This window comes from Neospora caninum, chromosome V, assembly GCF_000208865.1.
Source record: "Neospora caninum Liverpool complete genome, chromosome V".
Taxonomy (NCBI): Eukaryota; Apicomplexa; class Conoidasida; order Eucoccidiorida; family Sarcocystidae; genus Neospora; species Neospora caninum.
Window position 1 is genome coordinate 1,727,155 of NC_018391.1, and position 102,259 is coordinate 1,829,413.

The 102,259-nt window shown below is 55.9% G+C and overlaps 12 protein-coding genes across 12 annotated transcripts; 6 read left to right on the plus strand and 6 right to left on the minus strand.

Moving 5' to 3' along the window:
* Window positions 1-3,846: 3,846 nt before the first annotated feature.
* Window positions 3,847-14,865, minus strand: NCLIV_014240 (conserved hypothetical protein; the record flags this gene model as incomplete). Its single annotated transcript, XM_003881614.1, has 7 exons — window positions 3,847-4,723; window positions 5,496-6,091; window positions 6,634-8,139; window positions 9,053-9,096; window positions 9,363-9,906; window positions 10,360-12,607; window positions 12,992-14,865. The coding sequence occupies 7 exons, from the start codon at window positions 14,863-14,865 to the stop codon at window positions 3,847-3,849; spliced, it is 7,689 nt and encodes a 2,562-aa protein (XP_003881663.1).
* A 3,858-nt stretch (window positions 14,866-18,723) lies between these two features.
* On the plus strand, window positions 18,724-19,404 carry NCLIV_014250 (NAD-dependent epimerase/dehydratase, related; the record flags this gene model as incomplete). Its single annotated transcript, XM_003881615.1, has 3 exons — window positions 18,724-18,940; window positions 19,098-19,256; window positions 19,364-19,404. The coding sequence occupies 3 exons, from the start codon at window positions 18,724-18,726 to the stop codon at window positions 19,402-19,404; spliced, it is 417 nt and encodes a 138-aa protein (XP_003881664.1).
* A 2,569-nt stretch (window positions 19,405-21,973) lies between these two features.
* Window positions 21,974-26,894, minus strand: NCLIV_014260 (hypothetical protein; the record flags this gene model as incomplete). The annotated part of the gene is made up of 9 exons (XM_003881616.1): window positions 21,974-22,024; window positions 22,408-22,486; window positions 22,611-22,675; window positions 23,089-23,145; window positions 23,781-23,848; window positions 24,356-24,431; window positions 24,896-25,057; window positions 25,928-26,143; window positions 26,640-26,894. The coding sequence occupies 9 exons, from the start codon at window positions 26,892-26,894 to the stop codon at window positions 21,974-21,976; spliced, it is 1,029 nt and encodes a 342-aa protein (XP_003881665.1).
* A 3,403-nt stretch (window positions 26,895-30,297) lies between these two features.
* Window positions 30,298-34,503, plus strand: NCLIV_014270 (conserved hypothetical protein; the record flags this gene model as incomplete). Its single annotated transcript, XM_003881617.1, has 1 exon — window positions 30,298-34,503. One exon carries the CDS (start codon window positions 30,298-30,300, stop codon window positions 34,501-34,503), a length of 4,206 nt encoding a protein of 1,401 aa, XP_003881666.1.
* Window positions 34,504-35,847: 1,344 nt separating this feature from the next.
* Window positions 35,848-41,057, minus strand: NCLIV_014280 (putative methionine tRNA synthetase; the record flags this gene model as incomplete). Its single annotated transcript, XM_003881618.1, has 5 exons — window positions 35,848-36,219; window positions 36,661-37,350; window positions 37,786-38,476; window positions 38,895-39,425; window positions 39,745-41,057. The coding sequence occupies 5 exons, from the start codon at window positions 41,055-41,057 to the stop codon at window positions 35,848-35,850; spliced, it is 3,597 nt and encodes a 1,198-aa protein (XP_003881667.1).
* Window positions 41,058-44,644: 3,587 nt separating this feature from the next.
* Window positions 44,645-53,895, plus strand: NCLIV_014290 (conserved hypothetical protein; the record flags this gene model as incomplete). The annotated part of the gene is made up of 5 exons (XM_003881619.1): window positions 44,645-50,047; window positions 50,418-50,519; window positions 50,691-50,766; window positions 51,153-51,234; window positions 51,552-53,895. 5 exons carry the CDS (start codon window positions 44,645-44,647, stop codon window positions 53,893-53,895), a joined length of 8,007 nt encoding a protein of 2,668 aa, XP_003881668.1.
* Window positions 53,896-55,934: 2,039 nt separating this feature from the next.
* Window positions 55,935-58,533, minus strand: NCLIV_014300 (putative PAN domain-containing protein; the record flags this gene model as incomplete). Its single annotated transcript, XM_003881620.1, has 4 exons — window positions 55,935-56,500; window positions 57,120-57,602; window positions 57,862-57,929; window positions 58,424-58,533. The coding sequence occupies 4 exons, from the start codon at window positions 58,531-58,533 to the stop codon at window positions 55,935-55,937; spliced, it is 1,227 nt and encodes a 408-aa protein (XP_003881669.1).
* Window positions 58,534-62,916: 4,383 nt separating this feature from the next.
* Window positions 62,917-68,186, plus strand: NCLIV_014310 (conserved hypothetical protein; the record flags this gene model as incomplete). The annotated part of the gene is made up of 9 exons (XM_003881621.1): window positions 62,917-63,654; window positions 64,147-64,230; window positions 64,940-65,310; window positions 65,782-66,041; window positions 66,394-66,499; window positions 66,772-66,815; window positions 67,250-67,297; window positions 67,652-67,724; window positions 68,141-68,186. 9 exons carry the CDS (start codon window positions 62,917-62,919, stop codon window positions 68,184-68,186), a joined length of 1,770 nt encoding a protein of 589 aa, XP_003881670.1.
* A 1,959-nt stretch (window positions 68,187-70,145) lies between these two features.
* Window positions 70,146-73,726, minus strand: NCLIV_014320 (conserved hypothetical protein; the record flags this gene model as incomplete). Its single annotated transcript, XM_003881622.1, has 6 exons — window positions 70,146-70,228; window positions 70,758-71,192; window positions 71,779-71,972; window positions 72,391-72,482; window positions 72,744-73,311; window positions 73,632-73,726. The coding sequence occupies 6 exons, from the start codon at window positions 73,724-73,726 to the stop codon at window positions 70,146-70,148; spliced, it is 1,467 nt and encodes a 488-aa protein (XP_003881671.1).
* A 2,568-nt stretch (window positions 73,727-76,294) lies between these two features.
* On the minus strand, window positions 76,295-84,295 carry NCLIV_014330 (Prolyl oligopeptidase (Precursor),related; the record flags this gene model as incomplete). Its single annotated transcript, XM_003881623.1, has 16 exons — window positions 76,295-76,366; window positions 76,763-76,855; window positions 77,480-77,618; window positions 77,976-78,029; window positions 78,275-78,418; window positions 78,703-78,770; window positions 79,039-79,186; window positions 79,485-79,630; window positions 80,192-80,514; window positions 80,809-81,019; window positions 81,305-81,448; window positions 81,988-82,105; window positions 82,627-82,759; window positions 83,176-83,336; window positions 83,529-83,663; window positions 84,183-84,295. The coding sequence occupies 16 exons, from the start codon at window positions 84,293-84,295 to the stop codon at window positions 76,295-76,297; spliced, it is 2,202 nt and encodes a 733-aa protein (XP_003881672.1).
* A 2,940-nt stretch (window positions 84,296-87,235) lies between these two features.
* Window positions 87,236-97,930, plus strand: NCLIV_014340 (conserved hypothetical protein; the record flags this gene model as incomplete). The annotated part of the gene is made up of 14 exons (XM_003881624.1): window positions 87,236-87,423; window positions 88,247-88,460; window positions 88,617-89,544; window positions 89,977-90,069; window positions 90,778-90,881; window positions 91,471-91,619; window positions 92,011-92,200; window positions 92,807-92,880; window positions 93,571-93,769; window positions 94,371-94,471; window positions 96,167-96,258; window positions 96,815-96,885; window positions 97,123-97,263; window positions 97,805-97,930. The coding sequence occupies 14 exons, from the start codon at window positions 87,236-87,238 to the stop codon at window positions 97,928-97,930; spliced, it is 2,670 nt and encodes an 889-aa protein (XP_003881673.1).
* A 1,920-nt stretch (window positions 97,931-99,850) lies between these two features.
* On the plus strand, window positions 99,851-100,399 carry NCLIV_014350 (hypothetical protein; the record flags this gene model as incomplete). Its single annotated transcript, XM_003881625.1, has 2 exons — window positions 99,851-99,947; window positions 100,152-100,399. 2 exons carry the CDS (start codon window positions 99,851-99,853, stop codon window positions 100,397-100,399), a joined length of 345 nt encoding a protein of 114 aa, XP_003881674.1.
* Window positions 100,400-102,259: the final 1,860 nt, after the last annotated feature.

The following is a 102,259-nucleotide window of genomic DNA, read 5'->3' on the forward strand; positions in this document are numbered from 1 at the left end:
CGGGAGAGAGAGGAGACACTGTGTTGCGAAACGCGAGTGCCTGAGGAAGCGCGAGCGGGAGAGAGAGGAGACACTGTGTTGCGAAACGCGAGTGCCTAGGGAAGCGCGAGCGGGAGAGAGAGGAGACACTGTGTTGCGAAACGCGAGTGCCTGAGGAAGCGCGAGCGGGAGAGAGAGGAGACACTGTGTTGCGAAACGCGAGTGCCTAGGGAAGCGCGTGCGGGAGAGAGAGGAGACACTGTGTTGCGAAACGCGAGTGCCTGAGGAAGCGCGAGCGGGAGAGAGAGGAGACACTGTGTTGCGAAACGCGAGTGCCTAGGGAAGCGCGAGCGGGAGAGAGAGGAGACACTGTGTTGCGAAACGCGAGTGCCTGAGGAAGCGCGAGCGGGAGAGAGAGGAGACACTGTGTTGCGAAACGCGAGTGCCTGAGGAAGCGCGAGCGGGAGAGAGAGGAGACACTGTGTTGCGAAACGCGAGTGCCTGAGGAAGCGCGAGCGGGAGAGAGAGGAGACACTGTGTTGCGAAACGCGAGTGCCTGAGGAAGCGCGAGCGGGAGAGAGAGGAGACACTGTGTTGCGAAACGCGAGTGCCTGAGGAAGCGCGAGCGGGAGAGAGAGGAGACACTGTGTTGCGAAACGCGAGTGCCTGAGGAAGCGCGAGCGGGAGAGAGAGGAGACACTGTGTTGCGAAACGCGAGTGCCTGAGGAAGCGCGAGCGGGAGAGAGAGGAGACACTGTGTTGCGAAACGCGAGTGCCTGAGGAAGCGCGAGCGGGAGAGAGAGGAGACACTGTGTTGCGAAACGCGAGTGCCTGAGGAAGCGCGAGCGGGAGAGAGAGGAGACACTGTGTTGCGAAACGCGAGTGCCTGAGGAAGCGCGAGCGGGAGAGAGAGGAGACACTGTGTTGCGAAACGCGAGTGCCTGAGGAAGCGCGAGCGGGAGAGAGAGGAGACACTGTGTTGCGAAACGCGAGTGCCTAGGGAAGCGCGAGCGGGAGAGAGAGGAGACACTGTGTTGCGAAACGCGAGTGCCTGAGGAAGCGCGAGCGGGAGAGAGAGGAGACACTGTGTTGCGAAACGCGAGTGCCTGAGGAAGCGCGAGCGGGAGAGGGAGGAGACACTGTGTTGCGAAACGCGAGTGCCTGAGGAAGCGCGAGCGGGAGAGAGAGAAGACACTGTGTTGCGAAACGCGAGTGCCTGAGGAAGCGCGAGCGGGAGAGAGAGGAGACACTGTGTTGCGAAACGCGAGTGCCTGAGGAAGCGCGAGCGGGAGAGAGAGGAGACACTGTGTTGCGAAACGCGAGTGCCTGAGGAAGCGCGAGCGGGAGAGAGAGGAGACACTGTGTTGCGAAACGCGAGTGCCTGAGGAAGCGCGAGCGGGAGAGAGAGGAGACACTGTGTTGCGAAACGCGAGCGCCTAGGGAAGCAGGAGCGGGAGAGAGAGGAGACACTGTGTTGCGAAACGCGAGTGCCTGAGGAAGCGCGAGCGGGAGAGAGAGGAGACACTGTGTTGCGAAACGCGAGTGCCTGAGGAAGCGCGAGCGGGAGAGAGAGGAGACACTGTGTTGCGAAACGCGAGTGCCTGAGGAAGCGCGAGCGGGAGAGAGAGGAGACACTGTGTTGCGAAACGCGAGTGCCTGAGGAAGCGCGAGCGGGAGAGAGAGGAGACACTGTGTTGCGAAACGCGAGTGCCTGAGGAAGCGCGAGCGGGAGAGAGAGGAGACACTGTGTTGCGAAACGCGAGTGCCTGAGGAAGCGCGAGCGGGAGAGAGAGGAGACACTGTGTTGCGAAACGCGAGTGCCTGAGGAAGCGCGAGCGGGAGAGAGAGGAGACACTGTGTTGCGAAACGCGAGTGCCTGAGGAAGCGCGAGCGGGAGAGAGAGGAGACACTGTGTTGCGAAACGCGAGTGCCTGAGGAAGCGCGAGCGGGAGAGAGAGGAGACACTGTGTTGCGAAACGCGAGTGCCTGAGGAAGCGCGAGCGGGAGAGAGAGAAGACACTGTGTTGCGAAACGCGAGTGCCTGAGGAAGCGCGAGCGGGAGAGAGAGGAGACACTGTGTTGCGAAACGCGAGTGCCTGAGGAAGCGCGAGCGGGAGAGAGAGGAGACACTGTGTTGCGAAACGCGAGTGCCTAGGGAAGCGCGTGCGGGAGAGAGAGGAGACACTGTGTTGCGAAACGCGAGTGCCTGAGGAAGCGCGAGCGGGAGAGAGAGGAGACACTGTGTTGCGAAACGCGAGTGCCTGAGGAAGCGCGAGCGGGAGAGAGAGGAGACACTGTGTTGCGAAACGCGAGTGCCTAGGGAAGCGCGTGCGGGAGAGAGAGGAGACACTGTGTTGCGAAACGCGAGTGCCTGAGGAAGCGCGAGCGGGAGAGAGAGGAGACACTGTGTTGCGAAACGCGAGTGCCTGAGGAAGCGCGAGCGGGAGAGAGAGGAGACACTGTGTTGCGAAACGCGAGTGCCTGAGGAAGCGCGAGCGGGAGAGAGAGGAGACACTGTGTTGCGAAACGCGAGTGCCTGAGGAAGCGCGAGCGGGAGAGAGAGGAGACACTGTGTTGCGAAACGCGAGTGCCTGAGGAAGCGCGAGCGGGAGAGAGAGGAGACACTGTGTTGCGAAACGCGAGTGCCTAGGGAAGCGCGTGCGGGAGAGAGAGGAGACACTGTGTTGCGAAACGCGAGTGCCTGAGGAAGCGCGAGCGGGAGAGAGAGGAGACACTGTGTTGCGAAACGCGAGTGCCTGAGGAAGCGCGAGCGGGAGAGAGAGGAGACACTGTGTTGCGAAACGCGAGTGCCTGAGGAAGCGCGAGCGGGAGAGAGAGAAGACACTGTGTTGCGAAACGCGAGTGCCTAGGGAAGCGCGTGCGGGAGAGAGAGGAGACACTGTGTTGCGAAACGCGAGTGCCTGAGGAAGCGCGAGCGGGAGAGAGAGGAGACACTGTGTTGCGAAACGCGAGTGCCTGAGGAAGCGCGAGCGGGAGAGAGAGGAGACACTGTGTTGCGAAACGCGAGTGCCTGAGGAAGCGCGAGCGGGAGAGAGAGGAGACACTGTGTTGCGAAACGCGAGTGCCTGAGGAAGCGCGAGCGGGAGAGAGAGAAGACACTGTGTTGCGAAACGCGAGTGCCTAGGGAAGCGCGAGCGGGAGAGAGAGGAGACACTGTGTTGCGAAACGCGAGTGCCTGAGGAAGCGCGAGCGGGAGAGAGAGGAGACACTGTGTTGCGAAACGCGAGTGCCTGAGGAAGCGCGAGCGGGAGAGAGAGGAGACACTGTGTTGCGAAACGCGAGTGCCTGAGGAAGCGCGAGCGGGAGAGAGAGGAGACACTGTGTTGCGAAACGCGAGTGCCTGAGGAAGCGCGAGCGGGAGAGAGAGGAGACACTGTGTTTACCGTTTTAACAGCTGGAGACAAGGAGAAAGAAAGCAAGACGGACGTGAGGCGGGATCCGTTGTTCGGTGCAATTCCATCTTTTTCGCAGGAAAGCAGGAAGAAAAGGTGACGAGTCGTTCAACCGAACCGTAGGAAAATAATTCAAGACAGCCGCTAAGATAAAGTTTTCGTGTTGGGGGCCAGAAGCCAGAAAAGGAGAGCGATGTACAGGCGAAACCACACGGAAGGCTCTGTCTCCATTTCCGGAAAAGGAGAAACGCCCAAACCCCCCCTGTGACAGGACCGCGAGGACTGCATCATTCTCGGCTTTCACGTCGCTTTTCTCTGATACAAACGTTCCACGTTCGTCTCCCATTTTCGTCTCTGGCTCGACTTCCCCAGCCTCCCGACTCTCCACCCTAATCCGTGCCTGCCCTCCTGCCTTTCCTCCCCTCTCTCGCTCAGCGCTATAGGCCTCGCGCCGTTACAGCTCCTCTGGACCTGCGAGGCGCCCGAGCTTCTCCAGCGTCTCGCGTGCCTTCGCTGGCACCTGCGCCGGAACGCGGCTTCCTTCTCCGCCGTCCCTGCTCCTTTCTCTCGCGTCATCTTCGTCGCCTTCGTCGGCCTCTGCCGTCTCTCTCGCGAGCGCGTCTCCGCTCTGTTCCGCGACGGTTCGCAAGAAAGGCGCGAGTGTCTGTAAGGCCAGTGCATGCATTTCCTCAGACCAAAAAGACTCCCGTTCTTCCTGCGTCCTATCTCGGGCTGCGTCCTCCACCCACAGCGCCGCCAGAGACACCATAACGGAAACGATGTGTGCCTCCAACGCTTCGGGAGACAGTCCAGCTGTCACAGCGGCCTCCACACCGGAAGCAGAGAACGAAAGCTGGACAGAAGAGAGATCCGCCGTTCCTGCATGCGCTTCGGCGAAGTTTTCCGTGCGAAGGAGACGCGCAACACCCTGACGCAATGCCTCGCAGGCAACATCCAGGCGACTTCTCGCGTGGAGAAGCTCGGAGTACACCTGAAACGCGGAGGCGTACGCGGAAGGCGAGAGCCGCAGCCAGCGTTCGGCCACCAGCAGATTGGCACACACATCAACTTGTTCGGAGCGTTTGCATGGCGCCTCCAAGCAGCGCGAGAACGCATGCACCGCCTCCAAACAGCACAGCATCTCGAGATTCCCGGCCTCCGAAATAGGAAAGAGAGGAGACACGGAGACAAAGTCGTAAGGGAAGAGCGCCGGGGAGTCGGCGGTCCAGCTGTACATACAGACGTCCAGAACCTTCTCAATCAGCGAGGGGGTTTCCTCGCGTTCCGAGCGACTCACACCAGGACTCGTCAGGTCGAGGGTTGCGGTTAGCCTAAGAGAGACGCGAAGCGAAAGCACACAGCACAGCCGACCGGTCAGGGGGAACTGCGAGCGAAAAGCTTGTTCGATGAAACAGGAAAAGAGCAATGCAGACACCAGAACGAAGAGGTGGCGCAGAGACAAAGGTTTCACAAGCACGACAAACGGAGTGAACGTTTCGGCAAAAGTCGGTCTCTGTCCTCGTCTCTTTGCCAATCAGTGCGCACAAGTGCATCTCTGCAGGCATTCACACCCTAACACTGTCACGCGGAAATCCAGCTTCAAAACTTCAGCAATCCACACATATTCATAGGTACACACACCACTCTATATATAGATATATATAATATTTCACGCAGTTTTTATCGGACGCATGCTGAGCAATTTTTGGCGTCACTGCCGAAGAGCGTGGCAGCCTCTGCTTTCGGCTTCAACGGCCGAGAGCTGTTCAGTTATTCCCCCTCAAGGCGTGGCTTCCAAACAACACAGAAGTCCAAACACGCATGCACAAAAATTATATTATTACATACATATACAAATATATACATACATACGTACATACATACGTACATACATACATACATACTTGTAAGTATATATATCCATATATATATATATATATATATATATATATATGTATACATGAGTGTGTATAACGAGGGATACGAGTGCGCAAATAATCTGTGTCGGAAGCTGTCGAATCCGAGAAGTTTGCCGTGCTCCAGAGGGGACGAGGGACAGAGGACGAGTCACAGTCTCTTTGTGTGGAGCGGGAGGAGACTCACTGGTGGAAGCTGTCAGGCGCGACGGCGAGTCGGGCAGCCAAGGCGAAGAGAACTGCCTCGGCTGTTTCGCGCACTGTCTCCGCTGCATTCTGCAGGGTTGGAAATTGCGGAGATGCCGCGATCGCCCCCTGGAGGCGAATTGCGGCCTCTTCCCGCCCTTCATCCGCTCGTTCGGGTGCCCCGGTCTCTCCCATCCACACTCGCAGACCGTCGTTCGCCGCGTCTGCCGACAGACCTGCGAGAGGAGAAGCGGGAGACGAAGAGGAAGGACGTGGCAGAGGGAGGAGGGAGAGGCAGGTGAGCGAGACGAGTCGCCTGAAGTCAAAGAGAAGAGCTCGGAGAGAGAGAGGGACGCAGAAAAACATTTGTGCCGCGTGGAACAGATTGGGCACAGTCTCCAGCTGCTGGCCAAGTGTACATACACCTTGGAGGGAGACGGGGGGAACGATGGTGGAGGGGAAAACCCGCAGATCGGGGTCTGTCTCGGCGGAGAGGCTGCAGGCGGCGGGCTGAGACTGGAGCAAATATCGAGCATGTTGACTCTCGAGGCGGCTCTTCAGGTGACACCAGAGAGGCAGCTGCAGGCCTTCGAGGGCCTGTAAAAAAAGAAAAAGCGTCATTTCGCGGAACACCGCACACGCGCGAGAAGTATAAAGGCTGGACATACACCAAGAAGAAACCCGCCGGGTTCGCAAGCTTTAACGAGGCAATCGGAAGGCCGCCTGAGAAGGCCGTGAGGTCTGTATGATGGCTTTCGAGCGCTGGCGCGAATAAGCCAGACTCTTCGCCTCGCCATGCAACCACAAAAGGGAAACGTAGGACACAAACTCATTTCTCCACGTCGAGTTCGTTCCGCCGTTGGGAAGGTGAACCAGCGTTACGGTGGAGTCAGCCCAGGTCCCGTTTCGTTCCACTGCATGCCTGTACTAGTTCGAATCGACATTCATCTATTCCGTAAACACCCAAGTCATGCAAATACGTGAACGGGTGTCCTTTTGCGTCTGACCATGAATAAACGTATATATATGTATGACTAGGTGTAGCTTCGTTTCAAACACGGAAGGCTGTAGAAGAACATGAGATTTAAAAATCCCGATTCTGGGGCCTTTCCCCGTTGGTTTCTGTCCTGGGAGCTGACCTCGCTGAGATTTTGGATCCCGTTTCTGACAACCATCAGTTGTCGGATTGCCGCTCGTCGCCGTGCTTCTCTCGCGTTCCCTCCGTGGTCACCTTCCCCCTCTTCAATCTCTCCTGCGCGCGTCAAGAAAGCAACCTCTTCTGCCGTTCGGAAGAGCTGTCCGAAGAGATGCAGGAGAGCCTCGGTTGTCGGCAGCCTGTCGGCTGGGAAGCGTGGCGCGCGCCAAAAAGTGTCTCCTCCTCTTGCTTCATCTGGGGCGCTTCTGTGCAGCCCCGTTCCGTTTTTCTCGCGCGCGAGAGCGAGATCGATTTCCTCCTGGAGCGTGGCGCATGCCCACCGCAACGCTTCGGCTTTCACGGTGATGGGAAGAAGAAGCGAACACGCGTCCGCCTCTTGGCGAGACGCGTCCTGTTGCACTTCGCTGTCTCGTCCAGTTGTCGCTTCGAGCTCCGCCGCGTTCCGTGTCCCCGCATCGTCCTCGGAGAGAAAGGCCCCTTGCTTTCCGGCGCGCGTTCCGAGAGCACAGAGGACGGCAGCAGACTCGACGCGCGCCCCCTGGTGTCTGTACAGCCGAAGCAGCACGTCGCCTTGGGCGGCTCTGCCGCTCCGGAAGAAGCGGCGGTGGAGATACACCTGAAGGGTTCGGAGCGCCGCGGGAGTGAGCGTCGCTGGCTCGTCTCGAGGCCACGACGCGTCTGCGTCCATGTCGTCGCATGCAGACAACGGCGAAAAGGAAGAAGGCCAGGGGAAGGAAGGCGCGAGGGACGCAGGCGAGGTATGGTGCGTCGGGTTTCCCCCTCCCCCGCCGCTCGCAATTTCAGGTGTACATACACCCCTGTCCAGACTCTGGCGAACGAGACGCTCGAGAGCCGAGACAACGTATTCGTTTCCCGGGGGGAGAAAAGGCCCAAAGACGCCGAACGCACGCGCTTCGGCAACGCGGCTGCTCGCCGTTCGCGCTGTCTCCTCTCCGTTTCCTGTCTCTCCGCTGCCCGTCGGCGTCCCTGGCGTGTCGGGAAGCGGCGGGAGCTGAAGCGTATAGACACTGAAGAGCTGGTCGAGAGCCGCCCATTGCAGCTGCTCCAGTGCAGCGCGTTTTCTTTCCTCCCGTTCGCCCCGCTGCTCGCAGGTCTCCACTTCCGCCTCTGGCCGTCCGGCTTCCCCGTCTTGGAAGAAAGCGTCTTCCGGAATTTCATAGTTGAGAATGCACACGAGGTACTGTGCCCAGGCCTGGGCCAGGAACAACGGAAAGTGCGTCGCAACCTCGCCCTTCTCTCGCGCGCTCTTGCGCTCGGCCTCCTTCGCCGCCCCCCGACCCAACGCCTCTCCAAAGGCCCTCGCAATCATCTCTGGGCGAGCTAGAGAAGACGAAGCGGGAGAAGAGGAGGGGGAACCCAGCCGGAGCGATGCGAAAAGAAGACGCAGCGCGAAGTGGAGGGCTATCACGGGATAAGGACGGTTTGTGGAAGCAAGGAAATGCTCCATGGCCGTGACGAAGAAAGACTCCTGCACGGAAGAAACAGAAACAGAAAACGCACATTTGTTTTGTACGCATCCGGCACCAGGCGCACGCAGGCATGTGCAACGCGACTAGCTGCAGGAACGTGTGCTCATTCTTAGGTATTCATATATAATACCGTACCTAGATGCACCGTCAGACACGTGCAACGTGTCGGGATGTACACCTCGATACACGCATATTGCCCTACACACAGCCATGAGTGGCGAGGAATTTGCCTGGCTTCGCGACTGCGCGTCCCTCTGCGACTACGCCACAATCCTGCACTGTGAATGCACTCGCCTGACTGAATCCAGGGAAAGCAGCAAAGAGATCGGCGACAAAGAGAGAAAGACGCCTGCATGACGACAAGGTTGCTGCAGCGCAGTTGTCTTTTCTCTCCGCGTGCCACCAACGAGGGAGAAGAAGCGAGACACTGCAAGTCGCCGCCAGCCTGCGAGAAGAGCGAACGCGAAGCAGGAAGCAAAGCTGACGTCGGATCCGGCAGACACACGCGGCGGAGACACGGGAAACCGACGGCGGAACGCCGCGCGAAAAAACAGCCGTCTCCAGAAAGCGTCACCAACTGAGGACTGGATCGCCGGACGGACTCCATGCGGACGCAGAAGGTGCATGCAGGCAGAACATCCGGAATGAAAAGGAACGGCTTACGGCACAGATAGGCCACTGAAGAGTGGAATGAGAGAGCGAAACACTAGAGGACGGACTTTGCATGAGGAAGATCCAGCGGGAAACAACGCAAAACAAAGGCAAGAAACCGCGTCGGTTTCTGCGGAGCCGCAGGGACGCAGAGAGCTAGCGACTGGAGAAGAGAAGGAAAGAGAGAAACGAGCGGCAGGGTACGAAAAGAAGGGCACGACCCCAACTCCCAACCCCAGCAGAAGCGAAGCCTTTCCCCACCATGGCAAGGAGGCACAGAGGCGGCGTGTGAGACTCCCAGGACGCTGAGGAGCAGGGTCGAGAAGAAGGAGCGCATGCATAACCCTTCTACAGAGATCGTCTTCTGAGTCTCCGCAGGCGAGTGCGTCTCGCTCTCTCTCTCTGTGCGGCGCCGCAAGCTCCTTGCCGAGCTTCTGACACGAGAGCAGCGACCGGAGCGGGGTGTGGAGGAGGCGAGCGAGACCCGAGGGGCGGGAAGCGCGACGCTCTGGCGCCCCTGTTCTCGAATCACAGGCTTCTTCTGAGGCGTCTTGCGTCGCGGGGTTCTGACCGTCGTCGCTCTCTTCACTCGCGTTGCCTGCGAGCCGAAACCAAAAGTGTTGCTGGCGGGCGGGCGAGAACTCGTGGACCAGGAGGAAGAGGTAGACGATCTCGCGCGCCTTCAGAAGGCTCAAGGTCAGGCCCAGCAAGAGCATCTCCTGTCTGCGGTACTGCGCCTTCACCGAGTTGCGCCGCTCCCCGCGCCCTGCCCCGTCTGCGCACTGTGGCGCGTCGGATGGAGACAAGACGGCCAGCAACGCCTTCCTCGCGCGCGCGGCTGCGTCGCCCTCGTTGTAGGTTGACGAGGGCGGCAGGCGCAGCAGAGCAGCCGGCGAGAGCGGCGACGCGAGGAGCGCCGCAATGAAGGAGAGACTCGCGGTGGGAAGACACTGCAGGTAGAGGAAGCGAAGGACTGCGTTCAGCTGATCGTACACCGTAGCCAAGTACGCGGCATTCCATCGAACAGAGACAGGGTAGAGTTTCGGTGGAAGCGACGACGGGCACGTCGGAGACGACGGAGACAGGAGCGAGCCGGAGACGCTCGGATCCAGAAGCTGCAACCAGACAAGAGAGGAAACGTGGACGCGAGAGCGCATGCGCTGGAGGGACAAACACCCCCGAGGGGCAGAGAAGCGAGTTCAGGGAGCGAGGGAAAGAGATGAGGAATGGGAAAGGAACGACCGAGCAGACAGAACGAGGAGGCAAAACGTTGAGAATATGGAAAGTCCAGATCAAAGAAAACGGTGGTCAGGGCGACAGGGACGCACGCCAGGTGAAGCAGCGGCTGAACACAGTGAAGGATCGTCGGGGAAGGATTGTCTTGAGAGCACAGAAGCGCCGTGGATCGAGGATGGACGAGACGAGAACGCGGAAGAATGAAAGCTCCTTTCGTATTCAAATCCTGGCGGCCTGTTGGCGTTCAGCTTCGGCCGGAGACACGCCTTTTGTGTGATACCCCCCCCCCCCCCCCCCATTTCGAGAATCTCCACCGTTTCCCCGGCGCTCACTGAAGGGTTGAGCATGCAGATGGGCCAGTCGGCGATGCGGCGGAGCAGAAGCACCGCGTTGGCTGCCAGGCCCTCGAGCCACGGCGCGACTTGTTCGTCTGGCGACTCGTCTCGCTTAGCTGCCGAACCTCGTGGCGAAGGCGCTGCCTCCATCTGCGCTTCACTGCGGCGCACGTCTCTCGCCTCGCGTTCTTCTTCCGTCCACCACCCGAGGCTGGCGTCGTCTTCGCCCTCTCCGGATCCGGCATCGGGTTCCCTCTCTCCGCTCTCGATCTGTCCGCGGTCAGGCTGAGGGGGGCTGCCGAGAGCGCGGCGCGACTGCGCGTGGCGAGGCCGCCCAGTGGGCGTCGAGAGGTGGAGCCGGCGCAGGAAGAAGACTGGCTGCAGCCCGGGCTGCGCCGCCTGCTGGGTGGTCCCGAGCGGCTCGGGGGAGAGCGAGAAGAAGAGGCCGAGAGCGGCGTTCTCGCTCGTCTGCGCGCCCTCGCGCTGACTCGCGACCTCGAAGAGACACTGCCAGAGCGAGGGGCTCCAGATCGGCGCCGGCAGCGAAGGCGGAAGCGCCGCAGCCAGCACGCACGCGTTCTGCAGAAGATCCCGCGCCAGGCGCTCGAGGCGCGGGCCTACCGGGCCCGCACGCACCCAGGGCTCTGCGGCCTCCAGGACGGCGGTCGCGGAGGCGAGGGCCCGGGCCCGCGCCGCGGCAGCCGCGGCTGCGCCCGAAGCCGTGCAGGTCTCCAGAGCCCAACTAGCGTCGAGCGCGGCGGTGGACCGGGGCGAGGGCGGGTGCGTAAAGATCGAGGCGTCCGCCAGGGGCTCGGCGCCGGCCGGGGCCAAGCAGGCTCGGCAGCGGTCGACAGAAATGAGGAAGATTTCCGTCGCGCAGACAATGACCAAATGCCGCCGGACCAGCGCGGCTTCGGACGGCGACGGGGCAGAAGAGAAGGAAGAATCGCCGAAAGGCGAGACGTTGGGCGAGAAGTCGAGAGCGGGCGGAAGGCCATCGGTGGGGGGGAGAGAGAAGGACGGCGAGGAGTCAGTCGAGGCGAAGAAGACAGGAAACTCTCCTGCAGCCAGAGGCGGCGAGGGCAGCTGGAGAGGCAGGCAGGAGGAAAGGAAGAAGGGGGACGAAGCCGCAGCGGAGGGGAGAGAGACACGGAGAGAGACAAATGCGGAAGAGGCGCCGCATTCTTCAGATTTCACCTCATTCCGAGCTTCGAAGAGGCGCGAGAGCGTCGGAGACGGCGCAAACAAACTCAAGCCGTTGCTGTAGTACGAGCACCGCGCAGGCGTCTCAGGCAGATGCCCAGAGGAAGGCGCTCCAAACGAACAAGCGGCGTCTCCGTAGAATGGACAAAGAGCCGAAGACAGAGTGGATGAGAGTCGACTCAAGGGGCAGGAAACAGCGGAGAAGAAGGGAGAAGGGAGAACGGAGGAGACCGAGAGAGAAAGCGGGTGTCCCGAGAGGTCTCGCTCAGCGCCCATCTCATGTCGAGGCTCACAGCCACAACAGGACAGAGAAGGGCGCAGACGAAGCACGACTCGGTCTCCTCTGGCTGTGACTAGCGTGGCAGTGGGGTACGGCCCGACGGTAAGTGCGGGAATGATGTCAACGACCGAGAGAAGGAGATCTTCGCAAGCTTCTCGCGCGTGTACGCGCTCTTGTTTGCGGTCTCCGGTTGCCGCGGCGCGCAACTGGGTCTCTCCCGTGGGTCGCGTCTCTCCAGAGTTCGCGGCCAAAAGGGAGGAAAAGAAGTCTCTTCCGCCTTTCTGCTGTTGGCCGCGTTTTGGCCCCGTAGTGTCTCCGCCCCTCGCTTTCACGTGCGCCGCAGATTTGGCCCGAGAGAAGACGAGGCGCGCGCGCCAGACCTCTGCAGGCATATAGGCGACGCACTCGAGGCCCTTGACGACGACCGCGGAGGAGACACGGTCGCGACTGTCGACCCCGTAACGGGCGCTAGTTGAGCTCCACGGGCCAGACGTCTGCGAAGACGTCTCTCCGAGCGTGTTGACCACCGCCTCCAAATAGGCCTCTCGGGAGACAGCCGCGACACAGGATGAAGAATCTTCATTCGCGACTTCATCTTGGTCTCTTGGCGAGTCACTGAAAAGGGAATTTGAGCGGGGCAGCCCTCCAGACGCGCCGGGGCCTGCGAGGGCAGAAGAGAGACGACTGAGCGGGAGCGCCGAGGGAGGGGGGAAGAGCGAAGAGCAAGGAAGAGGCGAAGGCGACGACGACCGCCGAGCCAGCCTGAAAGCAACAGGAGGAAGGAGCGCACATGAAGCACCCAGGTGAGCGAGCCGTGCATGCACGCATATATCGGGGGGTTCGAATGATGTGTCGTACAGCTGCACTCACCCGTGAAAGGCTGTGCATGAGGAAGAGCAGGCGACGCGGGCAAGGGGCGCGGCGGCGAAACTCCCGGGGGAGAAGGAAGCCGAGATTGTCCCCCAAAGAGAGTCCCGTCTTTCGACCGTTTCACAAGGATAAAGCGACGAGATACAGTGTTGTGGCCAGACGAAGAAAAAAGACGACCACACGACGACGGGAAATGTCAGACCCCCCCCAACCCCCGTCGCCGCACAGTAACGCGCCTGCATCCCAACCCCCCTACCCCCACAGAGCCTCGCTTACAGCCTTCGGATTTTTCGAGAAACCGAGCCGACCACGCCTCCGACGCCCCATCCCTGCCACGAGCTGGTCTCGTCCTCGCTGTCGTTCTCCTCGTCCGCTCCTTCTTCTCGGTATGTGTTGGCGAAGCTGGCCGACCGGAGGAGAGATCGGACCCACCACGTCTGCCCAGTTTGGCCTACGGGCCCCGCCCCTGAGTCTGCGCCTTCGCCGTCCTCTGCTCTGTCTGCTGCGTCTCCCTGGCCACAGGCGCCGCTGCGTCTGTGCGCTGCGCATCTTCTCGAGTCGGCGACGAGCCGGTAGACGTACACCCCGTCCTGAGAGTCGACGACGGCGAGGAGCCTCGCGGGGAAGCACCTGAGCAGCTTCACGCCGGCCGCGCCGCGCGTGTGTGGAGGCGGCGCGTCGAGGGGCGAGACGCCTTTCCCGCTCCTTGCTTGCGCGGATTGCCCGCAGACCGGACAGAGCGCGCCCGCGCCCGCGAGAGAGAGCGGCAGGCGCCGCAGACGCGCCGGGGACTGCAGGCGACCAGGCGGTCCGGGCCGGAGGAGCAACTGGTAGATGTCTCCGAGTCTCTGCGGTCGCGCGCGCCGCCGCTCGTTGGGCTCGTCCGCGGCCGAGGCGGCGTCTGGCGCGAAGAGGAAGACGGCGCCGTCGAGCGTGGACGAAAGAAGAGACGGCCCGACGGCTCCTGTCTCTGGAGAGACACCCGGAGTCGCCCGCGAAAACCGCGAACGCAGCGTCTCGGGAAACGGCAGCGAGAGCGACTCGAGCGGCACTAGCCGAAACGCGCTGCGGACGAAGCGCACACTCGAACCGCCAGACCAAGATGGCGACGCAGGGAGAGACGCCGCATCAGACCCAGCGTGAACGTACGTCGGGAGGACGAGGGGGAGAGTGCCGGCATCGGCGGAGAGGACGACAGAGCCGGGATGCGAGCCTTGGTCTCTGTCGAGGAGGGGCTTTCCCAGGCTGTCCGCACCGGGCGCGACGCGGGGCAAGAGGACGACGGCGTAGACGTGCAAGAGCGCAGGCGTGAGGAAGAAGAGGAGGTGCGAGGCCGCGGAAAAGAGCAAACCAACGGGCGCGGGCGACACGTGCACCGAGAGAATGTCGCCGCTGAGGGGACCGACGCGGAGACACGGCGACTCGGCGACGAGGCAGGCGAGAAGGAAGGCCTCGTTTCCGCGAGAGATGCAGAGTGTTTGGAGGGGCTCGAGCACCTGGTAGCGAGGGGCGGAACCTGGGGAAGGCCCGCGCTCGCTCCGCAGACAGGCGACGAGGTCGGGAGGCAGTTGCCGGCGGAAAACCGTGCGCAGATTGAGGGACAGTGGCAACAAAGGCTGCAGCGGGCGTTTGAAGGAGAGAGAGAGAGGCGGAAAAGGCGAAGAGAGAGAGGCGAAAAAGGCGTCGTGGGCAAGAGGAGAGGCGAGATGAGCGCTTGATCTGTCATTCTGGTCTTGTGCGGGCCCTCGTTGCTGGGCCTCTTCCTTTTCGACAAAATGCCGCCTGAGAAAATCTTCCAGCAGGCGGTGCGGCGAGGAGAACGGCGTCAAGCTCTCCTGCGCCTCCTCGCCGGACAAGCAGGCGTCGACATCTCCTGCGATTCGCGTCTCCACTGCGGCCAGGAGACTCGCGGCTTTCTGCTGCGAAAGGACAAGGCGGAGGACCGGCTCCGGCAGAGACACGGGCGGCGCACAAGCCGACTGTCGCGCACAGGCAGGGGAGAGCGGGAAGCGCGCGGGGGGAGAAGACGCTCCCATCTCGTTCCTCTCGATGTCTTCCGCATCGGCTTTCTCGCAGTCTCTCTCGGGGACACTAGATTTCACGTCGGGCCCGAGAAGCGCCAGCGGAGCCCCCGCCGATGACCCTTCCATGGCGCCAGAAAAAGGAAAGAGAGAGAACAAGAGAGAAAGGGAGAGAGAGAAGACGGAGAGCAAAAGAGAGAGAGACTAGGACAGAGAGAAAAAGAGAGAGAGGACAAGAGAGACAGACACACACTCATGCAGAGTGCACTACGGTTGCGCGGCCTGTGTAGATATCAAGCGAGTCGGGGGAGAAGAACGGCGAGGATACGGGAAAACGCGACTGACGGGAAGCCCAGAACAAGGGAGAGTGAAGCGGACACGGAGAGGAAGAGGAAAGCGTGATCGAGAAGTGAAGGGACATGGAACTGGGGAGAGAAAAGAAGACGGGAAGAGCTGCATGTGCGACCGGAGAGAGGCGAAGGCGGATGATCGAAAGGACGCCGGCGGGACTAGTCCATGTTTTTCTTGGCTTTAAAGCGGTCAAAAGGAAGGACGATCCACCGCCAAATCCAGATGCGAACCGAGAAAGAGACTCGGGAGTGCAATCAGCCCCAAGTTCTCTCTTTGGCGTGATGCCCCACGAGACTGTGTGTGTGTCTGTGCCCTATATGGCCGATCACCTCTCTTTTCTCGGCTTTTCCGCGCAGAGACACTCACGAGAGGCTCACGGAAAACACACAATTTCTTCGTTTTCCCTTCCGGTCCTTCTGCGGACGCTTCTTCTCTCGGCTTCTTCTCTCCTCGCTGCTCCTCCCCCACTTTGCAGCCGGAAACGCCAGAGCCGAAAAGATTGAACATTTCTTGCATGCGCAGAAAAACGGAGACCTCAAACTGGTCAGTTGCGTGCGCGAAGCGGGCCGGTTTCGGCCTCGGTTCTCCGCGGCCTTTCTCTTCCACAAGCGGGAAAAGAGAAAACGAACAAGTGGAGCTTTCGGGAGAAAGCCGAGACCTCGGCAGCAAAGGCAACAAAGCGCTGCGCCAAGCTGCGGCTCGCGACTCGGCAAATCTCGCAGCGCCGCACCGCCGACCAGAGAAGAAGAAAAGGAGCCAGAGAAGAAGGGGAGACACGAGAGAACTGCCAGAGTGTAAATTCACATCGACGAGACGGAGAGCCGCCTACACACACACATACACGCCTTCGAGAGAGGAACACAGCGGCGAGCCCAAAAGGTATCTTGAAGTAGACACAAAAAGAACCTCGGGAAACCTGTCACATCAAGGCTCTAAACCGTGCATATCCCATTTGAATGCATATGCATCTGCGGCTTTTACACATGCAAATTTAAACATGTGTTTATGTCATTACAGAGAGATTGCCAGTGTGCGGTGTATGGATACGCAGTGACCCCATGGCGGAGCCGCAGGTTTCCACTTCTCTCCCGGTGTGCCTGGTCACCGGCGGCACTGGTCTCCTTGGAAAAGCTCTGCAGTCGGTTCTTCTTCGTGAACAGACATCCAAGTCCTCTACTTCTCCCTCCTCTTCATCTCCTTCTTTTTCATCTCCCTCTTCTTCATCTTCCTCCTCTTCATCTTCCTCCTCTTCATCTTCCTCCTCTTCATCTTCCAGTGCGTCTGTCTCTTCAACTGCTTCGCCCTCTGAGGGAAAGGATGACGCTACCGTGCAGGGAGAAACATCCTGTGGCTGCCCGACGATCATTTCGAGAGGATCTCAGTTCGTGTTTGTGGGATCTCGAGAAGCGGACTTGCGGTGAGGAAAACGCAGTGGAAAGCACTAAACGAGACGCAGAGATGAGCAGAAGCGCTTGTCCTCGAGGAAATCCTGCCTTGGTCGCCTCATGGGGTTCTCACGAGCAATCGTAAAGACACGCGACTGGTTTCGCCTTCGCATCCCCAGCTCGGATTCCTCTCCTTTCCCGCCCCTCGCGGTTCTACGATTGCCCACAACCCTCCCTTCTGGTCGCCATTTCGCCTTCTTCGCACGCTTTCCTTTCTTTGTTTCCTTCTCGTGTCTCCCTATTCAGATCTTACAAAGACACAGAGGCCCTGTTTCTTCGATACCGTCCACGGTCGCTCATTCACCTCGCCGCTCGCGTCGGGGGACTCTTCGACAACATGGCGCACAATGCAAGTCCCCCTCTTTTTTTCCTTTCTGCCGCCTCGCTCCCTCGACTGTTTTTGTTGGCTTGCTTTGCCTCTCTTTGGCTCTTCCCTCTTTTTCTGCCTGTCACTTCGCGCGGTTGCTCTTCTCTTGCGCTTCTTCTGCTGGCCTTTCGGAGATCTTGGAACTTTCCTTCAATTCGCCCGTTTATAGTTTTCCTTCGTGTCCCAGGACCTCCGCTTCCCTCGCTCCCTCCCTTTCTCTCCCCCACTGCCTCCCTCAGTTTCGTTCTCATTGCAAACGCTGGTCCTTACGCGCATATATGCATGCACCTATATATATATATATATATGCATGTATGCAAGCGCCGATATATTTGTCTGCGTGTACATCGGCGTGACATGTCCGGTTACGTGTGGAGATGTTCTTAACGGCTTGGGAGCCTTCCGTCTTTTTGTCTCTTTTTTTGTAGCTGGAATTCTTCGAAGACAATCTGCACATCAACGACAATGTCGTCCGCATGGCTCACCGCATGAAGGTGAGCTCGAGATCCGTTGGGCGCCTCTTCCCTCGGGCCCTCAAATTTCTTCTCCCGGAGTCGTCTTCTGTGTCTTAAGCACTTCAAGGCCTCTGTTTATGCAGTTTGAGTTATTCGGCTCTGAATCGCGGATCACCCGTACAGGGACGGCATTTACTTCTAACGTGATGATCGCAACACCTGACCGAGCTAACGATTTTTCAGAGCGATTTTACAGAATACCAATCCTAGAACACTGATGCCCTGAGCTGATGACGACAGAGTTGGGGTTGTACACCCGTCGACTTACACGTATGTGGTTCTCCCGGGGCGGACATTTCTTATTCTCCGACCATGACGCGTCGTCCTTCTCTTCGCCTCGGCGTCGCGTCTTCGCGCTTCTGTGTCTCTTCTTCCTCATCTGTCGCCTCGTGGCCGTCCAGTCCCCCGTCCTGTCCTCTCGAGCATTTGCTGGGGAAGCCGCGTTCGCTCTTTGACACGAGAGCCCTTCAGGAAACTCAACGGTCTGTACGCTACTTCTGCCTCTCGTTCATCAGGACATCTACCAAAAACGTCCGTGTATATCTCCCCTTTCCATTAATTCATGTGCACCTGCGAGCCTTTCCTCGCATATCTTTCCCTCGCGCTCTCATCTCCGTGTATATATACATATATATACATATACATACATACATACATACATACATACATACATACATACATACATACATACATACATATATACATATATATATATATATATATATACATATATATATACATATATATATATACATATATATATAGACACAGAGAGAGAGACATACGCGTATGGATAGAGGTGTGTATTTCTAGAAACGAGACGTACGACTCTCTAAAAATCTGAGTAGACATTTCCGCGTGGCGAGAGACGAGGAGAGTCTTGCGGGTCGTGCTGCTTTCTTCGATCCCCGCTTCGCGTTTTCGTTCAGGTTGAGAAAGCTGTGTTTTGCCTCTCGACGTGCATCTTCCCCGCTCGCTACGCCGACTCAGGAGAGTGCATGGATGAAGAGTATCTTCAGTAGGGCGAGAGCGGAATGGAGACTCGAGCGTCGTTTCGCGAGACACGGAAAACTACCAGGGCTCCTTTACACCCCACAGCCGCTAGGCGCTAGGTCTTCCCGTGTTCCGGTTTTCTTCTTGCCTTCGTTTTTACGCGACGCACTTTCTTCTCCCGCGGGGGTTTCGCATCTGCGTGAAGAGAGCGCCGGTTGGTGTCTCCATCCTTTGCTGTACCTTTTTCGCGGTTTCCCGCGCTTGCCACGAGGTCTGCGCATGCACGACTCTGCCAGTGTCTGCCGCTGGGTTTTCAATGTTTTTGCTCAGCACTGGTTCGCCCCACCCCTCCAACGAAGGCTACTCGCATGCGAAGCGAATGCTCGAAGTGGTGGTCCGCCTCCATCGGCAGCGCTACGGCCACCAGTGGAGATGCGTGATTCCCACGAACCTCTACGGCCCCTTTGATCTCTTCTCTCTGGAGAAGGGCCATGTCCTCCCCGCTCTCATCCACAAAGCTTTCCTAGCCTCGCGTAAGAGAACCCTTTCCCGCGGTGTCGCCCGGAGGACAGCGCCTCTGCTCTCGTGCCTTCCCTCCCGTCGCCACCGGCCTCGTCTTCTCTCTCTGTCGCGCTCGCGCTTCTCCATCGTTCTCTGTGTCGCGCTCTCCGCATGCGTCTCTCTGTTCAGAGAAAAACACTCCGCTGGTCGTAGGCGGCAGCGGCGCACCTTTGCGGCAGTTTCTGTACAGCGAAGATGCAGCTGAAATTATTCTGCGTGTTCTCGAGGCGCCGACGTTGTCAGAGGAAGAGAGTCTCATGATTCTCGCGTCGGATGGCGACGCGCCTGGTGAGCCTTTATCTGAAACACACAGGACGTTTCGGTCCTGTTGCGTTTCCCCCGTTCGTGCTTCGCGCTTCCCCTTTGCCTGTCCCGAGAGGTTCCTGTTTGCGCAGAATTCTCGCTCTCCGCTGAGTCCCCGTCGCCGAGCCCCTGAGTTTGTTTGCTGTTTCTTGTCTTCGAGTTCCCCTTCTCTCCTCGTCTTGCTCGCGACCGGACTGGTCTTTCTGCCCATGTTTCTCTTCTCTCCCGCGGTTGGAGCTTCGGCGTTGCAAGGCCTCTCTTTGGTTTTGCGTCCGCATGCAGAGGGTACCTCAATCGCGTTCCTCGCCCGGCGCATTGCAGACGCGTTTCACCTCTCACAGCCCATCCAAGTGAGTGGCGGTCTACGAGCGAGAGGTCGCGTGCGTTTCGCCTCCTTTCCTGCGTCGCTGTCCCGCGCTCCTTCTCTCTCCGGTCGACTGCCTCTCGTGGCGACGGTCTTCCGACTTTTCCTCTCTTTTTCTGATGCATTCTTGTCTTCGTACTGTGGTGTTTTGCTTCCCCTCATTCACGCCTACAACCCCGCATGCTGAACGCTTGGCTGTCTCCCCCCCGCAGTTCGACCGATCGAAGCCAGATGGCATATACCGCAAGGTGAGCGCCTTTTGTGTGACCGCTCTTTGACGCCTACCGTACTCGTGCCTTTTCTTCTCCGCATTCTCCCTCTTGTTCTATCTCTCCCTTCTGTTCTTGTTCCCTCTCTTTTTCTCTCTCTGTTCTTCCGTTTTTTGTTTTCGACTGCACGCGTGTTTTCCCTTGTGTTCCCTGCCTCGACCGTCCATTCGCTCCATCCTGTTCTTGCGGATGACGGTCCGGCTTTTGTCGTTGGGGTTTCCCCTTTCCCTGATGCCCCGTTTATGACCCGCCTCGTTTCATTCTCCCGTCCCGTCTCGTGTCCTCTCGCGTCGACTTCCAACGCTTCTTTCTGCTCAGACGGTCTCGTGCGCCCGGCTCCGTCGTTTCCTCGGCCCAGCCTTCCGTTTTCTCTCTCTCGAGGAAGGTAAGAGAAATCGCGATGAAAACGAGGCAACAGACACACAAGCATGGAGACACCTTCAAGTGTCCTTGCTCCCCAGAAATCTCGGCTGTCACCCTCTCTCACGATCTTTACCGCTATCTCCCGGCTTCGCTACCTCTCGGCCTCTGCGCTCCTCTGTCTCTATCCCCTTTCGCCTTCTCTAACGTTCGCTTTCCGTCCCTCTGGCGCCCTCCCTCTGCTTTCGTCCTCCGTCGCCTGTCGCGCTTTCTCTCGCTCTTCTTCCCCCCTCCAAATGGAGTGTATGCCGGTCTGTCGCCGTCGGAGGAAGCAGGAAGACTGTGACGCACTGAAGCCGAAAGCTAACGACAGCGACCGTTCAGAATGCATTTTCTTTTCTGTGCAGGCGTTCGACGAACTGCGCAGTGGTTCATACACAACAACGAAACTGCGCGAATTTGAAAGACGACCGCAGCCTGCCTCTCTGATCTCCTACACCACAGCATCTATCTATCTGTCTATATATACATATATATTTGTAGGCACATGCAGGTATGTGTATATCTTCTGTACACCAATGTGTGTGTATGGAGCTCATCTGTGTGCTTTGGTGAGAAGGGACGAGCCAGAAGGCCGGAGACATGTTTGTCCATTTCCACGTTTGGTTCAACTTTTTTTTTTCAACCAGGAGATTAACGTGAACTCATCTTTCTGTCGCCGCTCCCCAAACGAGGCACACACACATGCCTACGACGTTCTTACGCTCAGCCTCAGAACTCCAGTTCCTTTCTTCAGTCATCGCCTTTCCGTTTCCCCTCTTTGCTCTCTAAGTCTGTACATATCGAAATAACGAGAGATTCCCAGCATAGGCAGGCCTCTCTGTAGCAGAGAGGGAAGTCGGGAAGAGGAAGGTGGAGAGAGGCGTGAGAAAAGGCAGGATGGCCACGGCGTCTTTCGGCGAGGCACACGCGGGAAAAAGACAACGCGGCTAGGGCTGCGGGTCTCGATACAGGAGTGTGGTGGGCTCTTCGAAGCACACTGCTTGAGACGTGACGTCTTTCCATTCGAAGAAAGCAAGAGGAACTGGGGAAAACACATGCGTCGGCATGCAGCATTTTCGCAGAGAAACAAACCGAAATCTGCCCACCGGCGACGGTTTCTCCTCTTTCCTTTCCCGCTTGCATCTCCTCACGCTGTCTCTCCACTGAAAGGGAAAGGTGAAACCGATCCCCAAAATCGCGACACGCTGGACACCACAAGAACGAAGAGGCGAAGAGAAAAGGAAAAAACGAGAAGAGCGACGAGAACGAGGAGGCCAGGCTGAAAACGTGAAGACAGCGAGAAGGCGAACGTGCGAGGGAGGACAGAACATCGGGGAGAAGGACCAGAAAAGCGACGGTAGCAGAGGAGGGGGAATAAGAGGGGAAGGAGAAAGCCGCTCACAGCGAGGAGCCGACTGGCAAAGCGAGAGAGAGGCGGTGCACGCACAGAGAGAAGAGACAAAGCGAAGGAGACAGAGGGAAATAGGGCACTGTAGACGTCAGGAAAGAACCGCAGACCAGCACGTTTGAGTACTAGGAGAGCAGAAACTCCAGGAGGCTGCAAGGCCGAAAGCGAAGAGAGAGAAGCTTTGCCTTCTGAGCAGAAGAACCAGAATATCACGATCACACACCGACGCAAAGAACACACAAAAAGGCATTCGGGGTCTTTACAAAAAGTAATCTGGCGGAGGCTTCTTCGAAGGGATGCCGCGCCGCTCCTGAAAACAAACATCAACCCCGAAAAGGTTCTCTTCCACGCGCGTCTTCCTATACAGCTCAAGCCATGCTACTTCCATACACACTTTCATGTTATATACATATATATATATATATATATTTATATATATATATATATATATATGTTTTAATGAACGCCGCGTTCGCATGATGAAAGAACGGGGATATGGGGAAGTGACGACGCTCCACAGGGGAGGAATTCGACGACAGAGAAGAGAGGGACCAGAACGTTTGGTGCCGAGTTCTTGAAAAAAGAGTCTCGACGCTGGGCGCGCGAGAAAAACGGAGCAAAGCTGTCTTTTCCCCCCTCCCAGAACCCCGAAAAAAAATTGGCCCACGCGAGAGAGAGTCTCTCTTGACGTACCGGCGGCGCCGCTTCGAAGGTCTTGAATTGGTAGTTGAGCTGCTCGTCCAGTTCCATGACTGTCGCGACATTTCCGCACCTGAAAAACACGGGCAATTTTTCAACTCCGCAGCGCGGCGATGTTTCAGATGCGACGGAACTGGACACCGCAAAGGACCGTTTTTGGAGCAGAGAGTCACGGAACGCTAGACGCGACGGCTTACCGGTAGCAGTAGTTTGGCGCGGACCAAACCGTCACGAGTTTCTTGCCGAACCACCACTTGTATCCCTGAAGGGAGCCGCGAGATGAAAAGCGAAAGCGCACGAACCGGCGGGAAGCAACGATGGAAGCGAGAGACAGCAGAGGGGACAACCAAACAGGAAGCGCGGATAAACGACTGAGACAGGCAAACGGCGACGAACGCGATCTCCAGAAAAAGCAGAGAAAATGAGACAGAGCGAAGGACCGCGCATCGTCCTCCTGCGTCCACTTGAAGAGAGCCGCGACACGAAAAAAAAAGATGCGAGAAGCCGAGGCAGCGAATCAAGTGACTATGGGCAACAAGAACGGAGCACGAGGCCTGGAGCCGGACAGGAAGAGTCGGAGATCAAGCAGCGGTCCAGAGAAAACAAGACGAAGACATACAATAGACGACTTGTCTCGAAAGAGAAAAGAAGCGATCCACAGAAAACAAGACGTACGTCCATGACGAGTTGATGGGCTCGGGCGATGATCTCGATGTTGTTGGTGTGGCAGAACTGCAAGAAAACAAACGCGTCCATTTTTCTCAGACGTCTACAGGGGTCGACCCTCCGTTTCTTCGTATCTGTTCCCCTGTCTCTCCTTTGCCCCCAAACTTTTTCCTTCTCTCTGCTTCTCCACCCTTCTCCGTGATTTTCTTTGTCCCCTCATCCTTCCCGCGCGACTCTCCACCTCCACTTCTCTCCCTTCACAGGCAGTGACACTGTAGCGTCGGCTCAGCAGCAGAGAGAAACGCTACGCATGCGGTGCACAGTTGCGACAGAGTTTCGAGCGAAAAATCTGGCAAGCGCGAGGAAAGAGACACACACACATTATATAGAGAGAGGTAGAGGCGCGTACGGATAGAGATAGAGAAACAGATGTCGGGAGAGATGGAGGTGGAGAGACACAGCTACTTCCAGAGACGGGGGCTGGCGCCCGTGCGACGGTAAGCGATAGGAAGGCCGCATGCAGTAATCACTGAAAGGCACTTTTGGGTTCTTTCCAGAATGTATGTCAGGTTCGTCGCAGCCGTTTCCGGCACGCGACGCGACCCATCAACAATGTTGGCGGCTCTGTCCCCCAATTATGCGCCTTCCCTCGCCTCTGGCCTTTTTTGTCGCTTCTCTCTTTTTCTCGTGGATTAACCTACCGCCTTGACGATGTCGGCGCCGAAGAGGTACCCCGCGCCTCGTGGGCTGTATCCCCAGCCCTGCATGTCTGCACAGCGGGCAAAGAGAGCGAGAAATCCGCTCTGTGTCTCTTCCTCTCGCGCTCAGCTTCTTCTCAGCCGAAGGCCGCACGCGAAACAGAGACCGAACCCCGGCCCCAAAGAGGGGAAACAAAAAGAGAAAGAGGAGACCCAGGTTCAACGGGAAAGCGGGGACGAGGAAGAGTTGAAACTGAAACGAGGTGGAGAGACCAAGGCGAGAACCAGGAAGGAAACCACGTGAAGACTCGAAAGATTTCCTCTTTCTCCGTCGGTGCAAAGCGGTCAAATCGAGGTTGCCGGCGCGAAGAAAACAGGCAAACCCGAGAATGCGAGCGGCAAGCGGTGGAGAGATAAAGGCGAAAGGAAGGCCCCGGAAAAAAGCTTACAGAAAAGCGCGGGCAGAAGAAAACCGGGAACCGACGGAGACGGAGAGACAGGGCACTTCACGAAGGTAAACGGGTGAGCACCACCAGATCAAGAAAGTGGAGAGGAGAGACATAAAAAAACGTTCTTACCTTCAGGATCGCTCCACAAAAGATCGCACATTGGGCCTTCGTGAGGAACTTCCTGCTTGCGGTCGATGGACCTTATCTGAAAAGAGTCGTAGAAGACTTGCTCGGAGTCTTCTGTCTCTTTGCGGCTTTCTGCACAACGCCTCCACCCTCCCTCCCTTTTCCCAAGTGCCGGGCAAAGAAAGAAATCTCCCAGAGAGAGAGAAAACGAGGGGCTGCGTTTGCGACAAGTTGCCGACAGCTGCATCGCCGGGGAGACACGCGTCTTTTCACATTCCCCGGTTGGCGAACACAGCCCGGTAGGGCGGCAGCGAGGCAGCGACTAAGCAGGAGGCGAGGCGAGCCCCAAGCAGAAACACCCCTCAGGCCTATGCAGACTTGGCATGCACGCGTATCTACACATACAGAGATACATCTATCTATCTATTCATATCTATCTATCTATTCATATCTATCTATCTATCTATATATATATATATATATACGTATCCACTTTTTCAGATAAAAAGCGTACAAATGGAGAATGGATTTGCTTTTTCGTACCTCGTCGACGCTGGAGATGGCAGGAGAGAGGCCGCCGTGGAGAGCGAAGAGGCGGTCGTCGATGATCGCTGCGAGCGCCAAGTAATCGAAGACTTCTGTGCAGTATCTCCACACTGTACTGCTACCGTATTTCCTCAGGCATTCGTCGTAGAATCCGTAAACCTGAAGCCAGAACAGATGCAAGACGTTGCCCCGGGGAGCGCGCGCAAAGTGGAGATGCGGAAACGCGAGCGAGAGATCGAGTGTTCAGATCGCCGCGAATTCCACACAGTTTGTAGGAAAGGTCGTCTTCTGCGGATTTCCAAGGACAGGCGTGACGGAGAGGAGAGCGAAACGGCAGCTAAACGAACGCGAATGGCGAACCGCGTGACAGGACACCGGGGAGGAACAAGGACAGAGCGGACAACAGGAAACACGGACTGTGGAGCAGAGGTGGGAGGTCGAGAAGTTGCAGAGGAGACAAGAAAGATGAAACAGGAAAAAAGAACCAGGGGGGACTGGTTCGCATGCAGAGAAGGCAACTGGGAAGGGCAAAACTCGAACACACACGAGGGAAGACACGGCGGAGTGGGACTGAAAGTGTGGCGAAAAACGGAAAAAAGACCGAACAAGAAGCGTAAAAGACAGTCTCCTAAAAAAGTGGAGACACACGACGCGCACGCGAGAACAACAGCTGTCTCCGCGGAGAGACGCAGAGACGGCGACAGACGCGAGAGTGAGAGAGTGGAGGCGCAGGCGGCCGGAAGGGCAGTTTTCGCGCATGCCCCATCTTGAAGTTTCCCATCCTGCTGCTTCTTCTCTGACGAGATGTTGAGCTCACGCCACCGTGCCTGTCGAGTCGCCCAGGTTCACACCCTCTTCTTTGTTTTCGGGGCGAAAATTTCAGTCTCTTCTCACTCCCCTCCCGGGCGCTCGAGAAGCGCAAGAGGCGTGCGCGGATCTGGTGGCCGACCTCAAAACGAGGAACAGTCGCAGGTACGAGCAAGAGAGAAACCGCGGGAAGAAAAAAGACACACGGGGCTGGATGAGTACCTGGGTGATTTGGCGGGATTCGTGGTTGCCGCGAATGAGCGTAATTCGGTCCGGATAACGAACTTTCAGAGCCAGAAGGAAGAGAAACGTCTCGACGGAGAAGTACCCGCGGTCGACAAAGTCCCCCAGAAACAAATAGCTCGTCTCCGGAAGGAAATTGCCGACGCGAAACAACTCTAACAGGTCGTAGAACTGTCCGTGGATGTCTCCGCAAATCTGACAAACCGAAAGAAAAGCCCAAGAAAACACCCGTCTTGGATCGGACGATGAGAATACAGCACGGATGGCGAAGAGACGGCGGTCTACCCCACTCGCCGAGGGTGCTCGAAAAAGGCGAGGAAAACGACGCCAGGAACCTGCAGCTCGCGTCCATACACCCCATAACGCATACAGGCACATCCACCCTAAGCCGTCAACCGTCATATATATATATATATATGTATATCCACACATGCACATATACAGATGCAGATGCATCTGGGTATACCAGCACTTTATATATGTGCAGTCGTATGCGCATACCTACATCGGGAGACATTAGTATGTAAACCGTGAACGTCAGAGATGCCGGCACATGGATGTACAGCTGTATTGCTATTTGCATGTGCATGCACGCAGGTTGATGATGTCTAGGCGCCAGGAGTGAGGAACGAGAGTGTCGGGAGACGCGTTTCGCGTCCCGTCTGTCTCTGGTTTTCTAGCGAAGCCATACTGTGACTGGGACGTCGACGCGCTGGACGTTGCTTTCCTCGACGAGGATTTCCTTCGCTTTTGCGCAGAGCGCCTTCACTTCTCGCTCGGGGATGCATTCGCAGCGCCGCAGCTGTTCGATTTGCCGATCGAGAAGGCTCATCCCCGAGGCCACGGCCTTCGAGGTGCACAGCTCGCCTGGACCCCCATCGGAGAGACAGGCAGTCGCCCCGCATGCACTGTCCCCGCCTGCCGAAGAGCCTTCCACGCTCGCCATAAAGGAGAAGAAGAGAGAGACTGTTGCGAAATCGCGAGAACCGAAGGCGCCGCGAGGGACGGCGAGTTGCGAGAGTCAGCAAGGACGGAGGAAAGAGAGACGCGCAGAGGTTGGAAAGAGACAAAAGACACTTCACTCCGTCTCCACATAGGGGAAACCACCTATCCCGCCAGGCGAGAGAAGGCGACGCGCTCGTGCGCTCTGGTCGACGCGTGTGTCGTCTTCACGCTCGTGGGTGACTCGCGGGTTTCGGAGGGGAAAATGCTGTTATTCTCTCGGCTGTCGCCACAAAAATACTCAGAAGTCAATCCAGAAACCCCATCCATTCTCCTGTCCCATGTCCTCGCGCTCCCTCGTCTTTTCTCTTCCCTTCCTCTGTGCCTTCTTCGGGACGCCCCCGTCTGAAGCGGTTTTGCGGTCTGGTCTCTGCGTTGGGAGATCGCCTTCCTTTCCGGTTTTCCGGGTGACTCAAGAAAGCAACGGGACTGCAGCGATTTGGGATGACGCAAACGAATCACCTGAACGGGATGCAAAGCGAAAACTCGAGAGAGAACGCGGCGAGGAAGAACGAATTGACTCCAAAAGACACGCCACAAGCAACCGCCAAGCTCTCTCCTCGGTCGTCCTCGCCGTGCCGAGTCTCCCTTCTCATCTCCTCTTCGCCGTGCAGTCTTTCGGTCTCGCAAGCTCTACCCTTTTTACCCCCTCAGTCTCTCCCTCTCCGTGGGCTCCTCTCGCCTTCTCGTTCCTCTCTACTTTCTTCCTGCGTTTACTCTTTCGCTGCGTTTAGACACCACGACATTCGGCGGCGGAGCTCGGAGAAAAGAAAATGTCGAGAGCAGAGAGAAAGCGAGACAGTGCGGAATGGGAATGGCGAATCGGAAAGAATCAGGAAAAAAGACGAAATGGAGACGGAGGGGCGGGCAGGAAGAGGAAGTCGCAGGAAAGAAGAGAGAGCGGCAAACAGGATACTTTAGCGGGGATAAACGACGGAAACGCGAAGAAAGAAAATAAACCCGGAGAACGGGGAACAAAACGAGCGTGGCAGAAGGAGAACAGGAAAGGATGCCCAAGAAAATGAAAGAGTTGGTTTCCTGTACAAGGGACGCATCGAAGAGGAACGAGGGATCGGTCGTAGCTCGACGGGGAAGGAGGGGACCGAGAAGAAGGACAGATGAGTATTACAACGAAACCGAAATGGTCTTCAATCTCCACGAAGATCGCGTTATCCAAACTTCCGCAAACTCTTGTCCCCACAAAGGCGGAAACCCTGTGAAGTCGAAGAGGTCAAAATACTTCGTTCTGCGCTCCTTCTTCAACCCATACCCGTACCATCAGCACATCCACCAGTATAAATGGGAATCTGCTTTATGGGCATACTGATTTTCTATATATATGAATGTGTGGATAGAGGTACGTACATGTAAGTAAATGTATATAATATGGATAAACAAGCATACATGCGTGTGCGTCCATGCTTGGGGACGAGCATGCACAAGTACGGTCGAGGGTTGATTTACGGTCCTCGGCACAGGAGGGAGAAACTCTGCGTTTTATCTTAGGAGAAAGGCTGTTCTGCGAGACGGACACACCCACGGGACAGCGAAGGTATCCCGTGAGCTCTGTTTTATCTCCTGGATGTTTCGCGCGCCAGCGAAATGCGTTGCTGAAGCAGAACTTCTGCTCAGAGGCTCAGTCGACAATTCGAACCGGGCTGATTGAACGTAAGGGTCTCCGACTATGAACTGAGAGAGACATGCGGAAGTTTTTTTCTCTTGCGGGTGCGTGGAAAAGAGAAAAAAGAGAGGAGACAAGAAAGAGGCGACGAAAAAAACAGGAGTTTGGAAAGAAAAAACTACCGACGAATCGAGTGCTCAAGCATGCAGAGCTGGCCCCGCGAGGGAGAAGGCGGAAGGCGCAGGAACGGAGGGTTTTGAGCCTTCGACTTTCTCCCTGCTTCCATTGGAGAGGAAACAAAAAAGGAAATGACAGTCTGCTTGACCGGAGGGCGCCGGAGACTCGAGACCCCGCGCGAAAAAACGGCCCGCACGCGAAACTGGGGAGGCGAAACGGAGCGAAGCACGCGCTTGAGCTGCGCGCCGAGGAAAGCAGCCGCAGGCGAGGAAACAAGAGGCTCTCGCGGGAAATGGGAAACGCGGAGAGAGACAGGAGAGACAGGCGAAAACGGACCAGACCGGGAAGGTCTCTTGCCTTGAAAACGGAAAAAACGACTCCCGGCGAGGAGAAAGGAGAAACGGGGTGTACATACACACACTCTTCGCAACGCATGGGGGGGTGGTCCCTCTGGCGTTGCGGTGTATGTACACCTCATGCGGCGCGCGAAAAGAGTTCAAGACACCGCCACCGACCCGAAGCGGGTTTTTGAAATGTTCGACGGGCGCAAAGAGGGCTCTCTTTCCAGTCTCTATTTCCTTCTTTAGCTCGTCATCTTGTCTTTCTCTCTGGCTTTTCCACAAGCGAGTATCTCCGGAAGCTCCTCGCCTGTCCAGACACCTCGGGGAAGGCCTTGCCTGCTGCTCGCCTCTCTGCTCTTCTTTGCTCCCGTCCGGGAATCCGACTTTGTGGGCCCTCCACGTGCACTCTGCCAGCTGAGCAGTGGCATTTTTGCGAGATGCGAGGAAGGTATACAGAGCTTCTGATGATCCTGTTCTTCGCATAACCGCCACGTCGCCCACCGTGCGTCTCATGCTGAGAGAAAACACGAGAACGACAAAAACCCAGTCGTCGCTTTTTCCTCCACCTTCGCCCCGGCTGGATGCTCCACGACGCAGCTGTGTGTGCGCCGTGTCTTCTTGTCAACAGTATCTCAAAAAAGGTTGGCGCCCCAGTGAAGAGAAAGACTCGCAGAAGAGAGACGGCGACGTTTCTTCCCGAGGGAGACAACTGCTGCCGATCTTCTCACGGGGTCCCCTCCACGGTAAACTCGAGCGAAGCTCTTCCCCGGAAACGCCCCGTGCTGTTTTAAAGGCCAGGTGTTTTGCTCCTCTCTCTTGCATCTCCGGCGTCACGAAATTCCCTCTTTTCTTCGCCCGTCTGGGTCTCGTTCCCGCCCCTCGCTTTTCTTCGCACCAACCGCCAAAGAGACACAGCTACCTCTCACGCCGCCTCCACGGGCGTCGGCTTCTTTGTTCTCTTCTGCGACACCGGCCTGTTGAAGTCTCTCTGCGTCTCCTCCACACCTGGCTCTCGAGCCTTCTAGCTCTCTGCTCTCAGGTGCCTGTCTCGCCTTTTGAATCTCTTCTCTCCTCCCGTTAGTGTTTCTCCTCTTTCCTCCGTGTGTGTGTGTGTGTGTGTGTGTGTGTGTGTGTCCATTCTTCCCGCCGTCTCCGCCTCCCCGACTGCCTGTCCCTCTCTCTCCCTCTGTCTCTTTCTCTGCGCGACAATGCCGCTCTTGCCTCAGAGGAACGGGCCTCATCTCGGGGCGTCTACACCGCAGTCCGGGGAGCCGCAGGCTCTGAATAAGACGGAGACCCATTCAGGCATAGATTCACGGAAAGGCTCGCGCGCCCCTCCCTCCTCTCTCGCAGGCCTCCCGCCTGCAGGCAGAAGAAGCGGAAGCGGAGAGCGTTTTTCTCTCTCGTTCACACACACTCGAAGCGAGAATCCTGCCGCCGGAGAGAAAACCCAGAGGGGCTACCCGCCTGCCCGCGCAGGCCTCCCTCGCGAGTCTCGGCGTCCGCAGCGAGAAGACAGTTCCACGAAAGTGCAAAGTGTCTCTCCTCAGATTCCTTCGCTCCTGTCTTCCGCCACAGTCTTCTCTCACCCTGTGCACGCAACGTTCGCCTCGCAACTTCGCGCGCCTTCTCGCAACACGTCCCGAACGCGTGTCTCGTCTTCACTCGGCCATCTCTCGCCTGTCGCCTCTCTCGACCTCTCTGGTTGTGCGTTTGAAGGCCAGCCTCCAGCGCCGGATCCACGGACTTCTCGCGGCTTCGCGCGCGGAGAACGGGACAGGGCGTCTCCGCGGGAGAGACGTCCAGGCCTCCCACCCCACACGCAGGACCTGAGGCGAGCAGGTGTCTCCTCGTCACCCCACAGGAGCCCCACGCCTTCGTACCTGAACCCAACTGTCTCCTCGCGTCAGCGCTCCTTGTCCCGGAGGTCCGAGGAGCCGCGCAGCGGAGACAGTTCTACATCCCGCAGCCGCTCGACTTCCAAGTCCCGCGAGAGGCCCGCGCGATCTTCACAGCGGCAGACTTCGCCCTCGTCTCCCTTCGCTCTTTGTTCGTCTTCCACATCGTCGCTGTCTTCCTCTGCGCTCCGCCTTTCCAGCGTCTCTGCAACTCCAGGGGGGCTGCCGCCGCTTCCGCCCGCGTGCCGCTCTCGGCCGCTCCGAGGGCGAGACGAAGAGGGCGAGGGCCTGCGTCAGAGACGCTCTTCGCATTTAGAAAGCTCCTCGCGCGTGCGCTCTTCTTCAGAAAGGGAATGGCTTCGCGTGGACGAACGCGCTTCGCTGGCGAGCCGCAAGACACAGCCACAGAGGCCTCTCGGCGAGACACCCGAGGCCGGGAGGCGGGAGGAGAGACCCGCAGAGAGGAGGTCCGTGGCGCGAAAGGGCACGGAATGGGAAGACCAAGGAGAGAGAACCGAAGGCAAACACGAAGGGAGAACAGAAGCGCGCGAAGCGACATGCGGGAGAAGAAGCGCAGAAACCGCGGGCTGGAATCGCGAGGCGCGGCACAGCGCTGGGCGAGATGTCCATCCAGCGAAGCCACGGCTTTCGTCCTCGTCGGTTTCCTCGCGAAAAGAAGAGTGCGCACAGTTCGAAACCCCGTGGGCGTTGGGTCCGCCGTCAACGCCTCGCCGTCGGTCTTCCTCGTCTTCGTTTCTTCCGTCGTTCGCTTCGTGTTCGTCCCGTCGCACAAAGGAGGGAGTCTTCGAGGAGATGGAAAGCAGGCCGAGGCTCGGCGACCGGTCCTCCTCGTCACAGGAGGGCTTTTTGAGAGATGAAGGCGAGCAACGGGAGAGCGGCATGGCGCACTCCGAGAGGGTGTCTTCCTCTGCGGCATTCTGCAGAGAAGACGCACAGCCCCGGCTTTCTGCGTCTTCCCGTTTCTCGTCGTCTGGGCACGTCCGCGGAGATGCCCGTGAAGAAGCGGGAGCTCGTCCTTTCCAGGAGTATGCGTCTTCCGTTCCCTTTTCGTCTTCTCTTCGCCAGGCTGTCGGACCTCCCTTTCAGGTGCGACGGAGCAGTACCGAGGAGACGTCAGCGTTCGAAGGGCGAGAGGCGGTGTCTATGGAGCCGCAAAAGGAGAAGGAATGCGAGGCCGAAAACCTTTTGCGACGGAGCAGTGCCGAGGAGACGTCAGCGTTCGAAGGGCGAGAGGCGGTGTCTATGGAGCCGCAAAAGGAGAAGGAATGCGAGGCCGAAAACCTTTCCTCGAGTTCCTGGCTGGAGAGTGATCCTCTGTTTCGCGAGCTCTCGGCGCGCGACGCGTCCGCAGTCCGCGAACTGCCTGTCGATCTCCTGCTCGCGGACGACGAGCCTGCGGCGCCTGGAGCCCAGAGCCCCAAAGGGTCGCCTCGCGGTCGACAAACGGAGACAGGGGTCTTCGCGGCCGGAGACAGCCGTCTATTTCTGTCGCAGCAGCACTCAGACGACGGCCGCGAGGTTCCCACGCGCTCAGGAGACCACAGAAAAGACGAAAAGGCAGAGACAGGGGAGAGAAACGAAGGGAGACTGGAGCCGCCGTGTCTCTCCAGAACCGGAGAGAACCGAGACGCGTGGGGCGAGAGCACACAGGCCGTCCGCGCTGCGGTGGCGGGCAGCGGATTCTTCTCGCTCTTTTCTCGGCAAACCGCGCCGGCAGAGCGCGAGGCGCACCCTGTCCGGAATGGCGAGGCGCGTTTCTCAGTCGCGGCCATCGAAGCGGAGAAAGAAGCAGATGTCGCAGAGAGTGGAGGACGAGAACAGGATAGGGAAACGCAAGAGGAGAGGGCAGACAACGAAGCGGAAGGATCCAATCGAATGCTCGACGTCTCTCCCAACTATTCGAGACGCTCACCCGGTCTCGCCTCTTCTGCATCCGCGAATGCCGTCAGGACTTCTCTTCCGCCTGCGTCTTCCTCGGGAAGCGTCTCGAGAGAGAGATCAGATCTTCGTTTCGCCGCTCGCCCAGCGTATCCTTCTTCGCTCCCCCCTCCGCCTAAGCGAGGAAGCGTCAGGGCGGAAACGCTTGCCTCGTTAACAGGGGCCGGGGCGTCTTCTCTGATCCCCAAAGCGAGGCCTGCCTCGTTCGCCTGTCCAGCAACGCAGAGACTCGCGCAGCCCAAGACTGCCTCCAAACTCAGCTTTGCGCCTTCTTCCCTCTCTTCCCTCCTTTCTTCTGTCTCTGCGTCGTCGGCTGTGCCGGGTGTCGTGGGCAGACACCAGCGACGACCAGAGCGCGTTGCGGAGGGAAGCGGCGCAGAGAGACGTTTGGAGAGGACGGGTGAGGCGCGTCTCGTTGGACGGCTCTGCTCGTCTGAGAGCGTCGATCTCGATCCAGATCGAGACGGAAACGGCCTCGCGCGACCTCGCCCGAGAGAAGGGGCGAGCAGACGAGAGAGAAGAGAAGACGAAACTTGCGAGAGCGGGGAGTGCGTCTCCCCCACTTCCTCAGCCGGTCCGACGAGAGAGGCACGCGGGCGCGACGCCGACAAGGCGGGAGCAGTGGCGGGCGACTTTTTCGTTTCTTCGTTTTGTTCACTTTTCCGGCGGCCGTTGGGAAACGGGGCGGCGCGTGCGCCGTCTGTCGCAGATGCGAAAGGTAGAGAAAAATCAGAAGTTTCCAGTCTCCGCCTTTGGCGCCGCATCGCGCGGAGAACGCTCACGATTCTTCTCCTCCTGTGCCGAGTTCTCACCTCCTCGTACGACTCGCTCGTCGCCCACGGCGGCGTGCGGGGCATCATCGCAACTCTCGACAAGGGAGAGAAGGGACAAGCAAGCGGAGAGAAAGGCGAAGAGAAAAGTGGAGAGGAGAGGAGAGAAAGAGGCGAGGCAGGCGACAGAGGAGAGGTCGCAGAAGAACAGAACGCGGCTCCGGGGCAGGGAGGGGAAGGCAGTCGGAGACGCGCAGTGGAGAGGAAAGCTCTGGGAAGCGCGAGAGGCTACGCGTGCCGAGAAGGAAGGAGAGAAGAGCCAGAGAATGGAAGTGACAAGTCTGGGAAGATGGAAGAAGCGAGACACCGAGAGGCAGAGCGAGGCGGGCGGCAGTGCACAGGTGTCGTGCCGGCGGAGAGCCTCGCCTCAAGGGCGCAAACGCCGAAAGGGGAAAAAGGGAATCGTGCGACTGACTTCTTCTCTCTTCTCGTCTGCAGGCGCCGAGAAGGCGAAAAGGAGGTCAAAGAGAGCGGCGAGCCGGGTGCCGGGAATTCGTGGGGAAACGGGACGGGAGAAGAGCGAGAAGACGCGTCGGGCGTCAGCGAGAAGGAAACGAGAATTCAAGAGATCGAGCAGGCATCCGGACGATCTGCGACAACGGATCGGGCATCTTTCCTCTCGTCACCCCTCTTCTACGTTGCAGTCTTTTGCTTCCTCGGGGCGGTTTTCTCGTTCCTAACTCAAATCGAATCCGAAGATGAATTCGTCGACCTCGACGTCATGTAAAGCGGAGAGCAGCAAACGCAACGGCAGAGGCAGGATGGACGCCGATCGTGGGTTTCCTTTCGTCTCCCCGGCTTGTGCGGGCTGTGTATCCGTATATCTCCCTTTGCGTACCAAAGTATCTGTGTGTCTCGAGATCTACATCGAGATGTGTATATGCATAAGGCCGTGCATATCTGCATACAACTCTTTAGACTGGTGTAAAGACAACTACAGAGGAAACCGCCAGGTGCATGCGGTTCCCCTCTCCACACACGCGGCGAACAGAGAGAAAGAGATACAAAGCGAAAGAAAACAAGGGAGAGGAAGAAAGCAAAAGAGACAGAACAAGGGAGAGGAAGAAAGCAAAAGAGACAGAACAAGGGAGAGGAAGAAAGCAAAAGAGACAGAACACGGGAGAGGAAGAAAGCAAAAGAGACAGAACAAGGGAGAGGAAGAAAGCAAAAGAGACAGAACAAGGGAGAGGAAGAAAGCAAAAGAGACAGAACAAGGGAGAGGAAGAAGACAAAAGAGAGGCGGTAGGTGCGAGTTGAAGGGTTGGGTGTTCCCGAGTGAACTGAGGGTCTGGTCCAGTCGAAATAGCGATTGTTCGGCTGCTTCCTTCAACGGGGGGAGTGGCGAAGATCGCGTCAGCGAGACAGGGAAGATGGATGTGGATCTTAGACTTCTTCCCCGTTCAGCAAGGTTGAACATCGGGGCTGCGCAACACGCACCTGGCACCGCCCCCGGTCTCTCGCCTTTGAAGGGAAGGCGAAGCGTGGATTGTTATCGCAGCAACCTTCAGCGAGAGTCTTGGATCCGTCTCCCAGCCTCCGAATACGCTCCATAACAAAATGCGCGCGTCGAGAAACCGACTGTCGAACCCCCCATTCAGAGATTTGGTGCAAAGAAGTTACAAGAGCTTCCGTACAAAGCCGGAACCTCGATTAAAAAATCCCCAGCGAACACTGTCACTATCCAAAAGAGGCGGAGTTCAATGTCTCACTAGGATTCATGTTTGCTTGGAAGCTGTAGCAGTTAAAACAGATACACAGCCCCACAGACGCACACTGGTTCTCCCCGACAGTCTACAGGCACTACATATATATGAATTTACATATATATATATATATATATATATATATATATATATATATATATATATATATACGTACAATACAGGGTAGAGACAGCGACGTAACACTGTAGAAGAAACAGTTGTATACATACATTCCACCATAAACAGAAAGCCAGATTTGCATACCTATAGAAAGACAGCCTCACGCATGCACATGAAGAGTTGTGTGCCTTTGGGTTTTTGGTTGGAGGTTCGAGTTGTGAGATTTATTTTTCTTCTGCTGACGGCTTTCAGCCGAGCGGCGGAAGAATCTGTTGGGGTGTCTCGACAGCCCATCCGCCTTCCAGCATGTTTGCTTCTTTCGGCTCGTTTCGTGCGTCTCGGCCTCGCCTGTCTCGCTCGCTCGCTTTTCCGGATTTTTTCCCGAGGGTCCGGAGCCGCGCAGGCACCCGCAGCTGCTCGAAGATCTTGTGGGCGAGCCCCGGGGAGAGCGGCGCCAGCAGCAGAGCGAATCGCCGAAGGAACTCGCATAAAACAAACAGAATCGTTTCCAGAGACGCGCGCTTGGAATCTCCACGCGACGGCGGAGGCGAAGCCGAAAGAGAAGAGGGGGAAACAGGCGAGACCCTAGGCGACGATGAGGTAAGCAAGCGCCAAGGCGCCTACAGAGCGAAACCAAAAGCAAACAACATGCAATCGGAGCGAAACCAATCCACGACACATCGCAGGTTTCGCTCCAAGCACACCAAAAATGCCGCATGCTGAAAACCACGCGACATGCACACACCCTCGCTATGTCGCATATCTCTTCTCCGTCTTGTCGACATAAAAATATATATATATATATATATGCATGTATCATCCCTATATATATATATATATATATCTTCCTATCACGGAAGCGGCATATTCGGGCCTCGCATCGCTGTCTCAGAGGCGTGTCTCGCCGCTCTTTGTTTCTTGGTGTCTCTGGTTGTGTAGGTCTATCTGTGGTGTATCTTCCATCGGGGCGACGCGCCTCTCTCCCGGGGGCAAAGCAAACCCCGTCTGTTCTCTCTTCTGCGCGCCTCGGCAGCCTTCGATGCGTTTCTTCTCAGCCTCACCAGGCGGTCGATGAACGCATTCGCTTCGCCTGCTAAGCGCAGGAGTTGCCGCGTGTACAGGTGGAACTGCTGGGTGTGCATGTACGCGTCGGCGGCGCGTTGAAAGTCGAGGATCTTTTGTAGAAAAATCCAGCTTTCCTTCTTCAGCTCCTCGCTGACTCCAGCATTTTCTCTCGCTTCGTCTCCCCCGTATCCTCGCGCAGGCTCGCTCGCCGGCGCAGGCTCGCTCGCCGGTTCCGGCCTTTCTCGCCCCCGGCGCTCGCCCCAGTCTGCGGATGTTGTCTCCGTGGCTGTCTCCGTGCCCGTCTCCCTTTCTTTCCGCCCCGCGCTCTGCAGGCGCCTCTCGATCCACAGCGGCCGCCGTGGCAGAAGGCCGAGCTCGCCCGCCGAGCTATTTTTCCACATCAAACCCATCACGCGAAAAAGCAAATTCCCAACTGTTCGCTGCAACAAGACGTAGACGTCGTTCACAGAGACGCTCTTCTCGCTGGAGCCCATACACTCAGGAAGCGAAGAAGAAAGCGAGGAAGAAGAAGAAGCGAGAGAGGAACACAGAGAAGAAGAATGCGAGGAAGAAGCGAAAGACGAAAGCGTTGCTCCTCGTTCCGTCTGCTCCACGGAGGCAGGAGACGCGACGAGGAGAGTCATGTCTTTCTCGGGCGACTTGGCATGCAGAAGAAAAAACCGAACCTGGAAAAGGAAACAACAGGCATCCATTCCTGTGGGGGACGAGCCGAAATCCAACAAATGCTCGCGCTTCCTCCACGGCCTCCCCGCCACTGACTCCAAGACACGCGTGTCCCCTCACGGACTCTATGGCTAGTTTATGCTACCGCGTCATTCCTCAGGCGGAAAGCGATTCAAACGTAAACATATAAACATACACACTTACAAATGCATATATACATGCGCATATACATGGACATGTACATTTGCATATCTATATATATATATATATATATATACATAGATATGTATAGAGATACATGCCGACACATGCATGCATTGGTAGGTGTGTTGAAAAGGCGGAGTAGGAGGGGAGTAACACAGAGTCGACGCATGCAGAAGCGAGCATGACTGTCCCCACAAGGCTCGCACATTTGCACTTTTTTTAAAGCGACTTACGACATCAGGGCCGTACTGGTCCACGAGGCGCCGAAGCGCCGCACTGAGTGAGTTCTCGCCCGACCAGGGCGCGGTCGCCTCTCCATCTTCCGCTGCATGCTCTCGCCGAGTCCCCACAGTGTCTCCCTCCAGCCTCGTGTTTCCTCCCTGTTCGCGGTTCTCTCCTCCCTCGCCTTTCTGCCAGGTCTGCCGTTCTCTACGTCTCGTACACCCCCGCCCCTCTTCTTCTCCATTTTCTCTGCTGTCTCCTCGAGTGTCTCCTCGAGTGTCTCCTCCGGTGTTTCGCCTTGTTCGTTTTGCTTCTGTTTCGTCTGCCTCTTCTCCCTGTCTCTGTGCTTCGCCGGTCGCCTTCTCGCCTTCTAGGGTTCGACGCTTTTCGTCTTTCGCCGTGCCCACGTCGAGTCGCAGGCGGCCTGTTGGTGCGTCTGTGCGCCTCTCGCCCGTCCTTTCCGGTGAACCCTGTCGGCACTCCACCCTCCGTTCGCCGAGAGCGGCTTCCCGAAGCGCCGACTGCGCCGCGGGAACTTTCGCCTCGGCGCTCTTTGACAGCTTCTGGTTTCGGCCGTCCGTCCACCAGCCGTGAACGAGCAGTCGCCTGGGGAGCGACAGGCCGGCTCCGAGAAGGAGCGCCGGCAGCAAAACGCCGTGGAAGCGCAGGATGTCTTTCCCCAGAACTTGCAGTGCAGGAGGCCTGTGGAACCGCGCAGAGAACGGAACCGAGACAGAACTGGGCACGCCTCTCTCTCGCGCGATGCGAAGCGCGGAGGCGCGTCCGAGACCCAGACGCGAATGTACAGAAACGAGAAAACGCGAAAGAGACGCAGGCGCGAGAAACAAACCGAAGACGATGGGCCCCCGAGGGGCTCTGGAGGCCAGCTCTGGGTGCATGCATGCATTCAGGAAAGCAGATGTATCGAGTGGAAAAAGAACGGAAAACAGACACAGAAGATGTATCCTACTCAGTCGCGTTCACGTACACCGGATGCGTTTGCCTGACGCGCGTACGAGCGGCAAGAGGCCGAAGGTCCGAAAACCGGGAACTACGAAGCGCCGAGCACCAGCTAAAACCGGCGGTCAGGATTTACCAACCCCGCCAATCGGCTGCTCACCACCAAGTTCGAAAGCGACGCGAGTGCACGGCCGGAAAGCCCGCAGCCGTCAAATAACCGACGATGGCGTCAAACCACACATACACCACGTTTCGCTGTGAACGACAAGTTGAAGAGGCGAGAGACGAAGAGGCGAGAGACGAAGAGGCGAGAGACGAAGAGGCGAGAGACGAAGTCGGAATGGCGAAGGGAGAAGGAAGAAAAGGGAATTCATCGAACTCGCAGGGCGGCACGCGCAGGCCCCATACCGCTGGAGTCTCTCCACTCTGGAGCCTCGCCTCCGTAACTGGAAAGGTTTCGTTTGGAGCCGCGTGGAGCGGCGAACGTGACGCTGCCGAGTCTGCAACGCGAGGCGAGAAGGAAGAAGACGAAGGCGACACTGGAGAAGAGTGGAAGAGAGGCGGAATGGTGTAGGTTGAAGTGGGGCGGGAGATCGCGAGGTCGCGCAGGCCGCCGTGCTCGACGAAGGACTTAACTTCCTCAAGGCGACTCGTCGGGGAGATGGAGAACATGTCGGGCGACGCGTACAGCCTAGAAGAAAACGGGAAGAAGACGGGGTGAAACACGCGCATCATACACCACGCGACTCATAAAAGAGTGAGAGGAGATTGGACAGAGGCCAAGGGGAAGGGATGGCCCACGAAAAAGAAAAACAGGCTTCTCCCGTCCCCCAGCAGGAAATGACGACTAAGGGAAAACGCGTGCACTCCAAAAAGATGAGAGCACGGGAACCTTGCATTCACGAGAGAGAAACAAGCTCAGCATACCCGTAGCTTAACAATGCGTGCTGCAAACCCCGACCGTCGGCGCTACGGACTGCTCTGTCAGAAACCTGGCATGACCGTCCTACTTTAGTAGAGCGTCTCTGAAGTGAGTCAGACGGAAAAAGTACAGCTCTTCTCGTGCTTCTTCTCGTGCTTCTTCTCGCTTCTTTCCGGCATCGACAAATCCCTCCTCAGGAGATGAAAAATCTCTGAGGGAAGTCTCTGCGTCGCGTGAAATGTCAACCGGGGCAGAAGGAAGGGAGGCAGCGGAGACAGAGCCAGGCGAATCTGGCATTGGGAGTCGAGCGCCGTGTGAGATGTGCGCGCCCCATGCTTGCTCTTCTTCCTCTTCTCCGATAAAGTTAAGGCCCCCGAGTTTCTCTCCCGATTCGGACCAAGACGAAGGCGAGGTCGAGGGAGGAGAGGAAGCCGAGGTTTTGTAAATAAGCCCCTTCTCTTCCAGCATTCTCCAGAGTGTCCATACAGCCCTCTCGTGTGTGCTTCGTGGAGTCGCCAGCGCTTTCGCCTCTTCGCCGTCGCGTCGCCGTCTAAAAAAGAGTTCACCGCCTTCTCTCTCTCCAGTCGTGTCACTTCGCCGTCTCCCCGCCTCCTTTCCACGTCTTGCTGAAGTTATGTCTTCCTCTTTTGGATTGCTAATCTCAGCATCAACAGAACGAAGGCCGACTCTCGCATCCTGAAGGCGCTGCTTCCTACCCGCTGCCTCTGGAGGAGCCGCGCCTCCGTGAGGCTCGATGCGGGCCCCAGCAAGAATCTCAACCGGCAAAGAAGAAGACGAAGAACCGAGAGGCGTGTTGCCTTTGCAAGTCCGGAAGAACTGCGAAGGGATTGCGGGGTACGTGAGGATATGGAGCCGCCGCAGCGTCGAGAGGTTGTAGCGGGCAATGGAGTCGACAAAAGCTTCGACTGCGTCTTGAGAAAAATGTGACGAAAACGAAGAACAAGGAGAGGAGGAAGACGGCGGAGACGATGGCGAGGAAGCAAACGACGAAAGGGGAATGCTCCTAGCTGGAGTCACCCTCCTTGCTGCTAGCTCCCCGTCCTCGTGGTTGCAGGCGTCTTCGCTCATCCCTTCCCACTTTCTCTCTTTTTGTTTCCAGTAAGACCTCCACGCCGCCTCAGCTGCGCGCACGACTTTTCCTCCGTGTTCATCCGCTCCTGTCAGAAGCACACATCCTGTTTCCTCGTCTATCCTTCCTTCTCCCCCCGGCCCCGCGGGTGTATCTGCGATCCGCTGATCTTCTCCATTCCGCCCCTCTGAGGATTCGGACGGCGTTTCTGTTTCTGCCTCGACAGGCGAATCGTAGAACCCCTGCTGCGAACGAGCAAAGCGCACTAACGTATCAGCCAAGACGCACGAGTACGCGTGCCCCAGGTGCATGCGAGCGTTGCTGTAAAAGAGGGGACACGTAACGAAACGGTAATCTCTCCAGGCTGCGTCTCCCCTCCCCTTTCCCTCCTTGGCTCTGTCCTCTCTCTCTTCTCTGTCACGTTTTCTCCCTTGTGCTCCCTCCTCTTCTCGCTCTCGTTCTCTGCCTTCTTCGCCCTCGTCTTCTTTGTGGAGATGCAGCGACGAAGCGTCACGTGAAGGCGCGAGAGATGTGACCCGCGGCGACGCGCGAGCGAAGCGAAGCGAAGGCAGAAGCGCCGAAGAAAAGGACGAAGAGGGAAGAACGAGGGGCGCCGAAAAAGGCAGAACTGGCGTAGAAGCCTTTCGTCTGGGGTGCGACGGACAACGGGAACGGAGAGAAGAACAGAGGCGGGGGGAGAGAAAAGAAGACCCGCGACACTGAGCGGCAAACGCCACCCCGGACGCAGGAGGCGCCTGACGCAGAGAGAAGCACGAGGACGAAGCCAGAGAAGAAGAAGGAGACAGAGACAAATGGGGCAAATGGGACAACGCGTTCCCGAGCGACAAAGAAGACCGGCAGAGGCTTCTCGGGGAAGCGTCGAAACGGTGCGGGTCTGTCACAGAGGAAGAAAGATCGGGAAACGGTGAGAGGATCCACGAGGCAGGCGGGGCGAGGCCGAACGCAGAACCGCATGTCGAGTTGTACAGCCCCGAGGATCTTCTGTGAGAGCTGGGCAGCGACCGGATGACGCAGGCGTCCCGGAAGGGAGACGGAAGCACACGTGAAGCGATCGCGCGCTCGCAACGTTCTGTCGACTTTCGCGTCTTGCCAAGAAACACTCTTCTTCTGGATCTTTTTTTCTTTCCTTTCCGCTCTCCGCTCCTCTTGCTCAAAAACCATCCCGCCACGGCGCACACCGGGACAGAGCCGAGACCGCTCCAGCACCTCTCCAGGGGCTGTCGCTGCGCCTCTCTCTGCCTGGTATGCTCTCTTTTCTCATCGCTGTCTTTTCGTCTTCCGCCCCAACCGGCCTGGTCACTGCACGGCCTCGCTCGTCCTCCCCCACCTTCGTCGCTCCTGTCTCCGTTTCTTCTGCGTCTCTGCAGGCTGCCGGCGCCGACCGGAAAGCGCAGTGGGGCCAGCGGGCGCCGGTTGGGCGAGGAGACGGGGCGAGGAGGCACACCTGTCGGCCGCGCTTCTGGCGAGACGCGAGAGGCTGCGCCGTCTCGAAAGAGAAGCGTCAGCGCGAGGAGGAAGGCAAGGACAACGCCGCGAAGCCGAGATTTGTGCGGCAGGGTGCATCCTTGGCGCGGAAGGCGAGGAGCGTCGCCGCGCAAAGAGAGAAGAGAATCCATTTTCGAGACGGAGAGATGGTGCTACGGCCAAGGCTTCATGGTGGCGAAGAGGAACGAGAAGGAGCGAAGAAAAGCGAAGTCTCCTGAGAGATGCGGCGAAAGGCAAAACGGGGAACACGGCGAAGACTTCCAGCAGGCGAGCAGGCCTGACCCGTTGACATGTGGTTGGAGGCGGAAGAAAAGGGATAATCTGGAGACCCTGCGAAAAGAGGGAGAAGGGCCGAAAAGGAAGGAAAGAAAACAGCAAGTGGCGATGGAACTGACGAGTCGGGAACGGCGAGGCGACCGGCAAAAAAGATAGAAGATCAAGAAACCTGCATCCCTTTCTTTGCCTCTCTGTCCTCCGAGACTGAGAGAGAGAGAGAAAAAACCACTCAACACTTGCCTGTCTACAATACAGGAATGCAGACTCCGTCACGTTTTTCTCGGGCGGCTCCTCCCGGAGTCACGGCGCACTGTGCATACACCATGGCAGCGGCATGGCACGCGGCGTGTATGGGCGTGTATATTTGTTGCCCGTTATTGATGCAAGCGCATCGTGGAGAGGAGGTTTACACAGAAGATCGTGGCAACGAGGAAGGTTGTTTCGCGCGTTTTTTGTGCCCAAAGTTGGCACGGAACGGCAGGCGCGGTGTGTCGGTCGGGGCGAGATGTGTTGGGGGCGCAGAGAACGAAGAAATAGGGGGAAACTCTTCTGTACATGGTCTAATCGATCAGTTTTGAGAGACCACAGACCCCGTCGGTAAGCAGAAACTCTTCGTGTCTCTGTGTGTTGAGAGAGGGAGAACAGTGAGCAATATCGACGCGGGTATGCCACGAGGTTTTCGCGAGACAGCGGGCCTTGCCAGGATTTTTGGCGGGCATGAGCCTGTCGGCATAGTCGTCCGTCGAAGCGCAGGTTTTCTTGTCTATTCGCCTCTTGTCCCGTAATCGCCTTTGTCCTTTCTCCAAGAATACGCTCGTTCATCTAAGAGGGCGAGGAAGAGGGAAATGGCCAGTGTGCTTCTCACGGAGCTGCTCCGCGCGCGTGCATGCACGAAGGAAAACGGGAGAAGACCTACACACAAAAAAGCTGTGTGGACGATGCTCACGCCGTAACTACGTGCTGGCCAACGTCCAGCGACAAGCAGGAAACTTTCCAGGTCAACCTGAACCCCTCAGTCGATAAGTTCCCTCTCCTTTTTCCGACAAAGAAACGGCCGAAGAAGAAACACTGTTTTCGTTTCTTCTAATTCCGGGCTCCACAACCAGGCGAAGAGCGTAACCCAGATTTTCAGACTCTGTGAGGTGTACGTACACCCAAAAAGATCGCGTTCCTTCGCGGCGAAACGCACGGAAAGTCCCTTCTTGACGGGGCAAACAGCGACTAACTGAGGAAGGCGGAAACGTGGGAGAAGCCTCGTGTCTGCTGCTCCTCTCTGGAGGTTTTTTCGGGTTGCCTAGAGACGAACAGGAACTCTTTTCAGCGGTGGGCCTTGCCTGCCTCTACCGTCTAAATCGTTGAGACTCGCGTCGCCTTTTTGCCGACCTCTCTCTCTCCATCGAGGCAAACCCTCCTCCTCCGTCACGAACGACGAAAACGCCCAGTCGCGCTGCTTCTCTCCCTGCTGGAGGCCGTCTGCTCGCGGATGGCGGCTGTGGTTCTCGGGAGGATTCGACGTCGCTCCGTCTTTCCTCTCATCTGTCTCCTTCCGCTTTTCGAAGCGAAAACGACGTGACACCGAGGCCGCGGCTTTCCCAGAGGTCTACCCTTTAGGACGAAACACAAGCGAAAAACGCGAAACCCGTTCCTCTGCCGTCGCCGTCCACTTCTTTCTCCACTCGCGTTCGCTCCCTCCTCTGCCGCATTGTGGCCCATTGCAGTCGTTAAAGCTGCGACGTCTATTCCCTCTAGCATTTCGTCTCTCTCTTCTCTTCGTTCACTGCGCTGTCAACCTTTTCCTTCCGCCCCCCCCGCCTCGCTGTCGACTCTTCTGTCCCGCTCGCGGTCTTCGGTCCTCTGGTTCCTGTCCCTCCGTCTTCCTTTTCTCTCCGTCGTCTCTCCTCCCCTCTATTTCGTCTGTTTCTTCTCAACCGATTTTTCCCCTCGCCCCGGTGCTTCTCTCCTCTCGTCTCCTTCCTTTGTTTTCCTCTTTTTTCGTCGCGTTCCTCTGCTTCTCAGAGTCCTCCGCGCTTTTCTGCTTTTTCCTCGCGCTCTGGGTTTTCCTGTCGCCTCTTGGTCCGTCTCCCGGAACATCCCCTTCCCGCCTCAGCCTCTCGCCATGTGGCTCGGCCGGCTGGTCGCCAACGTCCTCAGAGACGACTCTGTCACGCCCACAAACCGCGAGGCGAATCCCCCGCCAGAGCCTCCCAGTGTCCCCACTTCGGAGCGCGCGTCCTCGCCCCATCGCGCGAGAGCCTCCGGCGCCTTTCCTTGTCCACTTCTCCCGTCGACGCCGTCTCCCGACTTTGCCTCGACAGAGGCGCCATCGCTGACTCCTGCCTGCCTCCCTTCCTTAACGCATCTGTCTCCGTATGTCCCTTCTCCCCCCGCGTCTCCCTTCTCTGCTGACGCCCTTTCTGCTCAGCCAGCGTGGGGACGACCTGCGACAGAAAGAGCAGAATGGAGAAAAGCAGCGAACAGCGGAAGAGGGTCGAGCAACGAAGGAATCGAAGGAGACGGAGACGCGTGGGCCTTCGAGGATTTCGATGTCGACGGTGACAGCCCCAGCAGTGCCTTGGCGCGGGAAGCGACAGGACCGTTCTCTCATGAGGGCCGAGACGAAACCCAAGCAAGTGTTCACCTTCCATCGTCTTCTGACCCGCAACACAACTACGCCCTTGGGTCGACTCTTCTTCCTTCCTCGTCTTCCGCTCCGTCCGCATCTTACGTTCCTTCCGGTTCTGCTTCTTCTCAATCGTCCTCTCTGTATCCCGCCTCTTCTGTCCCGTCTTTCTCTTCTGCCCCGGCGTCTTCAGCTTTTCCGTCTCACCCGGCGCCGTCCCACGCAGACTCCGTGCCCGCAGCGTGGGGCTGGGACGATGATTTTGAGGAAGCGCCGGAAGGGGGTGAAGCAGAGAAAGGTGAGCACGAGGACTTCACACCCCAGGAGACGCCCGTCCCTGCGTCGCACACGCTGCGCAGGACAGAAACCCCGGAGGCGGCGCGCACGCGATCTCCCTGCGCGTCGCCAGGCGCTCCCCTGTGTGCAGCAGTTTCGACCCTTCCCCAGGAAGAAGGGACGCGAAAGTTCGCCGAGGAAGAGCGGGAGAAAGACGCACAGCGCGAGACAGAAGGAGATACGGCACTCTCCCCGTCCTCGCCTTACTGCGAGCCTCCTGTCTCGTCCGTGAAACCAGAAGAGACCGAGCACGGCTCTGTTTGGAACACAGATCTCGACCTCGAGGCCGAAGGAGCAGATAGTCTGGAGGGGAACATCGACGGAAGTTCGTCCTTCTCTTCGCTCGTGACGAAAGACAAAAGTCTTTCTGCGTCACATGCACCCCTTGTTTATGCTGCCTCGTCTCCTTCCTGCGATGCTCCTCTCCCTCCTTCTTCTCTCCCTCCTTCTTCTCTCCCTCCTTCTTCTCTTCCTCCTTCTTCTCTTCCTCCTTCTTCTCTTCCTCCTTCTTCTCTCCCTCCTTCTTCTCTTCCTCCTTCTTCTCTTCCTCCTTCTTCTCTTCCTCCTTCTTCTCTTCCTCCTTCTTCTCTCCCTCCTTCTTCTCTCCCTCCTTCTTCTCTTCCTCCTTCTCTTCGACCTTCGGTTTTTTCTCCTTCCTCTCTTCCTCCCTCTTCTGTTCTTTCTTCTTCCGCGAACCCACCGCTGTCTAACTCAGTCTCTCCTGTCGATTTGGGCTCTGCTTGGGACGTCGACTTCGACTTTGAAGAATCTGCGCACGGCGCGTCTTTTGCGGGGGGCGAACGCAGAGGAGAGGAGACGGAATTTCGGGAATCCGCAGGCAGCGCAGATCCCGCCGAAGCCCTCGAAAGGCCTACCAGCTGGAACGTGGACTTCGCTGTAGAGACACCCGAGGACTCGAGTCGCGTCGCAGAAAAGGGAACTGGAGAGGGGCAAAAGGCGGGAGGAGACGAGGCGCGAGCCGGAACCCGCCCGGACGATGGTCTGCCTTCGTCGACGTTCCAGGAAGAGGTACTCCTGCCTCCCTCGCCAACACTCGACAGAGAGAGTTTGGTTTTTCGCGCAGAGGCGCGTGTCCCCGACGCTCAGGCGGAGCCGAGCGCGGGGCCCAGGGGCGAGGAGAGGGCGGGTGAAAGCGTGGAAGAAGCAGATGCGGCGCGAAGCAGGCCGAACGCGCTCTCTCAGTCTTCTTCTCGAGCAGCCTCCGTCGACATCTCGCCTTCATGGAATGTCGACTTCCCCCTCGAGGAGTCGGGTTCCCACGCTTCGCACCAGCCTGTTCCAGAAAGCGAAGGCGACGGCAGCGGGGAAAGTCGAATTGGAGACGGAAGAGGTTTGTTTCCTCTGGGCGACGCGGTGGAGCTTCCCAGTGAATGGGACGTCGAGTTTGATCTCGAGGTGCCGGGGGAGGCGCGCGACGGGCCGGACGAGGGAGAGAAAGACAAACACGTGGAGGATCCGTCAGAGCGAGAGGAAGCAGACGCGTTTCCGCTGGAGAGCCCAGAGAGAACTGCAGAAGGATTTTGGAGCGGTTTCGAAATCGACTTGGCCAGTGCGCCGCCTTCGCCTCACACTGGAACAGCAAGAAGACCAGACGAGCAAACGGCAGAAAAACGCCGAGAAGGGGTTGAGAACGGAGACCAAGAGGGAGAGAAAGAAGGCGAGAACAGACAGAGTTCAGGTGACGGTCTTAAGTCTGTTTCGGTGGACGTCGCTGCTTGGGATGCCGATTTTGATGTTTCCGATACTTCTGAGGAGCTGCGCATAGAAGAGAGAGACGAAGAGAACTCGCAGGCACAGCCGCGAGAAGGAGGGGTAGAAGAAGGGAACAAAGGGTCAGGGAGTGGGAACAGATTTCTCCGCGACGAGCGAGAAGGAAGCACTGGAGACCGTGCGGCCGCTCCCCTCAGAGAGCGCGTCGCTGCGCCTGAATATCCGTATGCTGCTCCAGTAGGACGTGATGAGGAGACGGCGCGAGGCGCAGAGAGAGCGGGAGAACACGAAGGAAAGCGAGAAGACAGTGAGGACCAGATCTCTTCCCTTCTTGAGGAGGGAGGACAGGGAGGAGCCGAGAAGGCGCCACAGGCAGCGGAGCTTGACTTCGAGGCCTGTCTCTCTCCACGGCTTCCTGCGGCGGTGGCCGCGGACGGCCGTGGCGAGGACGGAGCAAGCGAGAAGGGAAACGCACTGGCAAACAGTGCCGGAGACGAATCGAAGGACGAAGGCCTGCATCGCATGGAAGACGCGGAGACACCCAGACGGGAGAGTGTCGGTCTCGGTCAATCCAGATTCAACGGAGAAGAGACGCCAGGCAAAGGAGCCACCGCAACGAAAGAAGAAGAGAGCGAAGAAGCCGGCGACGGAGCGAACGAAGAGTTCGAAGAGGACGGGAATCGTTTTGGGAACGTCGAGGACAGGGGAGATGGGCAAGGAGGGACTGTTCGTTCTTTGTTTTTCGAAGAAGACGGATTAGGAGAGAACGAGATGGAGCCGGCACAGCGTGGAGAGCAGGGCTGGGCCTCGGAGAAAAATCTCTTCTCTTCGAACTCCCCTCGTTCGTCTGCAGGAACTTTCGCCTGTCGTTCACCTCAACAACTTCGGCCTCCTCCAGGACAGTTCCAGGGCTCCTCTCCGTCGCCGTTTGTTTCTCTCTCTGTTCCCGTCCAAAAAGACGTCTCCGCTCTTTTCGCTCCAACAACGCCGTCTCTATCTGTAGATGGATCCTCTACTTCCCTTCCCTACTCGGTCCCCGCCTCAGACCGCGTCCTGCCTCCTTTCCCCGAAGAAAGAGTTCCTTCCCTCTCTTCTTCAGTGCGTGCTTCTGCCTCTTCCTGTCCTTTCTCTTCCTCCTCTTCCTCGTCCTCGTCTTCCTCTCCTTCCTCTCATGCCTTAACCGATGTGTTTCCTGTCTCGCTCCACGGCCGCGCTGGTGCGCCTGGAGCTGAGGTGGTGGGAGAGACAGAGGAGGAACAGAGGAGACACGAAGAAGAGCGAGACCGAAAGAGAAAAGAAGATGAAGAGAGAGAAATAAAGCGGCAGGAAGATGAAGAGAGAGAAAGAAAGAGACAGGAAGATGAGGAGAGAGAAAGAAAGAGGCAGGAAGAAGAAGAGAGGGAAAGGAAGCGACAGGAAGATGAAGAGAGAGAAAGAAAGAGGCAGGAAGAAGAAGAGAGAGAAAGAAAGAGGCAGGAAGATGAAGAGAGAGAAAGAAAGAGGCAGGAAGATGAAGAGAGAGAAAGAAAGCGGCAGGAAGATGAAGAGAGAGAAAGAAAGCGGCAGGAAGATGAAGAGAGAGAAAGAAAGCGGCAGGAAGATGAAGAGAGAGAAAGAAAGAGACAGGAAGAAGAAGAGAGAGAAATAAAGCGGCAGGAAGATGAAGAGAGAGAAAGAAAGAGACAGGAAGATGAGGAGAGAGAAAGAAAGAGACAGGAAGATGAGGAGAGAGAAAGAAAGAGGCAGGAAGAAGAAGAGAGGGAAAAGAAGAGGCAGGAAGAAGAGAGGGAAAGAAAGAGGCAGGAAGATGAAGAGAGAGAAAGAAAGCGGCAGGAAGATGAAGAGAGGGAAAGAAAGCGGCAGGAAGATGAAGAGAGGGAAAGAAAGCGGCAGGAAGAAGAAGAGAGAGAAAGAAAGCGGCAGGAAGAAGAAGAGAGAGAAAGAAAGCGGCAGGAAAAAGAAGAGGAGAGAGAGAGGGAGTTTGAAGAGCGAGAAGCGGAGCTGAAGGCAAGCATTCTGCAACTTCAGAGAAAATACGAAGAGTCTGTTGAGCGGTGGGCGAGAGAGCGGGAAGAGCGAGAGGGCCGGTTAGCGCAGGAATGGGAGAGGAAACTGCATGCGGTGGAAGAGACGAATCGGACTGTCTTACTTCAAGAGAAGTCTCGTCTGAAGCAATGTGGGGAGGAAAACGCCAAGTTGAAAATGCAGGTTGATCAGCTGTCACGCGACGTCCTTTCTCTCCAAGCCCAGCTTGTTGTCTCAGAGGAGGACCGCGAGAAGAAGCAGCGGCTGCTCGAGACGATGAAGAAGCGAGAGGAAGAAGAGAGGGTGCACGAAGAGAGAGACACGAAGAGAAGAGAGGAGCTTCGGAAGGAGCGCGAAGCGTTCTTCCTTCTTCTCGAGAGAGACAGAGAAGACTTGAAGAAGCATCTCTCCCCTGCTCTCTCAGAGCTGCAGGAGGGCCTCCAACGATGGAGACAGCAATGGGAAGGAAGAGCGAAGGAGGCGGCGGCGATCCGGAGGAGAGGAGCCGACGAAAACGCTCGGCTCGCGAGCGAACTGATGCAAGTGAAGGCAGAACTCGATCAGGAGAGAAGACAACACCGGGACAGGGTCACCCTGCTCTTCAAAGAAAAAGAAGGTTCGTGGCCTTTTTTTGTGCTGCGAGAAAGAAAGGCATGCTTTTCCGGGGCTGAGCCGCTCAAACGAGGAAATTGGAAAGTCGTCGATCGATTTTGCGGTGCCCCTTTCCTCAGGCGAGTTGCAACAAGAGCGCGACGAGCGGCGGCGCCTCGCGAGACAGCTGCAAGCGGTTCTGCGCATGCAAGGAAAGTTGGAGCGTGAGAAAAAACCGACGGCGAGCCAGCCTCACCTCAACTGCATGAAGGCGAGGAGCTGCCAGGAAAGAATGCTCTCCTCACACGGTTGCCTTAAGAAGCCCAGCTTTTTTGCTGCAGTCTCATGAATACTCACACCTATGCATAGTATTCATTTACAGCCATCTATACTCCTATATATATATATATATATTTGTATAGCCATGTGTATGTATGCGCATATATATATATGCAGGTTTGCGTGCGTGTATATGCATGTGCGTACATCTAGAGATATGCATATATATGCGTACATGCATCTATGTTTGTTGGGTTTCGTTTGCCTATTTTTGTGCATAGAACGTGTCTGTGTGCATGCAGGGAGTGACGAGGAGGGCGCCGAGATGCAGAAGAGCGTCGAGGCGATTGAAGCGAAATATTTTGCTGCTGAGCTGCAGAGATGCAGGTGCGTCTTCTCCACGATGCATGCAGGGAAGGAAGCCGATGAAGAAAAGAACGGCGAGACGCGAGCGGAAAGGTAACAGAAAGACAGCGAGACAGAAGAAGAGAGCGAAGGCGAGAGGAGAGACGAAGACGAGAGAAGAACGGAGCGAGACTTCCGCGAGTGTTTTCCGTGCTTTTCCGTTGGGTGCATGCAGGTCTGCCATGGAGGCTTGGAATGCAGAGAAGGCGGATCTTCTTCGTATTCACGAGGAGCGCGAACGGCAATTTGCGGTATGTTCCTCTCGTCTCTCTCTTCCACCGCGAGAGACGCCGGGCTCCGCTGTGTGTTGTCGCCGCAGCACGATTTTTTTGGGAGGTTTTCCGAACTCCCTTCTCTTGTGTCGGGTCGTCTGCGGTGTCCGCGTAAATCCATTTCTGCGTTTTCTCTTTCCCGCGCGCCGTGACACAGGCTTTCTCCTGTGTTCTTTTCACTCTCCCCGTCGCGCGGATGCGGGGTTTCCTTCGTTTTTCTCAACTTTTGCCGCGGGCGGGGGGCAGCAGAGCGGGCGCGCTCCGGTTCTTGCCCTAGCAAGCTGCGCTCTCAGTCTCGCGTGCCGACCGAGGGACTTACTGGAACAGTGTCTTGTCGAAGTTCGTTGTCTTTCTGTCTCAGGAAGAGATCCAGTCGCTTGCGGCAGCGGGTGCGGAGGAACGCGCGTGCTGTGACAAGCTGTTGAAGGTCAACGAAGAACTGGCGCAGTGAGTGTCCCTGTCCGTTCTCTCTTTTCTGCTGGCGACCTGTCTGTACACTCGACAATGCCGGGTGCTCTGGCGTCTTCGCCTGCGCCTAGTTTCCTTTCTTCCTCTCTCCTTGGCTCCGTATATGTCGGTTGTTCCCGCTTTCGCGGTGGTCTCTGTTTCGTTTGTCTCTCTTTGTCGCGTTTTTCCTCGTCGGGACTCCACTTCGGGTTCTCTCCACCTTGCTCTCTTCCTCCTTTCGTGCCGTCTTTTTTTCGTATCCAGTGGGCTTTGTGTTCGCTCTCTGCGCTTCTCAGAGAGCTGCATGCAGCGCGGAGAGAAATGGAGAAACTGGAAGGCGCGCGCGAGGAACTGGAAACCAAGGAGGCTCTGGAGGAAGAAGAGAGGCGAGAACGGCTGCGGCGGCAAATCTTCGAGTTGCAGTGCGAGTTGCAGCAGCGAGAGAAAGAAAATGGTCATCTGCGCACGCTGTTGCGTCTTCTCGACCAAGAAGAAGAACCGCTCTCTTCTCCCTTTAACCTTCAGTCCTCCGCTTCTTCTGGCCCTCGCCAACCGCAGCCTGGCGTTTCGCAGTCGTCGCTTCCGGGTCCGTCGTCTCGCGCGGTCGACGGCCCTTCGAAAACCGTCCCCCACCTGTCTTCCTCGGTCCCTGTCCCGTCGCCTGTCGCCTATGCGTCGAGCGGCAGTGGTGACCGAGGCTTGAGCGGAGCGTCGCGGCCAGATCCAGCACAGGGAGGCCAAGTCTCCCTCTGTCCTGTCTCTTCGCAGGAGTCCCTGCAGACGGAGACAACACCTCCGGGGTCCGTGGACGCCTCTGCCCGCGCCCCCGCCAGCCGAGCAGCCTTCCTTGGACCCTCGTTCAGTCCTCTGCAAGCCCCACAGGAAGAGCGCATGGGCATGGCCGCAGGACTGGAGCGAGCGCGAGAAGAAGCGAGAGGAAGAGGCGCGCACACAGGAGACACTCTGGGCCCCGCCGCGTCTGCCGTGAGTGTCGCCTCCGCAGCCGCGGCAGTCGCCACCTCCCTCGCGCGCTCAGCCTTTGCCGGGGCCTTTTTCGGAGGACGCGAGGCGCAGAGCCTGGATGCCCTGCAGAAGCATTTGAAATTCCAGAGAGAGACCGAAGAGCGGGAAAGAATCGAAAGAGAACGACGAGAAAGAGAAGAGAGAGAACAAAGGGAAGTGAGGGCAAGAGCAGAGAGGGAAAGAACGGAAGAAGCGGGAGGGGTGGGACGCGAGACAGAGAAAACAGGATGGGAAGAAGATTTCGATTTTGATGAAGTGAACGACACCTTCGTCAACGGCGCAAATGACGACGGGGCTTCCGCAGTTTCCAGCGGGGGTTCTGGGATACGGGGCGCCCCGTCTGCAGTCCGTTCTGCATCCGCTCTCCAAAACGCAGCTGCCTGTACAGCTGGAGGTGAGCGGACGCTGTCGTGTCTCCCCGGGAGGCCAACGGGCCTTTCGGCACCGCATTGTCAGCCTGTCTCGTCCATTTGTCATCAAAACGCACTGACCATGCAAACCGCCTTTGCCCCTCAAGACCCGCTACAGAATAAAGAACAAGCAGGAGAGACGGGCGACCGGCTGTACGGCGACGTTCCGAACCAAGTACGGAGCTTGTCGACTCCACAGGCTGCGGGAGGATGGGGAAACGATCAAGATTTCGACTTTTCCGAGGACGAATTCACCCAAGAGAATGAAGAGAAGAACGCGGCTCCCCAAACCCCTTCGGCGGCCTCGACTTCACTGCATGCCTTTGTGCCTCACCGCACTGAAGATCAGGCGCTTCCTCCGTCGCTGTCGCCGCGCCTCTCCGCCGTGCGCTGTGGAGGATCTCTCGCGCCTCGTAGCCCCGACGCCACTCCCCTGTTGGCGCCAGTGTCTCCTGTCTCTTCTGTGGGGTTTCTCGCCGTTTCCCGGTCGTTGGAGCAGCAGAGCGTCAAGGACCCGCGTGGCGAAAGTGGGGCTCGGGATGTCACTGGAAATGAGCATCCGGCCGCATGCAACGTTGGTGTGGGTGCCTACGGGCAGACACCGGTGGAAGGAAAGCAAATTGGACATGAAAGACGTCACGATTTCGTATCTCAAGAGTCGTCTTGGAAAACCCCCTCCCTGGGACTTCCGCCTACCTCGGGCCGAGAGGAAACTCCTGCTTTCGCCCAACCCACAGAGCCACGCGCTTCGCCCACATACACCTCCGGGCCGTCGGCGCCGGGGCCGCAGGTGTCTAGACACCCCGCAGCGGGAGGCGTGCACGGGGGGGTTTTTTCTGCGGTTCCAGTTCCTGCACATGAACAGACGCGGCTTGGCGGAGGTCCATTCCGTTCGGCGGCAAGCGGCTTCGTAGAGGAGAGGCTGCACGCGGGATCCGGCGTAGGAGACAGCACGCATGCGTTTCAAAGTGTGTGTCGGGAGCCTGCCGACGTCGCTGCACTTCCCTCTAGCATGCAAATGCCTCCTTCGAACTTCCGGGCAAAGTGCACGGGGTCAGCTGAGTTCCACGCAAACGCCCCTAATTCAGCGGAGCCCGGCGTGCCTGCTCAACCGCCCCGACGGCTGGTGCTGGCGGGTCAGGGGGCGTCAAGGGGGGCGCTTGGTCCCGCGTGGGCCCGCGAGGCCGCGGTCCAGGACATAGACCTGGAAGACTTTCTCAATAGCTGATTGAAGAGGGAAACCGTCATTCGCTGCTCCTACTGGCATTCGGAGATGTCCTAGTGGCGTCTCCTCCACGGTCTTCCACGAACACCTTTCAAGGAATGTGCTTTAGACGCCATGCTCCACTGTTAAGGAGTGTCTAGTCTCATTCATGTGGTGTATACGTGGCAGCCGACATGCAGATTTAGGCATGTAGACTGTCTGATGTTCTCTGTTTTCATCTATTAACCATGGGAGATCAAGCGCCTGACGCCGAATGGCGTCCGTGTCCACAGTACCAAGCGAATCGTCAGTGATGTTTTCCTTCGTTAACACGTATACGTCTCCAAGGATACGCCGAGAGTTCTCTTTGTGTCTGGTTCGCCGTCAAGAATATGCATGTATACTATATAGATCTAGATATGTATATAGACACATGCATCAACGGACGCACACGGTTTGTGTACCTGCGTCTCATTCATCAGCCTTGGCTCGATCCTTTTGCCCCACCAACTGTGCGCATTCATGGTACGATGATGGCTCCGGTCGTCTGCAATCATTTTCATAATGCATAGGTTGCCGTTTTTCCTGACAGCGAACAATCATTCCGTCAGCCTCCATGAAGTCGCGATTTCCGAATTTTTCCGCGTGTCACGTCTGCTTGAGACGAAGGCGCACGGTGTTACTCCAGGATGCGTTTTGCTAAGTTGCCGACACTCAAGTGATGTCGAAAGCGAAACAGCCACATGCCTGGTGTGCGTGTGTGGAGCGACAGAGTGGTGGATAAATGGCACGACAGGAAATTTAAAGGGAGGCAGTAAATTGAGGTTAGAAGGCCAGCGGCACGGGTTGGGCACAACTCACTTTGCAGTTTCTCACTGGGCATTTTTGGATTGCTAGCGTCCAAAGAGACAGAAACTTCGGTAACGACAGCGTTAAAGGTGAAGATTTGGATTGTGGCATTTGCGGTAAAACGTGCTGGTTTGCGGGGTGCGTGGAAAGCTGTCTGGGTCCGCATCGAGTAGAGAAGACGAAGAGTTTGAAAAGAGTTAGGTACGTAGGTAGACTCGCAGAGCGGTATGAGGCGTCATTTTCCAAGGTCGGGTGACAGCGCGGCGTGGACAAAAAGGCCGGAAATGCTCAGCTTTGTTGCACTCATGTCAGCAACTCGGGCCCGTTAGCGCTCCTTAAGGCTGTCATGGTTCAGGACATTTCTACCCACCCGGTCGCGACAAATTGCCCCTCCTTTTGTCTTTGAGGGCACTATCCCGCTCTTCGCGGGTTTGTTTGCGTTGAACCCCGTTCCCTTGTTTTCACGCAAGCATTTGAATCACTTCAGCTGCTATGCAGGAGTCACAAGGGTAATGGTGTTCATTGCAAGGCGCCTGTGCATCTACGATCAGTTGAACTTGAGGCGCATACCTGAGTACTTGGGCTGCTGTACCCAAACCAAACCCCCCAGCCGAGAAGCGGACTTGCTGTCCAGTGCGGCAGGGTCTAGTTAGAGCTGCAGTGAAACGCGGACTTCTCGCGTCAGGAAGAGGTTGCCACCAAGTGGGTCAGTGCTGGTCGTCTACATTCGCGTGTGCCGGGCAGAATCTGAGAACGTTTTTCAAAGCGCGACCGTTTCGGTACGTCTGCAGTGAACTGTACACACGCAGGTGCTTAACCGTTGCTCAACGGTGTCAGACCCTCCAGCTCGGGATATAAATCCTTCAACCTCGGAAGACATGTGTTTGCCTGGCGAGCAGAAAACGTCACAAAAAAATTCTTTGGCGTCCAGCAGAGGTTCCGGAAACTACGTCGGCGCCTTGCCAGTAGTCGGACGACAACGTGGTTTGCCCTCCTGCAGCTGAAAGCACGCCGGAGACACCAGGGTCCTCTCAGCCCTCTGTTTTGGCTTCAACGTCATAGTCGCGCAAAATAGTTTTGCGTGCAAATTAACGAGAGAAACAGAGAAAAGCGATGCTATGGCAGTGCTTTTTAAAACCGAATGAGAGTCGAGGCGTAGGACGGGAAATTGCACGGCAGTTCACGCGAGTCCGGCAGGGCGGTACGCCCTGAAACTACGAAAGCGCAGAACAGGAGCAGTCCTTCGGCCCCGAGATCAAATGCTCAGTGGTGTCGTTCTTGGTCCAGTCATGGAGCGCGCCTCCACCCTTCAAGTAGCAGACTTTGCTGGTTGTATCGAAAGTAAAGTAGACGCAGCCCTCTCGCGTTTGGCATCGTTGCTGGCAGTCCTGGACGGAGAGCACTGTGTCGTCATCGACTGTCTCGAGGTCGTGTCCAGCGTAATCCACTCCGACCTCGTAACATGGAGGGGGATTATGCACATAGAACGCAGGATAGATAAAGGGGCTTTCTGCAAGAGAAGCAAGGCGAAGATCGCGATCCATTGGGCAGAACTTAGACCCGGAGATTAAGGACCGCGTCGAATTGTCCCGGCGCCACGCTTCCAACGCGTTCGCCCCCTTCAGGTAGCAGTTTTTCCAGTCCGACGCCCATGTCCAAAAGAAACAGTTGACGTCCTTAATGCACATGTCGCGGCATTGCTCTGAGCTGACAACGTTCTTTGTTTCCACGCGCCGGACGTCGTGCCCGTAGTAGTCCGTCCCGAGTTCCGTACACACACCTGCAAGCAACGGGAAACCATTGGGCATCAGAAGATGTCGCGAGTTCCACATTCGTAGATGTCTACAGGCAGATCTATCAGGCTACGACACCAGGCAGTAAGAAGGTAAACGTGAGAGGAAAACGACAGTGTCCGTGCCACGATTCAGCCCGGATGCCGTGGAACCAGCCCTGAGTCGCTTAAACATGATCTCCGGAGGTTCCCTTAGAAACAAGAGACGCTTGCTGATATAAAAGCACTTGGTGTTGGTAGTCGTGCGAAGCGTGCTGGCAGAGGTGTCTACAGTCCAGCATTTAGGACGGGCACACGAGGGTTGCGCTGGTCGCAAAAAAATAACACCAGGGCGGATTCTGTGCTGTTGTTAGCGTATTACATCGCGGAACTCTCGACTGATGGTAGTGGAAAACAGATCTTTCCACTAGAAAGTCAGCCAAGGCTTTCTGTCTACGGGAGGGGAGGCGATGTGTAGTGTGGAGATGTGAACTGCTAAAAGTTCCGTTGCGGCAGAGTCGCAGTGTAAACGCGCAAACCTTCTTCTCCAAATGAACAGGTACATTAGCTGAAACGGATTCCCATCTTTACAGAAGGCAGAAAGCCATTCACTTTCTTGATCACCCACCGCAGTTCTTCATTCCTGATATTTTTCCGATCGTGTCGAAGGCTCGGCGCCAACCCCGAAGGGCGTTCGCACTCTTCAGTTGACACGTCTGCGAGTCCGCAGTCCATGTCCAGTAACGGCATTCTTCCATTTCAATGCAGGCTCGGTGGCAGTCCAGAACACTCCGGATGTTCGTTAGGGGAGTTCTGGTGACCTCATATCCTTCGTAAGAGACGTCAACTTCGTAGCACCGCAGAGGATGTGGCATCATACACCATTTTGGTCCGCTTATTTTGTTCCGTGTGTCGAAATTTTTCTGCCGACTAAAGAGGGCGGTGGAGTTCTTCAAGTAGCAATTCTTCTTAACTGCGTCCCACGTCCAAAAATGGCAGTCTTCATAGCGTTGGCAGAGATCTTGGCATTGTGACGGGGACTGAACATGGCCTCCTTCAATTGCCAGGTTGGTGTGCTCCACATACTCAACGTCTGGCTCAAAACAAACCTCTGCGAGCAGAAAACAACGCGACAAGCAAATGCGTCCTTAGCCCCGGCTGCCTCTCTCAACGGCAGGCATGCGTTTCCTGCAGTTATGCCATAGAGAGCACGAAATGTTAGACTCAGCCTGATAGTCGAACCTCCCCACGCCGCGTCACGTACCCTGTCAGCATCCATCAGCGGCCAAGGCTACAACAAACGGTGCAGCATGGGGGCCTCAGCCTGCTCCTGTGAGTGGGAACCTCAGAACACGATGGAAAGACCTTACGAGGCTCAGCGTTGTTTCCTACATACGGCGTCATGTCCATATCGTGCCGGCGGAGTTCTACGCCCTCGCTGCATACACAGGCAGCACTGCATTGGTACCATGTCTTCTTCCACTCTCTCTCATGCCAAATATTCTACGTTGGCGCAGTCGTGAAAAAACACTTAAATATCTTGAGTTGTCGTGGAAAGCTTTCCAGTAAACACCACAGCCTGCGGCCGACGAACAGCCAAGCCTGAGAGCATTTCTCTGGCTCTACGAGTCTGTGGTTGTCTGCGTTTCCACTCAACTCTGCACAGCAACAGCACATATTTGGAAAGCTTGGCCCAACGCTGGGATGCATTTCAAACCCCGTTCCTCGGAGGGTATGTCGACTGTTTCGCTGCGGCCACAAAAGGGCAAGAATGGAGACGGCTGCAGCTGGAGACGAGACGGCAAAGCAGAGATAGCTGCTGAGATCCCTCCTCGTTGAATGAAAGCGTTTATCATTTTTGTTTCCCAAATGCAAAGGAAGGCGGCCGCAGGCTTCCAGGGAAAGGAGGAAACGAGATGTCAGGTGACTTACGAGTAGATGTATGCCTCAGCTCGAATTGGGCCAAACAACAGCGCCGCCGCCACCGTCGCAGCCGTGCGGACGGCCCCCTTCCGCCTGGGTTGACTCCGTCGGTGAGGCATCGTGCAGTCACCGCGGAGAGGAGACGAATGGAGAAAACAGGGAAAGACGAATATATTGGGGGCAGAGTGGAATGTAGAGCTCCACGGAGACACAAAAAAACACAATCTGTATGTGCTCGTCTTCTCACCGCGCGCCAACCAACTACGCATCGCACCTCGATCAGCACTTCGTGGTACCCTGTCCCGGTCGTCACAAAAAGTAAGCAGCCTGGGGTGTTCTAACCGTGGTCATCCTTTTGAGAAGTGCCTTGGTGCAAGGGACTGTGACGGTGGCAGATCCAAGTCACCAGCGGAAGGGAAAGAGTAACTTTTTTTTCGGCGCGGCGTCTTGTCTAACAGTCGCCCGGAAAGCTGTAGCCCAGTGCTCCGTTCGCGATCTCGCAAATGACCTTGAAACCGCCCGCATACGAAATGTGTGATGCCGAAAAGGGGCGCTCTCCTGCTCTGAACCGGGGACTGGGCCTACAGCTAATATCGCAGGCGGTCTCTGAATTTGGAATTTTGGGTGGTGGCAATCGCAAAGTGCGTGTGTAGTTCTTTGCGGAACTGTGCTTGCGACGCCAAAAATGGAAGGTAAGTGGTGTGTGGTACTTTCCTACAAGCACTGCAAGAACCACCTTTTCAAAAACGGACAATTGTTGTTCCGCGCTTGCTGGACTGAGACTGTCGTGTTTTCCAGGACGCGACACTCTCTTCTCAACGGCACGGTAAAAGGAATTGCACTTGCGTCTTTGTGGAAGAAATCGACCCTGATTGAAATCAATGGCAAGCACTGGAGTATAGAATACTTTTTTCACATGCATCACGCACAATGTCGTTCGTGAGAGCGTGAATGTAGAAAGTCCCTGGTCGTCAGTCGATGCCGTTCTTCTCTATCTTTTTTTCCTCCTCGGAATCAGGGATCACACCGCGGTGCTTAGGCAGCAACTCAGCGAATTTTTTTTTTGCACAGCTCGTCGCCTGCTGACCATTCAATGCGGGCGTGTACACGGCCATCAAGAGTGAGTACAAAATCTGGCAGCCAAGTCGAAAAGCATCTGAGAATGCCGTGAGTATACGTATGCGACAGGAGTCGAATGTACCCGTAGAGGCTCAGAACATTTCCTTACCCCATTGTGGCGGACTATCCGTGTGTGCGGGGGTTCCCTCGCGCAATTAAATGTAATCCGTGGTCGAGACAAGGGGGAAATCGAAACAAAGAGGAGTGTGCCATCTGTCATGCGGTTTCTACGCTTGAGTTGTCCCACTACCTGGCTCATACGCTCGAGGTTCGCTTCCACGATGTTACCTTCCAGGACTCCCTCCAAGGAGCATTTCTGTTGTTCCATCTTCATACAAAGGGGTTTTCTTAAACATGCTGCTTCTAGCGTTCATGATTCCCGGATATATATCGGGGGTCCGCGGTAGCGCCCGACCTCTCCTTCTTCCGTTCTGAAGAAGAGACGGCACGAACGGCGGCAAAGACGGTGAAAAGCTACACTGAATTCCGTACTTATGTGTGTGTGCGAAAGGAACCACACAATCGAAGGGATATCCTGGGAGACGTGTGAGGCGACGCAGTTCTTCCTTACCGAGGTTACTGGGCCTCCCGTGCAATCGCGCCGATGATAGCCATGTCGATGTTTTCATAATTTTCTGAACGGCAACTGTAAACGACATAGATCGCTGTCACACACAGTAGCTGACGTCTGAAGAAGAATACGCGAGTTACAGTTGCTGATACTACCGAGACGACATGGCGCAGCTTCACGCGGCCATGTGGTATCGATTCGCAAACAAAGAGTCCAACTGCTGCGGTGAAGTCATTTCAAACGTGGCAACATCCTCTGTATTGCTCAGAGGGCACTGAATTGTGTGACTGGACCTCACAAGAAGTGAAAATAGGCCAGTAAAATTCTCCGTGGGTTTTCCGGTGTGTGCAACGGCAGCCGAAAACTTTTGCAGCTCGGCGAACAGTGGTGCGGATCAAACGTCCCTGTGGCCACATCGAGACCATATGACTCATTCCTATTTGGCGCCATTTCATTTTGAGGCACAACAAACAGACAGACGTTCCGTTCCTTGAGATAGGAAACTTCCAAGTCTATGGTTGAACAGAACGTCTTGTGCGGCGAAAGGCTGCGCGCTGCTTCGGCTTACCAGGAGAGTCGGCGGCGGCAACGGTGAGAGTGACGTGCCGGAACGCTCTCCCCCTTCAGTTACACCGAGCCTCCATGAACTGTTTCCACTTGTCACCCTCTTGTGGTGGGAAGCAAACATTCAGATCGTTTCCGTTTAGCATTCGCTTTCTGGCATTCGTGACTATAGTCGTACGCTCCCCCAAAACGGGCACTGGGCGTGCGGACTGGCACACAGATGGGCGGTCCCGTCTGGCGAGCTAGACGCCCCCCGAGTCCATCCGACGTTTTCCCTCTCTTCACACGCCCTTGCAGATTTGCTACGGAAATGGTCCGCGAAAGGACTCGTCTTTGGTACGGTAGGCAGGTCCGAAGACAGGTGTGCCCCGAGTGTCTTCTGCATGGGGTGGTCGTGTTTCGTGGATCGCACGTCTCCGTGCATGCACACCCGGGTTTTCGCCTGCCGACGAGGAAGCGAGCAGGGAAGAAGCAGCGTCATCTAGATGAAGGGGGGTCTTCTCTCCGTGTCTTCCACATTTTGCCCAGGTTCTTACCCTCCACACGAGTGGCGAACGTGGAGCTTCGGTTAGACTTCGGCCTTTCCGAGGGCTGCCCCGTGTTTTTTGGTTTTGCCTCGCGTCTTGGACGTTCCGTTCGTTGTGTGAGAGGCGCTCGTTTGCGGCCGTTTGTCTTGTTTTCTTCCTGTGTAGAAGCAGGAGTTCAGACTCACACAACCCCCCTCTGCTGTCCCCTGGCTGCCTGACCACCACCCCCCGGGTTCCGCGTACGTAAAATTCTTTTCTGAGGTCGTTCACGAAACCGAAGAAAAAAGGAATTGTTCGCCATTCTAGAGAGCAAGTTCCTTAGTCGTTTTCTTGTCGCGAACCGTCTTCTGTCTTTGCGCTCGGCCACCCACAGTCTCCCATATCTCCCTCCCGCCTTCTTCCCGTCTCTCCTCTCCTCATCGAACACGTCTACTGCAGGCACACTCACCTGTTGCCCCTTTCCCCTCTTTTCTTCAAGGCCTTTTTTTTCTCCGGTCCAAAATTCAATTTTCGACGTCTTCAAGGTCACCAAAAAACGGAATCGACCGCTTTCTTCTTCCCTCAAACTCTGCACTCCGCTCCTCGTCTGACTACGCATGAGGTCAACGAGATGAACTGCGAGCCCTCCACGCGGTTCCTCTAGGGGCCTCTCTGGCAGAATTTGTTCAGCGTTGTGCGGCCGTACCGACCTCCAAATCCTTTGCTGAGTGACTCACTTCACGGAGACTTTACCGCGTCTGCCTCGTCTCTGCTTCTCTCCGTCTTTTCGTGTATCACAAGGTCCAGTATCCCGCCCTCCGTGTACGTGCGGCTCTGTCGTCAGCAGTTCCCCCGTTCCAACTATTGACTGCTGTTCGTTTCGGCTCGTAGGTTCTTAGAAACCGACGGCCAACTCTCCAGGAGAAAGTGCTTCTCTTTTCAGAGAGAAGTCGTCAGACGTGCGCCGTCTTCCGCATCGTGCCGCGCGCGAGCTCGGGTGCGTGGTTCCTGCCGTCATCTAGGTTCCCATTGAACGCCGAAATCGCCGCTCCCGGGGGGTTTTTCGTTTCTTCAAAGACACTCTGTTTACGGATTCCCCGTTTGCTAGGCTCTGCACTCCCGCTTCTAGAGTTCTTCCTTTCCTTCATATTGCCCAACTCGGTTTTCTTCCGGGATTCTTCATCTCGGCCACGGCCTCAGGAGGGGTGCTGTCCTCTAAGTCACTTGTAGGTCGAAGGCTCCAGAACGGAGGAACCGAAGGAGAGCGAAAACGAAGCTCCTCTGTCTCTCAAATCGCATAGCGCATTTGCCCGCCTCCCGAACTGGCTTCGTCCCTGCCGCTCAAGTTTGAGGGAGGGACCGCAGAGCCTCTCGGGGCCCCAGAGGCGAGCAGGGATTGGACAAGAGGCTGCACTGGGCTGACTTGCAGGCGAAGAGCCAGATACGCCTTTGTGCGGCCGTGCAGCCCACTGTTGCGTTCTCCCGGTTTTGCCGAGATTCTTTGAAACGAATGAAGACCTCGTCGGTGCGCGGGCCTTGCGCGAGGAGGCGGTAGAGACCGTTTTCCTGCGCGGGTTGCGGCCGCGCGCGTTTTCGGGGGCGATGCAGGTTCCCCGTGCGAATTCGGTGTACGTACACCCGAATAGACCTGGCCCGCGACGTTCGGGCGCTGACCTGTCGTCGCCACGGGGCGCAACCAATTTCTAGCCGCTCTTCTCTCGTTTTCCTCTGGGTTGCTCACCATGAAACGCAGCACGAGCGGGGATGACCCGCTTGCCTTTTTGGCGGGGCGGAAAAAACGAAATCAGAGCCAGTCCTCCTCTTCCCTCTTTTTTCAGAACAGCCGCCGCGGGAGCGTAGCCTCGCAGCGACACACAGGCGGTGCATCCCAGCCGACCCCCCGAAGCGCAGATCGCGGCTTCTCTCACGCGGGAGCGCGAAGCGATGCTTCTCGCCCCTCGTCCTCTCAGCCAGTTTCTTCCCAGTCTTCTCACTCCCAGTCCAGTCATCGACGCGACAGTGTCAGCCGGTCGACTGCCGCGCGCAACCCCACCAGCGCGTCTTTTGGGCTCCAGCGCCGGCGCCGGCGCCCCAGCGAGGACGGAGACAGCGCGGGCAGCGCTAGTCAACAGAGTTACACCAACGGAAGTGCATCTTCTCACTTGCCATCGTCCCTCTCGGGGCCTGGATTATCTTCGCTCTCTCAGTCTTCTGCGGGCGTGCACTCGGGCGCCGCCACCCCTCAAAGGGGCGGCGAGGAAACAGACCGGAGTCGGGCGCGCGCCCGGCCAGAGCCTGGAGCCTTCGGGAGTACAGGGAATGTCAGAGGAGAATCAAGTGTCTCCGATTCCCACGACAGAAACAGAGCTGGTCGCCGAGAGACCGCGACCGCAGCTTCGGTGGACGTCGCTCTCGAAGAGGCGCGGGCCCCCGAACGGTCTATGGAGGAGTGCTTTCCTGTGCTCGTCGAACTGCCTGCGGTAAGAAGGCACGGTGGAACGCACATTCGGGAAAAGCGAGACGGGGCGCAGCGCCTTAACGGCTTTCTTCTTTTTAGGGGCGTTAATGACGCGGGAACGATGAGCGCGAGAAAGGGAGAAAAACGTGCGCAGAACAAACTGGAGAACCCCCCGGGGCGAAACGCCGGGCAAATGCCAGTGGGGGCCCATACACGGACGGTGTACATCCACCCCTGGATTCGTGAACAGAACACGTGAAGACGAATGTGTCCAGCGAAGGAAGGACGTTTGAAAAGTAGCCTAGACACGTGGGTTCAACTGTTTAGAGAAACACCGTATGAACAAGCGCGTTCGGGCATGTGGGGGACAACACAGGGGGAAGAATGCGCTGCGCGACTTCCCTCGGTCTCGAGGCGAAATGCCTTCTTCCTACACTGACGACAAACGTGGCTTTTCACGCCAAGGATGCATGCAACTCGAATTTTGCTGGCTCGGATCCTGTGTACTCGACAGAGAGGAGCAGCGCACCTCTGCAATCTCGGCTTCCATCTGCTCGCCGATGACCAGCTCCAGCGGCACCTCGATTCAGTCTTGGAGGTAGGGGACTGAATTTTCTATTCCTGCGCGTTCCTGGTTGCCTCGCGCCTGCGTCGATCTTCGCGCAGTCGTCGCTTCTGGCCTGCCGCCCCGACTTCCGCTTCCCGTCCTCTTCCTTCTACGTGTCCGTGTACCTCCACAAATACTTTGCGAGATGATCTATGGCGCCTCCCGCATGGGCCTCTGTCTCCCTGGTTCACGCTCCACGTCTTTCGACGGGTCTGTGTGTGAGGTGGCGTGTACGCCTCGATGCCGTCTCCATGCGTACACCTCTGTGCGCATGCATTTACCGCCCTCCTGGCGCCTCTACGGCTCACCAAGTTCCGCTGAGGTGTGGGCGCCAGCATGAAGCCTTCCTTCTGGACTCTCTCAAAGGCTCATCTGACAACCCCGTGCCGTCCTCGAGTGCTTCTCTCGGTCAATCTGAAGGCTCACTTTCACCTCGATTCTCACTGCAGCTGCACGCCACCGAACATGCATCGAATAGTCCAGGCCCTCTCGAGAGAAACCGGCACGTGCAGAAATCGACTCGTGACGCCCTGTGCGCGCGGTTCGGTTCTTTTCACGGCTCTTCGCGGAAATGAGACGCCTGCCACTCTTTCTCTCCACTCACCGCGAATTCCGTCGTGCGTTTTCCCAGGCGTGCGCCGGATCCTGGAGAAAAGATCTTGCCGTCTGGGGCGTGTCTGTTGTGTGTGTGTGTGTGCAGTGGGAGTTGGAGCAGTCGCAGCGAGTGCCGACAGGAGTCACGAACGGCATCCACCAGGCCTCCTTCGATCGCCTCCGAGGCGTGCTGCGTCTCCTCTGCGCCTACGAAGGTAGCTCGTACATGTCTCTTCTCCCACACGTGGAGAAAGACGGCAGAGAGAACAGCGAAGGCTGCGGCTTCCTCGTGCTCCCGCGAAACAACGGAGGCGAACGGGCGTCGATCTTCGTGGGCCACCAGGAGCTGCGCGGAGCCACCCTCGTTCGCAAGGAAACAGCCACAGGCCTCATCGAAAAGATCCTCCAAGGTGGAGTCTTCGGCGATCGACGGTCACAGGCAGCTGCCCTCGACCTCGAAGTTTGGCCCCTAAGGAGGTTAGCAATACACACATACCCATATATATATATATATATATAAATGCGGACATGCATCCAGATGTAAACAGGTGTAAGGACTGACGTAGAGCAGCCCAGCTGTGTGGCCGCCAACGCAACAGCAAAGGAAAAACAAGCGCACACAGATACGTTCCTTGCCGTCCATAACGTATATATATATATATATTCATGTGTGGAGTACACTCCTGTGGGTAGTGTGGTACAGTCTAGAGAGGCTGTCTTCGGTATACCCGGCAGCCTTTCTTTGGTTTCCAGCGTGGTTCCCTGTCGGCGAGCTATGCTGTGTATTTGTCATGCGATCACGCCGGAATGCTCTCCAATCTCGGTTTCGATGGCAGATGCATGCACGGACACGGTGGCGTGGCAGGAGGGTCTGCGTCTCTGTGGAAAGAACTGCGCACGTCGCTCACTTCTGACGGCTCTCCACTTCGCTTTGTTTCTTTTATACAGGTCGACGGAGTTCTTGGCGAGGAGCCGGAGTGCTTTTGGAAGTGCACTGGATTCTCTGCTCATGTTCCGCGCCTCTTCCCTCTGCGTCGTTCCTTGCCAGCTGATCATGCCGCTGCCTTCGCTGGACTTGCATGCAGTCGAGGGCTTCGAGTTGGAGGAAATTCCTCCCGGCCAACTTCTCCTCCTCCCCGCGTGGTGCGCCCAAGTGCTGTACCGGCGGCGGCTCGCCGATGTTTACCTCCCAAAGTTCTTGACTGCTGGTGAGACACCGCAATTTGCAGGCGCGAAAAGGGACGAAAAAACGGCAAACAGACGACAGGAAGAAGGACGAAGCGAAAAGCAAGAACGCGGCCGAAGGGAAAAGAGAGACGGGCCAGAAGCGCGAGGACGAACGATGAACGAAAGGAGAAACCGGGGCTGGGAAGCAAGAGGGAGACAGCGCAAGAAGACGAGGGGAACCGAAAATCCGAGAAGAGACAAGGCCTTTCTGCTTGGTCTTCCGTAAGAACATGAAGTGCCTACACATCTCTCTGTGTTAATAGGTCTGTACGCAGCGGTGGAGGCGTGGGGATGCACGGCGATAGGTGCGTGTGCTTTCGTGTTTGTTTCCAGAACAACTGAAACAAACTCTTTCTCGGGAGGAGAAGATGAAGGAGGAGCTGTCCGACCTGCCAGAGTGTTTCTTCGACATCGCCAACTTGATTCTTTTCAACCCTCTGTCCGTCTTGAGAAATGCACACCTACGGAGCGAGAAAGAAAACAGAGCATCCGCCGACATGCACACACACACACACACACACATGCATCTGTGTATTTGTGTGTAGGCGTCACCATGTGAAGGGACGGGGAGCAGCCCGCAAGACGAGTGGGGGCTGTCTCTTATCCGCCGGCGAGGGGACGAGAGACCTAAGAGAAGTGCGCTCTCGGCGACAGCAGTGAACATTTTGTTTCATCGAACTGCGTGCGGTCTTGTGACGTTTGTTCTTTCAGGCTTCAACCGCGGGGCGCCGAGTTCGATGGAGAAAAGGAGAGAGGTACGGGGAAGAAAGTAGAGGACAAGAATAATGACGTGGAATGCTGCTCTTTGTTTTCTTTCTGCTCCAGAGCACCGCCGATGAGTAGCGCGCTTGTGACTGTGTCCTTCCCAAAAGAACTCGAAAGGGCGGCTCGTTTCTTTTACCGTCGACGGACTGTCGCGAAAATGTGTACAGGACATTCCCGTGTCTGTGTTTTCATCTTTGTCGTGCGTGTGGAGGAAGCATGTCTATGAGGCAGTCGAGGCGAGGAAGTGGATATCAGCGCACCGCAGCGGGTCGACATCGTTGGCTTCTAAAAGGAGCAACGGCGTGCGTGTGTTTCGTATTTGAAACGGGCGGCCGTCGTTTCAGTTCGTGCTCATCCGTCCCTCGTTTCCCCTCACGAATTCTCTTGTTCTGTCGGTCTCTCTTTCTCGCGCTGCCGGCTTCAGGCCTGGTGCTGCAAATCTGGGATCGCCGTCAAACGAAAATTTCGCGGAGTAAGAGGGAGATCAGTGCAGAACAGTTCTTTTCCCTTACCCACAAATCTGAAGACGTGTCTCCAGAACCCACTTTCCAAGGCGAAAACACTCCCACGTTCTTCCAGAAAAAACGTCGGTTCTATGGGCACGTTCGCCAACATGACACTAGATGGATATCTATCCGTATTAATCTGTGTATCTGGCCGGTGGAGGCATTTCATTGTCTACATCTGCTAAGCAACCTGCAAATGCACAGACCTGTCCATATATATATATATATATATATATATATATATATATATATGTGGGTATAGCTTCGAGTTCTGCAGTGGTTGTCTTGCTGTGTGGCTCGCCTGTGCGCTGTACCGACAGTCATCTCTCGACACCGAGCGAGCGACGACAGAATAGCGGTCACCAACATCCAGCCCTCGGAAACGTTCCTTCTGTAAGGAAAAGCACTGCAACATTTGTTTCTTGTGTCGAGGCGGGGTGCGCGTGAGAATCTAAAGAGCCAGAGGGAGACAAATGCGGAGTGCGGCTTTGCAGAGCCTCGAACGGTGTGCGGGACGGGCAACGACACACTGTAGAGCTGCACTGGGAATATCTCGAACGAACGAAATGCGCATAGGAGCAACAGGGGTGAAGAAAATGATGTAGGACTGGTCTCGTCCTGTGCAAAGCATTGCAGTTTTAGTTGGCGATCAACTCGCTTTGAACCTCAGGCAGCGTAGACCGAGTAACGACGGGAAAACGGCCCACCGGTGTTCACGCTGAGCAATCGAAACAGGCAGAGAGTCGTTTGTTCTGCGACGGAGGGTCTCATTTCGATTGCCTTCGCGTGCATTTTTCTGTCTCGCGCAGATCCCACGTCCGATTCGAGACCGACGGTGAAATCCTAGGTGCCTGAGAAGCCATGCAGTTTTCCACGGGTGTTCCGACACTACCAAGATGCAGCACGCGCCTGCAGTCGCTTTTCGATGTTTGGCCGGTTCCCTGGCTATGAACACCAAATTCTTTGCGCTTGCGACCTTTCGTGAAAACCAGTGCTACAGCTCTTTTGGTGCTCTGCGGATCCACGTACTGTCACAGCTGGTTTTTCAGTTTGATAGGATTTGAAGCAGGATCAGACTGCTATGACATTTGAGGAGAAAACAATTCTCTCTGAGCACCTCTGTTTCCCCTGTCTCCTCGCTCGCGAGGACGTCTCTGCGGTTTTGGGCTGCCGCCACAACACAAGCTCTAAGCAGAAACGAAGTTCGTATGTAAAAGTGGGAAAAAAAGTCCTGCACATGCCTGCAGTCATGGCAGTTGCTCCGACGGCAGGTGAAAATGTTTCTCCAGAGAGGGAAAACCGGGACACAGGTGGATCTGTAGCTCTATACTTTTCCGCACATGAACGCGGTGAATCAGAGACACTTTCCGTCGCTTACTAGATCTGCTCAATCCCTCCTCTGGGGTTCCCCTTGTACTGATGCGTGCCAAGGATCACCTGGCTATTGGCAGAGCCTGGTTTTAAAGCCTTGGGATAATCCTGGATTCACTTTCTTTGTAGCATGTATAGCATGGAGCCCAGCGTCAGTCGTTTTGTGACTGATTTATCGTGTTACGAAACAGTTATTCTCGAGTAAAGTGGGACTTACTGGTATCAGTCGTATTGGCAACCAGGTAAGTTTACTCCGATGCTAGTATAATTCCGCGAGGGACGCGCGGTAGGAATAATTCTGAGAGCGTTATCGTACAGTCCATACGCAGTGGAGAACAGGAAAGTCAAAGAAAAGCAATCTTTCGTGTCTCATCCCCGGCGCGGAGATCTTGTCCGTCAGCAGCCAGTGAGACCGAGGCGACTCTAAAAGCGAAAAACCTGTTTGATGCCTCTGTGTCGGAGGCCTTCTTCACGAATTTCGTGTTGGAGTGGGGAAGCCTATCCCGTTAATACCACCCGCCACAACTCCAGTCACTTCAGGAGAGCGGCCAGAGCAAGTGCAGCGATTCAGTCTTTTTCTCGACATATCTTCGCAGACTGCTACTGCGCTGTCGGCACATGTACAGAAGCGCTCCAGCGTTCTTGTGGACAGTGTCTTTGCAACTCTTCCGGATTGCAGAACTCCACACATCTATTTCACGGGACACTCTGACATCCGAGCCACAAGAAATCGAGAAGCGACGCGCCGCAACCTCTTCACACAGGCCAAGCAGACAGCACGGCAAAGATCCGCGGAGCGCCGCCTCTTCCTGTGATGCCCGCCTCTGCGTGTGGATTTGTCGGTTAACGGTGGTTACGACGTTCTCCCTGGCAATGTGTCTGCATGCCCCGGCAGTGTGTGTCACCCCCAAATCTCCGGAAACACGCGTCCAGAACAACCGAGCTTTCTGCTCGCCCAAACTTCAGAGAGGCATGATCCCGGCGAAAAGCCGGCTTCACTGCCAGGGTTCAGGCACGGACATCCCTGGCGAAAACCAATATCCTTTAAGGGTCGCCTGCGCAAGCCGCCACGAAAGCTTGGTGCTACAGGATGGTCGCCACTTTTATGAAGCTTCGTCCCGTGGGTGTGCGTGATCTGAAGCAGCAAACAGTAAACCGGGCATCGGATGCATCGTCTCCTGTTCGGATTCCTAGAGACGACACGACAGCCACGAAGCACAACTCGAGCACCTTGGCATGTGCAAATGTGCGTCGCAGCCTCGACGGCTCCTCGAAAGCGGCACACAACAACGGTCCGGATTTCCCCCCTCTGGGGTACGGTGTATCGCGTTTCGCACATACCTGCAAGGCCTTTGCAACGCATGTCGCAGCACACAGTCCTTTTCAACTCGTCTCTTGTCGCTGGACGGGCATCCTAACTGCCTGGCAGGACGAGGCGGCCTCTCAAGCCGTGGAAAAAACGGTGTGGAAGCGCTTGACATCCAGCAAACCTTTAGTGGAGACGAAGAGAAGATCTTCGTCAGTTCCTGTCCAAGCGGAGACGCACTACGGCCAACCCGGCATGCACGGACATTTTCAACCAGTTCAGCTTCTTCAGAGCAGCGACACAGACGCAATCTACGCAACGCGCAACTGTGTTCTGTTCGCAGGAATGTCCACTCTGTGACGACACTCACCCAGTGGTCAGCTGCTTTCTCAGCGGCTAAGGAACTGCGTTTGTCGCCAGAGAATTGCGATTCCATTACATGGAAAAACAAGCCTCCGCACTCCTGCCGCGCAGTCTTGGAAGATCGGCGTCACGTGTCTCCAGCCAGTCGCTACAGGCTTCGGGCCCCACCCAAGCTACTGGCGTCAGGTCTACGCAAGAAGGTAGATTACGAATTCAACTCCTCGTTGTTGGCCTATTCTAAGCGACTACTACCTCAGAGAGCCGGAACTGCCGCGAACCATGTGGTCCAGATATTTCCTGACATTGCGGCAGGTAAGCCGTAAGACTACCTGGTAACTGTCTCACGATCATCGTGGGGGCCGTCCAGAGCCTGGCGCTGTCCTCACCTGGTGCTTTTCTGCTCAGAGTCAGGACTTCCTCGTCGACAATTTGCGTGCCTGGCTCTGCAGGATCGAGGAGAAAATAGTCCCACTCCTCCGCATCGATGTCCTCGCCGTCTTCTCCTTGAATCGCCTCCGTGGTGAGTTCCCTGTCTCCTGCCTCCCGGTGTCTGTGGCGCAGCTGGTACCGCTGGGCTGTTTGTATCCCCTGCGAACGGCAGGCTGCTCGAGTTTCGCTCACGTCGGGGTTCCGAGCGCCTGCCGCTACACACCCTTCCCCCCCGGAGGGGTGCGCGTTTGGGGCAGCTGCGGATCTCCTCGTGGAGGATCCCCGCGTAGCACGGTGAATCGGCGAAAGAGTCCGAGAGCTAAGTAACTCACTGGAAGAGGTGGAGCAGGGTTCCGCCGCCTTCCTGAAACCGACCAGGACGACGAAGTGTCCTGCAGAGATAATGTCGCAGGATGCCTGACGCGGCCGCGTCTTTCTAACGCACTAAGGATTTACTATCAAGATCTTCTCGCTGGACGTCCGCACAGACTCCAGCGTTTTCTGTTTGGACCGCCACGGGCATTCCCAGCAGAATTTTCTCAGACGCAGGACAAGCCCCCGCCGGGACACTACCAGGCAACGCGCCGGGAACTGGTGGAAACCCGCAGACTGAAAAACTGACCGCGTGGCCGAAACACATACTTTTTCGGGTGTCCTCTGAGCTGGACCGGCGCGCGCATCAGCGCTGGCGAAGCCACGCAGCCGCTCAAGGAAAAACACAGACAAGACTCCGCCCACGGGGAATCCCTCCGGAAGGCCTAAACCGCTGGAGCATCTCAGCACAGTTATACCGGGTAGTCGGCTCGCCGAAACCTTCAAATCTTTCACGGCCGACGGTCACGTTGTGCGTGTCCCCTACGCACAAGCTGGTCGGCTCTCAGGCTCCAAGTCTTGACGAGGAAGAGCACGCGAGAGACTCCGGCGTCTCGAGCACATCCGAGTGGTGACGCAACGCCCAAATCGCGCAAGACGCCCTACCTTCGTACTCCAGTCTGCCTGCCGCCGCTGCGGCTCGCCGCGCGTGCGCACGCAGCGCGCGCGCTTCCTGCTTCGACCTGACTTGCCGAGACTTCATCACGGACACATACGCGTCCAAAATCCCTCTGTGCACCAGGCAGATGATCACTCCATCTGCACTGAGAAACTCGCGCAGCTCCACGGCCGAAAAACTCCTGCAAAGCACACGCAGCGAGCACGCGCGCGCCAGTGGGATGTGCAGGTGCCCAGCCGCTCGGAAACCCCGCGCGCGATGAAGCCGCCTCTTTCCCTGACGTAGACCGGGCGACCGAGCGCCGACAGCCCTGCAGTCAAAAACAGCTCTCGCAGGGGGCGGGTGGGTTCCCACTTTTCTCGGTGCACGTGGTCTCAAGAGGCCGTCCTGCGCAGCGACGGTCTGCAACTCGCGACACCAACAGGATGGCATGAGCCCCCAGGCGCGCCGTGTCTTAGACGGCTCTGCTCACTTTCTGCGCCTCGCCAGGGAAACGGCTTTTTGGCGCCCTGAGTTCCGCCTCCTTCCATCCCCACCCTTCCCTTGAAAATATGTAAGTCTCTGCGTTTGGCGACGGACTCGAGAGCCCAAAGCCTCACCTGTTCAAGACTGCGCCGCCCGCTTGCCGGACGAGGCTGAACTGCCGCTCGACGCGCCGCTGCTCTTCAGGCTCTGCCTCTGCGTAGAACGGCTGGACACACAGAGCGAACCTGGTTCGTGACTGTCTCGATCCCCGCGAGGCCGTCAGCCTGCGACAGTCTGCGTCGCGCGGCGCTGAGCCGAGAGAGTCGCAGACGCGGCCCCGGGTACCCCTGAATCGGCGGAAAAAAACAGCATGGCCAACTGGTTCCCTTGCTGCCTGTCTGGACCGTCAGCAACTCTCCAGCGCGAGGCACTCTGCAGACTCTGCACGCCTGTTCACCTTGCGCGAATCCGAGTCGCCCACGCCTACCCGATGAGCGTGTGTGGCATTGAAGCCTTCGCACACAGTCGCAAAGAGGCAAGCGGCGCCGAGGCCCATGTGCAGAAAGAGCACGAAAAGGTCGACGGTCCAGGCACCGTCGTTGAGTCTCTGCCACAGGCGACACATCTCTTCTCGTCGCTGTGCGAGAGTCGCGTCCGAAGGGAGACCAGCGAACTCCGCGGGGATGTCTTCGTGCGCGGGGTCGCTCAGATCCTGCGTCAGTCGACGAACCTGCCGTTGGGCGGGCAGGTGAGTCCTTTGGCGGGGAACAGGCCGAACTTGCTGCGTCGATAGGCGCAACGCAGACGGCCTGTGCGCAGGCTTCTGCGCTGAAGACTCGTGGAAACTGCCCACTTCCTCTGTTTCTGAGAGAGAGTCTGCGCCAGCCCCGGCACACACGCCCTGGCCTTTCAAGACACCGGCTTTTTCATGGGCGCCAACGGAAGTGCGCTCGGCGTGGAGGACGTTCTTCGGCGTCTCCAGAGACGCGCTGCATTCCCGGGCTCCAGAGACCCACCCACCCGTCGCCGCAGGCAGCTCGGCTCGTCGAAGGATTCTGATCGCGGAACACACGAGCGGACGCGAAACGGCACGGAGGGGCCCAGTGAGCGAGGGGGGTGCCGCCAAGGCCGCTGATGCGCAGGCGAAAAAGAAGCGCTTGCAACAAGCGTCAAAACCTAATCTGGACACGCCTTTAAAAAGATCGACGTCTGCCTTGGTTGCAAGGGAGTTGAAGAAGCAAACAGCGGATTAAAAGTAAGCCGCGCGCAAGAGTGGTTTGGCAGTCACCGCCCTTCTCTTTTTCGGGAACCGAGAACAACGCTGAGGGCTTCGTTTTTGCATGCCCCCCTGACAACGTGGCAATCCAAAGCTTACCGCAGAACCATCCTGACGCATGCCAATCCGCAGTCGTTGTCATTTTGTTGCCCGATCCACTCGATCTCCAGGCACTTGCCGTCGCGCGGCGCCATTCTTCAGGAGGGAGAGAGCACGGCCTGGAGTCCTCACCTCGTCAAATCTTCCGTCCCCGCCAGCCGGCCGTGTTCCTTGCGGGTGGAGCACAGCGACACACAGTACGACCTTTGCCTCGCTCGGCCGCGGGGATCTCGAACCGGGCTGTTTTATCGACTACGTGGGGGGAGAGTGCTGCTGCTGCTGGAACCAGTGTCCCGTTTGTTTTTGGCTGGCAACACTCGTCCGCGACGCGTTCGGCGACTCTTGATGGCGTTGGGCGCAGCAACCGCACTGGGGAGGATTGTTCCTTCTTCGATTTTCCCGATGGGGCGCTGCGGGTCTCTCTCGGGCACGCCTCGCACTCACTGGCTCCCGTAGGCAGATGTCCCGATCAGGGAGAGCGTGGAGACGCGCGGTGGTGTCAACATGTCAAGAAGTTGACGCAGTTTTCGCACGGCTCTCCGGTAAAGATCCCCCCTTTCTGTCTCGCCAGCTCGGTTCTAGGTGGAGGGGAAACGACGGAGAAAAAAAGTAAGACGAGAAAGATGTACGCGAACTGAGACCCGTCATTAGCTGTTGGGACAGAGCGCCGGCTTCGCAAGAGATCGAACCCCCCGACATAGATCGCCTTTCCGGAGGAAGTGAAGACACGCGGAGGCCCGCGGATACATCATTTTGCCGCCATGGCTGCAGCTAGCCGTCTCGAGACCAGCAGATAACCCTTTTAGACGTTCGATGTCCTTTTTTCTCGACGAAAAAGACCGTCCCGTTTTTTCGTCTTGGGTTTCAGATCTTGAAGTTTCTTGTGCCTCCTGTTTAGCGGGGCCGTCCACCCTCAAAATGGACGAAGGGAAGGAGGTTTTGCCCGATGTTTGTGCTGCGCACATGCAGAGTTGGCTGTGACCGTTCACATGCAGCTGGTGATCTACGGTCACACTTGATTGCTAGACGCGAAGACGAAAATTACAACCTTGAAAAGAGCAACTCTTAGGCCTGCGGCTCCTCATCGCCAGTTTTCGGTCCCATATTGAGATGGAACGAAAAACACCGCGTCGCACACGTTTTCCCTCGGATGCTCTTCTCGAGTCGTTGCATCTCGACACTCATTTTACAGCCGGCTGTTCCCGAGTGGAACCTTGCAAACAGCGCGAAAACGCTCAAAGGTGGAATGCTTGGGCATCGCCAAAAGCCAAAGTGCAACTGTGGAACTCAACTCGGCGCACGTCCTCGCTCATGGGGGTGAGAGCAGAGATTCAAGATCCAAACTTGCACATCGAGGAATCCAACCGAAAAAAGAAGGGGTCCCAAATGCAGTCGTAGCATGCACCGCATCGGGGCAAACTTCCGTCCCGTCCACCTGTTTTGTAGCACGACGCAGAGAGCTGCTGTAGAAGGAACTGTCGCTGGCGGGCGGCACCTAGACGCCTGGAAATTCCACTCGGAAAATCTGTAGGAATCCCTTGCGCTGGAGCCTGCAGAGAGGCAACGGCGCCGGAGTTGAAACGGGTTCTGGAAAGTGCGCCGGACTCGACACAGCATCGCTGGAGCGAGGGACTTGGCGCGGAAGTCGCCAGGAAGCGACATCGAATTCCCCTCGAGCGCGCGCCAATAAAGGGCGCATACGTACACGTCGCTAAGAGTATACGGGACTGTGCACACTTTACAGGCTGCGCGAGAAGGCCCCGCGGCAGGGAATCTGTCGCGGTCTCAAAGAATCACCTCGGCTGGCTGGATCTCCACTCTCAGTCTTGGCGTGGCCCGATGAAACGCGTGCAGGACGAAAGCGAACAAGCGTTGCCATCATGCGCAAAGGTGTTTCATGAAGATCCTGGGGTCGGCGTTAGGTGAACGGGAAAAAGTGGAAAAAAAAGCGTTCCAGGAGAGAAACTGCGGGCTCAGTAGAGGAGATAAAATGTGCAGGCGCAATAGCATGGAACTAGTCGTTTCCCCCACTGGCCCTTGCGGTTTATCGGTTCCTTTTCCGATGGGGAGCAGCAGCTGCGTCGGTGTGAGCGGAAGCCGTGGCACACAGGAACTCAGCGCATCCCGACCAAAGAGAGGTTTTCTCTTGCTAGGTCTGTGAAAGATTATCTCTGGAATCTGTGGACTTTCAGACGCGTTGAGAGGTACGACGAAGCCGCGTAGCTGGTTGTCTGAAGCGAGGGCTGCTTCTGCGTCGCGCTGCACTCGCGCTTCGGAATCTGTGATGTGTAGCCTCGACAGTGGATCTAATGAAGCGATCGGCTGGGCACAGGTTTCCAGTACAGTGACGCCACTGCCGCCCTTGGACAGATGGTACTCTGTCCAGCGGCTCGCCTAGATCAGTTTCGGCATTTAAAGCGATTCCGTAGTCGCAGCAACACATTCTCAGGAAACGACGCCAGAGAGGATGAAAAGACAACAGAGCGAAGCCCGCCTACAGCAGAGCACAGCGCAGGCTTGGTGGATCAGCCAAATCACGACACCCCCGCCGTAAGCGTTTGCACGCTGAATCGGCGACACGATAGAATATCTCTACCAAACAACCTCACGCGGGAAATCTCTCCGAAGCCCAAGCGCAAAAACCAGTTTGTCGATCCTACAGTTTACTGCTCGTGCCATTGAATGCCCAAAACGTTCGCCAAAAAGCCGTACACATCTGCCGCTTCCTCGATTGACTGCACACACAACGCACCACAGCCGCAATTCGTGGCAACGGCTCTTGAAGCAAACGTCTTCCTGGCGTAACTGATTCCCTGTTCAGTTTCCGTTTTCTCCGCTGATCCTGCCGATTTGCTTGTCGCGACGGGCGGCTTGGAGCAGCCTCACCAGCTCGACGCCGCAACCGTCTGACCGGCCTCGCTCCCTCACCCCTTCCCGTTACAACCGACACACACACACACAGAGCCGTAGCCGCCAAACCCCGTGGCCACTGTACTGTTTGCATGCTCTGAGCAATTTCGAACGCAGAGATTCAACTCTCACGAGAAATCAGCGCTGCCCCTGGTAACCAGCCAACGCCTGCCGCACGTACGCTGGGAAAACAGCGAAATGGAAAGTTGGCGCAGACTCACCTTCTTCACCGGCTTCCCGGCTCCGTGGCCAGTGTTTGTGTCGACGCGGATCACCAACGGATTCGTTTGCTTCGAAGAGCTACCGACAGAGTGCTGCGCAAAAATAGGGCCAAGCAGAGCGTGAACATTCACATATATACATATACATATGCATATGTATATATATGTATATGTATATAAATATCTAACACAGATAAACACCGAAAGTCGTACGCGTCCGCCCCGACCTACCGCATTCTTTTCGCGCAAACGCCTGGCCCTCGCCCGCTGCCGGCAGTCACAGCCGTGTCGAGTTCTCTCGGCGCGGGTCCGAAAAACCAGAATAGATGCTGGTATAATACACTATCTCCCCAGTACCTAGAATCACAGAATTCTGTATTTACATGTAAATCTAATAGAATCACCGCCCGCAATATCCAGGAAAGACACCCAAGAGGCCTCTGAACCGAGCCGCGAGCCACCAACAGATGCCCCGGCCCAGATCATCCACGAAAAAACCACTGAATAACGCGGCAGCCGAAAACGACGGGACCAAGAGCATCTGAGCCGGCTGCCGCTTTCTATGCAGATCGACGTCTCTTTTTTGTACGCGGTTTCCCGCTCGCGCCCGACAGCTCGAACTTTCCCCGCGGCCGGATCGCAGTGTGTCGCCCGGTCGTGCAGCGCGGCGCTCGACTGCGGAGCCGGAGGACGCGCTGAGGTCCCAAGAGTTCTCACCTGGAGCTCGGCGATAAACTTGAGCGAGTGAAAGGGGGAAACGCGGTCGTCGTGGTCTCCTGTCAGGAGAAACACTGCCGGATATTGGTGGCCTTGTCCCTTGCCACGAGCCTTGCCGATGTTGTGGAGAGGCGAAATTCTTGGCGCCGCATCACACAAGAACCGCATGCAAAAAATGTGAGGGGACGCAAAGAGAGGGGAACCCTGGCGGATAAGAACCCTCTATCTGCTTCCTTCACAACTCTTACCAGGACCATCGAGTTGTGTACTTGCTGAGCTAATGAAGCCGTGTCAACGGAGAGGGGGGAGGGGGTTAAGCAGCGAGGAGTCCCTGGAACCCAACGTCCAGGGAAGACGCCCAAAATGCGCATGGACATGGACCGTCATCCCCAGAAACTCCGAACCTCTCTTGCTGACGCAACTGTGGCAAGTGCAAAAAAGCTGATTCGAAGGAAAATGGTGTCTGTGCGTCTCTCAGTCTTTCCACATGACGTACTGGAAAATAGAGCGGAACTCCTCTTCGTTTTCGGGGCTACCGTAGTCACTTGTCCTGAGAACAACGCACCGATGTCCAACGGGCGCTTCTGGACGTGACACATCACAGCATCGCCGGCAAGCAGAAACGAAGGGAACCCGCAGCAGCCGCTAGGGACAATCCTGCCCCGCTCTGAATCGTCTCTGCTCCAATCGACTGCGGAGTACGAAAGTGTGGAGCGTGACAGGAAAACTGGGGATCGACCTGCGAGACAACCAGTGCAAGAAGACGACGGCGGCTGGCAGCTGAACAAAACGTACCAGGCATGGCCGATGGTGAATTTGTGAAAGCGTAGAAGATCGAGGACACCAACATGGAGAACCGCGGCTCCGTAGAGATCCGGTCGTTGATTGATGCATGCGCCCACCAAGAGACCGCCATTGGAACCGCCATGAATGGCCAGCCTAAAAGAACAGTCGTCGAACCCGGCAGCCGAAGGCGAAACGCTTTACATTCCGAGCTTTACTAAAGCAGAGAGTCAAGTGTGACGCCAGGCGCAGCAGGAACAGCGGCCGTACACGCCTAGCTGCGCTCGCTCACGACCTCCTGGCGACACGCTGCCCCGCCCAAGCCGACCGAGGCCGTTAACCCCTCCCTCGACTCCGGAGGTTCCACGGTTCCACGCAGGAGCCGGCGAGGAAAAACTCTCCGCTCGCCATGTGCGCCTGTCCCCGTCTTCTCTGCTCACCGTCGGGGCGAAGTGTACTGCTGGCTAATCAGATATTCTGCGGCCTGTTGGAAGTCGTCGTAGCTGACCTGAACATCCAGACAAGAGTGCCGCCTTCGGGCAATGACGCGTCTCCGGTCGCGCTAGGCCCACGCACCTTGTGTCGCTCCCCTCTCCTCACCGGCTGACCCGCCGCTGCTCGTTTCGTCATGTCGGCTTCCAGGGTCAGCACATTCCGTCAGTTGGCGCCAAGGGAGTGACACCCTGGCCAAGGTGAAGGCAAAGTTCAGACCACGGGACGGGACCCGTTGCGACCTAACCGCATGCCGGCAGTCGCGAGTCGGGCAAAATCCTCACCTGCTTCTTCGTTTTGATTGCGGCCTCGTACCACGCCTTTCCGTATTCCCCGCCGCCGCGGATATTCGCGACTGCCATGACCATTCCCAGGTTGAGCATTGCAACGACCCAAGACGGGGTGAAGGAAGGCGTTATCGAGATGTTGAAGCTGCAAAGGTGTATGGGGACCCAGCAAGGAACATCGCCGTAGAGTTGAAGGGCGTGGTAACTCGTTAAGTCGGCCAAAGCCAAGTGTGGCGCGAGTCTCTCCGTGCTGGTCCCCAAAAAGAAGCTGCAAATGCACGGCAGTTTTTTCGGGCCTCCTCCACTTTTTCGCGTCGCTTCGTTTTCACGCACAAGACCAGGCACCATCCAGGGTGAAGGTCACTGTCCAGAGGAGTGTCCTGCGTCGTGAACGAGAAAAGTCCCCACTGGAAAAAAGTTGGCCAAACCTCTCGGGGTCTCACCCGCCGTAGCCGTAGAGAGCAGTGGGGTTGTTGCCGTCGCGCTTGAGGCCTTTCTTGTGCATGATGAACATGGGAATCTTGGTGTCGTCCTTGCTGTCGAAAAACGCCTGGCTGACTTCCAACTGGCTCAGGTCGGCGCCCTCCACCTGCGGAGACAGCCGCCACACACGCGAAGAAAGCTACAGATCAGCCCGTCGCCTTTTTGCCGCTTTCGCGCCGTCAATTCTCCCCACTGGGCCCCCGTCTTTTTCCCGCCCTCAACGAGAATGTGGAGCCTTTTTGCCGCTCAGGAACGGGCTGCTGCCCGAGAGTTGACGCCTCACCCTGGGGCAAGTCGCACCCCGAGAGAAGCTGGGTCCGAAAGAGCGGGGGGACGCTGACCTTTTCGGAGTTCCCACCGTTCACCGTTCTAGCTAGAAAGCGCAGATTTTGGCAGTCTACACTAACAACACCACACAGCACGCGCTTGCACGGGACCCAAGGAATCCGTGTGAGGTCTCATATACTCTGTACAGTCAACGTGAATCGGTCCTGCGCGAGGACTGAAGTCTGTGGACGGCGCCCCCACTGGAGATCGCGCGGCAAAGCTTCCGACTCCTCGCAGGCCGGCCCTCCCCCCCCAACCGTCCGCCCTCCAGCTGCCTGCTTTCTTGTGTCGTTAGCGGATGTCTCCACCTTCACAACGTCGCGGCGGCTGCTTCCCGCACCTTGGTCTGTCGATACAGCGTGGGCGTCCAGTCCCCGCTCTTGACAGCGGCGGCGAAGTCCATCTGGTAGATGTCAGACGGCGTAGTGAAGGACGTGAACGAGAAGAGCATGTGAGGGAACCTGCGTTCACCCGAGATTTGCTTGACGCTTCCGAGCGGAAGAGGGATCGCACCCAACAGCTGTCCTGTGTGGAGATCGCGGACTTCCAGCTGTGATGTGACGTCCCGAAAGTAGTGCAGGATCAACTTGTTGCCGTCCACCACGTCGGCGGAGCTCAGCAGGTCGGACGTCTCGTGAACCAGCGTTTTCCAGAAAGTTTCTTCTGCAGAAACAGCGCGCGAACGGCTCGCCGGTCAGAAACTCGAAGCTATACCAGAGAACTCGCTTTCGCTCAGAGACCGGTGAACAAAGAGAAACAGAACCCCCCCCCCCCCAACCCCGCCCCGCCACGAGACCCGGCGCTGCGGGACACACGACGGAATCAAGCGGGATCCAACCACGCCACCAATCTCCCACAGAAGACTTCCTCTCGCCTAAGCAGTATCCGTCTCTTCCCGCGAAAGAAGCGAAGCATCCAAAGGGGCGACGCACGGGCAAAATCGACGGGGCAACTCACCTGGATGCAAAATATCGAGTTTGACGAGTTTGTACCGCGGTGCGTCCTTGTTCGTGAGGAACACGAACTCGGTTCCGTCGTTTGTCAGGTATTCGTACCCAGCGTCGAAGTTGGTCACAATTTTCTTCCACTCCAGCTTGGAAAAGTCGTACGCGTCCCGTGCATTGGGGGTGCGGATCGAGTCCAAGTCGGCAATCCACACTTGGTTTTTCTGCACAGCGCAAGTAACATCCTCAGTTCCGTCTTCCATCTCGTTTCCTTCCGCATCCTCCGAAACGGGTTCGGCACTTTGCAATCTCCTCCCCTAATCTGCGGTGCGCGCCTCCGAACACGGCGCCGCCAGCACGTCGAGCCTGCTCGACAGAGTCGTTACGTGTGCGCGTGCCCGGGTCCCCCCAGAAGCGCTTCACGAGAGGGTGCCCGAAACGAGGTTCAGCTTGGGCTGCGAGGCGACTCGCGGGTGAACTATGAACACCTGACGTGGGCAACAGCTTACGGGGCTGCAACTCTCGGAAATCTCCACGATCAGAAATCGACGGTCCCACGAGAGTGTAACGTCGGTGAGCCACTTGGGGTGCTCGGGGTGCGAGAGAATCAGAATGTCCTCTTGTTGATCCGTGCCCAGCTTGTGATAGAACACCTGCCGAACGGACAGCGACAGGCAAACAGTGTGTCGGGCCTCTCGCCTGCCAATTCGGCATGCGGCCTGTGTTTCACTCAACGCAGATCTCGGAGGAGCCGCAGCGGGGGGGCGGCGCTGACACAGATCCCCACGGACCTCGACGCCTCTCGCACGAGACAAAACGGTCGCGGCACTTCTGCGCGCTCGCTACAGAGCCAAAAGCGTCTCCACATGCTGTCCAGCGACGGAGAGAGGCGCATGCACCGTGTCAAGGTGAGCGCGCTGCCAAGTGGACTCGAAGCCGCGCCGGAAGTACACATCGGACACAGGCTACGGGCTGCACGGAGTGTGGGCAAACCGGTGGGTTGCTCTGCAAAAGGAAACGCCGAGGCCTCTGCCGTGTCAATGCCTTCGTTTACGTCTGGAGCACTTCTCCGGCAGGCGCGGCAGGACGCCGAACGGAAAGAGCCAGCGACCAAACACTCAGAACACTTGAAGTGCGAACCGCATCACTCGTCTACGGCTGAACTCCTCCAGGGAGTCCTGGAGGGCCGCACCTTCTGGAACTCGTGCTGAGCGTTCGCTGTGCCGCTGTCTTCTTGGTCTTCATCCGGTACGTCGTAGCGGTTGTAGAAGAAGCCTTGGTTGTCAGGCGACCACTCCAAAGACGAGAACCTACACACAGAGGCAGTGCGCAGCTTGACTCACAAAATGAAGCGCTCCTGTGCACACCGTGGCAGCTGTTGCAGGCATTCCCCGGCGGTGCGGCAGCCGCCTGGAACGCGCAAGCGTCCACAGAGCGCTTTGTGGCGCAACGAGCCTTCTCACGAAAAAAGAGTGCTCCCGAAGTTGAGGCTACATCTCGAGAGGGCCAACACGTGCAGCCTTCCTGTAGCAGCCATCACTGGGGCTGCTCCGCCCGGAAAAGCAGGTCCACATCGATGACGGCCCCTTCACAGGGTCCAGCATCGTCTGAAGGGCGGTTCGCGGGCCATGCACATCCTGCCTGGTGAAAGCGAGACACGGATGCGGCGCGAAAACCCCCCGCATGCGAGCCGAGCAGAGGCGAAGTGCGAAGTTCCCACGACGCGGGATCAGGCCTGAGGCGCAAGAGGGTACCAGGAAGTGCCCGATGTGTATACCGATGAGAAGTTCTGTTTTCACATCGATCTGGCCGGGGTGACGCGTGCGCCTACTTGACGTGTTTCACCACATCTGGAAAGACATATCCGTCTTCGACTCGCACAACGAAAATGCGCATCCAGTCGCTTCCTTTGTCGCTTCGGGTGTACGCCATCAAAGACCCATCATCGGTGAACGCCGTAGCGCCTGTTTAAGAAAGCAAACCGTACGGGGAGCAATGTCACGCCATACATGTGACTTGATAGCGGCGCCTCGTTGCCTTTCGGGGAGAACCAACCAGCTCCACATTCGCCAAATAAGTTGTTTCTCCGCAAGTCGATCGATGGTATCAAAAACGGAATTGCGCAGACCTTCCCTCGTGCAGCACGAAAGGCCTGTGCCGGCGCTCTTCCCACCCGAGGGCAGAGTTTCGCGAATCCGGCACAGGAAATGAAAAATGCACTGGAAATTGATCTCCGCCGCAGTACGCGTTCGCACCTACGGGAGGCATGGTTTCTTCTTTCTCCGGATGAGACCGTGAAAGTGTAACACGCGGAGAAAGGCCGAAAACGGAAGACCGATCGATGGCGGGAGCGATTTCACTCCAAAAAGACGATCCTTACCTACAGCAGCGGTCCCGTCCTCAGTCCATACATTGGGGTCCAAGACAACCCGAGCTTGTTCATCGTGGAGCGATTTCCGAGCATACAAGACATTCTGGTTCTGAAGCCCTGTGTTGTACCAGTTGTACCACATGTCTCCTTCGCGGAAGGGGACACCGTATCTGAGAAGGAAAACCACACGAAGGATGGGGGCGTAAGCTTCCACAGGCAGATCGTCTCCATGGGGCGGGGCGTGCAGAGAAGTTCATTCTCGTTCGCGCCTTCCTTCCACATTGAGTTACGTATCGGCAACCTAAACGACGGAGTGGAAAAGAGCCCGAACGGCACCGGGACAGTGAAGTCGGCCGGCATACTTTGGATAGTCGTAGACCTGCTCCAGCTTTTTAAAGAATTTCTCGCGAATCGCTGTTCGGTACAGAGGTCGTGAGAGCTTGTTCTGCGCCTCCACAAACGCCTTGGTCTCCGCGCTGTCGGGATCCTCCAGCCATCTGCGATCAAAAGAAACGAGCAGGCGGGCAAAAAGCGACAGGCAGCATGTCCCGCGACTTGCGAGTTGTCGTTTTCACTTTGTGCGACTGCAGGCCAAAACCAAAGCATGAGTTTTCTGGACGAAGGGGCGGCGCCCCACAAAGGAAGCAAACATGTCGAGTTAAGAAAACGGTGCGACAGTTGGCAGCGGAAATAAAACTACAGACGTCGCCTTTCTCTCCTTCCCTTGGCCTCAGTCTCGTCCACCGTTCGTCTCTTCCTCACTTCCTCGTTAGAGAGGGGTGTGAAAGAGAGGAGACACAGGGTTTCTAGCCGTGAACGGTTTTGCGGATCAGCACTACGCGGGAGGCTCGAACCCGTATGTCGAGAACCGCTGACATCTCCGATGAATCTGTCGCCCCACGCCAACCACGCGGATCTCCCCAGCTGCTGTCTGTTGACGAGATACCCTCTGATGCTCCGCCCTTGCTCCCTAACCAACTCTGGGTTTTTCCTTCGTAGGTAAGATCTCTGCGAACCTGTAGGGATCGGCAACGGTCTCGCCGAAGTGAGTTTCGACAACGGTTTCGTCCCTTCTCGCTGGAAAATACGTCAGCGATTTGTTTGCGTCGGGAAAGCCAGCGGCCGCCATTGTGTTAGAGGCAGAAGAGAACTGGGCTTGAGACAGGAAGTGATGTGGACGAGCACTTCGCGTTCCAGCGACACAAGGCACACTGCGTGGTGGCACGGCTTGGCGCAGAGGATTCCCGGTCCTACTTCGACGCGAGAAAGAAGTCAGGAAGGAAAGAGGACTGGCGCAGAAGGTTGCCACAAACTGGTTCTTGCACAGGAAATTGTGTCGAGCAGTCCAAGCGGCGCCGTGCATGGAACGGCAACTTCCTAGGCTGAGCGAACGCGCTGGCCGCATTGGACGGCGATGAGGAACGGATGGACAGCTTACACAGGGAGAATTAAGACGTGCACGCCAACAGCAACGCATGGAAAAATGAGTGGAACGAGACAAGACCGCAAAAGTGCTTGGTATTGCTCAGGAAAAGCTCGTGAGGGGCGTAGAGAAGAGACAGTTTTCGGTATGCGGCGGGGCGGGGAGCCAGTGCTGAGAGCGCCGAGGGGTCGGTCCCCCGCGACTTTGCTTTGTTCCGCTAGATGTCCTTCCTTCGAACTAGGTCAAAGTGACATCCTGGTAAAGACCTCTCCAGTTCGATATACAGAAAACTGCTGGGTAGGAAATGAAGGTGCACAGTTTCAAACAGGAAACCCGAGGGGTAAAAAGCCGGAACGCAAACGATCGGCTACTAGTCTCGACGTGGTTGTGAGCCTCATTGCCCCTCACGCGTTGCTAGAAACGTACATTGAACTGTGGTCATCGAAAGTGTTTGAGAGAGACTGCAACCTTGGCAAGTCGTTTTGCCCTCAACGCTTCAAGGTCATTTTGCTTTTGTCGAAATCAAAGGACGTTGCGAGGGCCAAGAGGGTTACGGGAGTTAGGTTACCACACCTGAAATGGGCTGTAAACGAGCGACGCAGTTGCCGGCCGGTTGCAGAGATCGTGGTCTGGTGCACAGCCGGCTGTGGCTATGATGTAGATAGATGGTTCAAGGGTGCTCTTTCTTTTCACATGTTGCCGAGCGATGCCAAGAACTATATCTTATTGCAAAGGTTTGTCTCTTCAGTTAGTGAAGGCACGTTCCCTTCCGGTCCGCCGCACGACCAAGAGCTGACGTGCAAAGGCATTCTTCAAACTACTCGCTTATCTGGGCTGTCTGCGGGTCCAGAGTGCGAAGAGTAGCCAGGCGATACCGATGGTTTATTCCGGGAATCAGACGCGGTTTCCACAAGAACGGCTTGGAAGCAGCTGTGTGTGGTAATCGGGGGTCTAACCGTGAAAGGTTCCATAGACCCGCTCACCGTGTTTTAACGACGGATGCTGCATGTCTATCATACTTAATTGGATCCATCTTACAAGCACTTTTTGCACGTTTTTTCAGGCCACGTATAACGTTGCAGGTGTGCACATTAAGGGAGGACATATTTGAACACTGCTGCAGGTGAAGCCTGCCGCTCATCATCCACCAGGCCGGAGACGGCTTGGCCGGGTGGAAACTGACGATGCGTTAGGGAATGTGGCACGTGTGTCTAGGCTGCGCATCCCTTGCATGTTTGTACAACACCGTGGTTGAAATAATGTGCAGAAACACGTAGCACGTCAGCTTGAGGAGCGGCATACCCTGCCTCCGACAGGCGGTAAAGCTGTTTCCATCGATTTTTGACGCAGGCGTTGGCTCGGGGAAATCCCGTACAAAGGTCATCATAAAACGCCTAAAAATGCCAAGCAAACCGGTCCTGCCTAGCAGCACGTCAGCAATCCAGTTTCTCCAGAGGAACTCGCGTTCTGCGGGCCGGGGACGTCTGACACGTCTGAACCGAGGCATATCTCATTCCATGCACTGGGAAAGTTCTTGCTCACTAACACATATCGTTAGTGCCGGAACGATATTCAAATTCGGACCTGTTGTCGAAGTCTTGGTGCGAAAGCTAATGCGATGGTTTTCAAACACGAAGCAAGTGTTTGCCGAATACCGTTCTCGGCCAGCATTCACTGTCGTGTACGCAGCACCACAGTGCTGTAGATCAGTGCAACCCGTTTACGGCAAAAAGAAATGGACAAGATAACGTATTTTTTTAAAAATCTCCAGGTCGCATATCGTTGCTGGATAAGTGGTTAAGAGATTGCAGAGGAAGAGGAATGAATCACAGACTGAAATCCGACTATGCACACCTCTAACGGGTAAGCGTCGCATACACACGCCGCGGCCTCAATTCCCTCACAGCACTTTCGCGTTGCTTCTCTTCAACGATGGAGTTGCATTTGTGTCAGGGGATCGCCTGGACGTTATGGATGTAGGCGGCGGCCGAGTTTGTAGGGCGGTGTTGAATTCGAATGACATGCATGTCAGGCGCCACTACGATGAGTGTCTTCAGGGAGGTGACAGGTGCTGAACTGTCTCACAAAGACTCGCATGCGGAATGGATGCCCCACACGTCGAGTATCGAAAAAGACGCAAAACCCTTCTTGTCCGATAACAGACACCGAGGCGGTTTGAGTCTTCACACAATTTTTTGAACGTTTTCCATTTCCCCGGTCCTGACCCTCCTGGCAAGCTCCACAGCAGCCCCGGATAAATGTCCAAGGCATTTCTTTATATGAGAAACGAATACAAATGCCTCGTATCTACTCTCCCTCACTGTCACTGCTGCGTCATCATCGATAGTAAATCGAGGCTGACACTGCGCCAGTCTCGAATTTGGCAGAGCTGCTTGTCTCCGCTTCTCTCATCAGCGCTCGAGCGGTCAAAAGATCCGGCTTAACAAATTGTATTCGCCTGCATACAAATTGCCACTCATGATGCAACTAACTATGTCAACCAATCTCTCGGCCACCTGGTGTAAAAGGATTTGATCCATGTGACATCTCTGCTATACTTTCCTTTTTGTGTCACCCGCAATGTTCCCATCGCAGGTATCGCAAATCACGTAACACGTGCACCACTTCTTTCTAGCTGATCTGAAGATGACTGAAACAGCCTCGGTCTCCAGGATCATAGAAGGGGCTCCTGGTGCGTTGGCGAGGCGAGGAAAGAGGGCGAAAAACTGGCAGCAAGACTATTACGCCACGCTGCTAAGCAAAACTGTTGATCTCCTGGATCGGTTCCAACCAACCGCTCACACGGTTGAGACTTTTGCAGAGGAGTTCCTGAAGTAGGTTTCCCTGAAGAAGCATAGAAGAGAGCACATCCACTTAACGCAATCAAAGACAAGGTCTGCCTTCTGACCCTTCTATCGTTAGCGTGCTTCTGTCAGTGTACTTCGGTTCCCGGACAGTGAGTTATTCATTATGGAGGGATCGCGCCTCTGCAGAAGTTGCTTAGAAGAACAAAGACATTACGTGTGTCAGGCCTTTACTTCAACTATTACAGCCAAGGAAGACGGAACGTGTCTTTAAACGCAGGGGCACGTTGTTCATGTAACCACTCCCTATAACCTTTGTCCAGCCTCCGGACTCGCACTGACGGCAAACCGAAACTGACAGTTACGGGGAGAAAGGCACTCTCGTTGTGTGTCCGTCCGAACGCTCCGTCTGCCAAAAGCATAGAAGAGCGAACGGGCCTCTGGCCTGCCCACAAGGAGACAGACAGATTCTAATTTAAATAAAAGCACAAGACAAGAAGACTCCCGTATGCCTTGGTTGTGGCATGCAGGAGCCTCTCTCTAGCACACACGGGGATTGACCACACCTTCCAGTTTGAGGTCTCTGTCTTGCAGCTATACTCGTCCTCATACACCTACGGTACCGCGGAACGCTGATTCGGAAGCTCTGAAATGAACTCTTTGCTAACTCTTAGTATACATCTGAGTTGGGGAAAGGCACATTTTCTTGTGCCTGCAATCGAGCCACCGCACGTGGCTTTCTGTCATATCAGTTGTTTACCCATCTTCTTCGGCACGCCGCAACATGTGTTGAGACCCTGAAGCTCCTCGTGGAGTGTCGATTGTCTTTTGCTGCCGATGTGGGCCCGGACAGGACCGAAAAAGCCGAGGATGCTGCCTTCGTCGCAGGAACTTTCTACGGAGTGCTCACCAAGGCTCCGTTCCTCACGGCCGCTGCCACTGCCTTGGTCCAACAGAGGACCACTGGGACACAAAAGAGCGATCAATGGCTGTACATGGTGATCATTTACCTCCTCGTCTTCAAAGTCGACGAAATGGGGTATCACACGTTTGCCAGTCTCGTTCGAGTAAGCTGTCAATGTTGTTGAGGGGCAGATTTGCGTCATGCACTTTGTGCGCAATTAAGAGTATCTAAGGTCTTTTCTGGGAGGTCGGCCCGTCGTGAGAGGATTTCGCTTCCGGTACATGTCCAGGTTCGCCATTCTGCCCTTGGGTGTGTACAGAGCTGCCCCCCGCTGCCCATGTACCTGTTGCTGGACTTTTTGTTCAACGAAGAAGCACTCTCGAGCGCTGCACGGCGCGATTGGTTAGGACACTACGATGCGGCGTACGTGGACCAAGTGCTCATGCCACAGATACAGAAGCATGCAGAGCCTTTGTCGGGTCTGGTGGAGTCGTTGAGGAATCTCAGCATGGCCTCCGCAACAGGAGCGTCTCACGGAACAAAGTCCGATCCGCTGGTCCGGGGCGAGCCGTCGTGCACCCAAAAGAATATCAGTGAGAAGGGGAAACTGTCCAGGCTCCTAGCCGACTATGGCTACGCCGACGATGCCAAGCAGGTTTCAACAGCTGCTCGTCCAAATCGAGAATTTCAGTTATCGTCTTACAGCGAGAATGTAGCGCGTCCGCAAACCGGGTCCAGTGAGACAAGCCCAGCAATCCTCGAACGCAGTAATCCTCATGTTCTTCTGGTTCCTTCTGATGAGAAAAAACCCGCAAACTCAGCATCCCTCTTGCCTTACCCAAATCAGACGACACGCCGCGGTTATGAAAATGAAATGAACACTGCAAAGGCTCTCGGGTCTACAGAAATGAAAGGAATAGGGTCTGACCAACTGGAGGGGGCAGGAAGTGCCAACAGACACCAGCAACCCTCAAACGGTCATGACGACGTCGGAGGCTATTCCCTTTCTCAATCGGGAACATCAAGTCACAGTGCCGATTCCAACGAGCCGCTTAAGGAAAAAGAAAAGGCGAGTCTGCTGCAAGCTGAGGGGGAAGAAGCCATTTTAGAGGAGTCAAAGGAGGCCGAGAAGGAAGAGGACGAGGAAGAAGAAGAGGACCTCTGGCTGAAAGATATCGACGGCGAGGAAACATTTGTTGACCGAAAGACTGAGCGCGAGAAGCAGAAGGTAGTGAAGCAACAGGCAGGTGATTCTTAGAGATGACAGGATTATCATATGTAAAAGTGGGATGGTAGACCGCCGCATGCGTAGCTTTTCTGGTATGACTGAAGACCCGTACGCATTCTGCAACCGCAGACTCCAATGGAGACTCCCGCGCACGAACCAAATGATCACTTCCGTATCAAATAGCCTACTCCGGCTTGAAATACCGAAAGAGCAGGGGACCCGAGCATCCCACCTAGTCAGCCACCAAGGTCGTGTCTCCGAAGACCAAACCATCTTCCACTGCAGTTCCTTCAGCGTCAAGCGTTGAGAGCGATAAGTTGATCATCGCATCTACCTGAAACTGTAGATCGTGGCGTCTGTTGGGGTACGACGACTCGCTCTATGTCACTTGCGACGTGTAGCCGTGTTCATTCACGCACGCTTATGGATGATTTTTATCCTGTTTGTGCAGTTTTCAGACAGTGGACCATGCAAAGACCCTCCAACCTTCAGAAACTTGTTGATGAGGCAGAAGCAAGATTCAGGAGCGAGTGCACCTTCAGGCGTACGTGCTGATCGGCTACTTATGTTTTGCTGCTAAGGTTTTTGCACAGAGTTTGGTATCCGCGTAACTACGTTCTCCCTCACGTGCTAAGGCAGGACATCCCCTCCGCAGTGTTTGAATCTGGAACAGAAACTTGTGCTCGTATATTTGCCGCTGTGAGAGACGGGTGGCCATGACCGGCTGAGGACGGTAGCGCCGAGGGTCAGAGGAGTGCGGCGAATGCGTCCAACAAAGCCGACAGCACAGTTGAGAGACTCACAGGGAAATGGAGGCGAAACCAGTTACATGCTTTCCCTTGTAAATGTAGAATCTCATCTGTCCTCACCCTGAGTGCGGCCGACAGCGTAGTCCCGTCGGCATCCACGGGATAACAAACGACAACCGACCGTTCCTCCGCTTTTTCCGACGCCATGGTCATTCCTAAGCTATATGATCTGCCAGATAACAACGGTGCCCCTCAGTGCCTAGATAAGCTGGCTTGCACGATACACTGCATACGCATACTGGTAGATTTTTGATTCTATCCAGTTGCCAGGATGTTTCCAGTTGAGCGTCTTCAACAAGAGCGGGCTTTCAGGCAATGCATCTCTACTTCCACCTAGCAGAAGGCGTTTCGTTTTTCGTGAAGACTCTTATCCTAGTGTAAAAAGAGAAGCAATCCTCACCTGCCGAACAAAGACAACGATGAACGCTTCGTGTTGTTTTCAGCAATCACCCCGCAAAAGATGCCAGTCTTCAACAAGGCAGAAGCTCCGGTGAAACTTACTACAGCGGAGGTGTTACGTGCTGACGCCTTGCTACGAAAGAGACAGGTACAGCTTCCAGGGCCACCAAGGCACTCTTCCTGTTAGAGCGGTCGGACAGCCGGCAGGTTTTGTCGCACGGGGAAAGATCTACAAAGGGAGAAGCCGTTTCGTCTTATTCGATCCAGTTTCAGAAGTTCGCAAGACCCACGTGGCAACTTTTCCGATTACTTGGTGTAGCTTCCATGACTTAAGGGGCTATTCACGTGAACACATACGCATCGGTGCAGCGCATCTGCTGTATCCGGTGCCTGGGAACTTTTTGGTGTTTGTGTGTGTCGGAGGCTCGGACTCTAGAGTTCCAAACCACGTTTGCAGATCTCGGAAATCCACAGATATGTGATATTTATTGCTAGCAATCTCCATACATATACAGTGCTTCCAAGGAAAACTCGCGGGGTCAGTTGCGTTTGCTTTGCGTTTACATGTAGTGTATACACGCACCCAATAAGAAGTCCGTGACCGAAGAGAATATACTAGACGAGATATTTCAGTTTCGCTAAACAGACCTGTAACATTCCAGGAAAACAGTAGTTGGAGCAGGAGACGGTTATGTATTCTCTAGTGTTTGCTTGTTGTGCGCATACACTTCCTTAAGAACGAGGACTACAAATTGATCAAACAGTTTGAGATCGACAAGCGAGACGCCCGGGAATTCACAGAGTGGCAACAGAAAGAACGGAAGAAACAGGAAGAGCAACGAATCAAAAATGTCGCCATAAAACGTGCGGAGGCTCAGTTAGCAAGGTAAAATGTACAGTTTCCCTCGCAGTGGAAGAAGCTCTACCATGCAAATGCTACACTCTGTTTCACACGTCGCAGGCCGACGTTGTTGAAAACAGCAATATTCGGCGTAGCGTTGCATCTGCACTGGATGTCTTCTACGCGTCTCTCCGAGAGGGCTGAACTATTCGACGGCATCACGCCCGTCAACGTTCCTTGTACACCGACAAAAGTGTATGTCTGTCGATCCATTTGCCCGCATGTACGTATGTGTCAGCCCAACTATAATCAATCATCTTGTACGCATATGCAAGTCCCGGGTACAGGTTCACGTGTACCGCCAGAACGCCTCAGATACTCCGTCCCATCATGACATAAGACTCTGCACCGAAAGATTCTCTCATTCTGTTCTCAGAGCACAGGGTATCCATGCCGCTGCCTTGCTTCGCCGCAGTAAAGCGAGGAGCGTGCGGAGCCTCCGAGAAAACGCTTTGGATCGTCAGATGCTGCGACGCGAGCAAAGGGCTCAAGAGCACGCTCAGCTTGTCGAGAGGGCGCGCGCAGCAAGAGAAGCGAGACACACTTCTGTCGAGGCAGCGAAACAGGTGAGCTGCACGGGGCAGTTCCTTCTCGATCTGTACGGACGGTGAAGGACAGGGACTTTGCGTCTTCCGCCCTGGAAGGTCTTTACGCATTCTTTGTACCGATTTTTCTCCGGACAGACAAACATATATGCACAAAGCGTATTTGGAGCCAAGCACATAATATTGCGCGTCTACTGACTCCGGAAAAAGTTTATATGCATTATTTATTAGTAGAGGCACTTGTCACTACAATCTGTCGAGGTGATAGACGAATCTGGTAACTCATTTCTGCGAGTGACGTATACGCCAAAGTCCCCATACCGACGCGGAATGCGTAATTTAACTATCGTTCATAGATCCACCCACAGCACCACGCCACACATTTCTCCCAGAACGACAACATTTATTCCCTTGGCAACATCTACTGTCTTACCGTGGTAACGTTCCCACTCGAAGTCGCGAGGAGACACCCGTCACTCAGGTCGTGAAAACCAGAGGACACAGAGGAAAAATGGGTCGCATTGCCAGTCCTCGTCGTAATAGCTAACCGTACCATGAAGGCAGATCTCGCAAGAGTCTAATTAGCCACTACGCTGTTTTTGGTGATTGACTTGATTGTGAGTGCAGGCGTCCGAAACGAGACGACAACACGCGGCTGAAGAAAAACTCAAACGAACCAAAGAACAGGCCCTGACTCTGCGGTGAGTTATTTCTATATGTTTTGCCATTTTCCTCCAAAGTCCGGTTTCAAAAGGAATGCTCTCCTGTGACGATGTCTGACTTCGTTGATTCTGCCGTGTGAATGCTGACCTTCTCTGGCGGCACACACACACCCAGTTCAATCCAAGGTGCCATTGAGGGATAGATGTGGCAGCACGACTCTCCTCTATTAAAAGCACCAACCGGGGCTCACAATGGATAGTACAGATCCATCTCCACCGCTTCCATATTTAGAGAAGTAGGTCCTAGTCGACACTCCGAGTCCAACCCCCACGGAGACTCGCCGAAGCCCTGCTGGCAATCAGGACTTGCCTGTTTGGTGGGGGTAAATCGAGGACATGCACAAGTAATGGAGAGAGTATCGAAGTGGACGCAATTTGAGACACTATAGGCTGGAGGAAAATGAAGTGTTTAGCCATTCCTGTCAGAAAGCCATCGTACACTACGCAACTTCTCACGTACAAACACATAGGGACGAGGTGAACGAAGTTTCCTGTTGTTGATATTATTCGCATTTTGTTTTTCTGGCTGCGGCAACTCTCGAGTGAAATCACTTTTTCCCAATGACCATGATTGGACGTGGTAGTATCCGTTTGGTTCTCCTGCAGAGGTCCTCCTCTGGATGAACTGCCTTGCTTCCTATTAGCTGTTCCCTGCACGTGCTGGTCCAGGTTGGCCGCTGAAGAACGGACTTCAAAGCGCTCTGTGGTGGTTAGGGTAAGAGGCCTCGAGCAAGCTGCAGTGAAAACGCGAGGCCTGCTCTCACGCGTGGGGCGACGCGACGACTGGAACGAAACGAACGGCGCGGCTTTGCCTACCGTGAATGGAATGCCGCTTGCTGAAGTGAAGGCTAGGTTGGAGATGAAAAAAGTAAGGCGCAAGGGCGTGTTAGCATCGTTCCTGGTCGAAGCAAGGAACGTCTCGTTGCTTGCCTTGAGAAGCGGAAGGGGTTGAGAATTTCTTATCGAAAAACTACCGCGAACACACCCGATGAAACGACACATCACAATTTTCCCGTACACGGATCAAAAACTTGCCCATACGCTCGTCACCCCAGTTCTTTTGACTTTCAGTGTCTTGTTCTTTTTTTCTGGGCTACGCTTACGTAGTACTCGTTAACCGTTGTAAGGCGTGTGCTGGACGAAAGCTTCCTTAGGACAGTCTTCATGGTACCGCTGCGGCAGGGGTTCCTGTGTGTCGGTCGCACGGCCGAACTGGCCCCCCTGCAAAGCCAACAGAAGGACTAGATTCAATGGCACGAAGATATGCTTCAAGTATCGTGCTCGAACTCACTGAGCGTCTGTTTTGTCTGCGTGTGCCACCTGCTGAGAAGCCGTATTAGAAGTACTCGCAGAGTGTTGATCTGACGGCTGAGTATCCGTGACTGTTCAAAGGTGGTTCCCAGACAGCCGCCGTTCAGGACTACGGACAGTGAATTCTTCAGTAGAGTTTATGTATTCTTTCTGCCCAGGCTCAAGAACGCGAGCGGCTCCAAAGGAAGAGCCTTGAAATCCTCGACCAAAAACTAAAAAGGGAAGAAAAACTGGCAGCAAGGGTGGAAGAAATCAGACGGTAGGCGGCGGAGTCGAGGCTCCATGGATGGCTCGCCGAAGGGCGCCAAATCTGGCCTTGTTCTAAAAGCTTCAGCCAAGGAGAAAAGGAAACATGGCATGGACGTATCTAGTGACAAAACTTGCCTGTTTGGAGAGAAGCTGGTAGCTCCGTAAACCGGCAGGCGGCTTTATCTCAGTTGAAAAGCGGCATCGGTAGTATTTTTCCCACACTTCAACAGTCGGGCACAACTGACCCTGTTTATGGGGATGACGGATCTGTACGGGTTTGAATTGTGTTTTTCTATGACTGTGACCATGATATCCGTGTTCAGGCTCCGCGAAGAGGCCGCGAAGATAGCGGAACAGAAAAGAAGAGAGAGGGCGACGGCACAACAAGAAGAACACCGCCAACACCTGTTACGCCTGGAAGCTTCAATTTTGAAAGAAAGGGACAAAGTAAGACACACGGAAGTACGGATCGGTAGAGGTGTGCGGGGTCAGAAGAGGCTGTTAGAGCTCGCTACTGCCCACATATGTCACGTGTTCCATGTGATATCGAGGAGAACCCCGCAGCGGTGTAGGGCTAATGGAAGCAACTCCACTCGAAGAAAGAAGCTGTCACTGTTAGGCGTGCGACGGTGTCGCAAACAAAGTCCATTTCCAGGCAACTTCGTTGCGAGCGCAATGGCATTGTTGAACCGTGGTCGTTTTGCGCACATTGCACACTCCCCGAATTGGCCAACATTGCAGTGCTGTTGTTTTCCGATTAGATCCGATCTACTCAAAAAGCATGGTGGCGGCATAACAGGAGCTGCAGTTGTAGAGTTATACACGAAGGAGGGGTAAAATAGCTCATACTACCATGCTTTGCATCCCGTCATTTACCTGCGTCTGCCAGTTGCAAGGCGTATGTACGAGCTCGTAGCCCCCGCCAAATCGGAGCCCGAACAAGAACGGAAGGACCTATTGTTCTAAAAGGTCGTTTTCTGTTCCATCTCGGTGACTACCGCCCGTCAGTTTTTCTATCACCAGTTGTCAGGTGTCCTACCGCATCGGGTGTGCAATGGCTGGGGTGTGACCGTACCAGCATACGCCCGCTAAGACCTCTTTGATTCCCGTTCAAAACAGTTGCGAATGTACGGAGTGCCGAGACCCTGAGTGCAGATCTTGCAGAAGAAGAAGCGCCAGAAGGCGGAAAGGCAGAAGCTAGCCCAGGTATTGTCATTCAAATCGAAGTGGGTGCACATTTATTAACAGTTGCGGCAAGAAGAGCGACGCCACAAATGTCGTCTGCTGGCCGAAACCAGAAGGGGAGATCGGCAGCTGAAGCGTATTCGAACTGTTGTCAGCCTTCACACGAGAGTAGCAGGTGCACCGTCAATCCTAGCTTCAGAAAACAAGGCGATGGCTGAAGTCCAGAGTAGAAACCACAAAAGCTTTTGGGAAAAAGACAAAAGAGAATCAGAGACATTTCTGCGCGAATAGAGGCACGTCGAGTGGTGAATTACTGCAACAAAGAGCCACAATGGATCGGGAAAATGAACATCGCTAAAGCAAGTGTCAGTAACTTGAGACGAAAGTATGTAAAAAAACGAAGCCGAATGCGAAGCCACGAGCTACTGATACTATGGTGTTCGGGCCTGTGAACATGTTTGTTGGCGTTTCTGTTTCTCCATTTCACGTCAAACCACACGACGGTCGATGTGCCCTCCAGTTCTGTTGCTATGCCTGTCCTGGAGGAGCTGAGAACGCAGCAGATTAAGAACGAGTTCCTTCACTCCACCAAGTTAAATATGGAACAGCAAGGTATGCTACCAAATGCGACGGTCTCGGAAAACAGGTTTTTGGACAGTCTCGCAGAGTCGCTTTTTGCGCTACTGAAAGTACAAGTACCCTGTATGAAATCGGGCGCTGAGAAATTGCCCTTTCGGCGACGTTGTTAGAAGGTCTTCGACGCGAGCCGCTCCTGCTTCTGCAGGGACATTAGGATGATGGTTCTGGCGTTGTTATTGAGAACTAATGTTTGCGAATCAATCGGTTTTCACTTGAATTCTCGGAGACATGGAGATTTCTTTTCTGAACTTGCTCGATGCGTGGAGACTTCTGCTCGTCCTGAGCCCTATCTATTTTAGAGATGTCGTGAAGCCTTACTAAGGCTTGTCAGATATATGCATGCTAGCGGTATAAGGACCAGGCCGAACCTGGTGAAAGGAATTTGCTTTGTTAGTAAGCCACTCTCTTTCCTAATTCCCAAAATGTTGCCGAATTATGTGCATACAGCCGTTGTGACGTTGGTGAGTGGTTCTTGAACAAAACTGGGAGTTCCGAAGCCTACTGTCTTTGTGTCTTTTCGTGTATGCAGTCCAAGAGCAGCAAATGAACGGCGCTGAAAGGCGGGCCGAGAGCAGGGCTAAGCAAGGGATGCAGAAGGATGTAAGAAGGCTGTTTTTCTGGGATCCGGATTTGCACGAGGCAGCTGCCTATCCACCGGGTGCCAGTGTTGTTTGCGTGTATCTCTATCCGTGGGGGATGCATTATTTGTGACACAACTATTGCGGCATCTCACTGTGGCTTATAGTGTTCGAAAGACGACAACAGGCCCGCGGAAGACTCCGTAAAGACTTGCCATTGGTGGATATTTCGACCCTTACACCTATGTCTGCCTCCCAGGCGTTGACTGAAGGCATCAAACGAAGAGAGAGGTATCAACGGATGGCCAACAAGGCTATAGCAGAAGTAAAGGAGGCCGCTAGAAACATCGAACGAGCCGGGTGTCTGCTCACTCTTCGACAGCAGCAAAGAGATCTGCAGGTCAGTTGGCGCGACAGGGCTCCACTGGGCAGTGCCCACGTCCGGAGTCAATGGTTACCGGGATGCCGCGAAAATTGTTTGGGGGATATCCAGAAATACCAGTTTCCGTGTCTAAGACATAGTGTTGTTAATAACCGCATCCATCTGCAAGTTCCGCGCTCCACACTAATCGATAGAAGAACGAAGAGACAACCCTTTGTCGTCATTCTCCGCATTAGGGTGGCTAATGCACGTGTGCAGGGTGTAGGCGGGCATCCGGATATGAGTGCGTGAACATGTGGACATATGTATCAATAGATCGAAGAGCGTTGTTGTGTGGCAGTAGGGAAATGCAGAGGAGGGCAACACGACAGTAACGACGACGACTCAGGATCAGCAAATTGAAACAATGAGGACAGTGGCCTTAAAGTGGAATCGCGAGAACCCCATATTATTTTTTCATCAGCTGGCGGTGGCCAAGCCCCTAGAGCCGACAGAATCTTCCATCGTTTCTTGGTCCGAGTTTCTCATTGATATGTTTATGTAGCAAAACATGCAGCAGATCCTCTTCGAGGCAGCAAGAACGCGGAGGGCGGAGGAGAGGCTACTATCAGAAAGGATTCAGCAGGTTTGGCGTCAGCCGATGCAGTCCCTCTCTAATACCAGCGGAGCAGCGTGTATGAAATGACTGCCCTCACGCTTCCCCCCCTCCCCCCACTGAATCGACCGAGGCGCATACCGGTGTTTCTGTGAGTTTTTGAGAGTACTTCGGTATTGGCAAAAGCACAGCAGGAACCAAAGAGAATTTTCAGATACCGTCCCAGGTCGCAGACGCTACTGTGACTGGCAGAGGCGGCACGGGAGAGAACGCGAGCCTACCGGCGTTGCAACGCTTGCTAGACAGTGACTCTCGATTGTTATGATGGCCAGGACGAGGATAAAGAACAGAAAGAGATTCCGCAGTGTCGTCCCTCACTATGCCGCTCCATGTGATTTCTTGTGGTGACTGGGAACTTTTAGCTTGTTACGCATTTACGTGATAAGTGGCGTTCGTGCCTTAAGTTGCTCTTGAAGGCAAACATCAGAAGCGACTTTGTCTTACACCGCCTCTCGAATGCATCATCGGCATATGCGCCTACCGGTAATCTCGGCAAGAATGCCAAGCGAAAGTTTTTTGTATTTGAACATGGCTTCAACTTTCGCCCAGTGACGTTACTCGACATAGATGGCACATGCTATAAGACTCATCAACTACGGCACAACTTCTTGAACGAGGATACATGTGGCCATTGCCGAACTGGACAAAATCTGTGGACCGTCCAATCGTCATCTTTGGGCACCGATGTTCATCACTTTGCAGTGTGCAAGTGCGTAGGTGATGGAGGTCCCCCGAGCTGTCAGCAAAGAACTGTTTTTTCTTTTAACAGGCCCCTCACACCTCACTGTTCTTGCTAAAAATGCATCCAGCCATTCCTTCGCCGCTACGAGTCAAGACAGTACCTGCATCTGGACAGGCCCCGCCTGATCCGTCACTGGAACAGAAGTACTTCTTTTCGGGCGCAGTCACTCTCTCTCGTCTATCCTTCGCACCTAACTTCTGCACGGGAGAGGGGGGGGTGGGTGATGCTGGACGGAAGGTTTCCTGTATAAGCCGATTTCGGCGGAAATTTCGGTGTCCCCGCAATAGATGATTAAATGTCCGAGCGGCAACTACTTCCTGCCCTGCGCGCCGTCGTACTGCTCTCCTCTGGGCTGAAAACAGGCTGAGAGCGCCAGCAACGACGCCCTTAAAATCGTTTCTGTGTTCTCGTGTTTTCTGCTTCTTCGTGTTGTGGCGCTGCTGCTTCTGTGTTTTGGGGGACATCTGATCCAAACCATACTGTCGTGGAGTTTCCATATTTGCAGAGGACCAGTCCGCTCCTGTCACTCAACAGGTGAGAACTTTTCTAAAAGGGGTATCACGTCTTTTACGTTTTCTTACGTTTTGCCAAGGACTTTCTTTCCGTTATGAGTAGCAGTTGTCGAAGACCGACGGGAGTCAGGGGAATTTCTTAATTTTTGCTGGGACAGAGACGCGGTGCATTGCTGTCAGAAAAGAAGTGTCCGCAATCCTGCGTGGTCCCGCACAACGTAATTTGTGGGCACAATTTTTGCCGGTGGCGCAAGTTTTCTGAGGAATCTTGTGCCGTGCTGCAGTCACAATTTGTGTGGTCACAAATTCTCCACCATGAATAATGTGCGAGAATTCGTCTAGTGAATTTTAGGAAGCTACAGGCAACGCGTACTACTAATTCCTTGGCATTGTGTGTGGACAACATCCCATCGTCGCCCTGTGTATGGCCTTCCGTTGTGTGAGATTTGGATATGCGCCGCTCTGTTCATGCACATTTAACGCTGGCCACTCAGACGTGGGCCGACTCTTATGCGCAGTTGATTAAACGGCCGCGCTGAGATTTCACGCCACCCCACCAGCAGGAAAGACATCGAAGGCTTTTGAGCTCGCTTGCCGGTGATGTCGTGCAACGTGGCGCCGTGCTGGGTTTTCCTGCAGCCTGTCTTGATGGTGCTTGCCTTCTGTTTGTTTGTGTACACCTTCGCAGGGTTTCTGATGTCACTCGACATTCAAAACTTCGGTGTCTCTGACCCTTTTGCCAATGACACCTCCCAGGCAGGTGGTGCCGGCGGCTCTGCAACTCACCTTATTCGTAAGTGGAGAGAACCAAGTAGGGCACTGTCGAGCGCATCGACGTGCCACGGCTTCGTGAAGAATGAAGATTCGCGGTGAGGTGTAATTGTACGATTTACGTTTTTCTACATTTGGTGTCGCAGCTGTTGAGTGGCTCTCATCGCATGGATTCGTGTGGCGTATTGAAATTGCGAATTATGTAGGTTTTTTCGTGTGTGTGCAGATATCAGGAATCAGCAGCGTAACGGGAGGAAGAGTGTGACGACGGTTCAGGGGCTAGATAAGTCCTTCGACCTGAAGAAAATGGTTCGAGCCTTGAAAAAGCAGTTTAGTTGTAATGGGACAGTGATCGAGGATCCCGAACACGGGAGTATCATCCAACTGCAAGGCGATCAACGTCATGCTGTGAAAGAGTTTCTTGAAAAGGAAGCAATCTGCAGTGTCGACCAGATTCGCATTCACGGTGCCTAATCCGACTCCCCAGAAGGCGGGATTCGGGATGCGAGACGAATTGCATCCGGTGTCTAGTAGTGTTATCCTCCCTTGCGTGCAAGAGAATTTTCTACTTGTGGGCTGAAGAGCGTTGTATCGTGTGTTTGGACCTGTTCATGGGTGCCAACATTATTGCAGAGAACATACACACCGTTCCCAGAAGGGTTCTGACAGGGAAGGAAACAGTGTCGCACTGAGCTTTCTGTTCACATGACATTGAAGACACTTGCTTGTCGTCGTAGGGGTGGGGAGGCAGGCGCACTTCGTGTGTGTGTGGGATCGCGAAGTGTGACACATTTTTTCTCAAGTCACGCTTTACGGTGGTAGGTGAGGCGGGGATTTTGTGTAAGATGCTCGCGCTGGTTGGAAAGACTTTCTCAACGCTAAAACTATTTTCTTTGGGGACATTTCAGCTGCCTTTGCCAGTGTTGCTGTTTTCTGCGAACTCTGGTTATACGACGTACCCCAGAGCTCAGGCTCCTTGCCCGATACACAACTTTAGGAAACACTGCGCAGCGTCGTTCACTACAAACTGGGTCCGGCGGCTGTGTCACTTTTGACGCCTAGACTGCCATTTGAAACGTAGGCGTTGAGCATGAGACGGTTTTGGGGCGACAGGTGGCGAAACATGAAGGATTCAAGACCAGGGGCAGCTTAAGACGCATATTTGCAGTGAGCAACTATGCACTTGTGTAACACATCAGGGTGTGGCATCTATGGAAAACGTGAGAGGACGTGTTCAAGATCGTGGAGAATCACCGCCACAAGCTACGGGAGGATGTGCTGCTTCTTCGGGGGACACTGATGGTTACAGTAGCATGGAACCTGTACCGGGCAACCGCATTTGGCGGGAGGCTGAAATTTTTTCTAATGAAACTGCATGCTGAAGCGTCAAGAGTACAGGCCATACACTGGAGCCGAGGAAGACATTATCAGTTGACACGACGCCTATATGGAGGCGATTTTGTCGAGTCCCACTTCAAATTGATCGATTTGCGCGGCAGGTATGCTTCTGACTGCAGCTGCATGTCGAAGGGAACACAAGTATCCGAACGAGACTAGTCGTAGGGCGGCGTCCCTGTATGTCGTGCCCGTACTCTAGGGGAGTTTTCACCGGCTTAGGAGCTGGAACGCCTTCTACCCAAGAGTGAATGAATTTAATCCGCGTGTATTCTACGAGATGCAACGTTATACACGCATGTGTCGTATCAGACACTCGCTCTGAAAAGTGAGCGTGTCTACAACACTCGGAAAACCGCGGCTTTCGGGATGCCACTGATTCTTGTCCAGCTGCGACAATTGAGACTAGCACTCTGGTTTCTGGCTCCGATTGGTGATCACCTAACATGATATTTCCAGGCCGTAAACAGACGTGCCCAAACGAAGGAGAAAAACAACAGTTCATCAAAAATTCACAAATGGACGATAGTCTCGCGCTTGTCCGAGCCCGGAAACGCCAGGAAAGAGCCTCTTCTCGTCGAGTTTTGCACAACCGCAAGCTAGCCCAGTCCACCCCAAAAGAGCATTTCTTGCACGGGGGCTTGTCCGAGGACAGAGCCGGCTCCGGATGCCTGCATATATGCTAGGCCACACTGGGGACGTGGCCATCCTGCCAAATCTTCTTCTATAAGTAATACACGATTATCTGTTGCGACCCTAGCCAAGTTCCGAACTATCCCTGCGAGCAGATCTCCAGAAACGTGTGCAGTTGCCCGCAAGATATTACTAATGGAGCGGAAGACGCCAGAGATGAACAGAGCAGGAAATTCGAAACGGGTTTTCGCTGGTTTCTCCATGCCTTCGCACCCGACTGTTTTCTGTTCGCGTTCTGGACCTTTG